Raw genomic sequence first — 144179 nt, 5'->3', positions numbered from 1 at the left:
CTAATACCATTCTGTAATAGAAAGAAGCAGAAATCCATGGGGAGATGGCTTATGCTATGACTAGAGCAGGGAACAGACAAGACAGCCTACAACATCTTGTAGTGGCCGAAAGTGAAGCGGTGCTAAAAAAATACAATACTGGAAGTAGGTCAAGGGGACATAAGAACCAATGGAAAGAACTTCAAATGGCCAAAAAAGAAGAAAGTTGAACACAAAAATAAAGTAGTATTGATTGTCATACAAAGCAAAAAGCAAATATCCTACTGAGACAAAGCAGGGTTTGAGTAAGTCCATAAATGTGTAAGAGTAGAAAAATCTCCTTTGGAGTACCTGCATTCTAAACCAGTCATGTAGATACCGACTCTCCAATGAGGTGGACCATTACACCACTCTTTAGTTTTTAAATGTATTTTATTGATTTTTTACAGAGAGGAAGGGAGAGGGATAGAGAGTTAGAAACGTCAATGAGAGAGAAACATCGATCAGCTGCCTCTTGCTCACCCACTACTGGGGATGTGCCCGCAACCAAGGTACATGCCCTTGACTGGAATTGAACCTGGGATCCTTGAGTCCACAGGCTGACACTCTATCCACTGAGCCAAACCGGTTAGGGCATAACCCCACTCTTTAAGGGTCTCTTGTGTCTAGTGACTTCCTTCTAAATGGGAGGAACAATAGTAACTTTATAGAGGAGATACCTGATGAAAACTATCTCAAGTTGGGCAAATCACAGACCGGGAGAAAATATTTTAAGTCCCATATCTCCTGAGGGACTCATGGCACAAATACATAATTTTAACTACCTGATGGAAATAAACAAACCAGTACAAATACATAACTGAGTTAAGGACACTTCACCAAACAGGATATATACCAGAGATCACACACTAAAGAAAATTAAAGGCACACATAAGCATGCTCAGCATCGTTTCTCATGAAGAAAATGCAAATGGAAACTACAGAAAATATTCAACTGCAAAGCTGTCAGAATGGCTAGAATCCCCAAACCTGAAAGTGCCAAACTTGGGAGAGGATGAGGAATTCTCCTTCATTGTTAATAGGGAAGAAAACGTTACAGCCACTTTAGAAGAAAGTTTGGCATATTCTTATAAAGTCAAACATGAACTTGCCATTCGATTCAGAAACCCTAGTCGTCAGCTTTATCAAGTGAATTTGGGGTCCATAGAAAACACCAAAACGATGCATGATTAGAGCAGTTTGATTCATAATTCCCAACCAAGTCTTCCTTCAAGAGGTGAATTCATGAATAAACTTTGATAAAGCCACAAACTGAAACTTGGATTCAAAGCTGAGGCCACCCTCAAATGTTCCAGAAAAAAGAAAGGTTCAAAGGGAAGTCCTATCAAATGGTCAGGGAGAACTCATCAGACTCTCATGCTGACTTTTCCAAAGCATACAAAAAGATGGGCAATTGTACAACTCGTCCTCCCAGACTACCTTTCTTTTATTCAAAATCCTGAGAAATTCCCACAAACGGAGCTTTTGGAACAAGTTCACTCACATAGCATAAAATAGCCTGTACATTCTAATGGCATATTCAACTCAACAGTGCATTATGTGAACAAGCAGCCTATCAGCCTATATCCAATAAATAAAATGAGGATTTAATGTTATAAACAATTCTATTGCAAGTCTATGCACACAAAATACAGTAGAATAATAATTTTCCATGCCAATGGCTACAGAGAGAGATCCTTGCAACACACACACACACACACACACACACACACACACACACACACACACAAAGCACACCAAAAAAATCCGACAAAAAAAACCAGACAAACAAACAAAAAACTTTAATATGAGTTCAGGGAAATAACTTTGAACAAACTCAGCCAAAAGGGAATTTCCATTTCCTAAAATTGAGAGCAACCTGCTTAAGTGTGAAACATTGAAAGCATTTCCATTAAAGCCAGGGACAAGTCAGAGATGCAGGCTGTGGGAATAAAAGTAAATATGAGGTATGAATATGGAAGAGACACGAACAGTATCTGTTGATAATATGATCATCTAGCTAGAAAATTCAAAAATGGAGACGTGGATTACTCAAATGCATAATAAACTGTATGGAAGATCACCATAGCAATAACAAAACCTTCCCACACAAAGCAATAACTAATTAGAACATGGAATACAAAAATCTCGTTGACCACAGTTATCAAAGCCAAAACTTAACCAAGAAGTATCCTAATTTAAAAAGAGTCAACTAAAAATAATACTGAGGGATTCAGGTTAAAAAAAAAAAAAAGCACTAAACTAATGGACCAGTTTCCATATTCATTCATGGGAAACACAATATTGCAAATATGTTGATTCTGCTTAAAATTTTACAAGTTTAGTGCTATACAGGTGTTGCCCAAATAACAATTAAGCTTGGACTGATGACATCTGCTCCCTAAATAAACGGAGGGAAAATATCTAAGGAAGAGATTGGAGGGCAAGGGCTGGGGGAGTATTTAACAATAAAATCTAAACAACTTGATATGAGCAAGCCCCACGGGGAGACAAAACTGGTGAGCTGGCATTTGTGGGTGAGGTGGTTGTGTGGGGGAGCTGGGAAATGGTTGAGGATTGGCCTTTCAAAAAGTATTGTTTCAATAGATTATAAAGAATAGAGAAGGAGTAGAAAAGCAAGTATCAGAGTAAATCATGCATAGTAAGACTAGGGAAGCTTTCATAAAGTAACTTGTCTATTATATGGAAATACATAGGACGTAGACATCCATGCATATATATGAATATAAATATAAATATAAATATAAATATAATTATATATGTATATATAGTATGAGTACCTATAGATATATAAACACGCCTGATCAACATTTAGACTATATGTGTACACATACACTATATATCTAGATTTATACATGCATATACATATATGCAAAGATGTATGCATAAATGAAAGGTATACAAACTAGGTAGAGGTGCAAAATATAATAATTACTATGAATGAAGATCAAAAAGGAAAAAAGCCTGCAATGACAAGCAAAGGTAGACAGATAACCCTGAAACCATAGGCCCGCTCCAAATCCCTGCTGTAGCTCAGCGACTATAATGAAAGGAAACATGTAGAACACAATGTTTCCATAGTGCCAGGCGGTCTGGTGGGGCCCACCCCAGGACCCAGGCTGGTGCTGCTGTCAGATCCGGGTACCTCAGGCAGGGCTGTCTGGCTGTGCACTCCCGCCCAAATCCTGGACTCTAGGACCCAGAGGCGCCTGGGGTGGCTGACACTTGGCCTGAGGGGCACAGACCCAGGTCAGCACAGGGTGGGGGCCCAGGCCATCCAGCCCAGGTAGGGACCAGAAGGGGGGGCTGGGAACAAAAGAGCAGAACTCCGCCCCGGGCAGCGGGCCTGGGTGACCTCACTATTTGTTTCCAGAAGTGATGTCACCTACTCACTGACTTCCGCCTGAGAAGCCTGAGGGAGCTGAGCGCCATCTTTGGGAGGCCTGCTTCGGGTCCATAGATAGGACAGGCGCCTAGGGGAGCCTCCTCAGGTCGGCACCGCTGGGCCCAGGCTCTGCCTGGAATCAGGGTGAGGACTAGACAGAGGTCCCCGGGGAGCTAGTTCAGCCCCTGTCGGGAGCCCTGGGGAGTGAGGCCCACAGGCCTCCCCTGGGGTCTGGGCATGAGGTCCTCCAAATGGGGGTCCGGCCTCCCGGTTCCCAGAGGGAGGGTCCCAGGCCCTGCAGGCCTCATGGTGAGGCCTTGGGGGGGACAAGGTGACTCTGGGCCCAGAGCAGTCAGTCCCGGGGTACCCAAGGCGCGGGGGACCACAAGCGGCGAGGCCTGACTTCCGGGTCCTCCAGTTCTGAGACCCTCGGGCGGCTCCGTGTCATGGCAGCGTCTCAGGTCAGCAGAGGGGGTCCGGGAACTGCCCGGAGTCAGTGTGGGGACCCTGAGGGAGATTGTGGGGCGTAGACCCCAGAACAGTGTCCATCGGGCAGGCCTCCTGGGGTGGGGGAGGGGTGAGCTCACGCATTGTGCTTTGTGATTTGTATATTGGGTCTGAGAGACACTGGGGCTTTGGTAGAAGCAGCAGGGCTTCAGGCAGCACAGGGGTAACCCCAGGTCCTGCTGCTGTCAAGTTGAGGACCCTGAGGGAGATTGCGGACCCTGAACCCCAGAATCCTCAGTCCTTGGGGGACCAGTGGGCAGGGTTCTACAGGGCGGGGTGGGGTGACTTCTACATCAGGTGTGAGAGACTCGGGTTTGGTGTAAGGAGAGGAGCCACAGGTGCAGAAGTCCCCTGACCCTTTTCTGAGATAAAGGGAAGGAAAGGCAGGGTCCCTCCTAGAGGGACCTGGGGAGGCTGACAGTTGGCCTGCGGGGCACAGACCCAGGTCAGCACAGGGTGGGGGCCCAGGCCATCCAGCCCAGGTAGGGACCAGAAGGGGGGTTGGGCACAAAGGAGTGGAACTCTGCCCCAGTCAGCAGGCCTGGGTGACCCCACAATTGGTTTCCAGAAGTGATGTCACTGACTCACTGACTTCCTCCTGAGAAACCTGAGGGAGCTGAGCGCCATCTTTGGGAGGCCGTCTTCGGGTCCGTAGGGGGCAGGAGCCCAGTGCTACAGAGTCCAGGTATGACCCTGACAGACGACGGAGGCCCCAGGACCAGGGAGGCCGTCCTGTCAGCACTGAGGGTCCTCAGTGGGGCGTTTTAATGGGAACTACTTCCTGCCCCCCTTGCCTACCTCCTCAGAGAATGTGGGGTGGGGCGGTAGGACAGGCGCTGAGGGGAGCACCTCAGGTGAGCATCGCCGGGGCCCAGGCACTGCCTGGAATCAGGGTGAGGACCAGACGGAGGTCCCCGGGGAGCTAGTTCATACCCTGCTGAGAGCCCTGGCGAGTGAGGCCCACAAGCCTCCCCTGGGGTCTCGGGGTAAGGGCCTCCGCGTGGGGGTCCAGCCTCCCGGTTCACAGAGGGAGGGTCCCATGACCTGCAGGCCTCATGGTGAGGCCGTGGGGGGGACAAGGTGACTCTAGACCCAGAGCAGTCAGTCCCGGGAGCCCCAAGGCACAGGGTGACCACGAGCAGCGAGGCCTGACTTCTGGGTCCTCCAGTTCAGAGACCCTCGGGCGGCTACGTGTCATGGCAGCGTCTCAGGTCGGCAGAGGGTGTCCGGGAACTGCCCGGCGTCAGTGTGGGGACCCTGAGGGAGACTGGGGGGCTGGACCCGGAAACAGTGTCCACCCGGCAGGCCTCCTGGGGGTGGGGGAGGGGTGAGCTCAAGCATTGCGCTTTGTGACTTCTGTATTGGGTCTGTGAGACACGGAGGGTTTGGTAGAAGCAGCAGGGCTTCAGGCAGCACAAGGGGGACCCCAGATCCTGCTGCTGTCAAGTTGAGGACCCTGAGGGAGATTGGGGGCCCTGGACCCCATAACTGTGTCCATTGGGCAGGCCTCCTGGGGGTGGGGGAGGGGTGATCTCACGCATTGCAGTTGCTGTAAGGAGCAGAGCCACAGGTCCGCTGAGAGAGAACAGACGGGACCCAGGACCCCACAATATAGGGGATCCCATAAAAGGGCCTCCCCTGCTATGAGCCATGGGAGACCCCATGTTAGATGACCCTGTGAGGTGTGTCCTGACTTTGGCATGCAGGTCTGAGATACGCTGGGGCTCACTGTAAGGAACACAGCCACAGGAGGATGGAGGGCACCCTGAATCCCACAACCAGGGGACCCCATAAACCCTACCCTGCTATCAGCCTTGGGATGTTCCCTGGTAAAAGACCAAGTGCCGAGTTTCCTGACCTCTGTATCCAGGACTGAGTGAGACTCCGGACTTGGTGAAAAGTGTAGGGAATCACACTTCTAGGAATATTTCCCTAAGAAACCGGAAATACCAATGAGAAAGAATGTATGCACAGCAGCCCAATTTACAATAGCTAAGATGTGGAAACAGCCAGGTGCCCATCAATGACCTGATGAAAAAGCCATGGTACATGTATGCCATGGAATACTATGCAGCTGTATAAAGGGAAGGGTCTCTTACCCTTTGAGACAGCATGGAGGGACCTGGAGAGTATCGTGCTAAGTGAAATAAGCCAGTCAGAGGAAGATAAATATCACATGATCACACTCATATGTGGAGTTGAATATACAAATTTAACTCATGAACCACATAGATACAGACACATGCAAGCATGGGACAGATTAGGGAATCTCAGAGGGAAGGTGGGAAGGGTGGGAAGTAATCAACCAAGAACCTTGTGTGCATATATGCATGGCCCATGGACACAGACATTTGGGTGGTGAGGGCGGGGCAAGAGGACAGGAGTCGGGGGGAGGGAGTCATTTGTAATCTATAATAATGAAAGCATTATATGCTAATTAGACGGGACACCCTTCTGGACGTGCTTCCTCAGGAAGCCAGGGCCAGAAACCAGGGCTGTGAAGGAAGCCCAGTTCTCAGGTGCCAGAGGGAAGCTGGTGCCGACATCCAGGGCAAGGAAGGCCTACTCTTGCATAAATTTCGTGCATCAAGCCTCTAGTTCTTTCAATAATAAAGAATTACGAAAAAATTAAAATAAAAAATGCCAGATAGGGAATCAGGTTCACAGAGAAGAGGGCAGTAGTACTACCCAGACTCAAGTGGCATGTAATGCCTTCAAATCAGGCTCTGTGACAGTGTGGGGTTTCGTACACAAACCAACCCCAGGGAGGCTGAGGAAGGACCCAGGACCTGCCAGTGTAACTGTGTGGACCCTGTGTCAGGACAGAGGGGACCCAGGACTCGCAATGTAGAGGCTGCACAAAACCCTACCTTGCTCTCGGCCTTGGAAGGCCACAGGGCTGGTGACCCCATGGGGTGTCTCCTGATTACAGCATTCAGGTCTGAGGAAGACTGGAAACTTGATAAAACCTATAGGGCCTCCCTCAGGTCCACAGAAGGGATGCAGAAGCACTGCCCAGAGTCAAGGTGCTTTTCTTGACTTTTGCATCCGGGTCTGACAAGCTCTGGGGTTCGGTGTAAGGAGCAGGACCTCAGGTGGGCAGAGGGAAGAGTCAAGGTGAGGACCCCCAGGGAGGACTGAGGGAATCCAGGAACCCTAACCGGAGGGGAGTCCACAGAAGTCTGCCCTGCTCAAAGTGTTGGGAGGCCCTATGGTGGATGACCATGCAGAGAGGAAGCGCAGAAGCCCAGGCCTGATGTCAGCCCTTGGGATTCAGGGAAATGACATATGTGGCAGAGGGGAGGACCCGGGTCTTGCCCCAAGTCCAGGTGAACATGCAAAGGGAAGACTGAGGGACCCAGGACCCCACAACAGAGTTGCCCCACATTACCCCTACTGTGAACCCTGGGAGGCCCCCGGTCCATGTCCACATGCTCTCTTCCTGACTTGGGCATCTCATGTGGACAGAGAGGAGGTTCCAGCTCCAGCCAGGAGTCACGGTGAGGATCCTGCAGGAAGACAAGCGGACTCCACCCCCTGAGGGCTGAGGGGTCAGGCTCCAGGTAGGCAAAGAAGGGCTGCAGGGCTCTGCCAGGATACCAGGTGAGGACCCGAGTTAGGACTCAGGAAGCCCCCTAGCACACCTTGAAATATGTATGCCTGAGGCTTGGCCAGGGCCATAAGTGTCCGCAGTGTGCCTGTTCCTGCCAGCAGCACCTGCAAGCCTCATGGTAGGCCTGTGGATTTGGGTTGCTTCCAGACTTCTACCTTGGGAGTGGCAAAGGGAGGGGAGGGCATTTTCCTGAAGGGGTTGGATTCAGGGCAACATGGGAGGTGTGCCAGGCAATGCTGGAAATTAAAGTGTGGGTCTTGAGGCAGGATGATGGTACCTCCCACCCCAGTAAAAACAGGGACCAGCTGGCTTAGGCTCTGCTGGCACAACTTGGTCACTCGGCACGATAGTTAATGTGGTGTATCTTGAAGTCCACCTTGGAGGTCACAGAGAGATGGTGGACATGGCCTGCAGTATTCATTCTCAGTTCAGCAGAAGGGAAAGTTCCCAGGCACTCTCTGAGTAAACCTGGGTAGCTCGGGGAGGAAGGAGGATACCACACTCCAGACAATGGGTGCCCTGAACCCAGCCTGTGCTGCTGTCAGCCCTGGGAAAGGCCTGGCATGGGTCTGCAGAGCTGGTTCCTTCACAGGTTTGTCTGAGGGCACTCGGGAAGGATAGGGCCTTGGTCAGAGGGAATGGCTTCAGTTCATGCAAAGAGGAGCTGAGGTTGTGGAAGGGTCATAAAGGTGTGAATGCTTTCTTGTGGGAAACTGCAGCTATGTGCTCCCCGAGAAAAGAAGAGAGCCCTCAGCATCAGGGAGTGTCCTGTGTTCAGCATCCAGATTCCCCAGGCAGGGGTACCTGGGTGTGACATGCTCTCCCTTTCCACATGCCTGCTCCTCCTCAGCTTTGCTCACTGAGGACAGTTATTCAGGGTGAAATCGGGTCAGCTAGATTCAGACCCAGGCCAGGCCAGGAAGAAAGGCAAGTATCCTTAGGCCAGACTAAGGGAACTCTGTACCCAGAACGGATGGACCCAGGCCCTGGTGTCAGTTGTGTGGGAACCTGGGCACGGGTGCGGGCAGATGGAGCTTCTGTTCACTATTATCTCAGAGCTTTCAGGAAGGTGAGGAACTTGGTGTGAGGCCACACGTTGTATCATCCCCAGGATCCACATTTTGTCAGCAGAGAGAAGAGTCCCAGATCCTGCAAGGAATCAAGGTGAGCACTGAAGGGGACCAGAGCACAGGGGAAGCCAGACCTACCCTGCCTCCTCTGAAAGCAATGGGGAAACTCGGAATAGTGCCTGGATTACCTCAGTTCACTTCCTACTCCTGTACCTCAGGGAGGTGAGGCCTAAGTCTAAGTAGATTGCGCTCAGTCAGCAGAGAGAGTGGTCTGAAACCCTGCAGTGCGTCATGGTGAGAAATGATCAGAGCCTTAACCTAGGCTAGATGGACCCAAATCTTCAGTCACCCCTTCTTGATCCTCTGGGAGAGGGACCACATGAGGAGCCAGCTCAGTTTCTTCACTGAAGTGTCAGGTGTGTGTGGCCTTGTTCTGAGCATTTGACCTTAGGCCAACAGAAGGCAGTGACGGGCCGGGCCCTGGCAGGGGAAAGGTGGGTATCCTACGTGTACACAGAGGAACCTCCCACCCACAACAGAGGGGACCTCACAGAGTCCTGCCGCCCCTCCTGTCAGCTTTGGGGTCCCAGGAATGTGCTTTCCATGTGCATGCTGAGGTGCCCCTTTGTTCCCTCCAGAAGAGGCCCCGGATTGGAGGAGGTGAAGGCCTTGGTCTACTCTACATATTCTCAGGTCACAGAACAGCAGGTGGCCAGAAAGTGCTAGGAATTAAGGTGAGGTGGCTACCATGAATATGTCCCCTTGGGCTCCCCACCCATGTCAGAGGGTCCTCACATTGCCTGACACCTCCACACCCCACCGTCAGCTACAGAACCCTGTGCTGTGCCTGCTATACCCTGAACAGTCATGTCACTTCCTACTTCAGGTTCTTAGTGGGCAGGCTGATCAGGAGTGAGCCCTGTGAGTCCCATGTAAACCCCTAAAGGGGAGACCTGGAAGTCACCTTTGTCAGAGCCGCCTAGGATGTGTTTCTCAGCTCATGCCTCTCACTCTCCCACTCTTCCCCAGGCCCGTGGTTCCTCATCGCCCATCTTCTGCTCACACTCAGTCACTGTTCGAGCACGAGTCATCATGCCTGGCCATCATATGAGTGAGCCGTTGAAGCCTGAGTAAGACTTTCCGTACCCAACTGAGATCCCCGACTTGGTGGCGGGGGAGCTGTTCTTGGCTATGCAGGAGGAGGAGGTGGAGGAGGAGGAAGATGCCCTGTCTCTCTCCTCCTCCCCCTCAGTCCTGTTTATAGACAACCTAGAGGAGGTGTCTGCTGCTGAGACACCAAGTCTTCCCGAGAGTCCTCAGCGTGCCTGCCCCTCCCCCCATGCCAAGGAAGCCTTTCCATGCAGGCAATCTGAAGATGAGAGCGCCAACATCCAAAATGAAGAGGGTCCAAACACTGAGGGAGGCCCTGAAGTCGATGCCGATTTATTGCTCCCCACATCACTGCTTGCGAAGATGATGGAAATGGTGAAGTTCCTGCTCCTGAAGTATCGTACAAAGGAGTCAACCACAAAGGCAGAAATACTGAGTAGTGTCTTCGAAGAGCACCAGGACCACTTTCCTGTGCTCTTCAGTGCGGCCGTTGAGTGCATTGAGTTGGTATTTGGTGTTGTTGTGAGGGAAGTAGACCCCAGTACCCACACCTATGTCCTGGTCACTGCCTTGGGGCTAACCTATGATGGGATGGTGAGCGATGAGCACATATTTCCCAACACAAGCCTCCTGGTCACACTTCTGTGTGTGATCGCCTCAGAGGGTGATTGTGCCACTGAGGAGAAAATCTGGGCTGTACTGAATGATTTAGGGGTGCATGATGGGGAGGTACATTGGCTCTATGGGGAGCCCAGGGAGCTCATCACCAAAGTTTGGGTGCAGGAACAGTACCTGGTGTACCGCCAGGTGCCCAATAGTGATCCTGCACGCTATGAGTTCCTGTGGGGCCCCAGGGCCCACGCTGAGACCACCACAGAGAAAGCCCTCACGTTTATGCACACGGTTAATAGGGATTTCCGTCTCCTCCCATCCCTGCCTGAAGAGCCTGAGTGCAATGAGAAACACTATGCCTGAGCCAGAGTTGCATCCAGGCACTTTTCAGGTCCATGTGCATTAACTTCTTTTGCTGGGCATAAAGTGCGTCCAATTTTCAACTCTGTTTCAGAACAAACCAGTAGTGAGGCCCAGGGAAAGGTTTAGGCTCCTTTTGTGATTGAGAAATTTATGATTTATTATTTTGTGAATTTTTAAGGAAATTTTCTAATGTTCCTTTACGTAGAAGTTTTCATAAACTTTTCGCATGTAAGTTTGTGAATGACATTGATCACATATATATTTCTACATGTCCAGCTCAAGAGTAAGAGATTTGCTACTGTGTAATGAAAATTGGGACCCTTCCCATCCTAGTTTGTGATCCCAATCTAGATAACATGACATTATAATAGAATTTCCTTGGAAATGTGTAAGAACTCAGCAGTAAAATCCATGGAGTTAAGAAATAGAAAAATAAAAGCAAAAGGTTGTTAATTTTTGCTTCTTATATCTTCTCATCTGTCTTTCCATGAAACAGCTTCTCCAAGGATCCTTGGTTCTGGCAAGAAAGTGGGGGGATTTCATCTGAATAAAGACGACCCCTGCTCAGTGGTTCATTTAATCCCCAGACATTCACTGATCCTATGTCCTCTGGAAGGCCCTGTGTTAGTAGTGGGCACACTAACATAAGCAGGGCAAGTCCACCCACAGGATGATAGTGTAGGAGCTGAAGTCATATAAGGAAGGGGTTAGGTGTCTCCTTAATCCTACAAACAAGTCACAGAAGAGGTGAGGCGGTGGGCCTCCAGCGACCAGCACTCACTAGTGAGTGGACTTCATTTTTACCGCAGCGTGCTTGCAACAGCATGAATGGAATTGGAGAGAGCATTATACTAAGCGAAATAACCTAGTCAGAGGATGGTAAATATCACATGGTTTCACTCATATATGGAATATAATGACCGACATAAATGGATGAACAAAAACATATCCAAATACAGAGAAGCATCGATCAGACCATCAAACCTCAGAGGGAAGGTAGGGCAGAGTGGAGGTAAGGGTGGGAGATCAACCAAAGGACTTGTATGCAAGCATATCGGCCTAACCAATGGACACAGAGGCCAGGGGGTGAGGGCATGAGTGGGTGGTGGAGGAGGGCAATGTGGGGATAGGGACACATATGTAATACCTTAGTTAAAAAATGATGTGCATGGCCTGAGCCAGCGTACTTGGGAAACTGCGATTCCCTCTGCTGGGGTAGATTATAAAGAAGCTGGGGGTGGCAGCTTTTTCTAATTTCATGCCACTGTTATCGGAGAAGATGCTTGTTATGATTTTAATCTTCTTGAACTTGTAGAGACTTGTTTTGTGTTTTAACATGTGATCTATCTTTGAGAATAACACATGTGAACATCAGAAGAACATATATTCTGCAGCTTTGGGATGAAATATTCTGTAAGTGTCATTTAAATTCACCTGAACCTGTCTGCCATTTAGAGTCACTGTTTTCTTGGTAATTTTTTGTCTGGAACATCTATCCAGTGAAGCCTGTGCGCTATTAAAGTCCCCTACTATTACTTTATTGCTGTTGACCTTTCCCTTAAAGCCCTCTATAAGTTTTTTAAATTTTCTTTATTTAGGTGCTCCTAAATAAATGGCATGAAATTAGAAATCAGTTACAGTAAAAACGCTCAAAAATATTCAAACACATGGAGGCTAAATAGCATGTTACTAAACAATGAGTGACTTACTAATAAGATCAAAAAAGAAATAAAAAACGTCCTGGAAACAAAAGAAAAGTAACACACGACAAATCAAAATCTATGGGACACAGCAAAGTAGTCCTGAGAGGGAAGTTCATAGCACTTACAAACCTACATCAAAAAACAAGAAAATATTTTAATAAAATATTTAACCATACAACTTAAAAATTAGAAAGAAAACAACAAGAAAAGCTCTGAGCAAGTAGGAGGAAGTAAATACATAAAAGTCAGAGCAGAAATTAATGACATACAGATGAAAAATATAATATAAACGATCAATGAAACCAAGAGTTAATTCTTTGAAAATATAAACAAGACTGAGGAACCTTTAACCACATTCAAGAAACAGAGAGAAGACCCAAATAAGTAAAATCAGAAACAAAAGAAGTGAGGTAACAATTGACTCCACAGAAATACAAAGGATTGTAAGAAAATACTATGAAAATCTTTATGCCAATAAGCTGAACAATGTGGATTAAGTGGACAAATTCACAGAAATATACAATCTGCCAAAACTGAATCAGTGAGAATCCATCTTTCAATCTGGGGCTGCTGGCTCTTAACCACTCACCTACCCTCTGCCTGCCTGGTTGCACCTAACTGCTCACATGATGGCCTGATCTCCCCTAACCACTCGCCTGCCTGCCTAATTGCACCAACCATCTCTGCCTACCTGCCTCATGACCCTTACCACTTGCCTGCCTACCTGATCGCCCCTAGTGACTCTGCCTGCCTGCCTCATTGCCCATAACTGCTCGCCTACCAGCCTGATCACCTGTAACTGCCTCTGCCCCAGCCCCCGCCACAGTGGCTTCCTCCAGAAGGACGCAGGGAATGAAGTACAGAAGTTCATTCAGGGGTCTGGCCTAATTAGCATATTACACTTTTATTATTATAAATAGTACTGGAAGTCTCAGCCGCAGCAGTCAGACAAGAGGAAGAAACAAAAGGCATCCAAATGGGAAAGGAGGAAGTAAAATTGTCATTATTCGCAGATGACATGATATTCTACATAGAAAACCCTAGGACTCCACCAACCAACTACTGGGCTTAATAAATGACTTTAGCAATGTTGCAGGATACAAAATTAATACCCTGACCTAGAGGGCAGCTTTACACACCAACAATGAACTCTCAGAAAGAGAAACTAAACTAAAAAAAAAAAAAAAAATCCCACTTACCATTGAAACAAAAAAAATAAGTTACTGAGGAATAAAGTTAACCGAGGAGATAAAAGAATTGTACTCAGAAAACTACAGGACATTGAAAAAAGAGATAGGGGGTGATATACAGAAGTGGAAGAATATACCGTGTTCATGGATTGCTAGAATTAATATCATTGAAATGTCCATACCACCCAAAGCAATCTATAGATTAGATGCAAACCCTATTAAAATACCAATGGCATATTTACAGATCTAGAACAAATACACTAAAAGTTTACATGGAAGCAAAAAAGACCCTGAATAGCCAGAGCCATCTTGAGAAAGAAGAACAAAGTTGGAGTGATCACACTGTCAGATATCAAGTTATACTGCAAAACCGCTGTAATCAAAACAGCTTGGTACTGGCAGAAGAACAGGCATATAGATCAATGCAACAAAACAGAGATGCCAAAAATCAACCCAAGACATTACATTCAATTAATATCTGACAAAGGATACAAGAGGATACAATGGAATCAAGACATGCTCTTCAACAAACACTGTTGGGAAAGTTGGACAGGCACTTGCGAAACAATGAAACTCGACCACCAATTTGCATCATACACAAGAATAAACTCAAAATGGATTAAAGGCTTAAGCATCAGTTGTGAAACCATAAAAATCCTAGAAGAAACCAAAGGCAGCAAAATCTCAGACTTCTCTCTTAGCAATATGTTCGCCAATGCATCGCCTAAGACCTAGGATAAGGGAAACAAAAGAGAAAATAAACAAATGGGACTATATCAAAATACAAAGCTTGTGCACAGCAAAAGACAACATCAACAAAATGAAAAGGGAGCTCATGTATGGAAGAGCATATTTGCCAATATGTTCATCAGGTAAAGGGTTAATAACGAAAAATATATGAGGAACTCATGCAACTTCACAAAAGGAAGACAATCCAATTTTAAAATGGGCAGAGGACTAAATAGACACTTCTCCAAAGTGGACATACAGATGGCTAAAAGACACATGATCAAATACTCAAAGTCCCTGATCACCGGAGAGGTGCAGATTAAAATGACAATGAGGTATCACCTCACACCTGTTAGGATAGCTGCCATCAACCAATCAACAAATGACAAGTGCTGGCAAGGATGTGGAAAAACGGGAGCCGTAGTCCACTGCTGGTAGGAATGCAGACTTGCGCAGCCACTGTGGAAAACAGTATGGAGTTTCCTCAAAAAATTAAAAATAGAACTCCCATTTGGCCCAGTAATCCCACTTCTGGAAATATATCCCAAGGAACCCGAAACACCAATCCGGAAGAATATACGCACCGCTATAGTCGTAGCAGCACAATTTACAATAGCTAAGATCTGGAAACAGCCTAAGTGCCCATCAGCAGATGAGTGGGTAAAAAAGCTGTGGTACATCTATACCATGGAACACTATACAGCAGTCAAAAAGAAGGCTCTGTTGCCCTTTGAGACATCATGGAGGGACCCAGGGGCTATTATGCTAAGCAAAATAAGCCAGAAAGGCAAGTGTCACAGGATCTCACTCATATGTGGGGTCCAAAGAGCAAATTAACTGATGAAGAAAATAGATCCTGAGACATAGAAAGAACTTGGGTGCATAACCTATGGACACAGGCAATAGTGTAGTGAAGGCCTGGGGCAGGGGCTGGTTCCGGCTGGAAGGGGTCCATGAGGAATAGGGGACCTCTGTAACACGGTTGGCAATGAAGACAACAACAAGAAAGGCGGGCTTAGGTAGGAGGAGGACAGTGGTCTTTGGGACAGGAGTCCACCATTGGCCCAGGTCAGGTGACTCGGGAATCAATCCTTTCCTTTCTCGGCAGCACCCGCCCCCTGCTTTTGGCTGTCGTTGAGGCAGGCAGCAGAACCTCCGATTCTGTTCGGGTCCACCTGCCTTCCAGGACGGGCGTCAGGTGGGGACACCCATCAAGAGCAGGGCTTCTGGTTAGCAGAGGGGGGCAGAAGCTGCGTAGAGTCAGGGTGAGCAGCGGGGGAGGAAGAGACCCTGCCCCCACCACAGGCTCAACATGGAAGGGCTTCTGGGAGGGGGACCACACACGCCTCATCCGGGTCTCAGAGACGCTGCCCCAGCACGTGCCTCACTTCCGCATCCGGGTCTCTGAGACCCTGGGGATGCCCAGGAGATCCTAAGCGCGCTCACATCCCGAGGGCGGCCCGGGACCCGCCCGAGTCCAGGTGAGGGTGCCCCGGAGGGCGAGGGACCCCGGGCCCTGGGACAACGTTTTCAGTCCTGGGAGCCCGTGGGGGTGGCCAAACGCGGCCGGTTGTGGTTGGCGCAGCCAGGTCAGGGGACTCGGGGGTGAGGGGCGAGGCGCGTCCCTCCACAGGGCCCAGGCGGGCCCAGGGCCTCCAGGGTCCACGTGGTGGGCGGCTGCGTGGGAGGAGGCCCGAGGCCACCCGGGTCCCGCAGACTGGGCTGGCCCCAGGGCCCCTGTCGTCAGGAGCAGAACCAGCCCCGGGCCCGCAGCGGGTGAAGCCCACAGCGGTAGGCCGCGCCCTGCGGGAGTCCCGGTGAGCACCCGGGTCCCACCGCACCGCAGCGGGAAGCCGCACAGGTGCCCCTGCTGTCCTCTGCGAGGGGCCCCGTGGCGGGTGGCCATGCGGGGGGCCCCGACTGCACAGCTGGGGCTGGGAAGGGGCGGTGGTAAGGAGCTGGGCCTCTCCTCCGCATGGAGGCCAAAGCAGCTTCCCAGAGTCCCGGTCAGCTCGCAGTAGGGGATGGGAGGTCCCCAGACCCCCACAGAGCCAACCCGCAGGACTCGGGAGGGGGGCACACGGGACATGACGTGACCTCCGCAGGCGGGTCTGAGAGTCTGTGGGGGTGGCTGTGAGGATGAGGACCCCTGTCAGCACAGGGCGGGGGCCATGTGGGAGGATGACCACACCCCCTTCCTCCCTTCCGATTCCAGTCCCGGTCTCAGAGACTCTGGGGGTTCAGTACAGGGAGGTGGACACCATCTAGGCAGATGGTGGGCCAGGGACCCTGGAACCTAGACCAGAGTCAGTCCTGGCCTCAGAGACTCTGGGGGTTCCGTACAGGGAGGAGGACCCCATCTCGGCAGATGGTGGGCCAGGGACCCTGGAACCTAGACCAGAGTCAGTCCCGGTCCTAGAGACTCTGGGGGTTCAGTACAGGGAGGAGGACCCCATCTCGCAGATGGTGGGCCAGGGACCCTGGAACCTAGACCAGAGTCAGTCCTGGTCTCAGAGACTCTGGGGGTTCCGTACAGGGAGGAGGACCCCATCTCGGCAGATGGTGGGCCAGGGACCCTGGAACCTAGACCAGAGTCAGTCCCGGTCTCAGAGACTCTGGGGGTTCTGTACGGGGAGGAGGACCCCATCTCGCAGATGGTGGGCCAGGGACCTGCCAGAGTTGAGGTGAGGACCCTGAGGCAGGACGCAGGGACCCTGGAAACCAAACCAGAGTCAGTGCTGGGATCCCGCTGGAGGATGACCACACACAGCTTGTGCTGACTTGCACCCCCGGGTCGGTACCGGGAACAATACTTGAGAACGGCAGAGGGTGGGCCCAGGGCCCTCCACGGTCCATCGGCCAGGCCTCGTGGAGGATGATCCTAGGGGGCATTTCCTCATTGGGGCATCTGGGTCTGACAGTCTGGGGCTTGGGTATAAAGAGCAGGACCTCACATCAGCAGAGGGTGGGGACAGCACCTGCCAGAGTCAAGGGAGGATCTTAAGGGAGAACTGAGGGAACCTTGGATCCCACCACAGTGGGAACCCCAAAGACGCCCGCACTTGCTCTGAGCCCTGGGATTTCTGGCATCGCTTTCCCATGGCTTCTCCCGCTCCCTTTGCTCTCAGGAAGATGAAAGAGGTGGGGCCTTACACAAAGGGTGAGGCCTATGGACAGCAGAGCCAGGACACTCGGGCACTGCAGGTGGCCAAGCTATTGGCCATGCGGGAGGAAGGATGGGGAATTGTCCTCCAGAACAAATGTGGGCAACACGGACATGCACCCCACTTCCACTTTCAGCTCTGACACACCAGGCAGGGCTGTCCAACTGAGAGCACTCTGATGTGGCGGTGGGGAGGGGGGGGAGGGGGCTCAGGTAGGTGAGAGACCTGGACTGAGGGGAGCACATGCAGGTCAGCAAAGGAGGGACGGGAGGTGGCCCGGGCCCTGACCTCTTTGCAGGTGTGCAATCTGAGGAAAGACAGAAGGAACCCTAATGCTCCTCCCCTGCTCCCGAGTCTTGCTGTCTCCTTTCAAGGTTCAGCTGAGGACTGAGGGAACCCCTCACATCACAACAAGGGGAGTCCCAGCCTTACTTTGCCACTTCGGTCAGCCACGAGAGAAAGTGGAACATGGTGGCTAGCCGTGCTGTCCCTCACGTCCTCCACCTGATGCAGCAGTCACCCCACCCCACCCTGTAGTTCCCCGCACACTGGTCCTCCCAGGACTGAGGATTCTGGGGTCCAGGGCCCCCAATCTCCCTCAGAGCCCTCAACTTGACAGCAGCAGGACCTGGGGTCCCCCCTGTGCTGCCTGTAGCCCTGCTGCTTCTACCAAACCCCCATGTCTCACAGACCCAATGCAGAAATCACAAAGCACAATGCCTGAGCTCGCCCCTCCCCCAGCCTGCCAGGGGGACACTGTTCCGGGTTCCAGGCCCCGCAATCTCCCTCAGGGTCCCCACACTGAGTCTGGGCAGGTCCCAGACCCGCTCTACGGACCTGAGACGCTGCCATGACACAGAGCAGCCCAAAGGTCTCAGAACTGGAGGACCTGAAAGTCAGGCCTCGCCGCTTGTGGTCCCCCGCGCCTTGGGTCCCCCGGGACTGACTTCTCTGTGCCCAGAGTCACCTTGTTCCCCCCACGGCCTCACCACAAGGCTTGCAGGTCCTGGGACCCTCCCTCTGTGAACCGGGAGGCTGGACCCCCATGCGGAGGCCCTCACCCCGATACCCCAGGGGAGGCCTGTGGGCCTCACTCGCCAGGGCTCCCAGCAGGGGCTGAACTAGCTGCCGGGGCCCTCCTTCTGGTCCTCACCCTGATTCCAGGCAGAGCCTGGGCCCTGCCAACCTGAGACTGCACCTCCTCAGAGCCTGTCCTGCCACCCCTCCCCCGTTCTCTGAGGAGGTGGGGGAGGGGGGCAGGAAGTAGTTCTCAGTAAGACGCAGCACGGAGGACCCTCAGGGCTGACAGGATGGCCACCCTGGGTCCCTAGAGCTGACAGGAGCACCAGGAGATGGATGCTGTAGTGCCCTCTGTTCTGAAGCCAGTGGACCCCAAAGTCCTCACCCACGAGAGCCTCACACCCCTTGCAGAGATTGCTGCAGTACCAGGACCGATGATGGAGTGGTGCTGTTGTTCCCAGGACATGGAGGGGAGTAGAGAAGCCCCCCTTACTATGGGGTGTCTTCACCAGCTCAGATGATCCTGTGGAAACTGTGGGTTCTAAAAGTTAGCTACTACTAAAGATGCTGAGCAGCAGCAGGGATTTGGGGAGGTGTGGAATTGTGGTTGTCTGTCTACAGTTCCCTTGTCCACTGCAGGTGTTTACACTTTCATTCCTCATTCTCAGTAATACATTCTACATCGCTATCTAGCTTGTGTGCATTACTTCAATACATGTAACATAAATATAGGTTACATGTGCTTATATACCCACAGATGTATGTGAGATATATATATTTATTCGAGGCCCGGTGCACAAAAATTTGTGCAATCTGGGGGTCCCTCAGCCTGGCTCAGGCCCTCTTGCAGTGTGGGACCCCTCGGAGTATGTCCACCCCAGTGGGGACCCTCAACCCCATGGATGTTTTGCCAGCCTGGGTAAGGGCCTGATGGCTGTTTTCAGGCTGGCCACACCCCCTTTAGGGTGGGGGGTTCCCACTGGGGTGCCTGGCCAGTCTGGGTGAGGGGCTAAGGGCCATTTTCAGGCTGGCCAAGCACCATGGCGACGTAAGTTCCAGCCTCTCCTTTTTTCTTTCTTTTTTTTTATTCTGGGATTTATTTCCTTGTATAATTGAAACTTTGTTGCCTTTAGCAGAGGCCTGCGGAAAGCTGGGATTCCTCCATCAGGAGGGCCAAGTCACTCCTGCTTGCTCCAGCTCCGTTGCCATGACTGGCTAAAAGCAGGTATCTAGGGTTTGTTTACCTTCTGTAATTGAAACTTTGTTGCTTTCAGTGGAGCTCAGAGCCGGGCTATGGCAGGCGGGGAATCTTGGCTTCCTCCATCACTGGAGCAAGCAAGCCTCCTGCTGGCTCCAGCTCCTTGGCTGCTGGCGGCCATCTTCGTTGGGTTAATTTGCATGTAGTCGCTATGCTTGGCTGGTGGGCGTGGCTTAACGTGTACGGAAAGCATGGTCAATGTGCAAGTTTGCCTTTCATTAGTATAGGATGGAACATAAGCATTTATATGTTTATTTCTGTATGATATACTATCCCAGGTATTTTATAAGAGAATACTTACTCTAAACATACATGATTTATTCTGCTACTCACTATTCTAATTAGTCTGTTCTTTACATACTATTCAGATAATAATTTTTGAAAAGCCAGCACTAACCCACCAAGATGGTTGTCAGGTGGTTATTAGCATAGACTCTGAATAACATGCCTCAACTGTCCCAGCTTTCCCAAGGCAGTGGTATTCCCCTAAGGTTACTGGCATTTGTGGTCTGAATGCCCCACATTTGTGCCACGATATAGAGCATAAGTTTAAAATACTTCTTCCTATTTTCCTTGTCATCTGTGTCATACAGCCTATAGCCCCTCCCAACTTCCCCACTCCCCCTACACCCACCCCAGACTCAAGTGCCAGCTCATCACAATTTTCAGTCTCCCTTAGGGCCTGCTCAAATTTTGTTGTTCGGATACTATGGTTCATACTGTGTTTGTTTTAGGACTTAATTTTTTTACAACACTTTTAGATGGCAGAGAAAAATGAATATGATGGTATACAGATATCCTAGTAAGTCCTTACTCCCTCACATGGATAATGCCCCTCTGCCATTATCAATGTCCCCAACCAGAGTGGTACATTTTTAACAATAGATGTGCCTACACAGATACAGAATCATCAACTTGGGGTAATATTTATGGAGTTGCTGAGTCATATGTTAAAATTATGCTTACTATTCTAAGAAACTGCCCAAACAGCTTCCAATGCGGCTGTACTATTTCACGTTCCCACAGGTAATGAATGCAAGTTCCCGCCATTCCATATCCTTGACAGCATTTGGTGTTGTCACTGTACCAGATATTGGCCATTGTCATAAGTGTTTATTTATTGGGTGTGTGTGACATTATTAAGAGACACCTCAAAGCTTCAGATGGCTGTTGTCAACCGCGGAAAAAGCACAAGTAAGCCTTTTGAGAGTTTTACCCAAAGCATCTTGAGCCTCCATAACCACGTGAGACAATTCCTTATTAGAACTCTATGTTTACATGGTTGGGTTCAGTTTCTCAAAGAAGCGAGACTCATCCACCCTCCCTGACACTCTTGTCCTCCTGATCAGGATTTGCCTTTTGTGTAAGGGAAGGGGAAGGTATCGCTGGATTCCAGGAGGCCCAGGCAGGTGGAGAAAATGGGGGGAAAACGCAAGCACTCCCATCTTCACTCTATTACCCTGCACTCAGGGACCTTCATCACTTGACAGCTCCACATGAATTGCTCCCAAGTCCTAGTTGCCCCCCTCCCCTCCTGCCCACCCATGGCAGTATATTCATTGCAAGTGCCCATGATCCAAACAAGCTCCCCACTTCCACTTTCTGCATCAAAAATATGCCTGAAGGATTCTATGAGAAAAGTAGCCAAGGCAGCACATTCATCTTGCATGTTTAAAAGATTTATCTGACTAGTGGGTGCAAAAGAGAGTGGGAAACCCATAGGAGGGACCAAGAGACCATAGGGAATCTGCTGTCATCATCCAGAGGGATGGTAGTTTTATCGGGCTATTGGGACACTCTGGACTTGGACTGGAAATGGAGGTAGACTGGAAGAACTGGAACCTGTGGAGGGAAAGACAACAGGAAGAGAAGCCCCACCACCAGGTTTCTGACTTGACTTGGCAGGGTTGGGCCGGAGTGCAGGTGCAGAAGCCCAGTGACCCGTTTCTGAGATGAAGGGAAGGTAAGGCAAGGTTGTCCTGGAATGGGCAAGGCTCTTGGTGTACAGTATAGCAACACTGCAGAGGGCAGGAGGAAGGTTCCTGCCTCACTGAATGGATCCAGAACACAACAGAGGCCTGTCTGATGACATCTGGTGGTTCTATGACAGGGCTGATCACAAGTCTTTGCTGAGCAGCAAGGTCATTTCAAACAAGTGCTCCCACATGTATCATAGGCTGTGTATGCAGGGTGCCAAAGTCTCACAATGGGCGCAGGAGAGGGATAGCAGAGCTTGGACAAGGCAGTGTCTACTCCAAAGGGGTTTGTGTCCTGGATGTCAATGGGAGAACATTCCAGAAATCTGGTATCTAGTTGTGATGACCCTCTGGTTGCTGAATCTGTGGCCTGGGACTCCAAACACCTGCAGATCCTGGCTGTGGAGCTTGAAATTAATGGTTTATGGAAGGAGGTGAGGACATTCCCCTAAGGGGGCCAAGATGCTTTTAAGTTGCGATAGTCTCTGGAGTAAAGAATCGCAACACAGCGTCTTTGAAATCCAAATTAATGTCAGTTGACAGCTCACCATAGACCATGTACTATGCCCAGCAAGACACAGGGATCATCTCCTCAAAGCCTCCCTGTGCCCTCTTGAGCTGCCATGTGTCCCTACCCCTTAATCAAAGTCAGTGTTTTCTTTGGGTGGTGCAGAGGTTAGAATCAGCATATGAAAGATGTGAGTTATTCATGGCAGCTCAGAGTGCATCCTCACCTGCTTTGCATCTTGGCTGTGGCCCACACTGTGTTCCTGTCCCAGGCTTCCCCTTTCAGTATTGACACGATTTTCTGGGCAGCTTTTGAACCTATGCCTCTGAACAGCACTGTCCACGTCGTGGAGGCAGAGCCTTTCTGTGTCCATCAATGGCTCAAGGCCATGGTGAGGTCCCTGGAGGCCTTGCTCAGGACCACACCCTCAACTCCTACAGGCTTGTTTGCACTTCCCCCACAGGTAGGCTGCACATCACATATGCTTGTCCACAAGACTCCCTCTGACTTGGCCCCTTGTGCTCTCACCATGAAAGCCGGTTCCTTTTTGGTGCAAATACAATTCAGCCCGCATGCATTTGATGCCTTCTAGATGAAAAGCATTTCCATGTATTTCTCTGATAAGGTTTTAAAAGGGTTTTCCTTATTGAAAATAAGCCAGGCCACAGGGACAAACCATATTGGAACAGACAGAAGGAGCCACCAGAATGTCCCTAAACTCTGATGATTGGCTCCATCTGAGGACCTAAATAACCTCCTTATCATTGCCCATTATATGTGTAATTATCTACGCTATTTCCTGATATGGTGCTAAGTCTCCACGTTTAACTGCTCCATAAAACTGTCAAACATACTCAACACTAGAGAAAACAATAAAAACTCCAGTTTTCCTATCACCCAGGAGCATTGATGTGGTGCCTTATGTGCTTCACTCATTTCTTCTTGTTTTGCTTCCTCCTTTTCTTTTTCCTCTTCCTTGCTTACCCACTCCATTCCTTCCTTTCTCCCTTTGTTCCTTTCTCCTTTACTTCCTTCCTTCCTTCATTTTTAATTTTCTTGCTGAAGCTCTTTGAACCAAATCTCAGATACCAAGTCAGCTCACTCCTTTATACCTGAGGGTGAAAACTCTGAAAACATAAGGACTTTAAAACATAATTTTTTATCATCCAGACAAACCAACAATCCAGTGTATCTTGTAGTATTCCTTTCACAGTCAGATGGCTGCAATTCTCTCACATATTTCTATGTTCGTAATGAAACCAAATTAGGTTATACATTGCATTTTTCATGTCCCTTAATTCTGTCTGTCACTCCTTAATGAGTAGAAGCATATATGAATCATAAATGTAGATGTATTTCCCACAGGGGTATTAGTTTTCAATCTGAAACCACTATACATATATCCTGGAGGAGGCCAAGGAATTATAAGGATTGTGGATGTTGGGAGCCAGAATTCTCACTGATAGAGTAAAAGGTTAGAAATAATCCTAGGGAGCAGACCAGAGGTCCCTTGCGGTAATAATGGGTTAGAGCTGGAGACATCAGTATGAATTTGTGTTAAGCTTAACACAGATACCTATAGTGACATATATATTTATAGATATATGTATATACATAGGCTAATAAACACACTTATGTTTACTTTCACTCTCAGCTGAGACAGCTAGAACAAAAACGCTCCAGGAATCATGAGCCCACCAAGTGCCCACATCTAGGTTTCTAATACCATTCTGTAATAGAAAGAAGCAGAAATCCATGGGGAGATGGCTTATGCTATGACTAGAGCAGGGAACAGACAAGACAGCCTACAACATCTTGTAGTGGCCGAAAGTGAAGCGGTGCTAAAAAATACAATACTGGAAGTAGGTCAAGGGGACATAAGAACCAATGGAAAGAACTTCAAATGGCCAAAAAAGAAGAAAGTTGAACACAAAAATAAAGTAGTATTGATTGTCATACAAAGCAAAAAGCAAATATCCTACTGAGACAAAGCAGGGTTTGAGTAAGTCCATAAATGTGTAAGAGTAGAAAAATCTCCTTTGGAGTACCTGCATTCTAAACCAGTCATGTAGATACCGACTCTCCAATGAGGTGGACCATTACACCACTCTTTAGTTTTTAAATGTATTTTATTGATTTTTTACAGAGAGGAAGGGAGAGGGATAGAGAGTTAGAAACGTCAATGAGAGAGAAACATCGATCAGCTGCCTCTTGCTCACCCACTACTGGGGATGTGCCTGCAACCAAGGTACATGCCCTTGACTGGAATTGAACCTGGGATCCTTGAGTCCACAGGCTGACACTCTATCCACTGAGCCAAACCGGTTAGGGCATAACCCCACTCTTTAAGGGTCTCTTGTGTCTAGTGACTTCCTTCTAAATGGGAGGAACAATAGTAACTTTATAGAGGAGATACCTGATGAAAACTATCTCAAGTTGGGCAAATCACAGACCGGGAGAAAATATTTTAAGTCCCATATCTCCTGAGGGACTCATGGCACAAATACATAATTTTAACTACCTGATGGAAATAAACAAACCAGTACAAATACATAACTGAGTTAAGGACACTTCACCAAACAGGATATATACCAGAGATCACACACTAAAGAAAATTAAAGGCACACATAAGCATGCTCAGCATCGTTTCTCATGAAGAAAATGCAAATGGAAACTACAGAAAATATTCAACTGCAAAGCTGTCAGAATGGCTAGAATCCCCAAACCTGAAAGTGCCAAACTTGGGAGAGGATGAGGAATTCTCCTTCATTGTTAATAGGGAAGAAAACGTTACAGCCACTTTAGAAGAAAGTTTGGCATATTCTTATAAAGTCAAACATGAACTTGCCATTCGATTCAGAAACCCTAGTCGTCAGCTTTATCAAGTGAATTTGGGGTCCATAGAAAACACCAAAACGATGCATGATTAGAGCAGTTTGATTCATAATTCCCAACCAAGTCTTCCTTCAAGAGGTGAATTCATGAATAAACTTTGATAAAGCCACAAACTGAAACTTGGATTCAAAGCTGAGGCCACCCTCAAATGTTCCAGAAAAAAGAAAGGTTCAAAGGGAAGTCCTATCAAATGGTCAGGGAGAACTCATCAGACTCTCATGCTGACTTTTCCAAAGCATACAAAAAGATGGGCAATTGTACAACTCGTCCTCCCAGACTACCTTTCTTTTATTCAAAATCCTGAGAAATTCCCACAAACGGAGCTTTTGGAACAAGTTCACTCACATAGCATAAAATAGCCTGTACATTCTAATGGCATATTCAACTCAACAGTGCATTATGTGAACAAGCAGCCTATCAGCCTATATCCAATAAATAAAATGAGGATTTAATGTTATAAACAATTCTATTGCAAGTCTATGCACACAAAATACAGTAGAATAATAATTTTCCATGCCAATGGCTACAGAGAGAGATCCTTGCAACACACACACACACACACACACACACACACACACACACACACACACAAAGCACACCAAAAAAATCCGACAAAAAAAACCAGACAAACAAACAAAAAACTTTAATATGAGTTCAGGGAAATAACTTTGAACAAACTCAGCCAAAAGGGAATTTCCATTTCCTAAAATTGAGAGCAACCTGCTTAAGTGTGAAACATTGAAAGCATTTCCATTAAAGCCAGGGACAAGTCAGAGATGCAGGCTGTGGGAATAAAAGTAAATATGAGGTATGAATATGGAAGAGACACGAACAGTATCTGTTGATAATATGATCATCTAGCTAGAAAATTCAAAAATGGAGACGTGGATTACTCAAATGCATAATAAACTGTATGGAAGATCACCATAGCAATAACAAAACCTTCCCACACAAAGCAATAACTAATTAGAACATGGAATACAAAAATCTCGTTGACCACAGTTATCAAAGCCAAAACTTAACCAAGAAGTATCCTAATTTAAAAAGAGTCAACTAAAAATAATACTGAGGGATTCAGGTTAAAAAAAAAAAAAGCGCTAAACTAATGGACCAGTTTCCATATTCATTCATGGGAAACACAATATTGCAAATATGTTGATTCTGCTTAAAATTTTACAAGTTTAGTGCTATACAGGTGTTGCCCAAATAACAATTAAGCTTGGACTGATGACATCTGCTCCCTAAATAAACGGAGGGAAAATATCTAAGGAAGAGATTGGAGGGCAAGGGCTGGGGGAGTATTTAACAATAAAATCTAAACAACTTAATATGAGCAAGCCCCACGGGGAGACAAAACTGGTGAGCTGGCATTTATGGGTGAGGTGGTTGTGTGGGGGAGCTGGGAAATGGTTGAGGATTGGCCTTTCAAAAAGTATTGTTTCAATAGATTATAAAGAATAGAGAAGGAGTAGAAAAGCAAGTATCAGAGTAAATCATGCATAGTAAGACTAGGGAAGCTTTCATAAAGTAACTTGTCTATTATATGGAAATACATAGGACGTAGACATCCATGCATATATATGAATATAAATATAAATATAAATATAAATATAAATATATATATGTATATATAGTATGAGTACCTATAGATATATAAACACCCCTGATCAACATTTAGACTATATGTGTACACATACACTATATATCTAGATTTATACATGCATATACATATATGCAAAGATGTATGCATAAATGAAAGGTATACAAACTAGGTAGAGGTGCAAAATATAATAATTACTATGAATGAAGATCAAAAAGGAAAAAAGCCTGCAATGACAAGCAAAGGTAGACAGATAACCCTGAAACCATAGGCCCGCTCCAAATCCCTGCTGTAGCTCAGCGACTATAATGAAAGGAAACATGTAGAACACAATGTTTCCATAGTGCCAGGCGGTCTGGTGGGGCCCACCCCAGGACCCAGGCTGGTGCTGCTGTCAGATCCGGGTACCTCAGGCAGGGCTGTCTGGCTGTGCACTCCCGCCCAAATCCTGGACTCTAGGACCCAGAGGCGCCTGGGGAGGCTGACACTTGGCCTGAGGGGCACAGACCCAGGTCAGCACAGGGTGGGGGCCCAGGCCATCCAGCCCAGGTAGGGACCAGAAGGGGGGGCTGGGAACAAAAGAGCAGAACTCCGCCCCAGTCAGTGGGCCTGGGTGACCGCACTATTTGTTTCCAGAAGTGATGTCACCTACTCACTGACTTCCACCTGAGAAGCCTGAGGGAGCTGAGTGCCATCTTTGGGAGGCCTGCTTCGGGTCCATAGACAGGACAGGCGCTGAGGGGAGCCTCCTCAGGTCGGCACCGCCGGGCCCAGGCTCTGCCTGGAATCAGGGTGAGGACTAGACAGAGGTCCCCGGGGAGCTAGTTCAGCCCCTGTCGGGAGCCCTGGGGAGTGAGGCCCACAGGCCTCCCCTGGGGTCTGGGTGTGAGGTCCTCCAAATGGGGGTCCGCCCTCCCGGTTCCCAGAGGGAGGGTCCCAGGCCCTGCAGGCCTCATGGTAAGGCCGTGGGGGGGACAAGGTGACTCTGGGCCCAGAGCAGTCAGTCCTGGGGTACCCAAGGCGCGGGGGACCACAAGCGGCGAGGCCTGACTTCCGGGTCCTCCAGTTCTGAGACCCTCGGGCGGCTCCCTGTCATGGCAGCGTCTCAGGTCAGCAGAGGGGGTCCGGGAACTGCCCGGAGTCAGTGTGGGGACCCTGAGGGAGATTGTGGGGGTGGACCCCAGAACAGTGTCCATCGGGCAGGCCTCCTGGGGTGGGGGAGGGGTGAGCTCACGCATTGTGCTTTGTGATTTGTATATTGGGTCTGAGAGACACTGGGGCTTTGGTAGAAGGAGCAGGGCTTCAGGCAGCACAGGGGTAACCCCAGGTCCTGCTGCTGTCAAGTTGAGGACCCTGAGGGAGATTGCGGACCCTGAACCCCAGAATCCTCAGTCCTTGGGGGACCAGTGGGCAGGGTTCTACAGGGCGGGGTGGGGTGACTTCTACATCAGGTGTGAGAGACTGGGGTTTGGTGTAAGGAGCGGAGCCACAGGTGCAGAAGTCCCCTGACCCTTTTCTGAGATAAAGGGAAGGAAAGGCAGGGTCCCTCCTAGAGGGACCTGGGAAGGCTGACACTTGGCCTGCGGGGCACAGACCCAGGTCAGCACAGGGTGGGGGCCCAGGCCATCCAGCCCAGGTAGGGACCAGAAGGGGGGCTGGGCGCAAAGGAGCAGAACTCTGCCCCAGTCAGCAGGCCTGGGTGACCCCACAATTGGTTTCCAGAAGTGATGTCACTGACTCACTGACTTCCTCCTGAGAAACCTGAGGGAGCTGAGCGCCATCTTTGGGAGGCCGTCTTCGGGTCCGTAGGGGGCAGGAGCCCAGTGCTACAGAGTCCAGGTATGACCCTGACAGACGACGGAGGCCCCAGGACCAGGGAGGCCGTCCTGTCGGCACTGAGGGTCCTCAGTGGGGCGTTTTAATGGGAACTACTTCCTGCCCCCCTTGCCTACCTCCTCAGAGAACGGGGGGAGGGGCGGCAGGACAGGCGCTGAGGGGAGCACCTCAGGTGAGCATCGCCGGGGCCCAGGCACTGCCTGGAATCAGGGTGAGGACCAGATGGAGGTCCCCGGGAGCTAGTTCAGACCCTGCTGAGAGTCCTGGCGAGTGAGGCCCACACGCCTCGCCTGGCCTCTCGGGGTAAGGGCCTCCGCATGGGGGTCCAGCATCCCGGTTCACAGAGGGAGGGTCCCAGGCCCTGCAGGCCTCATGGTGAGGCCATGGGAGGCACAAGGTGACTCTAGACCCAGAGCAGTCAGTCCCGGGAGCCCCAAGGCACAGGGTGACCACGAGAGGCGAGGCCTGACTTCCAGGTCCTCCAGTTCTGAGACCCTCAGGCGGCTCCGTGTCATGGCAGCGTCTCAGGTCGGCAGAGGGGGTCCGGGAACTGCCCGGCGTCAGTGTGGGGACCCTGAGGGAGACTGGGGGGCTGGACCCGGAAACAGTGTCCACCCGGCAGGTCTCCTGGGGGTGGGGGAGGGGTGAGCCAAGCATTGCGCTTTGTGACTTCTGTATTGGGTCTGTGAGACACGGAGGGTTTGGTAGAAGCAGCAGGGCTTCAGGCAGCACAAGGGGGACCCCAGATCCTGCTGCTGTCAAGTTGAGGACCCTGAGGGAGATTGGGGGCCCTGGACCCCATAACTGTGTCCATTGGGCAGGCCTCCTGGGGGTGGGGGAGGGGTGATCTCACGCATTGCATTTGGTGTAAGGAGCAGAGCCACAGGTCCGCTGAGAGAGAACAGACGGGACCCAGGACCCCACAATATAGGGGATCCCATAAAACGGCCTCCCCTGCTATGAGCCATGGGAGACCCCATGTTAGATGGCCCTGTGAGGTGTGTCCTGACTTTGGCATGCAGGTCTGAGATACGCTGGGGCTCACTGTAAGGAACACAGCCACAGGAGGATGGAGGGCACCCTGAATCCCACAACCAGGGGACCCCATAAACCCTACCCTGCTATCAGCCTTGGGATGTTCCCTGGTAAAAGACCAAGTGCCGAGTTTCCTGACCTCTGTATCCAGGACTGAGTGAGACTCCGGACTTGGTGAAAAGTGTAGGGAATCACACTTCTAGGAATATTTCCCTAAGAAACCGGAAATACCAATGAGAAAGAATGTAGGCACCCCTATGTTCACAGCAGCCCAATTTACAATAGCTAAGATGTGGAAACAGCCAGGTGCCCATCAATGACCTGATGAAAAAGCCATGGTACATGTATGCCATGGAATACTATGCAGCTGTATAAAGGGAAGGGTCTCTTACCCTTTGAGACAGCATGGAGGGACCTGGAGAGTATCGTGCTAAGTGAAATAAGCCAGTCAGAGGAAGATAAATATCACATGATCACACTCATATGTGGAGTTGAATATACAAATTTAACTCATGAACCACATAGATACAGACACATGCAAGCATGGGACAGATTAGGGAATCTCAGAGGGAAGGTGGGAAGGGTGGGAAGTAATCAACCAAGAACCTTGTGTGCATATATGCATGGCCCATGGACACAGACATTTGGGTGGTGAGGGCGGGGCAAGAGGACAGGAGTCGGGGGGAGGGAGTCATTTGTAATCTATAATAATGAAAGCATTATATGCTAATTAGACGGGACACCCTTCTGGACGTGCTTCCTCAGGAAGCCAGGGCCAGAAACCAGGGCTGTGAAGGAAGCCCAGTTCTCAGGTGCCAGAGGGAAGCTGGTGCCGACATCCAGGGCAAGGAAGGCCTACTCTTGCATAAATTTCGTGCATCAAGCCTCTAGTTCTTTCAATAATAAAGAATTACGAAAAAATTAAAATAAAAAATGCCAGATAGGGAATCAGGTTCACAGAGAAGAGGGCAGTAGTACTACCCAGACTCAAGTGGCATGTAATGCCTTCAAATCAGGCTCTGTGACAGTGTGGGGTTTCGTACACAAACCAACCCCAGGGAGGCTGAGGAAGGACCCAGGACCTGCCAGTGTAACTGTGTGGACCCTGTGTCAGGACAGAGGGGACCCAGGACTCGCAATGTAGAGGCTGCACAAAACCCTACCTTGCTCTCGGCCTTGGAAGGCCACAGGGCTGGTGACCCCATGGGGTGTCTCCTGATTACAGCATTCAGGTCTGAGGAAGACTGGAAACTTGATAAAACCTATAGGGCCTCCCTCAGGTCCACAGAAGGGATGCAGAAGCACTGCCCAGAGTCAAGGTGCTTTTCTTGACTTTTGCATCCGGGTCTGACAAGCTCTGGGGTTCGGTGTAAGGAGCAGGACCTCAGGTGGGCAGAGGGAAGAGTCAAGGTGAGGACCCCCAGGGAGGACTGAGGGAATCCAGGAACCCTAACCGGAGGGGAGTCCACAGAAGTCTGCCCTGCTCAAAGTGTTGGGAGGCCCTATGGTGGATGACCATGCAGAGAGGAAGCGCAGAAGCCCAGGCCTGATGTCAGCCCTTGGGATTCAGGGAAATGACATATGTGGCAGAGGGGAGGACCCGGGTCTTGCCCCAAGTCCAGGTGAACATGCAAAGGGAAGACTGAGGGACCCGGGACCCCACAACAGAGTTGCCCCACATTACCCCTACTGTGAACCCTGGGAGGCCCCCGGTCCATGTCCACATGCTCTCTTCCTGACTTGGGCATCTCATGTGGACAGAGAGGAAGTTCCAGCTCCAGCCAGGAGTCACGGTGAGGATCCTGCAGGAAGACAAGCGGACTCCACCCCCTGAGGGCTGAGGGGTCAGGCTCCAGGTAGGCAAAGAAGGGCTCCAGGGCTCTGCCAGGATACCAGGTAAGGACCCGAGTTAGGACTCAGGAAGCCCCTAGCACACCTTGAAATATGTATGCCTGAGGCTTGGCCAGGGCCATAAGTGTCCGCAGTGTGCCTGTTCCTGCCAGCAGCACCTGCAAGCCTCATGGTAGGCCTGTGGATTTGGGTTGCTTCCAGACTTCTACCTTGGGAGTGGCAAAGGGAGGGGAGGGCATTTTCCTGAAGGGGTTGGATTCAGGGCAACATGGGAGGTGTGCCAGGCAATGCTGGAAATTAAAGTGTGGGTCTTGAGGCAGGATGGTGGTACCTCCCACCCCAGTAAAAACAGGGACCAGCTGGCTTAGGCTCTGCTGGCACAACTTGGTCACTCGGCACGATAGTTAATGTGGTGTATCTTGAAGTCCACCTTGGAGGTCACAGAGAGATGGTGGACATGGCCTGCAGTATTCATTCTCAGTTCAGCAGAAGGGAAAGTTCCCAGGCACTCTCTGAGTAAACCTGGGTAGCCCGGGGAGGAAGGAGGATACCACACTCCAGACAATGGGTGCCCTGAACCCAGCCTGTGCTGCTGTCAGCCCTGGGAAAGGCCTGGCATGGGTCTGCAGAGCTGGTTCCTTCACAGGTTTGTCTGAGGGCACTCGGGAAGGATAGGGCCTTGGTCAGAGGGAATGGCTTCAGTTCATGCAAAGAGGAGCTGAGGTTGTGGAAGGGTCATAAAGGTGTGAATGCTTTCTTGTGGGAAACTGCAGCTATGTGCTCCCCGAGAAAAGAAGAGAGCCCTCAGCATCAGGGAGTGTCCTGTGTTCAGCATCCAGATTCCCCAGGCAGGGGTACCTGGGTGTGACATGCTCTCCCTTTCCACATGCCTGCTCCTCCTCAGCTTTGCTCACTGAGGACAGTTATTCAGGGTGAAATCGGGTCAGCTAGATTCAGACCCAGGCCAGGCCAGGAAGAAAGGCAAGTATCCTTAGGCCAGACTAAGGCAACTCTGTACCCAGAACGGATGGACCCAGGCCCTGGTGTCAGTTGTGTGGGAACCTGGGCACGGGTGCGGGCAGATGGAGCTCCTGTTCACTATTGTCTCAGAGCTTTCAGGAAGGTGAGGACCTTGGTGTGAGGCCACACGTTGTATCATCCCCAGGATCCACATTTTGTCAGCAGAGAGAAGAGTCCCAGATCCTGCAAGGAATCAAGGTGAGCACTGAAGGGGACCAGAGCACAGGGGAAGCCAGACCTACCCTGCCTCCTCTGAAAGCAATGGGGAAACTCGGAATAGTGCCTGGATTACCTCAGTTCACTTCCTACTCCTGTACCTCAGGGAGGTGAGGCCTAAGTCTAAGTAGATTGCGCTCAGTCAGCAGAGAGAGTGGTCTGAAACCCTGCAGTGCGTCATGGTGAGAAATGATCAGAGCCTTAACCTAGGATAGATGGACCCAAATCTTCAGTCACCCCTTCTTGATCCTCTGGGAGAGGGACCACATGAGGAGCCAGCTCAGTTTCTTCACTGAAGTGTCAGGTGTGTGTGGCCTTGTTCTGAGCATTTGACCTTAGGCCAACAGAAGGCAGTGACGGGCCAGGCCCTGGCAGGGGAAAGGCGGGTATCCTACGTGTGCACAGAGGAACCTCCCACCCACAACAGAGGGGACCTCACAGAGTCCTGCCGCCCCTCCTGTCAGCTTTGGGGTCCCAGGAATGTGCTTTCCATGTGCATGCTGAGGTGCCCCTTTGTTCCCTCCAGAAGAGGCCCCAGATTGGAGGAGGGGAAGGCCTTGGTCTACTCTACATATTCTCAGGTCACAGAACTGCAGGTGGCCAGGAAGTGCTAGGAATTAAGGTGAGGTGGCTACCATGAATATGTCCCCTTGGGCTCCCCACCCATGTCAGAGGGTCCTCACATTGCCTGACACCTCCACACCCCACCGTCAGCTACAGAACCCTGTGCTGTGCCTGCTATACCCTGAACAGTCATGTCACTTCCTACTTCAGGTTCTTAGTGGGCAGGCTGATCAGGAGTGAGCCCTGTGAGTCCCATGTAAACCCCTAAAGGGGAGCCCTGGAAGTCACCTTTGTCAGAGCCGCCTAGGATGTGTTTCTCAGCTCATGCCTCTCACTCTCCCACTCTTCCCCAGGCCCGTGGTTCCTCATCGCCCATCTTCTGCTCACACTCAGTCACTGTTCGAGCACGAGTCATCATGCCTGGTCATCATATGAGTGAGCCGTTGAAGCCTGAGTAAGACTTTCCGTACCCAACTGAGATCCCCGACTTGGTGGCGGGGGAGCTGTTCTTGGCTATGCAGGAGGAGGAGGTGGAGGAGGAGGAAGATGCCCTGTCTCTCTCCTCTTCCCCCTCAGTCCTGTTTATAGACAACCTAGAGGAGGTGTCTGCTGCTGAGACACCAAGTCCTCTGGAGAGTCCTCAGCGTGCCTGCCCCTCCCCCCATGCTAAGGAAGCCTTTCCATGCAGGCAATCTGAAGATGAGAGCGCCAGCATCCAAAATGAAGAGGGTCCAAACACTGAGGGAGGCCCTGAAGTCGATGCCGATTTATTGCTCCCCACATCACTGCTTGCGAAGATGATGGAAATGGTGAAGTTCCTGCTCCTGAAGTATCGTACAAAGGAGTCAACCACAAAGGCAGAAATACTGAGTAGTGTCTTCGAAGAGCACCAGGACCACTTTCCTGTGCTCTTCAGTGCGGCCGTTGAGTGCATTGAGTTGGTATTTGGTGTTGTTGTGAGGGAAGTAGACCCCAGTACCCACACCTATGTCCTGGTCACTGCCTTGGGGCTAACCTATGATGGGATGGTGAGCGATGAGCACATATTTCCCAACACAAGCCTCCTGGTCACACTTCTGTGTGTGATCGCCTCAGAGGGTGATTGTGCCACTGAGGAGAAAATCTGGGCTGTACTGAATGATTTAGGGGTGCATGATGGGGAGGTACATTGGCTCTATGGGGAGCCCAGGGAGCTCATCACCAAAGTTTGGGTGCAGGAACAGTACCTGGTGTACCGCCAGGTGCCCAATAGTGATCCTGCACGCTATGAGTTCCTGTGGGGCCCCAGGGCCCACGCTGAGACCACCACGGAGAAAGCCCTCACGTTTATGCACACGGTTAATAGGGATTTCCATCTCCTCCCATCCCTGCCTGAAGAGCCTGAGTGCAATGAGAAACACTATGCCTGAGCCAGAGTTGCATCCAGGCACTTTTCAGGTCCATGTGCATTAACTTCTTTTGCTGGGCATAAAGTGCGTCCAATTTTCAACTCTGTTTCAGAACAAACCAGTAGTGAGGCCCAGGGAAAGGTTTAGGCTCCTTTTGTGATTGAGAAATTTATGATTTATTATTTTGTGAATTTTTAAGGAAATTTTCTAATGTTCCTTTACGTAGAAGTTTTCATAAACTTTTCGCATGTAAGTTTGTGAATGACATTGATCACATATATATTTCTACATGTCCAGCTCAAGAGTAAGAGATTTGCTACTGTGTAATGAAAATTGGGACCCTTCCCATCCTAGTTTGTGATCCCAATCTAGATAACATGACATTATAATAGAATTTCCTTGGAAATGTGTAAGAACTCAGCAGTAAAATCCATGGAGTTAAGAAATAGAAAAATAAAAGCAAAAGGTTGTTAATTTTTGCTTCTTATATCTTCTCATCTGTCTTTCCATGAAACAGCTTCTCCAAGGATCCTTGGTTCTGGCAAGAAAGTGGGGGGGATTTCATCTGAATAAAGACGACCCCTGCTCAGTGGTTCATTTAATCCCCAGACATTCACTGATCCTATGTCCTCTGGAAGGCCCTGTGTTAGTAGTGGGCACACTAACAGAAGCAGGGCATATCCACCCACAGGATGATAGTGTAGGAGCTGAAGTCATATAAGGAAGGGGTTAGGTGTCTCCTTAATCCTACAAACAAGTCACAGAAGAGGTGAGGCGGTGGGCCTCCAGCGACCAGCACTCACTAGTGAGTGGACTTCATTTTTACCGCAGCGTGCTTGCAACAGCATGAATGGAATTGGAGAGAGCATTATACTAAGCGAAATAACCTAGTCAGAGGACGGTAAATATCACATGGTTTCACTCATATATGGAATATAATGACCGACATAAATGGATGAACAAAAACATATCCAAATACAGAGAAGCATCGATCAGACCATCAAACCTCAGAGGGAAGGTAGGGCAGAGTGGAGGTAAGGGTGGGAGATCAACCAAAGGACTTGTATGCAAGCACATAGGCCTAACCAATGGACACAGAGGCCAGGGGGTGAGGGCATGAGTGGGTGGTGGAGGAGGGCAATGTGGGGATAGGGACACATATGTAATACCTTAGTTAAAAAATGATGTGCATGGCCTGAGCCAGCGAACTTGGGAAACTGCGATTCCCTCTGCTGGGGTAGATTATAAAGAAGCTGGGGGTGGCAGCTTTTTCTAATTTCATGCCACTGTTATCGGAGAAGATGCTTGTTATGATTTTAATCTTCTTGAACTTGTAGAGACTTGTTTTGTGTTTTAACATGTGATCTATCTTTGAGAATAACACATGTGAACATCAGAAGAACATATATTCTGCAGCTTTGGGATGAAATATTCTGTAAGTGTCATTTAAATTCACCTGAACCTGTCTGCCATTTAGAGTCACTGTTTTCTTGGTAATTTTTTGTCTGGAACATCTATCCAGTGAAGCCTGTGCGCTATTAAAGTCCCCTACTATTACTTTATTGCTGTTGACCTTTCCCTTAAAGCCCTCTATAAGTTTTTTAAATTTTCTTTATTTAGGTGCTCCTAAATAAATGGCATGAAATTAGAAATCAGTTACAGTAAAAACGCTCAAAAATATTCAAACACATGGAGGCTAAATAGCATGTTACTAAACAATGAGTGACTTACTAATAAGATCAACAAAGAAATAAAAAACGTCCTGGAAACAAAAGAAAAGTAACACACGACAAATCAAAATCTATGGGACACAGCAAAGTAGTCCTGAGAGGGAAGTTCATAGCACTTACAAACCTACATCAAAAAACAAGAAAATATTTTAATAAAATATTTAACCGTACAACTTAAAAATTAGAAAGAAAACAACAAGAAAAGCTCTGAGCAAGTAGGAGGAAGTAAATACATAAAAGTCAGAGCAGAAATTAATGACATACAGATGAAAAATATAATATAAACGATCAATGAAACCAAGAGTTAATTCTTTGAAAATATAAACAAGACTGAGGAACCTTTAACCACATTCAAGAAACAGAGAGAAGACCCAAATAAGTAAAATCAGAAACAAAAGAAGTGAGGTAACAATTGACTCCACAGAAATACAAAGGATTGTAAGAAAATACTATGAAAATCTTTATGCCAATAAGCTGAACAATGTGGATTAAGTGGACAAATTCACAGAAATATACAATCTTCCAAAACTGAATCAGTGAGAATCCATCTTTCAATCTGGGGCTGCTGGCTCTTAACCACTCACCTACCCTCTGCCTGCCTGGTTGCACCTAACTGCTCACATGATGGCCTGATCTCCCCTAACCACTCGCCTGCCTGCCTAATTACACCAACCATCTCTGCCTACCTGCCTCATGACCCTTACCACTTGCCTGCCTACCTGATCGCCCCTAGTGACTCTGCCTGCCTGCCTCATTGCCCATAACTGCTCGCCTACCAGCCTGATCACCTGTAACTGCCTCTGCCCCAGCCCCCGCCACAGTGGCTTCCTCCAGAAGGACGCAGGGAATGAAGTACAGAAGTTCATTCAGGGGTCTGGCCTAATTAGCATATTACACTTTTATTATTATAAATAGTACTGGAAGTCTCAGCCGCAGCAGTCAGACAAGAGGAAGAAACAAAAGGCATCCAAATGGGAAAGGAGGAAGTAAAATTGTCATTATTCGCAGATGACATGATATTCTACATAGAAAACCCTAGGACTCCACCAACCAACTACTGGGCTTAATAAATGACTTTAGCAATGTTGCAGGATACAAAATTAATACCCTGACCTAGATGGCAGCTTTACACACCAACAATGAACTCTCAGAAAGAGAAACTAAACTAAAAAAAAAAAAAAATCCCACTTACCATTGAAACAAAAAAAATAAGTTACTGAGGAATAAAGTTAACCGAGGAGATAAAAGAATTGTACTCAGAAAACTACAGGACATTGAAAAAAGAGATAGGGGGTGATATACAGAAGTGGAAGAATATACCGTGTTCATGGATTGCTAGAATTAATATCATTGAAATGTCCATACCACCCAAAGCAATCTATAGATTAGATGCAAACCCTATTAAAATACCAATGGCATATTTACAGATCTAGAACAAATACTCTAAAAGTTTACATGGAAGCAAAAAAGACCCTGAATAGCCAGAGCCATCTTGAGAAAGAAGAACAAAGTTGGAGTGATCACACTGTCAGATATCAAGTTATACTGCAAAACCGCTGTAATCAAAACAGCTTGGTACTGGCAGAAGAACAGGCATATAGATCAATGCAACAAAACAGAGATGCCAAAAATCAACCCAAGACATTACATTCAATTAATATCTGACAAAGGATACAAGAGGATACAATGGAATCAAGACATGCTCTTCAACAAACACTGTTGGGAAAGTTGGACAGGCACTTGCGAAACAATGAAACTCGACCACCAATTTGCATCATACACAAGAATAAACTCAAAATGGATTAAAGGCTTAAGCATCAGTTGTGAAACCATAAAAATCCTAGAAGAAACCAAAGGCAGCAAAATCTCAGACTTGTCTCTTAGCAATATGTTCGCCAATGCATCGCCTAAGACCTAGGATAAGGGAAACAAAAGAGAAAATAAACAAATGGGACTATATCAAAATACAAAGCTTGTGCACAGCAAAAGACAACATCAACAAAATGAAAAGGGAGCTCATGTATGGAAGAGCATATTTGCCAATATGTTCATCAGGTAAAGGGTTAATAACGAAAAATATATGAGGAACTCATGCAACTTAACAAAAGGAAGACAATCCAATTTTAAAATGGGCAGAGGACTAAATAGACACTTCTCCAAAGTGGACATACAGATGGCTAAAAGACACATGATCAAATACTCAAAGTCCCTGATCACCGGAGAGGTGCAGATTAAAATGACAATGAGGTATCACCTCACACCTGTTAGGATAGCTGCCATCAACCAATCAACAAATGACAAGTGCTGGCAAGGATGTGGAAAAACGGGAGCCGTAGTCCACTGCTGGTAGGAATGCAGACTTGCGCAGCCACTGTGGAAAACAGTATGGAGTTTCCTCAAAAAATTAAAAATAGAACTCCCATTTGGCCCAGTAATCCCACTTCTGGAAATATATCCCAAGGAACCCGAAACACCAATCCGGAAGAATATACGCACCGCTATAGTCGTAGCAGCACAATTTACAATAGCTAAGATCTGGAAACAGCCTAAGTGCCCATCAGCAGATGAGTGGGTAAAAAAGCTGTGGTACATCTATACCATGGAACACTATACAGCAGTCAAAAAGAAGGCTCTGTTGCCCTTTGAGACATCATGGAGGGACCCAGGGGCTATTATGCTAAGCAAAATAAGCCAGAAAGGCAAGTGTCACAGGATCTCACTCATATGTGGGGTCCAAAGAGCAAATTAACTGATGAAGAAAATAGATCCTGAGACATAGAAAGAACTTGGGTGCATAACCTATGGACACAGGCAATAGTGTAGTGAAGGCCTGGGGCAGGGGCTGGTTCCGGCTGGAAGGGGTCCATGAGGAATAGGGGACCTCTGTAACACGGTTGGCAATGAAGACAACAACAAGAAAGGCGGGCTTAGGTAGGAGGAGGACAGTGGTCTTTGGGACAGGAGTCCACCATTGGCCCAGGTCAGGTGACTCGGGAATCAATCCTTTCCTTTCTCGGCAGCACCCGCCCCCTGCTTTTGGCTGTCGTTGAGGCAGGCAGCAGAACCTCCGATTCTGTTCGGGTCCACCTGCCTTCCAGGACGGGCGTCAGGTGGGGACACCCATCAAGAGCAGGGCTTCTGGTTAGCAGAGGGGGGCAGAAGCTGCGTAGAGTCAGGGTGAGCAGCGGGGGAGGAAGAGACCCTGCCCCCACCACAGGCTCAACATGGAAGGGCTTCTGGGAGGGGGACCACACACGCCTCATCCGGGTCTCAGAGACGCTGCCCGAGCACGTGCCTCACTTCCGCATCCGGGTCTCTGAGACCCTGGGGATGCCCAGGAGATCCTGAGCGCGCTCACATCCCGAAGGGCGGCCCGGGACCCGCCCGAGTCCAGGTGAGGGTGCCCCGGAGGGCGAGGGACCCCGGGCCCTGGGACAACGGTTTCCGTCCTGGGAGCCCGTGGGGGTGGCCACACGCGGCCGGTTGTGGTTGGCGCAGCCAGGTCAGGGGACTCGGGGGTGAGGGGCGAGGCGCGTCCCTCCACAGGGCCCAGGCGGGCCCAGGGCCTCCAGGGTCCACGTGGTGGGCGGCTGCGTGGGAGGAGGCCCGAGGCCACCCGGGTCCCGCAGACTGGGCTGGCCCCAGGGCCCCTGTCGTCAGGAGCAGAGCCAGCCCCGGGCCCGCAGGGGGTGAAGCCCACAGCGGTAGGCCGCGCCCTGCGGGAGTCCCGGTGAGCACCCGGGTCCCACCGCACCGCAGCGGGAAGCCGCACAGGTGCCCCTGCTGTCCTCTGCGAGGGGCCCCGTGGCGGGTGGCCATGCGGGGGGCCCCGACTGCACAGCTGGGGCTGGGAAGGGGCGGAGGTAAGGAGCTGGGCCTCTCCTCCGCATGGAGGCCAAAGCAGCTTCCCAGAGTCCCGGTCAGCTCGCAGTAGGGGATGGGAGGTCCCCAGACCCCCACAGAGCCAACCCGCAGGACTCGGGAGGGGGGCACACGGGACATGACGTGACCTCCGCAGGCGGGTCTGAGAGTCTGTGGGGGTGGCTGTGAGGATGAGGACCCCCGTCAGCACAGGGCGGGGGCCATGTGGGAGGATGACCACACCCCCTTCCTCCCTTCCGCTTCCAGTCCCGGTCTCAGAGACTCTGGGGGTTCAGTACAGGGAGGAGGACCCCATCTCGGCAGATGGTGGGCCAGGGACCCTGGAACCTAGACCAGAGTCAGTCCTGGCCTCAGAGACTCTGGGGGTTCCGTACAGAAAGGAGGACCCCATCTCGGCAGATGGTGGGCCAGGGACCCTGGAACCTAGACCAGAGTCAGTCCCGGTCCTAGAGACTCTGGGGGTTCAGTACAGGGAGGAGGACCCCATCTCGCAGATGGTAGGCCAGGGACCCTGGAACCTAGACCAGAGTCAGTCCCGGTCTCAGAGACTCTGGGGGTTCCGTACAGAGAGGAGGACCCCATCTCGGCAGATGGTGGGCCAGGGACCCTGGAACCTAGACCAGAGTCAGTCCCGGTCTCAGAGACTCTGGGGGTTCTGTACGGGGAGGAGGACCCCATCTCGCAGATGGTGGGCCAGGGACCTGCCAGAGTTGAGGTGAGGACCCTGAGGCAGGACGCAGGGACCCTGGAAACCAAACCAGAGTCAGTGCTGGGATCCCGCTGGAGGATGACCACACACAGCTTGTGCTGACTTGCACCCCCGGGTCGGTACCGGGAACAATACTTGAGAACGGCAGAGGGTGGGCCCAGGGCCCTCCACGGTCCATCCGCCAGGCCTCGTGGAGGATGATCCTAGGGGGCATTTCCTCATTGGGGCATCTGGGTCTGACAGTCTGGGGCTTGGGTATAAAGAGCAGGACCTCACATCAGCAGAGGGTGGGGACAGCACCTGCCAGAGTCAAGGGAGGATCTTAAGGGAGAACTGAGGGAACCTTGGATCCCACCACAGTGGGAACCCCACAGACGCCCGCACTTGCTCTCAGCCCTGGGATTTCTGGCATCGCTTTCCCATGGCTTCTCCCGCTCCCTTTGCTCTCAGGAAGATGAAAGAGGTGGGGCCTTACACAAAGGGTGAGGCCTATGGACAGCAGAGCCAGGACACTCGGGCACTGCAGGTGGCCAAGCTATTGGCCATGCGGGAGGAAGGATGGGGAATTGTCCTCCAGAACAAGTGTGGGCAACACGGACATGCACCCCACTTCCACTTTCAGCTCTGACACACCAGGCAGGGCTGTCCAACTGAGAGCACTCTGATGTGGCGGTGGGGAGGGGGGGGAGGGGGCTCAGGTAGGTGAGAGACCTGGACTGAGGGGAGCACATGCAGGTCAGCAAAGGAGGGACGGGAGGTGGCCCAGGCCCTGACCTCTTTGCAGGTGTGCAATCTGAGGAAAGACAGAAGGAACCCTAATGCTCCTCCCCTGCTCCCGAGTCTTGCTGTCTCCTTTCAAGGTTCAGCTGAGGACTGAGGGAACCCCTCACATCACAACAGGGGGAGTCCCAGCCTTACTTTGCCACTTCGGTCAGCCACGAGAGAAAGTGGAACATGGTGGCTAGCCGTGCTGTCCCTCACGTCCTCCACCTGATGCAGCAGTCACCCCACCCCACCCTGTAGTTCCCCGCACACTGGTCCTCCCAGGACTGAGGATTCTGGGGTCCAGGGTCCCCAATCTCCCTCAGAGCCCTCAACTTGACAGCAGCAGGACCTGGGGTCCCCCCTGTGCTGCCTGTAGCCCTGCTGCTTCTACCAAACCCCCATGTCTCACAGACCCAATGCAGAAATCACAAAGCACAATGCCTGAGCTCGCCCCTCCCCCAGCCTGCCAGGGGGACACTGTTCCGTGTTCCAGGCCCCGCAATCTCCCTCAGGGTCCCCACACTGAGTCTGGGCAGGTCCGAGACCCGCTCTACGGACCTGAGACGCTGCCATGACACAGAGCAGCCCGAAGGTCTCAGAACTGGAGGACCTGAAAGTCAGGCCTCGCCGCTTGTGGTCCCCCGCACCTTGGGTCCCCCGGGACTGACTTCTCTGTGCCCAGAGTCACCTTGTTCCCCCCACGGCCTCACCACAAGGCTTGCAGGTCCTGGGACCCTCCCTCTGTGAACCGGGAGGCTGGACCCCCATGCGGAGGCCCTCACCCCGATACCCCAGGGGAGGCCTGTGGGCCTCACTCGCCAGGGCTCCCAGCAGGGGCTGAACTAGCTGCCGGGGCCCTCCTTCTGGTCCTCACCCTGATTCCAGGCAGAGCCTGGGCCCTGCCAACCTGAGACTGCACCTCCTCAGAGCCTGTCCTGCCACCCCTCCCCCGTTCTCTGAGGAGGTGGGGGAGGGGGGCAGGAAGTAGTTCTCAGTAAGACGCAGCACGGAGGACCCTCAGGGCTGACAGGATGGCCACCCTGGGTCCCTAGAGCTGACAGGAGCACCAGGAGATGGATGCTGTAGTGCCCTCTGTTCTGAAGCCAGTGGACCCCAAAGTCCTCACCCACGAGAGCCTCACACCCCTTGCAGAGATTGCTGCAGTACCAGGACCGATGCTGGAGTGGTGCTGTTGTTCCCAGGACATGGAGGGGAGTAGAGAAGCCCCCCTTACTATGGGGTGTCTTCACCAGCTCAGATGATCCTGTGGAAACTGTGGGTTCTAAAAGTTAGCTACTACTAAAGATGCTGAGCAGCAGCAGGGATTTGGGGAGGTGTGGAATTGTGGTTGTCTGTCTACAGTTCCCTTGTCCACTGCAGGTGTTTACACTTTCATTCCTCATTCTCAGTAATACATTCTACATCGCTATCTAGCTTGTGTGCATTACTTCAATACATGTAACATAAATATAGGTTACATGTGCTTATATACCCACAGATGTATGTGAGATATATATATTTATTCGAGGCCCGGTGCACAAAAATTTGTGCAATCTGGGGGTCCCTCAGCCTGGCTCAGGCCCTCTTGCAGTGTGGGACCCCTCGGAGTATGTCCACCCCAGTGGGGACCCTCAACCCCATGGATGTTTTGCCAGCCTGGGTAAGGGCCTGATGGCTGTTTTCAGGCTGGCCACACCCCCTTTAGGGTGGGGGGTTCCCACTGGGGTGCCTGGCCAGTCTGGGTGAGGGGCTAAGGGCCATTTTCAGGCTGGCCAAGCACCATGGCGACGTAAGTTCCAGCCTCTCCTTTTTTCTTTCTTTTTTTTTATTCTGGGATTTATTTCCTTGTATAATTGAAACTTTGTTGCCTTTAGCAGAGGCCTGCGGAAAGCTGGGATTCCTCCATCAGGAGGGCCAAGTCACTCCTGCTTGCTCCAGCTCCGTTGCCATGACTGGCTAAAAGCAGGTATCTAGGGTTTGTTTACCTTCTGTAATTGAAACTTTGTTGCTTTCAGTGGAGCTCAGAGCCGGGCTATGGCAGGCGGGGAATCTTGGCTTCCTCCATCACTGGAGCAAGCAAGCCTCCTGCTGGCTCCAGCTCCTTGGCTGCTGGCGGCCATCTTCGTTGGGTTAATTTGCATGTAGTCGCTATGCTTGGCTGGTGGGCGTGGCTTAACGTGTACGGAAAGCATGGTCAATGTGCAAGTTTGCCTTTCATTAGTATAGGATGGAACATAAGCATTTATATGTTTATTTCTGTATGATATACTATCCCAGGTATTTTATAAGAGAATACTTACTCTAAACATACATGATTTATTCTGCTACTCACTATTCTAATTAGTCTGTTCTTTACATACTATTCAGATAATAATTTTTGAAAAGCCAGCACTAACCCACCAAGATGGTTGTCAGGTGGTTATTAGCATAGACTCTGAATAACATGCCTCAACTGTCCCAGCTTTCCCAAGGCAGTGGTATTCCCCTAAGGTTACTGGCATTTGTGGTCTGAATGCCCCACATTTGTGCCACGATATAGAGCATAAGTTTAAAATACTTCTTCCTATTTTCCTTGTCATCTGTGTCATACAGCCTATAGCCCCTCCCAACTTCCCCACTCCCCCTACACCCACCCCAGACTCAAGTGCCAGCTCATCACAGTTTTCAGTCTCCCTTAGGGCCTGCTCAAATTTTGTTGTTCGGATACTATGGTTCATACTGTGTTTGTTTTAGAACTTAATTTTTTTACAACACTTTTAGATGGCAGAGAAAAATGAATATGATGGTATACAGATATCCTAGTAAGTCCTTACTCCCTCACATGGATAATGCCCCTCTGCCATTATCAATGTCCCCAACCAGAGTGGTACATTTTTAACAATAGATGTGCCTACACAGATACAGCATCATCAACTTGGGGTAATATTTATGGAGTTGCTGAGTCATATGTTAAAATTATGCTTACTATTCTAAGAAACTGCCCAAACAGCTTCCAATGCGGCTGTACTATTTCACGTTCCCACAGGTAATGAATGCAAGTTCCCGCCATTCCATATCCTTGACAGCATTTGGTGTTGTCACTGTACCAGATATTGGCCATTGTCATAAGTGTTTATTTATTGGGTGTGTGTGACATTATTAAGAGACACCTCAAAGCTTCAGATGGCTGTTGTCAACCGCGGAAAAAGCACAAGTAAGCCTTTTGAGAGTTTTACCCAAAGCATCTTGAGCCTCCATAACCACGTGAGACAATTCCTTATTAGAACTCTATGTTTACATGGTTGGGTTCAGTTTCTCAAAGAAGCGAGACTCATCCACCCTCCCTGACACTCTTGTCCTCCTGATCAGGATTTGCCTTTTGTGTAAGGGAAGGGGAAGGTATCGCTGGATTCCAGGAGGCCCAGGCAGGTGGAGAAAATGGGGGGAAAACGCAAGCACTCCCATCTTCACTCTATTACCCTGCACTCAGGGACCTTCATCACTTGACAGCTCCACATGAATTGCTCCCAAGTCCTAGTTGCCCCCCTCCCCTCCTGCCCACCCATGGCAGTATATTCATTGCAAGTGCCCATGATCCAAACAAGCTCCCCACTTCCACTTTCTGCATCAAAAATATGCCTGAAGGATTCTATGAGAAAAGTAGCCAAGGCAGCACATTCATCTTGCATGTTTAAAAGATTTATCTGACTAGTGGGTGCAAAAGAGAGTGGGAAACCCATAGGAGGGACCAAGAGACCATAGGGAATCTGCTGTCATCATCCAGAGGGATGGTAGTTTTATCGGGCTATTGGGACACTCTGGACTTGGACTGGAAATGGAGGTAGACTGGAAGAACTGGAACCTGTGGAGGGAAAGACAACAGGAAGAGAAGCCCCACCACCAGGTTTCTGACTTGACTTGGCAGGGTTGGGCCGGAGTGCAGGTGCAGAAGCCCAGTGACCCGTTTCTGAGATGAAGGGAAGGTAAGGCAAGGTTGTCCTGGAATGGGCAAGGCTCTTGGTGTACAGTATAGCAGCACTGCAGAGGGCAGGAGGAAGGTTCCTGCCTCACTGAATGGATCCAGAACACAACAGAGGCCTGTCTGATGACATCTGGTGGTTCTATGACAGGGCTGATCACAAGTCTTTGCTGAGCAGCAAGGTCATTTCAAACAAGTGCTCCCACATGTATCATAGGCTGTGTATGCAGGGTGCCAAAGTCTCACAATGGGCGCAGGAGAGGGATAGCAGAGCTTGGACAAGGCAGTGTCTACTCCAAAGGGGTTTGTGTCCTGGATGTCAATGGGAGAACATTCCAGAAATCTGGTATCTAGTTGTGATGACCCTCTGGTTGCTGAATCTGTGGCCTGGGACTCCAAACACCTGCAGATCCTGGCTGTGGAGCTTGAAATTAATGGTTTCTGGAAGGAGGTGAGGACATTCCCCTAAGGGGGCCAAGATGCTTTTAAGTTGCGATAGTCTCTGGAGTAAAGAATCGCAACACAGCGTCTTTGAAATCCAAATTAATGTCAGTTGACAGCTCACCATAGACCATGTACTATGCCCAGCAAGACACAGGGATCATCTCCTCAAAGCCTCCCTGTGCCCTCTTGAGCTGCCATGTGTCCCTACCCCTTAATCAAAGTCAGTGTTTTCTTTGGGTGGTGCAGAGGTTAGAATCAGCATATGAAAGATGTGAGTTATTCATGGCAGCTCAGAGTGCATCCTCACCTGCTTTGCATCTTGGCTGTGGCCCACACTGTGTTCCTGTCCCAGGCTTCCCCTTTCAGTATTGACATGATTTTCTGGGCAGCTTTTGAACCTGTGCCTCTGAACAGCTCTGTCCATGTCGTGGAGGCAGAGCCTTTCTGTGTCCATCAATGGCTCAAGGCCATGGTGAGGTCCCTGGAGGCCTTGCTCAGGACCACACCCTCAACTCCTACAGGCTTGTTTGCACTTCCCCCACAGGTAGGCTGCACATCACATATGCCTGTCCACAAGACTCCCTCTGACTTGGCCCCTTGTGCTCTCACCATGAAAGCCGGTTCCTTTTTGGTGCAAATACAATTCAGCCCGCATGCATTTGATGCCTTCTAGATGAAAAGCATTTCCATGCATTTCTCTGATAAGGTTTTAAAAGGGTTTTCCTTATTGAAAATAAGCCAGGCCACAGGGACAAACCATATTGGAACAGACAGAAGGAGCCACCAGAATGTCCCTAAACTCTGATGATTGGCTCCATCTGAGGACCTAAATAACCTCCTTATCATTGCCCATTATATGTGTAATTATCTACGCTATTTCCTGATATGGTGCTAAGTCTCCACGTTTAACTGCTCCATAAAACTGTCAAACATACTCAACACTAGAGAAAACAATAAAAACTCCAGTTTTCCTATCACCCAGGAGCATTGATGTGGTGCCTTATGTGCTTCACTCATTTCTTCTTGTTTTGCTTCCTCCTTTTCTTTTTCCTCTTCCTTGCTTACCCACTCCATTCCTTCCTTTCTCCCTTTGTTCCTTTCTCCTTTACTTCCTTCCTTCCTTCATTTTTAATTTTCTTGCTGAAGCTCTTTGAACCAAATCTCAGATACCAAGTCAGCTCACTCCTTTATACCTGAGGGTGAAAACTCTGAAAACATAAGGACTTTAAAACATAATTTTTTATCATCCAGACAACCCAACAATCCAGTGTATCTTGTAGTATTCCTTTCACAGTCAGATGGCTGCAATTCTCTCACATATTTCTATGTTCGTAATGAAACCAAATTAGGTTATACATTGCATTTTTCATGTCCCTTAATTCTGTCTGTCACTCCTTAATGAGTAGAAGCATATATGAATCATAAATGTAGATGTATTTCCCACAGGGGTATTAGTTTTCAATCTGAAACCACTATACATATATCCTGGAGGTGGCCAAGGAATTATAAGGATTGTGGATGTTGGGAGCCAGAATTCTCACTGATAGAGTAAAAGGTTAGAAATAATCCTAGGGAGCAGACCAGAGGTCCCTTGCGGTAATAATGGGTTAGAGCTGGAGACATCAGTATGAATTTGTGTTAAGCTTAACACAGATACCTATAGTGACATATATATTTATAGATATATGTATATACATAGGCTAATAAACACACTTATGTTTACTTTCACTCTCAGCTGAGACAGCTAGAACAAAAACGCTCCAGGAATCATGAGCCCACCAAGTGCCCACATCTAGGTTTCTAATACCATTCTGTAATAGAAAGAAGCAGAAATCCATGGGGAGATGGCTTATGCTATGACTAGAGCAGGGAACAGACAAGACAGCCTACAACATCTTGTAGTGGCCGAAAGTGAAGCGGTGCTAAAAAATACAATACTGGAAGTAGGTCAAGGGGACATAAGAACCAATGGAAAGAACTTCAAATGGCCAAAAAAGAAGAAAGTTGAACACAAAAATAAAGTAGTATTGATTGTCATACAAAGCAAAAAGCAAATATCCTACTGAGATAAAGCAGGGTTTGAGTAAGTCCATAAATGTGTAAGAGTAGAAAAATCTCCTTTGGAGTACCTGCATTCTAAACCAGTCATGTAGATACCGACTCTCCAATGAGGTGGACCATTACACCACTCTTTAGTTTTTAAATGTATTTTATTGATTTTTTACAGAGAGGAAGGGAGAGGGATAGAGACTTAGAAACGTCAATGAGAGAGAAACATCGATCAGCTGCCTCTTGCTCACCCACTACTGGGGATGTGCCCGCAACCAAGGTACATGCCCTTGACTGGAATTGAACCTGGGATCCTTGAGTCCACAGGCTGACACTCTATCCACTGAGCCAAACCGGTTAGGGCATAACCCCACTCTTTAAGGGTCTCTTGTGTCTAGTGACTTCCTTCTAAATGGGAGGAACAATAGTAACTTTATAGAGGAGATACCTGATGAAAACTATCTCAAGTTGGGCAAATCACAGACCGGGAGAAAATATTTTAAGTCCCATATCTCCTGAGGGACTCATGGCACAAATACATAATTTTAACCACCTGATGGAAATAAACAAACCAGTACAAATACATAACTGAGTTAAGGACACTTCACCAAACAGGATATATACCAGAGATCACACACTAAAGAAAATTAAAGGCACACATAAGCATGCTCAGCATCGTTTCTCATGAAGAAAATGCAAATGGAAACTACAGAAAATATTCAACTGCAAAGCTGTCAGAATGGCTAGAATCCCCAAACCTGAAAGTGCCAAACTTGGGAGAGGATGAGGAATTCTCCTTCATTGTTAATAGGGAAGAAAACGTTACAGCCACTTTAGAAGAAAGTTTGGCATATTCTTATAAAGTCAAACATGAACTTGCCATTCGATTCAGAAACCCTAGTCGTCAGCTTTATCAAGTGAATTTGGGGTCCATAGAAAACACCAAAACGATGCATGATTAGAGCAGTTTGATTCATAATTCCCAACCAAGTCTTCCTTCAAGAGGTGAATTCATGAATAAACTTTGATAAAGCCACAAACTGAAACTTGGATTCAAAGCTGAGGCCACCCTCAAATGTTCCAGAAAAAAGAAAGGTTCAAAGGGAAGTCCTATCAAATGGTCAGGGAGAACTCATCAGACTCTCATGCTGACTTTTCCAAAGCATACAAAAAGATGGGCAATTGTACAACTCGTCCTCCCAGACTACCTTTCTTTTATTCAAAATCCTGAGAAATTCCCACAAACGGAGCTTTTGGAACAAGTTCACTCACATAGCATAAAATAGCCTGTACATTCTAATGGCATATTCAACTCAACAGTGCATTATGTGAACAAGCAGCCTATCAGCCTATATCCAATAAATAAAATGAGGATTTAATGTTATAAACAATTCTATTGCAAGTCTATGCACACAAAATACAGTAGAATAATAATTTTTCATGCCAATGGCTACAGAGAGAGATCCTTGCAACACACACACACACACACACACACACACACACACACACACACAAAGCACACCAAAAAAATCCGACAAAAAAAACCAGACAAACAAACAAAAAACTTTAATATGAGTTCAGGGAAATAACTTTGAACAAACTCAGCCAAAAGGGAATTTCCATTTCCTAAAATTGAGAGCAACCTGCTTAAGTGTGAAACATTGAAAGCATTTCCATTAAAGCCAGGGACAAGTCAGAGATGCAGGCTGTGGGAATAAAAGTAAATATGAGGTATGAATATGGAAGAGACACGAACAGTATCTGTTGATAATATGATCATCTAGCTAGAAAATTCAAAAATGGAGACGTGGATTACTCAAATGCATAATAAACTGTATGGAAGATCACCATAGCAATAACAAAACTTTCCCACACAAAGCAATAACTAATTAGAACATGGAATACAAAAATCTCGTTGACCACAGTTATAAAAGCCAAAACTTAACCAAGAAGTATCCTAATTTAAAAAGAGTCAACTAAAAATAATACTGAGGGATTCAGGTTAAAAAAAAAAAAAGCGCTAAACTAATGGACCAGTTTCCATATTCATTCATGGGAAACACAATATTGCAAATATGTTGATTCTGCTTAAAATTTTACAAGTTTAGTGCTATACAGGTGTTGCCCAAATAACAATTAAGCTTGGACTGATGACATCTGCTCCCTAAATAAACGGAGGGAAAATATCTAAGGAAGAGATTGGAGGGCAAGAGCTGGGGGAGTATTTAACAATAAAATCTAAACAACTTAATATGAGCAAGCCCCACGGGGAGACAAAACTGGTGAGCTGGCATTTGTGGGTGAGGTGGTTGTGTGGGGGAGCTGGGAAATGGTTGAGGATTGGCCTTTCAAAAAGTATTGTTTCAATAGATTATAAAGAATAGAGAAGGAGTAGAAAAGCAAGTATCAGAGTAAATCATGCATAGTAAGACTAGGTAAGCTTTCATAAAGTAACTTGTCTATTATATGGAAATACATAGGACGTAGACATCCATGCATATATATGAATATAAATATAAATATAAATATAAATATAAATATATATATGTATATATAGTATGAGTACCTATAGATATATAAACACGCCTGATCAACATTTAGACTATATGTGAACACATACACTATATATCTAGATTTATACATGCATATACATATATGCAAAGATGTATGCATAAATGAAAGGTATACAAACTAGGTAGAGGTGCAAAATATAATAATTACTATGAATGAAGATCAAAAAGGAAAAAAGCCTGCAATGACAAGCAAACGTAGACAGATAACCCTGAAACCATAGGCCCACTCCAAATCCCTGCTGTAGCTCAGCGACTATAATGAAAGGAAACATGTAGAACACAATGTTTCCATAGTGCCAGGCGGTCTGGTGGGGCCCACCCCAGGACCCAGGCTGGTGCTGCTGTCAGATCCGGGTACCTCAGGCAGGGCTGTCTGGCTGTGCACTCCTGCCCAAATCCTGGACTCTAGGACCCAGAGGCGCCTGGGTTGGCTGACACTTGGCCTGAGGGGCACAGACCCAGGTCAGCACAGGGTGGGGGCCCAGGCCATCCAGCCCAGGTAGGGACCAGAAGGGGGGGCTGGGAACAAAAGAGCAGAACTCCGCCCCGGTCAGCGGGCCTTGGTGACCACACTATTTGTTTCCAGAAGTGATGTCACCTACTCACTGACTTCCGCCTGAGAAGCCTGAGGGAGCCGAGCGCCATCTTTGGGAGGCCTGCTTCGGGTCCATAGACAGGACAGGCGCTGAGGGGAGCCTCCTCAGGTCGGCACCGCTGGGCCCAGGCTCTGCCTGGAATCAGGGTGAGGACTAGACAGAGGTCCCCGGGGAGCTAGTTCAGCCCCTGTCGGGAGCCCTGGGGAGTGAGGCCCACAGGACTCCCCTGGGGTCTCGGGGTAAGGGCCTCCGCGTGGGGGTCCAGCCTCCCGGTTCCCAGAGGGAGGGTCCCATGACCTGCAGGCCTCATGGTGAGGCCGTGGGGGGGACAAGGTGACTCTAGACCCAGAGCAGTCAGTTCCGGGAGCCCCAAGGCACAGGGTGACCACGAGCGGCGAGGCCTGACTTCTGGGTCCTCCAGTTCTGAGACCCTCGGGCGGCTACTTGTCATGGCAGCGTCTCAGGTCGGCAGAGGGGGTCCGGGAACTGCCCGGCGTCAGTGTGGGGACCCTGAGGGAGACTGGGGGGCTGGACCCGGAAACAGTGTCCACCCGGCAGGCCTCCTGGGGGTGGGGGAGGGGTGAGCCAAGCATTGCGCTTTGTGACTTCTGTATTGGGTCTGTGAGACACGGAGGGTTTGGTAGAAGCAGCAGGGCTTCAGGCAGCACAGGGGGGACCCCAGATCCTGCTGCTGTCAAGTTGAGGACCCTGAGGGAGATTGGGGGCCCTGGACCCCATAACTGTGTCCATTGGGCAGGCCTCCTGGGGGTGGGGGAGGGGTGATCTCACGCATTGCATTTGGTGTAAGGAGCAGAGCCACAGGTCCGCTGAGAGAGAACAGACGGGACCCAGGACCCCACAATATAGGGGATCCCATAAAACGGCCTCCCCTGCTATGAGCCATGGGAGACCCCATGTTAGATGACCCTGTGAGGTGTGTCCTGACTTTGGCATGCAGGTCTGAGATACGCTGGGGCTCACTGTAAGGAACACAGCCACAGGAGGATGGAGGGCACCCTGAATCCCACAACCAGGGGACCCCATAAACCCTACCCTGCTATCAGCCTTGGGATGTTCCCTGGTAAAAGACCAAGTGCCGAGTTTCCTGACCTCTGTATCCAGGACTGAGTGAGACTCAGGACTTGGTGAAAAGTGTAGGGAATCACACTTCTAGGAATATTTCCCTAAGAAACCGGAAATACCAATTAGAAAGAATGTAGGCACCCCTATGTTCACAGCAGCCCAATTTACAATAGCTAAGATGTGGAAACAGCCAGGTGCCCATCAATGACCTGATGAAAAAGCCGTGGTACATGTATGCCATGGAATACTATGCAGCTGTATAAAGGGAAGGGTCTCTTACCCTTTGAGACTTCATGGAGGGACCTGGAGAGTATCGTGCTAAGTGAAATAAGCCAGTCAGAGGAAGATAAATATCACATGATCACACTCATATGTGGAGTTGAATATACAAAGTTAACTCATGAACCACATAGATACAGACACATGCAAGCATGGGACAGATTAGGGAATCTCAGAGGGAAGGTGGGAAGGGTGGGAAGTAATCAACCAAGAACCTTGTGTGCATATATGCATGGCCCATGGACACAGACATTTGGGTGGTGAGGGCGGGGCAAGAGGACAGGAGTCGGGTGGAGGGAGTCATTTGTAATCTATAAAAATGAAAGCATTATATGCTAATTAGACGGGACACCCTTCTGGACGTGCTTCCTCAGGAAGCCAGGGCCAGAAACCAGGGCTGTGAAGGAAGCCCAGTTCTCAGGTGCCAGAGGGAAGCTGGTGCCGACATCCAGGGCAAGGAAGGCCTACTCTTGCATAAATTTCGTGCATCAAGCCTCTAGTTCTTTCAATAATAAAGAATTACGAAAAAATTAAAATAAAAAAAGCCAGATAGGGAATCAGGTTCACAGAGAAGAGGGCAGTAGTACTACCCAGACTCAAGTGGCATGTAATGCCTTCAAATCAGGCTCTGTGACACTGTGGGGTTTCGTACACAAACCAACCCCAGGGAGGCTGAGGAAGGACCCAGGACCTGCCAGTGTAACTGTGTGGACCCTGTGTCAGGACAGAGGGGACCCAGGACTAGCAATGTAGAGGCTGCACAAAACCCTACCTTGCTCTCGGCCTTGGAAGGCCACAGGGCTGGTGACCCCATGGGGTGTCTCCTGATTACAGCATTCAGGTCTGAGGAAGACTGGAAACTTGATAAAACCTATAGGGCCTCCCTCAGGTCCACAGAAGGGATGCAGAAGCACTGCCCAGAGTCAAGGTGCTTTTCTTGACTTTTGCATCCGGGTCTGACAAGCTCTGGGGTTCGGTGTAAGGAGCAGGACCTCAGGTGGGCAGAGGGAAGAGTCAAGGTGAGGACCCCCAGGGAGGACTGAGGGAATCCAGGAACCCTAACCGGAGGGGAGTCCACAGAAGTCTGCCCTGCTCAAAGTGTTGGGAGGCCCTATGGTGGATGACCATGCAGAGAGGAAGCGCAGAAGCCCAGGCCTGATGTCAGCCCTTGGGATTCAGGGAAATGACATATGTGGCAGAGGGGAGGACCCGGGTCTTGCCCCAAGTCCAGGTGAACATGCAAAGGGAAGACTGAGGGACCCAGGACCCCACAACAGAGTTGCCCCACATTACCCCTACTGTGAACCCTGGGAGGTCCCCGGTCCATGACCACATGCTCTCTTCCTGACTGGGCATCTCATGTGGACAGAGAGGAGGTTCCAGCTCCAGCCAGGAGTCACGGTGAGGATCCTGCAGGAAGACAAGCGGACTCCACCCCCTGAGGGCTGAGGGGTCAGGCTCCAGGTAGGCAAAGAAGGGCTGCAGGGCTCTGCCAGGATACCAGGTAAGGACCCGAGTTAGGACTCAGGAAGCCCCTAGCACACCTTGAAGTATGTATGCCTGAGGCTTGGCCAGGGCCATAAGTGTCCGCAGTGTGCCTGTTCCTGCCAGCAGCACCTGCAAGCCTCATGGTAGGCCTGTGGATTTGGGTTGCTTCCAGACTTCTACCTTGGGAGTGGCAAAGGGAGGGGAGGGCATTTTCCTGAAGGGGCTGGATTCAGGGCAACGTGGGAGGAGTGCCAGGCAATGCTGGAAATTAAAGTGTGGGTCTTGAGGCAGGATGGTGGTACCTCCCACCCCAGTAAAAACAGGGACCAGCTGGCTTAGGCTCTGCTGGCACAACTTGGTCACTCGGCACGATAGTTAATGTGGTGTGTCTTAAAGTCCACCTTGGAGGTCACAGAGAGATGGTGGACATGGCCTGCAGTATTCATTCTCAGTTCAGCAGAAGGGAAAGTTCCCAGGCACTCTCTGAGTAAACCTAGGTAGCTCGGGGAGGAAGGAGGATACCACACTCCAGACAATGGGTGCCCGGAACCCAGCCTGTGCTGCTGTCAGCTCTGGGAAAGGCCTGGCATGGGTCTGCAGAGCTGGTTCCTTCACAGGTTTGTCTGAGGGCACTCGGGAAGGATAGGGCCTTGGTCAGAGGGAATGGCTTCAGTTCATGCAAAGAGGAGCTGAGGTTGTGGAAGGGTCATAAAGGTGTGAATGCTTTCTTGTGGGAAACTGCAGCTATGTGCTCCCCGAGAAAAGAAGAGAGCCCTCAGCATCAGGGAGTGTCCTGTGTTCAGCATCCAGATTCCCCAGGCAGGGGTACCTGGGTGTGACATGCTCTCCCTTTCCACATGCCTGCTCCTCCTCAGCTTTGCTCACTGAGGACAGTTATTCAGGGTGAAATCGGGTCAGATAGATTCAGACCCAGGCCAGGCCAGGAAGAAAGGCAAGTATCCTTAGGCCAGACTAAGGCAACTCTGTACCCAGAACGGATGGACCCAGGCCCTGGTGTCAGTTGTGTGGGAACCTGGGCACGGGTGCGGGCAGATGGAGCTCCTGTTCACTATTGTCTCAGAGCTTTCAGGAAGGTGAGGACCTTGGTGTGAGGCCACACGTTGTATCATCCCCAGGATCCACATTTTGTCAGCAGAGAGAAGAGTCCCAGATCCTGCAAGGAATCAAGGTGAGCACTGAAGGGGACCAGAGCACAGGGGAAGCCAGACCTACCCTGCCTCCTCTGAAAGCAATGGGGAAACTCGGAATAGTGCCTGGATTACCTCAGTTCACTTCCTACTCCTGTACCTCAGGGAGGTGAGGCCTAAGTCTAAGTAGATTGCGCTCAGTCAGCAGAGAGAGTGGTCTGAAACCCTGCAGTGCGTCATGGTGAGAAATGATCAGAGCCTTAACCTAGGATAGATGGACCCAAATCTTCAGTCACCCCTTCTTGATCCTCTGGGAGAGGGACCACATGAGGAGCCAGCTCAGTTTCTTCACTGAAGTGTCAGGTGTGTGTGGCCTTGTTCTGAGCATTTGACCTTAGGCCAACAGAAGGCAGTGACGGGCCAGGCCCTGGCAGGGGAAAGGCGGGTATCCTACGTGTGCACAGAGGAACCTCCCACCCACAACAGAGGGGACCTCACAGAGTCCTGCCGCCCCTCCTGTCAGCTTTGGGGTCCCAGGAATGTGCTTTCCATGTGCATGCTGAGGTGCCCCTTTGTTCCCTCCAGAAGAGGCCCCGGATTGGAGGAGGTGAAGGCCTTGGTCTACTCTACATATTCTCAGGTCACAGAACTGCAGGTGGCCAGGAAGTGCTAGGAATTAAGGTGAGGTGGCTACCATGAATATGTCCCCTTGGGCTCCCCACCCATGTCAGAGGGTCCTCACATTGCCTGACACCTCCACACCCCACCGTCAGCTACAGAACCCTGTGCTGTGCCTGCTATACCCTGAACAGTCATGTCACTTCCTACTTCAGGTTCTTAGTGGGCAGGCTGATCAGGAGTGAGCCCTGTGAGTCCCATGTAAACCCCTAAAGGGGAGACCTGGAAGTCACCTTTGTCAGAGCCGCCTAGGATGTGTTTCTCAGCTCATGCCTCTCACTCTCCCACTCTTCCCCAGGCCCGTGGTTCCTCATCGCCCATCTTCTGCTCACACTCAGTCACTGTTCGAGCACGAGTCATCATGCCTGGTCATCATATGAGTGAGCCGTTGAAGCCTGAGTAAGACTTTCCGTACCCAACTGAGATCCCCGACTTGGTGGCGGGGGAGCTGTTCTTGGCTATGCAGGAGGAGGAGGTGGAGGAGGAGGAAGATGCCCTGTCTCTCTCCTCCTCCCCCTCAGTCCTGTTTATAGACAACCTAGAGGAGGTGTCTGCTGCTGAGACACCAAGTCCTCCCGAGAGTCCTCAGCGTGCCTGCCCCTCCCCCCATGCCAAGGAAGCCTTTCCATGCAGGCAATCTGAAGATGAGAGCGCCAGCATCCAAAATGAAGAGGGTCCAAACACTGAGGGAGGCCCTGAAGTCGATGCCGATTTATTGCTCCCCACATCACTGCTTGCGAAGATGATGGAAATGGTGAAGTTCCTGCTCCTGAAGTATCGTACAAAGGAGTCAACCACAAAGGCAGAAATACTGAGTAGTGTCTTCGAAGAGCACCAGGACCACTTTCCTGTGCTCTTCAGTGCGGCCGTTGAGTGCATTGAGTTGGTATTTGGTGTTGTTGTGAGGGAAGTAGACCCCAGTACCCACACCTATGTCCTGGTCACTGCCTTGGGGCTAACCTATGATGGGATGGTGAGCGATGAGCACATATTTCCCAACACAAGCCTCCTGGTCACACTTCTGTGTGTGATCGCCTCAGAGGGTGATTGTGCCACTGAGGAGAAAATCTGGGCTGTACTGAATGATTTAGGGGTGCATGATGGGGAGGTACATTGGCTCTATGGGGAGCCCAGGGAGCTCATCACCAAAGTTTGGGTGCAGGAACAGTACCTGGTGTACCGCCAGGTGCCCAATAGTGATCCTGCACGCTATGAGTTCCTGTGGGGCCCCAGGGCCCACGCTGAGACCACCACAGAGAAAGCCCTCACGTTTATGCACACGGTTAATAGGGATTTCCGTCTCCTCCCATCCCTGCCTGAAGAGCCTGAGTGCAATGAGAAACACTATGCCTGAGCCAGAGTTGCATCCAGGCACTTTTCAGGTCCATGTGCATTAACTTCTTTTGCTGGGCATAAAGTGCGTCCAATTTTCAACTCTGTTTCAGAACAAACCAGTAGTGAGGCCCAGGGAAAGGTTTAGGCTCCTTTTGTGATTGAGAAATTTATGATTTATTATTTTGTGAATTTTTAAGGAAATTTTCTAATGTTCCTTTACGTAGAAGTTTTCATAAACTTTTCGCATGTAAGTTTGTGAATGACATTGATCACATATATATTTCTACATGTCCAGCTCAAGAGTAAGAGATTTGCTACTGTGTAATGAAAATTGGGACCCTTCCCATCCTAGTTTGTGATCCCAATCTAGATAACATGACATTATAATAGAATTTCCTTGGAAATGTGTAAGAACTCAGCAGTAAAATCCATGGAGTTAAGAAATAGAAAAATAAAAGCAAAAGGTTGTTAATTTTTGCTTCTTATATCTTCTCATCTGTCTTTCCATGAAACAGCTTCTCCAAGGATCCTTGGTTCTGGCAAGAAAGTGGGGGGGATTTCATCTGAATAAAGACGACCCCTGCTCAGTGGTTCATTTAATCCCCAGACATTCACTGATCCTATGTCCTCTGGAAGGCCCTGTGTTAGTAGTGGGCACACTAACATAAGCAGGGCATATCCACCCACAGGATGATAGTGTAGGAGCTGAAGTCATATAAGGAAGGGGTTAGGTGTCTCCTTAATCCTACAAACAAGTCACAGAAGAGGTGAGGCGGTGGGCCTCCAGCGACCAGCACTCACTAGTGAGTGGACTTCATTTTTACCGCAGCGTGCTTGCAACAGCATGAATGGAATTGGAGAGAGCATTATACTAAGCGAAATAACCTAGTCAGAGGACGGTAAATATCACATGATTTCACTCATATATGGAATATAATGACCGACATAAATGGATGAACAAAAACATATCCAAATACAGAGAAGCATCGATCAGACCATCAAACCTCAGAGGGAAGGTAGGGCAGAGTGGAGGTAAGGGTGGGAGATCAACCAAAGGACTTGTATGCAAGCATATCGGCCTAACCAATGGACACAGAGGCCAGGGGGTGAGGGCATGAGTGGGGGGTGGAGGAGGGCAATGTGGGGATAGGGACACATATGTAATACCTTAGTTAAAAAATGATGTGCATGGCCTGAGCCAGGGTACTTGGGAAAATGTGATTCCCTCTGCAGGGGTTGATTGTAAAGAAGCTGGGGGTGGCAGCTTTTTCTAATTTCATGCCACTGTTATCGGAGAAGATGCTTCTTATGATTTTAATCTTCTTGAACTTGTAGAGACTTGTTTTGTGTTTTAACATGTGATCTATCTTTGAGAATAACACATGTGAACATCAGAAGAACATATATTCTGCAGCTTTGGGATGAAATATTCTGTAAGTGTCATTTAAATTCACCTGAACCTGTCTGCCATTTAGAGTCACTGTTTTCTTGGTAATTTTTTGTCTGGAACATCTATCCAGTGAAGCCTGTGCACTATTAAAGTCCCCTACTATTACTTTATTGCTGTTGATCTTTCCCTTAAAGTCCTCTATAAGTTTTTTAAATTTTCTTTATTTAGGTGCTCCTAAATAAATGGCATGAAATTAGAAATCAGTTAAAGTAAAAACGCTCAAAAATATTCAAACACATGGAGGCTAAATAGCATGTTACTAAACAATGAGTGACTTACTAATAAGATCAACAAAGAAATAAAAAACGTCCTGGAAACAAAAGAAAAGTAACACACGACAAATAAAAATCTATGGGACACAGCAAAGTAGTCCTGAGAGGGAAGTTCATAGCACTTACAAACCTACATCAAAAAACAAGAAAATATTTTAATAAAATATTTAACCATACAACTTAAAAATTAGAAAGAAAACAACAAGAAAAGCTCTGAGCAAGTAGGAGGAAGTAAATACATAAAAGTCAGAGCAGAAATTAATGACATACAGATGAAAAATATAATATAAACGATCAATGAAACCAAGAGTTAATTCTTTGAAAATATAAACAAGACTGAGGAACCTTTAACCACATTCAAGAAACAGAGAGAAGACCCAAATAAGTAAAATCAGAAACAAAAGAAGTGAGGTAACAATTGACCCCACAGAAATACAAAGGATTGTAAGAAAATACTATGAAAATCTTTATGCCAATAAGCAGAACAATGTGGATTAAGTGGACAAATTCACAGAAATATACAATCTTCCAAAACTGAATCAGTGAGAATCCATCTTTCAATCTGGGGCTGCTGGCTCTTAACCACTCACCTACCCTCTGCCTGCCTGGTTGCACCTAACTGCTCACATGATGGCCTGATCTCCCCTAACCACTCGCCTGCCTGCCTAATTGCACCAACCATCTCTGCCTACCTGCCTCATGACCCTTACCACTTGCCTGCCTACCTGATCGCCCCTAGTGACTCTGCCTGCCTGCCTCATTGCCCATAACTGCTCGCCTACCAGCCTGATCACCTGTAACTGCCTCTGCCCCAGCCCCCGCCACAGTGGCTTCCTCCAGAAGGACGCAGGGAATGAAGTACAGAAGTTCATTCAGGGGTCTGGCCTAATTAGCATATTACACTTTTATTATTATAAATAGTACTGGAAGTCTCAGCCGCAGCAGTCAGACAAGAGGAAGAAACAAAAGGCATCCAAATGGGAAAGGAGGAAGTAAAATTGTCATTATTCGCAGATGACATGATATTCTACATAGAAAACCCTAGGACTCCACCAACCAACTACTGGGCTTAATAAATGACTTTAGCAATGTTGCAGGATACAAAATTAATACCCTGACCTAGATGGCAGCTTTACACACCAACAATGAACTCTCAGAAAGAGAAACTAAACTAAAAAAAAAAAAAAAATCCCACTTACCATTGAAACAAAAAAAATAAGTTACTGAGGAATAAAGTTAACCGAGGAGATAAAAGAATTGTACTCAGAAAACTACAGGACATTGAAAAAAGAGATAGGGGGTGATATACAGAAGTGGAAGAATATACCGTGTTCATGGATTGCTAGAATTAATATCATTGAAATGTCCATACCACCCAAAGCAATCTATAGATTAGATGCAAACCCTATTAAAATACCAATGGCATATTTACAGATCTAGAACAAATACTCTAAAAGTTTACATGGAAGCAAAAAAGACCCTGAATAGCCAGAGCCATCTTGAGAAAGAAGAACAAAGTTGGAGTGATCACACTGTCAGATATCAAGTTATACTGCAAAACCGCTGTAATCAAAACAGCTTGGTACTGGCAGAAGAACAGGCATATAGATCAATGCAACAAAACAGAGATGCCAAAAATCAACCCAAGACATTACATTCAATTAATATCTGACAAAGGATACAAGAGGATACAATGGAATCAAGACATGCTCTTCAACAAACACTGTTGGGAAAGTTGGACAGGCACTTGCGAAACAATGAAACTCGACCACCAATTTGCATCATACACAAGAATAAACTCAAAATGGATTAAAGGCTTAAGCATCAGTTGTGAAACCATAAAAATCCTAGAAGAAACCAAAGGCAGCAAAATCTCAGACTTCTCTCTTAGCAATATGTTCGCCAATGCATCGCCTAAGACCTAGGATAAGGGAAACAAAAGAGAAAATAAACAAATGGGACTATATCAAAATACAAAGCTTGTGCACAGCAAAAGACAACATCAACAAAATGAAAAGGGAGCTCATGTATGGAAGAGCATATTTGCCAATATGTTCATCAGGTAAAGGGTTAATAACGAAAAATATATGAGGAACTCATGCAACTTAACAAAAGGAAGACAATCCAATTTTAAAATGGGCAGAGGACTAAATAGACACTTCTCCAAAGTGGACATACAGATGGCTAAAAGACACATGATCAAATACTCAAAGTCCCTGATCACCGGAGAGGTGCAGATTAAAATGACAATGAGGTATCACCTCACACCTGTTAGGATAGCTGCCATCAACCAATCAACAAATGACAAGTGCTGGCAAGGATGTGGAAAAACGGGAGCCGTAGTCCACTGCTGGTAGGAATGCAGACTTGCGCAGCCACTGTGGAAAACAGTATGGAGTTTCCTCAAAAAATTAAAAATAGAACTCCCATTTGGCCCAGTAATCCCACTTCTGGAAATATATCCCAAGGAACCCGAAACACCAATCCGGAAGAATATACGCACCGCTATAGTCGTAGCAGCACAATTTACAATAGCTAAGATCTGGAAACAGCCTAAGTGCCCATCAGCAGATGAGTGGGTAAAAAAGCTGTGGTACATCTATACCATGGAACACTATACAGCAGTCAAAAAGAAGGCTCTGTTGCCCTTTGAGACATCATGGAGGGACCCAGGGGCTATTATGCTAAGCAAAATAAGCCAGAAAGGCAAGTGTCACAGGATCTCACTCATATGTGGGGTCCAAAGAGCAAATTAACTGATGAAGAAAATAGATCCTGAGACATAGAAAGAACTTGGGTGCATAACCTATGGACACAGGCAATAGTGTAGTGAAGGCCTGGGGCAGGGGCTGGTTCCGGCTGGAAGGGGTCCATGAGGAATAGGGGACCTCTGTAACACGGTTGGCAATGAAGACAACAACAAGAAAGGCGGGCTTAGGTAGGAGGAGGACAGTGGTCTTTGGGACAGGAGTCCACCATTGGCCCAGGTCAGGTGACTCGGGAATCAATCCTTTCCTTTCTCGGCAGCACCCGCCCCCTGCTTTTGGCTGTCGTTGAGGCAGGCAGCAGAACCTCCGATTCTGTTCGGGTCCACCTGCCTTCCAGGACCGGCGTCAGGTGGGGACACCCATCAAGAGCAGGGCTTCTGGTTAGCAGAGGGGGGCAGAAGCTGCGTAGAGTCAGGGTGAGCAGCGGGGGAGGAAGAGACCCTGCCCCCACCACAGGCTCAACATGGAAGGGCTTCTGGGAGGGGGACCACACACGCCTCATCCGGGTCTCAGAGACGCTGCCCGAGCACGTTCCTCACTTCCGCATCCGGGTCTCTGAGACCCTGGGGATGCCCAGGAGATCCTGAGCGCGCTCACATCCCGAGGGCGGCCCGGGACCCGCCCGAGTCCAGGTGAGGGTGCCCCGGAGGGCAAGGGACCCCGGGCCCTGGGACAACGGTTTCCGTCCTGGGAGCCCGTGGGGGTGGCCACACGCGGCCGGTTGTGGTTGGCGAAGCCAGGTCAGGGGACTCGGGGGTGAGGGGCGAGGCGCGTCCCTCCACAGGGCCCAGGCGGGCCCAGGGCCTCCAGGGTCCACGTGGTGGGCGGCTGCGTGGGAGGAGGCCCGAGGCCACCCGGGTCCCGCAGACTGGGCTGGCACCAGGGCCCCTGTCTTCAGGAGCAGAGCCAGCCCCGGGCCCGCAGGGGGTGAAGCCCACAGCGGTAGGCCGCGCCCTGCAGGAGTCCCGGTGAGCACCCGGGTCCCACCGCACCGCAGCGGGAAGCCGCACAGGTGCCCCTGCTGTCCTCTGCGAGGGGCCCCGTGGCGGGTGGCCATGCGGGGGGCCCCGAATGCACAGCTGGGGCTGGGAAGGGGCGGTGGTAAGGAGCTGGGCCTCTCCTCCGCATGGAGGCCAAAGCAGCTTCCCAGAGTCCCGGTCAGCTCGCAGTAGGGGATGGGAGGTCCCCAGACCCCCACAGAGCCAACCCGCAGGACTCGGGAGGGGGGCACACGGGACATGACGTGACCTCCGCAGGCGGGTCTGAGAGTCTGTGGGGGTGGCTGTGAGGATGAGGACCCCCGTCAGCACAGGGCGGGGGCCATGTGGGAGGATGACCACACCCCCTTCCTCCCTTCCGCTTCCAGTCCGGGTCTCAGAGACTCTGGGGGTTCAGTACAGGGAGGAGGACCCCATCTAGGCAGATGGTGGGTCAGGGACCCTGGAACCTAGACCAGAGTCAGTCCCGGTCTCAGAGACTCTGGGGGTTCCGTACAGGGAAGAGGACCCCATCTCGGCAGATGGTGGGCCAGGGACCCTGGAACCTAGACCAGAGTCAGTCCCGGTCCTAGAGACTCTGGGGGTTCAGTACAGGGAGGAGGACCCCATCTCGCAGATGGTGGGCCAGGGACCCTGGAACCTAGACCAGAGTCAGTCCCGGTCTCAGAGACTCTGGGGGTTCCGTACAGGGAGGAGGACCCCATCTCGCAGATGGTGGGGCAGGGACCCTGGAATCTAGACCAGAGTCAGTCCCGGTCCTAGAGACTCTGGGGGTTCCGTACAGGGAGGAGGACCCCATCTCGCAGATGGTGGGCCAAGGACCCTGGAACCTAGACCAGAGTCAGTCCCGGTCTCAGAGACTCTGGGGGTTCTGTACGGGGAGGAGGACCCCATCTCGCAGATGGTGGGCCAGGGACCTGCCAGAGTTGAGGTGAGGACCCTGAGGCAGGACGCAGGGACCCTGGAAACCAAACCAGAGTCAGTGCTGGGATCCCGCTGGAGGATGACCACACACAGCTTGTGCTGACTTGCACCCCCGGGTCGGTACCGGGAACAATACTTGAGAACGGCAGAAGGTGGGCCCAGGGCCCTCCACGGTTCATCGGCCAGGCCTCGTGGAGGATGATTCTAGGGGGCATTTCCTCATTGGGGCATCTGGGTCTGACAGTCTGGGGCTTGGGTATAAAGAGCAGGACCTCACATCAGCAGAGGGTGGGGACAGCACCTGCCAGAGTCAAGGGAGGATCTTAAGGGAGAACTGAGGGAACCTTGGATCCCACCACAGTGGGAACCCCACAGACGCCCGCACTTGCTCTCAGCCCTGGGATTTCTGGCATCGCTTTCCCATGGCTTCTCCCGCTCCCTTTGCTCTCAGGAAGATGAAAGAGGTGGGGCCTTACACAAAGGGTGAGGCCTATGGACAGCAGAGCCAGGACACTCGGGCACTGCAGGTGGCCAAGCTATTGGCCATGCGGGAGGAAGGATGGGGAATTGTCCTCCAGAACAAATGTGGGCAACACGGACATGCACCCCACTTCCACTTTCAGCTCTGACACACCAGGCAGGGCTGTCCAACTGAGAGCACTCTGATGTGGCGGTGGGGAGGGGGGGGAGGGGGCTCAGGTAGGTGAGAGACCTGGACTGAGGGGAGCACATGCAGGTCAGCAAAGGAGGGACGGGAGGTGGCCCGGGCCCTGACCTCTTTGCAGGTGTGCAATCTGAGGAAAGACAGAAGGAACCCTAATGCTCCTCCCCTGCTCCCGAGTCTTGCTGTCTCCTTTCAAGGTTCAGCTGAGGACTGAGGGAACCCCTCACATCACAACAGGGGGAGTCCCAGCCTTACTTTGCCACTTCGGTCAGCCACGAGAGAAAGTGGAACATGGTGGCTAGCCGTGCTGTCCCTCACGTCCTCCACCTGATGCAGCAGTCACCCCACCCCACCCTGTAGTTCCCCGCACACTGGTCCTCCCAGGACTGAGGATTCTGGGGTCCAGGGTCCCCAATCTCCCTCAGAGCCCTCAACTTGACAGCAGCAGGACCTGGGGTCCCCCCTGTGCTGCCTGTAGCCCTGCTGCTTCTACCAAACCCCCATGTCTCACAGACCCAATGCAGAAATCACAAAGCACAATGCCTGAGCTCGCCCCTCCCCCAGCCTGCCAGGGGGACACTGTTCCGTGTTCCAGGCCCCGCAATCTCCCTCAGGGTCCCCACACTGAGTCTGGGCAGGTCCCAGACCCGCTCTACGGACCTGAGACGCTGCCATGACACAGAGCAGCCCGAAGGTCTCAGAACTGGAGGACCTGAAAGTCAGGCCTCGCCGCTTGTGGTCCCCCGCGCCTTGGGTCCCCCGGGACTGACTTCTCTGTGCCCAGAGTCACCTTGTTCCCCCCACGGCCTCACCACAAGGCTTGCAGGTCCTGGGACCCTCCCTCTGTGAACCGGGAGGCTGGACCCCCATGCGGAGGCCCTCACCCCGATACCCCAGGGGAGGCCTGTGGGCCTCACTCGCCAGGGCTCCCAGCAGGGGCTGAACTAGCTGCCGGGGCCCTCCTTCTGGTCCTCACCCTGATTCCAGGCAGAGCCTGGGCCCTGCCAACCTGAGACTGCACCTCCTCAGAGCCTGTCCTGCCACCCCTCCCCCGTTCTCTGAGGAGGTGGGGGAGGGGGGCAGGAAGTAGTTCTCAGTAAGACGCAGCACGGAGGACCCTCAGGGCTGACAGGATGGCCACCCTGGGTCCCTAGAGCTGACAGGAGCACCAGGAGATGGATGCTGTAGTGCCCTCTGTTCTGAAGCCAGTGGACCCCAAAGTCCTCACTCACGAGAGCCTCACACCCCTTGCAGAGATTGCTGCAGTACCAGGACCGATGCTGGAGTGGTGCTGTTGTTCCCAGGACATGGAGGGGAGTAGAGAAGCCCCCCTTACTATGGGGTGTCTTCACCAGCTCAGATGATCCTGTGGAAACTGTGGGTTCTAAAAGTTAGCTACTACTAAAGATGCTGAGCAGCAGCAGGGATTTGGGGAGGTGTGGAATTGTGGTTGTCTGTCTACAGTTCCCTTGTCCACTGCAGGTGTTTACACTTTCATTCCTCATTCTCAGTAATACATTCTACATCGCTATCTAGCTTGTGTGCATTACTTCAATACATGTAACATAAATATAGGTTACATGTGCTTATATACCCACAGATGTATGTGAGATATATATATTTATTTGAGGCCCGGTGCACAAAAATTTGTGCAATCTGGGGGTCCCTCAGCCTGGCTCAGGCCCTCTTGCAGTGTGGGACCCCTCGGAGTATGTCCACCCCAGTGGGGACCCTCAACCCCATGGATGTTTTGCCAGCCTGGGTAAGGGCCTGATGGCTGTTTTCAGGCTGGCCACACCCCCTTTAGGGTGGGGGGTTCCCACTGGGGTGCCTGGTCAGTCTGGGTGAGGGGCTAAGGGCCATTTTCAGGCTGGCCAAGCACCATGGCGACGTAAGTTCCAGCCTCTCCTTTTTTCTTTCTTTTTTTTTTATTCTGGGATTTATTTCCTTGTATAATTGAAACTTTGTTGCCTTTAGCAGAGGCCTGCGGAAAGCTGGGATTCCTCCATCAGGAGAGCCAAGTCACTCCTGCTTGCTCCAGCTCCGTTGCCATGACTGGCTAAAAGCAGGTATCTAGGGTTTGTTTACCTTCTGTAATTGAAACTTTGTTGCTTTCAGTGGAGCTCAGAGCCGGGCTATGGCAGGCGGGGAATCTTGGCTTCCTCCATCACTGGAGCAAGCAAGCCTCCTGCTGGCTCCAGCTCCTTGGCTGCTGGCGGCCATCTTCGTTGGGTTAATTTGCATGTAGTCGCTATGCTTGGCTGGTGGGCGTGGCTTAACGTGTACGGAAAGCATGGTCAATGTGCAAGTTTGCCTTTCATTAGTATAGGATGGAACATAAGCATTTATATGTTTATTTCTGTATGATATACTATCCCAGGTATTTTATAAGAGAATACTTACTCTAAACATACATGATTTATTCTGCTACTCACTATTCTTATTAGTCTGTTCTTTACATACTATTCAGATAATAATTTTTGAAAAGCCAGCACTAACCCACCAAGATGGTTGTCAGGTGGTTATTAGCATAGACTCTGAATAACATACCTCAACTGTCCCAGCTTTCCCAAGGCAGTGGTATTCCCCTAAGGTTACTGGCATTTGTGGTCTGAATGCCCCACATTTGTGCCACGATATAGAGCATAAGTTTAAAATACTTCTTCCTATTTTCCTTGTCATCTGTGTCATACAGCCTATAGCCCCTCCCAACTTCCCCACTCCCCCTACACCCACCCCAGACTCAAGTGCCAGCTCATCACAGTTTTCAGTCTCCCTTAGGGCCTGCTCAAATTTTGTTGTTCGGATACTATGGTTCATACTGTGTTTGTTTTAGAACTTAATTTTTTTACAACACTTTTAGATGGCAGAGAAAAATGAATATGATGGTATACAGATATCCTAGTAAGTCCTTACTCCCTCACATGGATAATGCCCCTCTGCCATTATCAATGTCCCCAACCAGAGTGGTACATTTTTTTTTAAATATATTTTATTGATTTTTTTTTTTACAGAGAGGAAGGGAGAGGGATAGAGAGTTAGAAACATCGATGAGAGAGAAACATCGATCAGCTGCCTCCTGCACATCTCCTACTGGGGATGTGCCCGCAACCCAGGTACATGCCCTTGACCGGAATCGAACCTGGGACCTTTCAGTCCGCAAGCCGACGCTCTATCCACTGAGCCAAACCGGTTTCGGCAACATTTTTAACAATAGATGTGCCTACAAAGATACAGCATCATCAACTTGGGGTAATATTTATGGAGTTGCTGAGTCATATGTTAAAATTATGCTTACTATTCTAAGAAACTGCCCAAACAGCTTCCAATGCGGCTGTACTATTTCACGTTCCCACAGGTAATGAATGCAAGTTCCCGCCATTCCATATCCTTGACAGCATTTGGTGTTGTCACTGTACCAGATATTGGCCATTGTCATAAGTGTTTATTTATTGGGTGTGTGTGACATTATTAAGAGACACCTCAAAGCTTCAGATGGCTGTTGTCAACCGCAGAAAAAGCACAAGTAAGCCTTTTGAGAGTTTTACCCAAAGCATCTTGAGCCTCCATAACCACGTGAGACAATTCCTTATTAGAACTCTATGTTTACATGGTTGGGTTCAGTTTCTCAAAGAAGCGAGACTCATCCACCCTCCCTGACACTCTTGTCCTCCTGATCAGGATTTGCCTTTTGTGTAAGGGAAGGGGAAGGTATCGCTGGATTCCAGGAGGCCCAGGCAGGTGGAGAAAATGGGGGGAAAACGCAAGCACTCCCATCTTCACTCTATTACCCTGCACTCAGGGACCTTCATCACTTGACAGCTCCACATGAATTGCTCCCAAGTCCTAGTTGCCCCCCTCCCCTCCTGCCCACCCATGGCAGTATATTCATTGCAAGTGCCCATGATCCAAACAAGCTCCCCACTTCCACTTTCTGCATCAAAAATATGCCTGAAGGATTCTATGAGAAAAGTAGCCAAGGCAGCACATTCATCTTGCATGTTTAAAAGATTTATCTGACTAGTGGGTGCAAAAGAGAGTGGGAAACCCATAGGAGGGACCAAGAGACCATAGGGAATCTGCTGTCATCATCCAGAGGGATGGTAGTTTTATCGGGCTATTGGGACACTCTGGACTTGGACTGGAAATGGAGGTAGACTGGAAGAACTGGAACCTGTGGAGGGAAAGACAACAGGAAGAGAAGCCCCACCACCAGGTTTCTGACTTGACTTGGCAGGGTTGGGCCGGAGTGCAGGTGCAGAAGCCCAGTGACCCGTTTCTGAGATGAAGGGAAGGTAAGGCAAGGTTGTCCTGGAATGGGCAAGGCTCTTGGTGTACAGTATAGCAACACTGCAGAGGGCAGGAGGAAGGTTCCTGCCTCACTGAATGGATCCAGAACACAACAGAGGCCTGTCTGATGACATCTGGTGGTTCTATGACAGGGCTGATCACAAGTCTTTGCTGAGCAGCAAGGTCATTTCAAACAAGTGCTCCCACGTGTATCATAGGCTGTGTATGCAGGGTGCCAAAGTCTCACAATGGGCGCAGGAGAGGGATAGCAGAGCTTGGACAAGGCAGTGTCTACTCCAAAGGGGTTTGTGTCCTGGATGTCAATGGGAAAACATTCCAGAAATCTGGTATCTAGTTGTGATGACCCTCTGGTTGCTGAATCTGTGGCCTGGGACTCCAAACACCTGCAGATCCTGGCTGTGGAGCTTGAAATTAATGGTTTCTGGAAGGAGGTGAGGACATTCCCCTAAGGGGGCCAAGATGCTTTTAAGTTGTGATAGTCTCTGGAGTAAAGAATCGCAACACAGCGTCTTTGAAATCCAAATTAATGTCAGTTGACAGCTCACCATAGACCATGTACTATGCCCAGCAAGACACAGGGATCATCTCCTCAAAGCCTCCCTGTGCCCTCTTGAGCTGCCATGTGTCCCTACCCCTTAATCAAAGTCAGTGTTTTCTTTGGGTGGTGCAGAGGTTAGAATCAGCATATGAAAGATGTGAGTTATTCATGGCAGCTCAGAGTGCATCCTCACCTGCTTTGCATCTTGGCTGTGGCCCACACTGTGTTCCTGTCCCAGGCTTCCCCTTTCAGTATTGACATGATTTTCTGGGCAGCTTTTGAACCTGTGCCTCTGAACAGCACTGTCCATGTCGTGGAGGCAGAGCCTTTCTGTGTCCATCAATGGCTCAAGGCCATGGTGAGGTCCCTGGAGGCCTTGCTCAGGACCACACCCTCAACTCCTACAGGCTTGTTTGCACTTCCCCCACAGGTAGGCTGCACATCACATATGCTTGTCCACAAGACTCCCTCTGACTTGGCCCCTTGTGCTCTCACCATGAAAGCCGGTTCCTTTTTGGTGCAAATACAATTCAGCCCGCATGCATTTGATGCCTTCTAGATGAAAAGCATTTCCATGCATTTCTCTGATAAGGTTTTAAAAGGGTTTTCCTTATTGAAAATAAGCCAGGCCACAGGGACAAACCATATTGGAACAGACAGAAGGAGCCACCAGAATGTCCCTAAACTCTGATGATTGGCTCCATCTGAGGACCTAAATAACCTCCTTATCATTGCCCATTATATGTGTAATTATCTACGCTATTTCCTGATATGGTGCTAAGTCTCCACGTTTAACTGCTCCATAAAACTGTCAAACATACTCAACACTAGAGAAAACAATAAAAACTCCAGTTTTCCTATCACCCAGGAGCATTGATGTGGTGCCTTATGTGCTTCACTCATTTTTTCTTGTTTTGCTTCCTCCTTTTCTTTTTCCTCTTCCTTGCTTACCCACTCCATTCCTTCCTTTCTCCCTTTGTTCCTTTCTCCTTTACTTCCTTCCTTCCTTCATTTTTAATTTTCTTGCTGAAGCTCTTTGAACCAAATCTCAGATACCAAGTCAGCTCACTCCTTTATACCTGAGGGTGAAAACTCTGAAAACATAAGGACTTTAAAACATAATTTTTTATCATCCAGACAACCCAACAATCCAGTGTATCTTGTAGTATTCCTTTCACAGTCAGATGGCTGCAATTCTCTCACATATTTCTATGTTCGTAATGAAACCAAATTAGGTTATACATTGCATTTTTCATGTCCCTTAATTCTGTCTGTCACTCCTTAATGAGTAGAAGCATATATGGATCATAAATGTAGATGTATTTCCCACAGGGGTATTAGTTTTCAATCTGAAACCACTATACATATATCCTGGAGGTGGCCAAGGAATGATAAGGATTGTGGATGTTGGGAGCCAGAATTCTCACTGATAGAGTAAAAGGTTAGAAATAATCCTAGGGAGCAGACCAGAGGTCCCTTGCGGTAATAATGGGTTAGAGCTGGAGACATCAGTATGAATTTGTGTTAAGCTTAACACAGATACCTATAGTGACATATATATTTATAGATATATGTATATACATAGGCTAATAAACACACTTATGTTTACTTTCACTCTCAGCTGAGACAGCTAGAACAAAAACGCTCCAGGAATCATGAGCCCACCAAGTGCCCACATCTAGGTTTCTAATACCATTCTGTAATAGAAAGAAGCAGAAATCCATGGGGAGATGGCTTATGCTATGACTAGAGCAGGGAACAGACAAGACAGCCTACAACATCTTGTGGTGGCCGAAAGTGAAGCGGTGCTAAAAAATACAATACTGGAAGTAGGTCAAGGGGACATAAGAACCAATGGAAAGAACTTCAAATGGCCAAAAAAGAAGAAAGTTGAACACAAAAATAAAGTAGTATTGATTGTCATACAAAGCAAAAAGCAAATATCCTACTGAGACAAAGCAGGGTTTGAGTAAGTCCATAAATGTGTAAGAGTAGAAAAATCTCCTTTGGAGTACCTGCATTCTAAACCAGTCATGTAGATACCGACTCTCCAATGAGGTGGACCATTACACCACTCTTTAGTTTTTAAATGTATTTTATTGATTTTTTACAGAGAGGAAGGGAGAGGGATAGAGAGTTAGAAACGTCAATGAGAGAGAAACATCGATCAGCTGCCTCTTGCTCACCCACTACTGGGGATGTGCCCGCAACCAAGGTACATGCCCTTGACTGGAATTGAACCTGGGATCCTTGAGTCCACAGGCTGACACTCTATCCACTGAGCCAAACCGGTTAGGGCATAACCCCACTCTTTAAGGGTCTCTTGTGTCTAGTGACTTCCTTCTAAATGGGAGGAACAATAGTAACTTTATAGAGGAGATACCTGATGAAAACTATCTCAAGTTGGGCAAATCACAGACCGGGAGAAAATATTTTAAGTCCCATATCTCCTGAGGGACTCATGGCACAAATACATAATTTTAACTACCTGATGGAAATAAACAAACCAGTACAAATACATAACTGAGTTAAGGACACTTCACCAAACAGGATATATACCAGAGATCACACACTAAAGAAAATTAAAGGCACACATAAGCATGCTCAGCATCGTTTCTCATGAAGAAAATGCAAATGGAAACTACAGAAAATATTCAACTGCAAAGCTGTCAGAATGGCTAGAATCCCCAAACCTGAAAGTGCCAAACTTGGGAGAGGATGAGGAATTCTTCTTCATTGTTAATAGGGAAGAAAACGTTACAGCCACTTTAGAAGAAAGTTTGGCATATTCTTATAAAGTCAAACATGAACTTGCCATTCGATTCAGAAACCCTAGTCGTCAGCTTTATCAAGTGAATTTGGGGTCCATAGAAAACACCAAAACGATGCATGATTAGAGCAGTTTGATTCATAATTCCCAACCAAGTCTTCCTTCAAGAGGTGAATTCATGAATAAACTGTGATAAAGCCACAAACTGAAACTTGGATTCAAAGCTGAGGCCACACTCAAATGTTCCAGAAAAAAGAAAGGTTCAAAGGGAAGTCCTATCAAATGGTCAGGGAGAACTCATCAGACTCTCATGCTGACTTTTCCAAAGCATACAAAAAGATGGGCGATTGTACAACTAGTCCTCCCAGACTACCTTTCTTTTATTCAAAATCCTGAGAAATTCCCACAAACGGAGCTTTTGGAACAAGTTCACTCACATAGCATAAAATTGCCTGTACATTCTAATGGCATACTCAACTCAACAGTGCATTATGTGAACAAGCAGCCTATCAGCCTATATCCAATGAATAAAATGAGGATTTAATGTTATAAAAAATTCTAATGCAAGTCTATGCACACAAAATACAGTAGAAAAATAATTTTCCATGCCAATGGCTAGAGAGAGAGATCCTTGCAACACACACACACACACACACACACACACAAAGCACACCAAAAAAATCCGACAAAAAAAACCAGACAAACAAACAAAAAACTTTAATATGAGTTCAGGGGAATAACTTTGAACAAACTCAGCCAAAAGGGAATTTCCATTTCCTAAAATTGAGAGCAACCTGCTTAAGTATGAAACATTAAAAGCATTTCCATTAAAGCCAGGGACAAGTCAGAGATGCAGGCTGTAGGAATAAAAGTAAATATGAGGTATAAATATGGAAGAGAAACGAACAGTATCTGTTGATAATATGATCATCTAGCTAGAAAATTCAAAAATGGAGACGTGGATTACTCAAATGCATAATAAACTGTATCGAAGATCACCATAGCAATAACAAAACCTTCCCACACAAAGCAATAACTAATTAGAACATGGAATACAAAAATCTCGTTGACCACAGTTATCAAAGCCAAAACTTAACCAAGAAGTATCCTAATTTAAAAAGAGTCAACTAAAAATAATACTGAGGGATTCAGGTTAAAAAAAAAAAAAGCGCCAAACTAATGGACCAGGTTCCATATTCATTCATGGGAAACACAATATTGCAAATATGTTGATTCTGCTTAAAATTTTACAAATTTAGTGCTATACAGGTGTTGCCCAAATAACAATTAAGCTTGGACTGATGACATCTGCTCCCTAAATAAACGGAGGGAAAATATCTAAGGAAGAGATTGGAGGGCAAGGGCTGGGGGAGTATTTAACAATAAAATCTAAACAACTTAATATGAGCAACCCCACGGGGAGACAAAACTGGTGAGCTGGCATTTGTGGTGGAGGTGGTTGTGTGGGGGAGCTGGGAAATGGTTGAGGATTGGCCTTTCAAAAAGTATTGTTTCAATAGATTATAAAGAATAGAGAAGGAGTAGAAAAGCAAGTATCAGAGTAAATCATGCATAGTAAGACTAGGGAAGCTTTCATAAAGTAACTTGTCTATTATATGGAAATACATAGGACGTAGACATCCATGCCTATATAAAAAGATAAATATAAATATAAATATAAATATAAATATTATTATAAATATATATACATATATGTAGTATGAGTACCTATAGATATATAAACACGCCTGATCAACATTTAGACTATATGTGTACACATACACTATATATCCAGATTTATACATGCATATACATATATGCAAAGATGTATGCATAAATAAAAGGTATACAAACTAGGTAGAGGTGCAAAATATAATAATTACTATGAATGAAGATCAAAAAGGAAAAAAGCCTGCAATGACAAGCAAAGGTAGACAGATAACCCTGCAACCATAGGCCCGATCCAAATCCCTGCTGTAGCTCAGCGACTATAATGAAAGGAAACAGGTAGAACACAATGTTTCCATAGTGCCAGGCGGTCTGGTGGGGCCCACCCCAGGACCCAGGCTGGTGCTGCTGTCAGATCCGGGTACCTCAGGCAGGGCTGTCTGGCTGTGCACTCCTGCCCAAATCCTGGACTCTAGGACCCAGAGGCCCCTGGGGAGGCTGACACTTGGCCTGAGGGGCACAGACCCAGGTCAGCACAGGGTGGGGGCCCAGGCCATCCAGCCCAGGTAGGGACCAGAAGGGGGGTTGGGCACAAAGGAGTGGAACTCTGCCCCAGTCAGCAGGCCTGGGTGACGCCACAATTGGTTTCCAGAAGTGATGTCACTGACTCACTGACTTCCTCCTGAGAAACCTGAGGGAGCTGAGCGCCATCTTTGGGAGGCCGTCTTCGGGTCCTTAGGGGGCAGGAGCCCAGTGCTACAGAGTCCAGGTATGACCCTGACAGACGACGGAGGCCCCAGGACCAGGGAGGCCGTCCTGTCGGCACTGAGGGTCCTCAGTGGGGCGTTTTAATGGGAACTACTTCCTGCCCCCCTTGCCTACCTCCTCAGAGAACGGGGGGAGGGGCGGCAGGACAGGCGCTGAGGGGAGCACCTCAGGTGAGCATCGCCGGGGCCCAGGCACTGCCTGGAATCAGGGTGAGGACCAGACGGAGGTCCCCGGGAGCTAGTTCATACCCTGCTGAGAGCCCTGGCGAGTGAGGCCCACAGGCCTCCCCTGGGGTCTCGGGGTAAGGGCCTCCGCGTGGGGGTCCAGCCTCCCGGTTCACAGAGGGAGGGTCCCATGACCTGCAGGCCTCATGGTGAGGCCGTGGGGGGGACAAGGTGACTCTAGACCCAGAGCAGTCAGTCCCGGGAGCCCCAAGGCACAGGGTGACCACGAGCGGCGAGGCCTGACTTCCGGGTCCTCCAGTTCTGAGACCCTCAGGCAGCTCCGTGTCATGGCAGCGTCTCAGGTCGGCAGAGGGGGTCGGGACCTGCCCGGCGTCAGTGTGGGGACCCTGAGGGAGACTGGGGGGCTGGACCCGGAAACAGTGTCCACCCGGCAGGCCTCCTGGGGGTGGGGGAGGGGTGAGCCAAGCATTGCGCTTTGTGACTTCTGTATTGGGTCTGTGAGACAAGGAGGGTTTGGTAGAAGCAGCAGGGCTTCAGGCAGCACAGGGGGGACCCCAGATCCTGCTGCTGTCAAGTTGAGGACCCTGAGGGAGATTGTGGGCCCTGGACCCCATAACTGTGTCCATTGGGCAGGCCTCCTGGGGGTGGGGGAGGGGTGATCTCACGCATTGCATTTGGTGTAAGGAGCAGAGCCACAGGTCCGCTGAGAGAGAACAGACGGGACCCAGGACCCCACAATATAGGGGATCACATAAAAGGGCCTCCCCTGCTATGAGCCATGGGAGACCCCATGTTAGATGACCCTGTGAGGTGTGTCCTGACTTTGGCATGCAGGTCTGAGATACGCTGGGGCTCACTGTAAGGAACACAGCCACAGGAGGATGGAGGGCACCCTGAATCCCACAACCAGGGGACCCCATAAACCCTACCCTGCTATCAGCCTTGGGGTGTTCCCTGGTAAAATACCAAGTGCCGGGTTTCCTGACCTCTGTATCCAGGACTGAGTGAGACTCAGGACTTGGTGAAAAGTGTAGGGAATCACACTTCTAGGAATATTTCCCTAAGAAACCGGAAATACCAATGAGAAAGAATGTAGGCACCCCTATGTTCACAGCAGCCCAATTTACAATAGCTAAGATGTGGAAACAGCCAGGTGCCCATCAATGACCTGATGAAAAAGCCGTGGTACATGTATGCCATAGAATACTATGCAGCTGTATAAAAGGAAGGGTCTCTTACCCTTTGAGACAGCATGGAGGGACCTGGAGAGTATCATGTTAAGTGAAATAAGCCAGTCAGAGGAAGATAAATATCACATGATCACACTCATATGTGGAGTTGAATATACAAAGTTAACTCATGAACCACATAGATACAGACACATGCAAGCATGGGACAGATTAGGGAATCTCAGAGGGAAGGTGGGAAGGGTGGGAAGTAATCAACCAAGAACCTTGTGTGCATATATGCATGGCCCATGGACACAGACATTTGGGTGGTGAGGGCGGGGCAAGAGGACAGGAGTCGGGGGGAGGGAGTCATTTGTAATCTATAATAATGAAAGCATTATATGCTAATTAGACGGGACACCCTTCTGGACGTGCTTCCTCAGGAAGCCAGGGCCAGAAACCAGGGCTGTGAAGGAAGCCCAGTTCTCAGGTGCCAGAGGGAAGCTGGTGCCGACATCCAGGGCAAGGAAGGCCTACTCTTGCATAAATTTCGTGCATCAAGCCTCTAGTTCTTTCAATAATAAAGAATTACGAAAAAATTAAAATAAAAAAAGCCAGATAGGGAATCAGGTTCACAGAGAAGAGGGCAGTAGTACTACCCAGACTCAAGTGGCATTTAATGCCTTCAAATCAGGCTCTGTGACACTGTGGGGTTTCGTACACAAACCAACCTCAGGGAGGCTGAGGAAGGACCCAGGACCTGCCAGTGTAACTGTGTGCGCCCTGTGTCAGGACAGAGGGGACCCAGGACTCGCAATGTAGAGGCTGCACAAAACCCTACCTTGCTCTCGGCCTTGGAAGGCCACAGGGCTGGTGACCCCATGGGGTGTCTCCTGATTACAGCATTCAGGTCTGAGGAAGACTGCAAACTTGATAAAACCTATAGGGCCTCCCTCAGGTCCACAGAAGGGATGCAGAAGCACTGCCCAGAGTCAAGGTGCTTTTCTTGACTTTTGCATCCGGGTCTGACAAGCTCTGGGGTTCGGTGTAAGGAGCAGGACCTCAGGTGGGCAGAGGGAAGAGTCAAGGTGAGGACCCCCAGGGAGGACTGAGGGAATCCAGGAACCCTAACCGGAGGGGAGTCCACAGAAGTCTGCCCTGCTCAAAGTGTTGGGAGGCCCTATGGTGGATGACCATGCAGAGAGGAAGCGCAGAAGCCCAGGCCTGATGTCAGCCCTTGGGATTCAGGGAAATGACATATGTGGCAGAGGGGAGGACCCGGGTCTTGCCCCAAGTCCAGGTGAACATGCAAAGGGAAGACTGAGGGACCCGGGACCCCACAACAGAGTTGCCCCACATTACCCCTACTGTGAACCCTGGGAGGCCCCCGGCCCATGACCACTTGCTCTCTTCCTGACTTGGGCATCTCATGTTGACAGAGAGAAGGTTCCAGCTCCAGCCAGGTGTCACGGTGAGGATCCTGCAGGAAGACAAGCGGACTCCACCCCCTGAGCTCTGAGGGGTCAGGCTCCAGGTAGGCAAAGAAGGGCTGCAGGGCTCTGCCAGGATACCAGGTGAGGACCCGAGTTAGGACTCAGGAAGCCCCTAGCACACCTTGAAGTATGTATGCCTGAGGCTTGGCCAGGGCCATAAGTGTCCGCAGTGTGCCTGTTCCTGCCAGCAGCACCTGCAAGCCTCATGGTAGGCCTGTGGATTTGGGTTGCTTCCAGACTTCTACCTTGGGAGTGGCAAAGGGAGGGGAGGGCATTTTCCTGAAGGGGTTGGATTCAGGGCAACATGGGAGGTGTGCCAGGCAATGCTGGAAATTAAAGTGTGGGTCTTGAGGCAGGATGGTGGTACCTCCCACCCCAGTAAAAACAGGGACCAGCTGGCTTAGGCTCTGCTGGCACAACTTGGTCACTCGGCACGATAGTTAATGTGGTGTATCTTGAAGTCCACCTTGGAGGTCACAGAGAGATGGTGGACATGGCCTGCAGTATTCATTCTCAGTTCAGCAGAAGGGAAAGTTCCCAGGCACTCTCTGAGTAAACCTGGGTAGCTCGGGGAGGAAGGAGGATACCACACTCCAGACAATGGGTGCCCTGAACCCAGCCTGTGCTGCTGTCAGCCCTGGGAAAGGCCTGGCATGGGTCTGCAGAGCTGGTTCCTTCACAGGTTTGTCTGAGGGCACTCGGGAAGGATAGGGCCTTGGTCAGAGGGAATGGCTTCAGTTCATGCAAAGAGGAGCTGAGGTTGTGGAAGGGTCATAAAGGTGTGAATGCTTTCTTGTGGGAAACTGCAGCTGTGTGCTCCCTGAGAAAAGAAGAGAGCCCTCAGCATCAGGGAGTGTCCTGTGTTCAGCATCCAGATCCCCAGGCAGGGGTACCTGGGTGTCACATGCTCTCCCTTTCCACATGCCTGCTCCTCCTCAGCTTTTCTCACTGAGCACAGTTATTCAGGGTGAAATCGGTTCAGCTGGATTCAGACCCAGGCCAGGCCAGGAAGAAAGGCAAGTATCCTTAGGCCAGACTAAGGGAACTCTGTACCCAGAACAGATGGACCCAGGCCCTGGTGTCAGTTGTGTGGGAACCTGGGCACGGGTGGGGACAAATGGAGCTCCTGTTCACTATTGTCTCAGAGCTTTCAGGAAGGTGAGGACCTTGGTGTGAGTCCACACGTTGTATCATCCCCAGGATCCACATTTTGTCAGCAGAGAGAAGAGTCCCAGATCCTGCAAGGAATCAAGGTGAGCACTGAAGGGGAGCAGAGCACAGGGGAAGCCAGACCTACCCTGCCTCCTCTGTCAGCAATGGGGAAACTCGGAATAGGGCCTGGATTACCTCAGCTCACTTCCTACTCCTGTACCTCAGGGAGGTGAGGCCTAAGTCTAAGTAGATTGCGCTCAGTCAGCAGAGAGAGTGGTCTGAAACCCTGCAGTGCGTCATGGTGAGAAATGATCAGAGCCTTAACCTAGGATAGATGGACCCAAATCTTCAGTCACCCCTTCTTGATCCTCTGGGAGAGGGACCACATGAGGAGCCAGCTCAGTTTCTTCACTGAAGTGTCAGGTGTGTGTGGCCTTGTTCTGAGCATTTGACCTTAGGCCAACAGAAGGCAGTGACGGGCCAGGCCCTGGCAGGGGAAAGGCGGGTATCGTACGTGTGCACAAGGGAACCTCCCACCCACAACAGAGGGGACCTCACAGAGTCCTGCCGCCCCTCCTGTCAGCTTTGGGCCCCAGGAATGTGCTTTCCATGTGCATGCTGAGGTGCCCCTTTGTTCCCTCCAGAAGAGGCCCCGGATTGGAGGAGGGGAAGGCCTTGGTCTACTCTACATATTCTCAGGTCACAGAACAGCAGGTGGCCAGGAAGTGCTAGGAATTAAGGTGAGGTGGCTACCATGAATATGTCCCCTTGGGCTCCCCACCCATGTCAGAGGGTCCTCACATTGCCTGACACCTCCACACCCCACCGTCAGCTACAGAACCCTGTGCTGTGCCTGCTATACCCTGAACAGTCATGTCACTTCCTACTTCAGGTTCTTAGTGGGCAGGCTGATCAGGAGTGAGCCCTGTGAGTCCCATGTAAACCCCTAAAGGGGAGACCTGGAAGTCACCTTTGTCAGAGCCGCCTAGGATGTGTTTCTCAGCTCATGCCTCTCACTCTCCCACTCTTCCCTAGGCCCGTGGTTCCTCATCGCCCATCTTCTGCTCACACTCAGTCACTGTTCGAGCACGAGTCATCATGCCTGGTCATCATATGAGTGAGCCGTTGAAGCCTGAGTAAGACTTTCCGTACCCAACTGAGATCCCCGACTTGGTGGCGGGGGAGCTGTTCTTGGCTATGCAGGAGGAGGAGGTGGAGGAGGAGGAAGATGCCCTGTCTCTCTCCTCCTCCCCCTCAGTCCTGTTTATAGACAACCTAGAGGAGGTGTCTGCTGCTGAGACACCAAGTCCTCTGGAGAGTCCTCAGCGTGCCTGCCCCTCCCCCCATGCCAAGGAAGCCTTTCCATGCAGGCAATCTGAAGATGAGAGCGCCAACATCCAAAATGAAGAGGGTCCAAACACTGAGGGAGGCCCTGAAGACGATGCCGATTTATTGCTCCCCACATCACTGCGTGCGAAGATGATGGAAATGGTGAAGTTCCTGCTCCTGAAGTATCGTACAAAGGAGTCAACCACAAAGGCAGAAATACTGAGTAGTGTCTTCGAAGAGCACCAGGACCACTTTCCTGTGCTCTTCCGTGCAGCCGTTGAGTGCATTGAGTTGGTATTTGGTGTTGTTGTGAGGGAAGTAGACCCCAGTACCCACACCTATGTCCTGGTCACTGCCTTGGGGCTAACCTATGATGGGATGGTGAGCGATGAGCACATATTTCCCAACACAAGCCTCCTGGTCACACTTCTGTGTGTGATCGCCTCAGGGGGTGATTGTGCCACTGAGGAGAAAATCTGGGCTGTACTGAATGATTTAGGGGTGCATGATGGGGAGGTACATTGGCTCTATGGGGAGCCCAGGGAGCTCATCACCAAAGTTTGGGTGCAGGAACAGTACCTGGTGTACCGCCAGGTGCCCAATAGTGATCCTGCACGCTATGAGTTCCTGTGGGGCCCCAGGGCCCACGCTGAGACCACCACAGAGAAAGCCCTCACGTTTATGCACACGGTTAATAGGGATTTCCATCTTCTCCCATCCCTGCCTGAAGATCCTGAGTGCAATGAGAAACATTATGCCTGAGCCAGAGTTGCATCCAGGCACTTTTCAGGTCCATGTGCATTAACTTCTTTTGCTGGGCATAAAGTGCGTCCAATTTTCAACTCTGTTTCAGAACAAACCAGTAGTGAGGCCCAGGGAAAGGTTTAGGCTCCTTTTGTGATTGAGAAATTTATGATTTATTATTTTGTGAATTTTTAAGGAAATTTTCTAATGTTCCTTTACGTAGAAGTTTTCATAAACTTTTCGCATGTAAGTTTGTAAATGACATTGATCACATATATATTTCTACATGTCCAGCTCAAGAGTAAGAGATTTGCTACTGTGTAATGAAAATTGGGACCCTTCCCATCCTAGTTTGTGATCCCAATCTAGATAACATGACATTATAATAGAATTTCCTTGGAAATGTGTAAGAACTCAGCAGTAAAATCCATGGAGTTAAGAAATAGAAAAATAAAAGCAAAAGGTTGTTAATTTTTGCTTCTTATATCTTCTCATCTGTCTTTCCGTGAAACAGCTTATCCAAGGATCCTTGGTTCTGGCAAGAAAGTGCGGGGATTTCATCTGAATAAAGACAACCCCTGCTCAGTGGTTCATTTAATCCCCAGACATTCACTGATCCTATGTCCTCTGGAAGGCCCTGTGTTAGTAGTGGGCACACTAACATAAGCAGGGCATATCCACCCACAGGATGATAGTGTAGGAGCTGAAGTCATATAAGGAAGGGGTTAGGTGTCTCCTTAATCCTACAAACAAGTAACAGAAGAGGTGAGGCGGTGGGCCTCCAGCGACCAGCACTCACTTGTGAGTGGACATCATTTTTACCGCAGCGTACTTGCAACAGCATGGATGGAATTGGAGAGAGCATTATACTAAGCGAAATAACCTAGTCAGAGGACGGTAAATATCACATGATTTCACTCATATATGGAATATAATGACCGACATAAATGGATGAACAAAAACATATCCAAATACAGAGAAGCATCGAACAGACCATCAAACCTCAGAGGGAAGGTAGGGCAGAGTGGAGGTAAGGGTGGGAGATCAACCGAAGGACTTGTATGCAAGCATATAGGCCTAACCAATGGACACAGAGGCCAGGGGGTGAGGGCATGAGTGGGGGGTGGAGGAGGGCAATGGGGGGATAAGGGCACACATGTAATACCTTAATTAATAGAGAAAAAAATAAAAAAATGATGTGCATGGCCTGAGCCAGTGTATTTGGGAAACTGATTCCCTCTGCTGGGGTTGATTGTAAAGAAGCTGGGGGTGGCAGCGGCACATTGTGTTTCTTGGGTGTGAGATGGAAGTGTGAAGTGGAAAATTGTCCTGCCAAGTTCCTTTGGGATCATGGATAAACCAGAGGGAAATCTCCACCTGGTTAGGAAGGGTGGTTTCCTGCACGCAGACACAGTGCCATTGGACAGTATGAGCACTAGGCGTGTTATACCCATCGTCTGCACAGATTTCTACAGAAATACAGTTACTGAACCATGAGAAACATGATGGCCTGGGAGCGCCATAGCCCACAGCCTAATTGGGATTGAATGTTAATGATCTTGAGTGTGATCTGGCCAATCATTATCAATATGTAGATTTTGGGTGGGGGTGAAATGAATGAAAGCATTTATTTGTATGAAAGAGCAGCTTGGACAGAGGGAAAGAGTTGTTTCTAGATTCTCTTTCTAGCATCTTGTGTGTGTCCAGCTGGGAATGGTCCCCACACCTGAATGTCAGCATACATCCATGAATTGGGTTCATCCTGTTTGGCCAATTGGGTGTTCTGTGCCCTTCTGAACTGCACATTCTCTAATATGACCCTGATGACAAACAAATAATCACAGTGCCAGAGGCGAGAGTGGGAGTATTTGGGATAAAAATGATATTAGAAATAACTGCCATTCATCACAGTTTCAATCTCCACCAGGCAATGTGCATGGTGGTTTACAAACACTCCACACATCCCTGCAGTCCTATAAGACAGGGCTTATCAGACCCACTTACTTCACAGAGGAAGAACCTGATGCCCATTGGGCCAGCTAATTTTCCCAGGACCACATGGCTAGTAAGTGGAATCGTGGAGTCTTGACCCCTTGCCTGAATTCATCAGGAGTCCATGATATTCCCTGCCTTTCTAGCCCATGTCCCACCTTCTGCCTCACAATTAATCTGTGCTCTCGTTATGAATGAACTTTTTCAGAGGACAATTAGTAGACCCCAGGGGCCCAGGCAAGAGCAGGCCTAAGGAAGGAAGGTGACAGTGAGAAAAAAAAGCATAATTTGGGGATTGTCTTATGTTTATTGATATGTGAGTCTTCCCAGTGCCAGGATTTCTTCCTCGTCCCAGCATTTTCCCTCAAAACAACAGCCTTCCCCTGGTCTTTTTTTGGGTGCCCTCCTGTCCATCCCTGGATCATGGTCTGCTGACTTGCTCATCAGTGCAGCCTCCTTTTAAGGCCAGTTTCATAATGGATTTCTTCAACTGCACTGAAGTAAGCAGTGTGAATATTTCATCTTCAAAGGAAAAGATGAGCCTGATGTTGTAGAATCTTCACGACAGTGGAAATTCGATTGCTCTTGCTTCAAAGAACGTTAGCTAATGGTCCTACAGAAGCCTTGGGATGCAAGGGTGCCTTAATCAGAACAAATAAACACCCTCCCTCCACCAAACGCCAGACTGTGGTTTCCAAATCCCTCTCTCCATTTGCCCTCCCATAAAATGGGCAACTCCCTTCAAGTAAGTAATTGGCAGACACGTGAGCTAGCAAAGTGCACAAGGAAAGATTTTCAGCCTTTAAATAACAAATTTAAGCAACAATTGTTTGGTAGGCAACTGAAGGCAGCTAGCTGTTTATACAGAGACACTAGGAACTCCCCACCCCCACCCCAAACCCACCAACACTTATTCTCTAGGGCATATCCTCCAAGAATATACTGACTTTGTGAATAAATGCTTTGTAATCCTGTTTAGAGGCACAAAGACCATAGACTGAGCCTGAGTCTAGACCCAGGGGCTCCATTATGGATACAGTCCATAGGCTGAGGGGCACCTTGGGGGATTCTGTTCCCAAATGCCTTAGCACTCCACTTTTAGAAACAAAGGATTGACCCTCAGAGACCACAAATTACACCATCTAGTGCAAGACATGGGACAAGGACTCATGGGCCAAGGACACAGACTCACTACCAAGGAAAATTACAACTTGTTCAGTTAGCCATGACTGATGGAAGCAGATATGAAAATAATCATAACTACGTCCTTGAACATAGATGAGATTCTGGGTGTGGGATGGGACAAAAGTCAGATTCAAGTCATCTTCACCAAAGAGGAGAGGATACTACAATGATTTTGTGATCCATGTTCTCTAGCTGTTGTGGTTAATTTTGGTCTTAATACTCTGAAAAGGGAGATAGAAGGGTACCATGGGAAGGTACCACTGCTTGTGCCCCCACCTATACAGGAGCACAACCCTACTCTAGGGACAACTTGACTTAGGGGTAGTAAAGCAGGACTCTTAGTTTGGGCTCATCTGAGCAGGACCCAGCAACCAGCAAGAGCAGCTGCAAGAGACCACAGCAGCATGCTTGTTGCTGCTGGACAGGGTGGCTACTGAGGGGGGCTACCTGCTGAGATGTGCCCAACCACCATTTTCTGGGAGGTACAGTTCCCCAGGGGCCCATCTGACCCAGGCATTCTTGGTGGTCTTGAAGGTAGGACTAACCAGGGCCTTGACCTTGAACTATCAAAGAAGCCATCAACAGTCCTCCTCCCTCTCTAGGGATGAAAGTAGAGATAGGATCATGACCTCTCAACACATCCAGTGAACTATCAACAAGAAACAATCTCTTTGGCAACAGATGAGAGTTCTTTCTGGTAACCTGAACCCAATTTTTGTGTGCTTTTTAGAAAGAGAGAACAAGGGGGTGTTACGCATGTCCACTCCCCCACACTTGTCCGGGCCCACACTCCAGAGGAGCTGTGAGCCACCTTTTTGAAATCTCATGACTTAAGCAGCTGGGTGCCCCATGGCTGAGACACTAGAATTTGGAGGGCATTATATATTGGGCATCCCTTCTATGACCCCCCTGCTCAGTGATAGGATTATAGTAGGCAATGTTTTTTAATGTAGAGTACCTCCATGCCTAGTCCGAGTACCTATTAGATGCAAGGAGCCAAGCTTGTTCTATCACAGGTATTGGAGAGACACGGGTACCAAGCAGGGAGCTGAGACACCCCAGAACCAGAGGCCCCAAGCCAAGGTGCTGCCAAAGTGGAAGGAAACAATGATGTTCTGGGACTTTTCTTCCCAAGAAAGCTTTGGGGGATAGTGGTGGATGACCCCTTAACGTCTGTGTACTGAAATGGTGCTGGAGACACCGGGATCATTAAGAAAGATCTTGAAGATGGCTGCCAAGGGGAAGGCACACTGCAAGATAGTGTGTGAGTGAGAGGATGAAAGGAGAGTGTGTGGACATACGGGGAGTGTGTATTTGTGGGTGAGGGACAGCTATACTCCAAGGGACTACTGGGGACTGCCGGACCGGGTTCCCCAGACCGGCAGCCTCCACTGCTGCTGAAATCTCCCCTAGAGCAACTGGCTCTGCCACAGAGACCGCACCATCTTCGAAGGGAGACTGGCAGTGATATGAAGCCTATACATCCTCAGACTCTACAACCACAATACCCAGGGACAAGCTGCGAAACCAGGAACACAGGATCTCAAGCAAGGTGAATATATGACTCTGATGAGCTCTGCACCTTCTCACGGAAAGATAAGATTTCAGGGGAAGTCTGCGCCCCACAAAATCCGTGGCTGTTGGGGCTACCATGATTGGCGGGTGTGGAAGGGGATCCACAGGGCTGCTGCCAGAAGGGACCTCTAAAAATCTACCCATATCTCGACTGGGCACAACAAGGCAGCCTGAAATTTTAACAGTGTGCTGGCTGCTTAGTGCCAGGGGAAAAAACACATGCACAGAGAAGTTCACAGAGTTGCGAGCAGTGCTGGAGCGTAAAAATCACGAGTTCACGCACTTATTCTGGCTCTGTTTTGCTCTTTAAATCCTTGCTTTTGATTACTAAGCCCAGTACATAAGATCACCCAATTGGGGACACTCTCAGTGACTCGGGGGAAAGTTGTTTTTATGGAACTTGGGGATCAGAGTGGGGAGAAATGATCAGAAAATCAGTTCTGGGGCAGTCCATTCTCCCAAACCAGTATAAGTGCAACAGAGAAAACCAAATCTAAATACTGGCTAGAGAAGACTTATAGCCCCGGAGGTCAATACAGAAACACTGTCACCCAGGGGTTGAATCACAAATTGACTCTTGTGTAAACACAAATGAGTCTAAGAAACAGAGAAATACGGCCTGCTTGAAAATCAGGATGGTGGCTTACAACACAGAGGAGCAGTGGAAAGCAGGGAACTCCAGTACTGTCCTGACTACCTGACATGAAACTGGCATGCCAAACAGAACAGTAGAGGAAGTGAATTACCATCACTACTGCACATTTTTATTTTTTCATCTTTTACTTAAACTAATTTTTTTCTTCTTTCTTCACTTGATTTTACCTTTTCAGTTATTATATTTTTATTTTTAATCAGTATTGTTATTACTACTACTACTATTTTTCCTTTTTTCTTACATGTCATTTTATTTTCTCTTTATTTTATTTTATTTTATTTTATTTTGGGATTAGTGTTCTACATTCTATTTTTATTTTTCCTTTAGCATCATTTTACTCTATCTCAACTTTACCTTTATGCAAACGCTCTCTTCCTCACTTTTCCCCTTTTGTTGTCCTGTTTATCTTACACTATTCCTGCTTTAGATTTTTCCTAATCATTCCTTTTACCCTCTGTTAAAAATTCATTCTACTTATATATCTAATTTCTGATCCCCTGCTCCAAGTCCATACACAGCTCTCTCTTCTCTTTCTTCACTATCCAAATTTTTCCCCCTCTCTCCCCCTTTTTGTTTGTTTGTTTGTTGTTCTTGTTATGATTTCTTTGTTTTGTTTTGTTCTATGGGTTTTTTTTATTTGCCTTGCTTTCTCTCTATCCTATTGTTTTTGTTTGCTTGATTATTGATTAGGTTTTTTGTGGGGGGTGGTGGGTTGGCTTGTTTGTGAGACTGTATCTCTTTTTGTTTGTTTGTTTTATTTTTGCTTCTGTTTTTCCTCTCCGCACTTGTTGTCAGTTGTTGTTTGTAGTTTGCATTCATCTCTGGGTGTTTGTTGTTTGCATTTTTTGGGATCAGTTGTTGTTCTATTGGCATTTTCTCCCCATAGAAATAGTTCCGCCCCTCTCTTTTTTATTCTCTTTCTTTTCTCTCTTACTTTTTTTTTTTTTACCTTTCTCAATATAATTTTTGCATTTTTTTTCCTTTTCTTATCCACTAATTCTCTTTTCTGTGATGGTCATCTTTATTTGGAGTTACGAGTATCATGAATACATTTGTGTTCAGTGCCTTGTGCATTGGGCCTTGTTGTGTTGTATTTTGTGCCTTTAAATCAACACAGGAGAGAGAGCACTACATAAGCAGATACATGGAGAAGAGAGATCATGGGGAGAAAAAGCAGCAGCCTGCATATAAAAGAAAAGGAGGCATCACTAGAAAAGGAAGTAAATAATGTCAGAGCAATATGTCAGAGAAAGAATTTAGACAAATGGTCATAAGGTTACTGAAAAGAATGGAGGACAAGTTCAACAATATGTGTAAGAACCAAGATGAAATGAAGAAGAACCAAGAAGAAATGAAGAAAGACATCGCTGCTATCAAGAACTCAAAAGAAAGCATCAACAGTAGACTAGAAGAAGCAGAGGACCTCATCATTGATCTAGAAGACAAGGTAGGAAAAAAATACACAAGCAGAGCAGCATCTGGAAAAAAATTTAAAAAACAGGAGGAGAGCCCTAACCATTTTTGCTCAGTGGATAGAGCATCAGCCTGCGAACTCAAGGGTCACAGGTTCGATTCTGGTCAAGAGTATGTACCTTGGTTGATGGCATATCCCCAGGAGGGGATGTGCAAGAGGCAGCTAATCTATGTTTCTCTCTCATCCATGTTTCTGACTCTCTATCCCTCTCCCTCCTCTCTGTAAAATATCAATAAAATATATTAAAAAAAAAAAAAAAACAGGAGGAGACCCTGAGGGAACTTTGGAACAACATGAAACAAAACAATATCTGCATAATAGGGGTCCCAGAAGCAGGGGAAACTAAGCAAGGAATAGAAAAGCTGTTTGAAGAAATAATGACAGAAAACTTTCGTGATATAGGGAAGCAAAAACTCACACAAATCCAAGAAGCTCAGAGAGTCCCAAACAAAATGAACCCCAAAAGACCGATGCCAAGGCACATTACAATTAAATTGTCAAACATCAACAAAGTAAGAATCTTAAAAGCGGCCAGAGTGACAGAAAGTTACCTACAAAGGATCGTCCATCAGATTAGCAACTGATTTCTCAACAGAAACACATCAGGCCAAACAAAAGGGAATGGAACGAAATATACAAAATCATGCCAAGGAAGGGTCTGAATCCATGAATACTGTACCCAACAAGGCTATCCATCATAATTGAGGGTGAAATCAGGAACTTCACAGACAAAAAAGTGACTAGAGGAGTGTATTACAACCAAACCAGCAATGCAAGAAATGCTAAAGGGTCTGCTGCAAAAAGAAGAAATAGGAAGTGAAGAAGAAACACAGGCATAAACAATAACAATGGTGACAAACAAGTACCTATCAATAAAATTTTTAAATGTAAATGGATTAAATGTCCCAATCAAAAGACATAGGGTAGTTGATTGCATAAGGGAACATGACCCTTATGTCTGTTGTCTACAGGAAACCCACCTCTGAAAAAAGGACTCACACAGCCTGATGGTGAAGGGATGAAAAAAAGGTTGTTCAGGTGAATGTAAATTAAAAAAAAATCTGGGGTGACAATACTTATATCTGACAAATTAGATCTCAAAGTGAAGGACATAACAAGAGATAGGAAGGCACTTCATAATACTAAAGGGAGCAATCCAACAGGAAGAAATAACTCTGGTAAACATATATGCACCCAATACAGGAGCACCCAAGTACATAAAAAAAAAAAAAAAACTTCTGGAGGATGTTAAGGGAGAGATTGACAGCAATACAGACATAGTAGGGGACTTTAATACCCTCTATCAACATTTCACAAATCCTCTAAACAAAAAATCAGCAAAGAAACGTCAATCCTAAATGACTCACTAGATCAGATGGAACTCATTGACATCTTCAGAACATTTCACCCCAAAGCCACAGCATATACATTTTTCTCAAGTGCACATGGGTCATTTTCAAAAATATACCATATATTGGGTCACAGGCAAAGTATCTTCAAATTCAAGAAGATAGAAATCATATCAAGCATCTTCTCAGACCACAATGGCATAAAACTAGGAATCAACTACAATAAAAACAATCACAAAAATCAAACACCTGGAGGCTAAATAGCATGCTATTAAACAATGACTGGGTTACCAGAGAGATCAAAGAAGAAATAAAAAGCATCATGGCAACAAACGACAATGAAAACAAAACAATCCAAAATCTATGGGACACAGTGAAAGCAGTCTTGAGAGGGAAGTTCAGAGCTCTACAAGTCTACCTCAAAAAAACAAGAAACAGTGGTAATAAATTATATAACCCTACAATTCAAAAAGTTAGAAAGAGAGCAAAAAGAGAAGCCCAGTGTAAGCAGAAAGAAGGAAATAATAAAGATCAGGGTGGAGATAAATGACATAGAGACAAAACAAACAAACAAACAAACAAACAAACAAAAAAACACAATACAAAAGATAACAAAACCAAGAGCTGATTCTTTGAAAGGATAAACAAGATTGATGCACCTCTAGCCAGGCTCACGAAGAAGCAAAGAAAGAGGACCCTACTAAACAAAATAAAAAATGAAAGAGGTGAAATAACAACTGATCCCACTGAAATACAAATGATTATGAAAAAATTCTATGGACAACTCTATTGCAACAAAATGACAACCTAGATGAAATGGACATATTTCTAGAAAAATACAAGCCCCCAAAACTCAACCAAGAAGAGTGAAAGAAAAAAAAACCTGCCTAGTCAGACAATCTAGTAAGTGGGTGGATCTGGGGATCAAATTCAAGTGTGTTGATTCCTAGTCTAGAAACACAACTATTGGAGCTCTGTAAGGTTCTTCCATCTCTCTTCTCACTGAGAAGGTCTAGCTTTCATGTCTGTCCCCTTTTTTTTTGTTTTGTTAATCCTCATTTGCTAAAGGTGGAATCCATCGCATTTTAATATTCTACCCAGAATGTAAATGCTTGAAACAGAATTTTTTCATGTTCCTCTAACCAGTCATTACTCCCCATTTAACTAATTTTTTGCCCTCCTTCCAAATAGTCCAAATCCTTTATAACCCTTTCTCACAAGAACAATCACCCAATAATGTTGATTGAAATTCTAGCTTGAAAATCCAGCATAATTTCAGCCAATACAACAAACACAAACTAGTTGGCTTATGAGGTGATGTGTAGCCCCTAATGTTTCTTCTCTGAGGACTCAGAATTGCTTGAGGTAGAAACCAATGCAAAAAATAATAATAATAATGCCTCTAAGGAAAGGAGATCCTTGACTTTATTGACCATATGCCATATTAAGTAAAACTCCAACTTTACTGATAACAACTGCTAATCATATCGTTTCTTTCAGTAATTTAAATGCATCTAATTCTTCAACTTCAATTTTGCTATTGTGTGATTTTCCAGGTTCCATATTCCATGTTTGACTTAAGATGAACTATTTGCTATATGCAAATAGGAAAAGGGATAAATTATTATTTCAAGGCTTTTTGATATGCCTTTAAAGTTTAGAAATATGGTGATTAACAAAAAAGACAATTATCCTAGTAGTTGCAGAAATTATCAGGTATATGGAAATGTATCTCCTAACCCTACCAAGAACAAGAGCCAGTAAAACTTCAAGATTTCCCTTGGTTGATCATTCAGAAATATGGTAACATGGGAATGAGCAAATGACAAGGAGGCTGAAAGGGGAATTCTTTCCCAGTCTCCACTAAGACAGAAAGTTGACTTCTTAAAAATGTGCTTATGTTAAATTAAATGTTTATAATACATCTGAATCATTGGCCCCTCCTCCTCCTCTTTGGTATTCATACAAAACAACTCAATAAATGACAGCACAGAGAAATGAAATGTAAATATATGCATAGCTTTATCAGATCTTCTGGGAAAAGTAAGAAAAAGAATAAAAAAGAAAATAAGTGTGAATGGTATCTTGTGGTGAAAGCTACAAAACTATGAAAAACACTAAATGTTTCCTTGTGTTCAAGGTGAAAGTTCTGGCTTCTGTCTCCACAGTGAGTCAATTAGGTTTTACTCACCTCCTGGGCTTCTAACTGTGCTTCTAACCCCAGGGGACCTTCTTGCAAAGGTGTGCCTGTGACAAAAGAGGCTGAGTAATACTGTAAAAGGAACATTCACAATGAGAAAAGCAACCAGAAACACAATTTACCAACCATTTAACCACATTATAATGATGGAGCAGAGCCTACAGACAATTGGTAGACACAAGTGATATTGTAGTATGTCTTAGAAATAAGTTGGAGGGGATAACATAAAATTTGAAACAATAAGAGTAGAACTCAAAAAGACTCTTGTTACAAGTGGATTTCAGAGAAGAAAAAGATCAGGACATACCAGCCCTGACAAGAAAGACCACATGGGGAACAAGGATACTGAGTTGCATTTAACTGGGGAAAGAATAACAGTACCCATAGCTTGAGCACTTATTCTGTCAGACACTGGGTTAGGTACATTATATACTTAATCTCACTGACTTCTTACATAGGTAAGGTTCTATCACCCCCATGTCACAAATCAGAAAACAGAGGCTCAGGAAGATTAAGTTATTTTCCGAAGATTAGACAGCTTAGAACAGTCTTCAGGAGAATGTCATATTAAGGAATTACAAGGTTTTGCATAACTGGTGCCTACTTGCCTCTGCAGCCTCATTTCACACCACTCACCTGCTCATTCAACACATTCAACCATAAATGAACCAATCTCTTTAATTGCAGGGTGTTTATATTTTGTGTCTCCGCTGCTTACATAAATCTGCCTCCTTTGCCTGCAAAACTTCTATGCATCTTGCAGGTTTTTTAAAAAGTGACTTCTTTGCCTACTGATCTAAATCAGGTTCCTGATTAGACTGACTTACATATTATTCATAGCATTTACCATTATTTATATTTAAATAATTACACACATGTTGTATTAGTCAGAGTTCCCCAGTCAAGCAGCCTGAAAATTCAGGTAAGAGTTCATATTGTAACCTGGCCGGCATGGCTCAGTGGTTGAGTGTCGACCTATAACCCAGGAGGTCACGGTTTGATTCGCAATCAGGGCACATGCCCGGGTTGCAGGCTCCATCCCCACTGTGGGACAGGCAGGAGTCAGCTGATCAATGATTCTCTCTCATCACTAATGTCTTTATCTCTCCCCCTCCCTTCCTCTCTGAAATCAATAAAAACATATTTATTAAAGTATAGTTGACATACAATTTTATATTAGTTTCAGCTGTGCAACATAGTGACTTAACATTTATATACCTTACAATGTGATCACCACAATAAGTCTAATAACCATCTATGACCATATAAAATTGTTATGATTTTTTCAACTTCTGATGCCATCTTTGTATTCTAATTTTGTATGATTCCTATTATATTTATTTTTGGTATCTCCTGTATACCTGGAGTAGTTTTGTTACAATTCTTGTAATAAAACACAATATTATTTTATTATTTTATTTTTCAGTTACAGTTTACATACAATGTTATCTTGTAATAGTTTCAGGTGTACAGCATAGTGGATACACAATCATATACTTTACAAATGTTCCCCCTGATATTCCCAGTACCCACCTGGTACCATACATAGGTATTAGAATATTATTGACTATATTCACCATGCTGTACATTACATCCCTGTGACTATTTTATAACTACCCATTTGTACTCCCTTTACCTTTCTCACCCTGTCCCCCTGTTATAGAAAAACCAGAGAAGAACCAAGAAACAGAGAGCTGGAGTTACATTTATTATTATTACGTGCAGGCCCAGAGGAAAATGTCTCTCAAATTCTGAGACGAAATCACACAGGAAGTTTCCCGTATTTATACCATTCCACCTTCTTTGTCTCCCGAATATGGGGTTTTCCTGGTTCCCTTTGCAAGTTCTTAAAGGACCCTATGTGCTGGGGCTTTGAGACCTCAACCAAAGGCTTGGCCTGACGCCAGCACTGATAACTTCGTCTGGAGAAGGTTTAATGGCCTCTCTGAAATGGGAGTAGTCTTATTTTCCTTATTATTTAAGCCAGCAGCATTTACAGAAGCCAGAAATAGCAGGGTTAACATTTCAAACAGCAGTTTTTATATAAGATGGATGCTTCACCCCAACCCCCGCCCCTATGGCAACTGTGAATCTCTTTCTGTTCTGTTTATTCATTTATATTGTTCTTTACATTCCACATAAAAGTGAAATCATAGGGTATTTGTCTTTCTCTGATTGATTTATGTCACTTAACATAATACCTTCTAGGTCCATCCATGCTATTGCAAATGGCAAGATTTCATTCTTTTTTATGGCTGAGTACCATTCAATTTTCTACATGTACCACTGCTTTTTAATCTACTTATCTATTGATGGGCACTTCTGTTGCTTCCATATATAGGCTATTGTAAATAATGCTACAATGGACATAGGGGTGCATATATTCTTTCAGATTAATAAAACACCATTTTCATAAACATGCATAAACATATCCCACCAAAGAATAAAATGTCTCTCTTGTTTCCCAAGTGTTGTAGGAAAATTTCATCTTATTTTTATAGATTCCATAACTGTATCCTTTCAAATTAAGAAATAATATTAACTTTGGATTGCTGGATGAAGTGCTTCAAACATCCAAGATCAGGAAGTCTACAGTGTAGCCTTACTTTTCATGAGGAGACTCCAAATTAGGTGGAAATAATTAAATATCATTAAGCCCAATGAGAAGATGAGGAATGAAGCAAAAAGAGCAGTACAGCCAACATGTGGCCTTCCTGATTCACATTTGCTATGAATATCACCAGAATGTCATCACCAGTTTTACTCCTCAACTTATTATATTCTAGCAAGATCATTATTAGTTGCCCATTAATATATGACTCCCATTATATAGTGAGTTTGGAGAAGAAGCCAGTCTTGTCCATATATAACTGAGCTGAAATATAAGCTCCAAGAAGCTTATTCACAGACTAACTGCTTCAAGAAGTCCAAAGTCACACAGCAAGTCCATTATACTGACAATCAAGGTGACATCCTAATGAACAATTTGGGCATTCCAAATAGTTAACATAATCTTCCAACCAAAGAAAAGACATATTGCATTCAATATTAGAGCAAGTAAAATTAAAAGTAGCTTAAACACTGAGAGTGGTATAAAATTCAGGATAGTAGTTACTTTTGGTAGGAATGTATGTAGTGACAAGGAAGGACCATGAACAGGGTCTGGAGGGTGGTTAATATAAATGATGCATAAATAGATGTATTTACATTTATAAAAAACTATTGAATTACATGCCTATGATTTGAGCACCTTTATTTTTATTCATACCTATTTCAATAAGAAGTGCACTTAAGTAAATGTTGTAGTGGAGAAATAGAGCTGTCAAGATAAAAGGAGTTATCACTATCAGCAAATGGTTGTCCAGGAGCCAGGAGAATCAGATGCAATCCTGCCCTTAGGAAACCGGGCAGAGTTAAATGAAAGTATCTCTATCACAGCCCAAAAAAGAAGTCCTTCTTAGTACTAGAGAAGGAATGTGAGGCTAAGAGTAGGATGGCAAGACAAGTAGATAGGAGAATAATGTGGGTAGTCGGCACCATAGAAAATAAAGTAGGAATCTTCCCACTATAGAGTGGTATGACAGCTGTCATCCACCCATGAAGTGGTGGAGGGTAAGAAGCAACTTCCTTGTAATCCCATAGCAACACTTAATGTGTCTTTGCAATATACTTATGAATCACCATTGATAACTCTACCTGAGCAGGTTCTGGATCTATTTCTGAAAGAATGGAGTCAGTGCCTGTAGGTAGAATATTTACCTGATATCTCTTCGACTTATGGTGGATCAAAAGTTCTCAGTAGAAAACACATTCAAAGTGGTCAGTAGTTACAGAGTATGCAGAGTTTAGTGGCACTAAATTAGACACCGCCATTTCAAAATACTCATGAGCACAAAGGAAATCTGTTCCACTTGCTCTGAATACAACATGATAAGATGCAGAACTGCCTACTTACCTGCAAGACTTTCAAAACTCTCCAAAACCCCTAACTCCTTGCCATTCATACACACAACCACCAAATAATTGAAATAATTATGGTATTTGGGTCTATAACTTAAACACATTGCCCACCTGCCCATTAGAGCTTATATTGACTGGTTTTATAATGTTTCACATCACTCTTTACCTCACTCATCTAGACTTTCCTCCCTATACTGATCTCTATATTACTTAATTTGACTGAATTCCCTACCCACCAGTATCCCTTTTAAACTGTTGTGGACTTGTCTCCCATTCAATCTATTCTCCTATATCTTCAACCTCTTCCCAGAACCACTTTCCACCTTCTCAGCTTAACTGAGACCTGCCAGTCACATGAGGACATGCAACTGTCAAAGGTGGATATTTTTATCTCACAATCTTGATTCCCAGAGCTAGGGACAGCCTTATTCCTCATTGCTACTTCAAAATCACCTATTCTTTTCTTCAAAATCTGAAGCTCCTTTAAAGCTCATGGCATCAATCAAAGTCACATGCTACCCCTCCTAGTTGCTGCCAAATACTGACCTACAGTGGCTCTTTTTCATCCATTAAAGGCCTTGGCTATGGTTCCCTAACATCACTTCCATTTCTGTTTCAGTCATAATGTTTAGTGATGTCAATAACTACATACATACTTCTTCCTCCATACTCAAATTTAGCATTACCAACAATGGCACCACTTCTGAAATCTTGATTTCAACCTATAATCCTTCCTTCTGGACCCCCACTCCAACAATTTTTCAATCAACTTGTAATCTCCAATCTATTGACTCCACCACATTACCAAGTCCTATCACTGTTTTCATGCCCTCATTTATTTACTCCTATTAGGAGGTGGGGCCTTTGGGAGGTGATTAGGTAATGAGAACAAAGCCCTCATGAATGACATTAATGCCCTTATAGATAAGACCCAAAAGAGCTCTCTTGCCCCTTTTAGCCACATGAGGATATGAAAAGTCTGTGACTCAGGAGAGGGCCTTCACCCAACCAGGCTGGTACCAACCCCAGCCTCCAGAACTCTGAGAAATAAATTTCTGTTGTTTATAAGTCATCCAGTCTATGGTATTTTGTTCTAGCAATCTAGGTGGACTAAGACAGAAAAGTGGTACTGTAAATGAGGTTGCCGCTATAACAAATACCGAAAAGAATGAGGAATTGACTTTGGAACTGGGTAATAAGCAAATGCTGAAAAAGTTTGGAGGTGCATGCTAGAGAAAGTCTACATTACCATGGTTAGATTGTTAAGGGGGATTTTCATGAGGTCCCAGGAGAATAAGAGAACTGTAGAGAAAGCCTCCATCTTATCTTGTGTCTCTCTCCTCCTATTCTCTACCCACACTGACTTTCTTCTTGCTTTTCAAAAACAGTATTTTATACCTCCTTCCCCTTATGTATCTTATGCATCCCATCAGAGAAAACTGCATGTTATATTTCCTAAGTATATTATTTTACTCCAGACCTATTTGCCTTTTACAAATTTATTATTCTTTGTCTCTTCCATGGCCAACTTATAACCATTTATCATGATTTTGCAACAACATCATTTCTTCTATGACTCAGTCCTCCAAGCATCATCTCTTCTGTGTTAACATAACACTTTACATTTTTGTCAGTTTGTAACAACTCTCTTGGTGTATTATAAGAATCCTATCTATAATAATAATAAAAGTATAGTATGCTAATTAGACCCGACAGCCGAACGACCTTCCAGACGTCCTTCTGGATGACCTTCCGGCCACAGCCGGGGCTGCGAGGGTCAAGCCCCTTGCACAAATTTCGTGCATCGGGCCTCTAGTATAATAATAGAGGAATATGCAAATTATCCGGAATGCCCTCACAGATAACAACTGGCAGGAATGGGTGGGCGTGGCTGCATGCCACATGAGGCTGGGGGACCTGAGGCTGTGTCAAATAAAATAAAATGCATTCACGTGCCCTAAAGCACAAGCATCCCAGCAGATAACACAATGCAGGTTATTGTGTAATCACAATGATTACACAATATTGATTACACAATAAACTTATTTTCACCAAAAAAAATAAAATAAAAATAACATCTTCATTTAAAGATGCCCCAGTAAGGCTGCTGAAGCGTTCATCTGTCCCTCTCTACACTGAAGATGATAGGGTTCAAGGAGGAAGGGCTCCAGTTTTGTTTTCTCAGTACCCAGCTAGGAGACCTCGCTGGGGCAGCTCTCCCCTCCAAGCCCTGCACAGGATGGACACTCTGCTCTGCCCTGGGAGCCCTGAAGGGAGGTAGAGCGAAATGCTTTCCCTGCGGGACCCCACTCTCCCTGGGAGTCCAGCAGGGAGGGCGCTCTCCCTGGGAACCCGGAAATCCACCTCCTGGGGTGATTGTGCAGCAGCCAGGCCTGGCGAGCTGCAGATGTGTATGCTGGCAGAGACCACACAGCTGCCATAGTTGAAGTTGTCCTCAATGGAGGACTGGAGGTAGCGGGGATCAGAGTCAGCCATGTCGGCAATGGAACCCCAGCTCCCCACCGAATGACTAGAGCACACGGACCAAAATGGTCCTCGGGTCCTCGGTCACTTCCTGAGTAGCAGTCAGCCCGGATTTGGGATCAAACCCAAAACCTAAGTAGGTGCCCTGACAGAATGGAACCCAAACCTTTGCTGTGGCAGAGGAGCTCTGACCCACAGCAGGGGCCAGGGCAGCCAGAGGGGTTTTGTTGAGGGGCCCTGACAGGCAGCGTGCAGCAGAGTGGGTTAGAACCTCCTCCTGATACAGTAAGGTTGCGGGTTGGATCCCTGGTCAGGGCACAGACAAGAAGCAACCAAAGAGAGCATAATAAGTGGAACAACACCCTGGTGTTTCTCTCGCTCCCTTCCTCTCTCTAAAATAATCAATCAATAAAAATTAAAATAAAAAATAAACCTTCTGACTTGCAGAGTTGCTAAAACAGAAACTGAAGCCCAGTCCCTTCCCATTCATTCAATAAATACTTCATATGCTCCTTCAATAATCACACTGGGAATGGGTGCTTGTTTGTTTGTTTGTTGGTTTTGGTTAATCCTCACTGAGGACATTTTTGAAATGATTTCTTTTTACAGAGTGGAAGGGAGGGAGATATACAGAAACTAATGTGAGAGACATCAATTGGTTGCCTCTTGCTGAATCCCTGAGGAGGGCCCCGGATTGAGCCTGCAACCCAGGTACATGCCCTTGATTGGAATCCAACCTGGTACCCTTCAGTCCACCTGCAGAAGCACTAGCCACTGAACCAAACCAGCATTTTTTTATTTTTAAGTCCTCCTCTAAGGATATGTCTTTTTTCATTGATTCTAGAAAGAGAGGAAGGGAGAGGGAAAGAGAAAGAGAAAGATCGATCAGTTACCCAAGCAATCTGACAGGGATGGAACCCACAACCTGTGTATGTGCCCTCACCTGGAATCAAACCCATGACCCTTTGGTGCATGGGAGGACACTCTAACTACTGATCCACATCGACCAGGGCCTGGAGGTACATTTAAAAAATTTTTTTCAGATCTGCCCTGGCCAGGTGGCTCAATTGGTTGGAGTCTCAACCTGTACACCAAAGGATTTCCTACTAGATTCTAGGTTAGGGCACATACTGAGGTTTAGGTTAGATCCTGGTGGGTCAGCAGGTGCAGAGGCAGCCTACTAGTATTTCTCTGTCACATGGATGTTTCTAAAAATGTTTCTAAAATCAATTTTAAAAACATCCTCAGGTGAGAATTAAAATATATTTATAAATTTTCAGATCTAAAATTTTATTTGGTTCTTTTATAAATTTTATTTTTCATTTACAGTTCACATTCAATATCCTATCCTATATAATAAAAACCTAATATGCAAATTGACCAAATGGTAGAATGACTGGTCGCTATGAACTGACCATTTGGGGGCTGACGCTCAATGTAGGAGCAGTCCCCTGGTGGTCAGTGTGCTCCCACAGGGGGAGCGCCACTCAGCCAGAAGCCAGGCTCACAGCTGGCAAGTGCAGTGGCAGCGGTGGGAGCCTTCACAGCAGCACTAAGGAGCAGCAAGCAGGCGGGCAATAAGGAGCAATGTGTCCCGAACTGCAAGAGGGCACAGGCCGGGCTGAAGGTCCCCCCCCGCCTCACACACACACCCCTAGTGCATGAATTTCATGCACAGGGCCTCTAGTTAATTTATATATCTGTCTCTTCTATTATACTGTGATTCTTTTAATGCTATGAGTTGTGACTTTATATATTTAGTGCCCACCATGGCACTTACTTCATGGTAGGTAAATGTTGGAGCAAGATTAAATATTCCTTAATGTAATTTAATGTAAATCTACTCTAAAGCATTCTTTATTTTTTATGCCTAGGCTATCCTTAAAGGGGAAATGATTTGCAATTTAGACAGACACTTGCCTGAATTTCAAGTTTGATGATGATGATGATGATGATGATGATGATGATCTACAAATAGGAGGAGAGGATCCTTAAGTGTCATCCCAGGATTTTCATATTCCCTACCAAGTGATGGTCATGTTCAAAAATTGAATATGTAATAAAAACAAATGTGTTCTCAGATCGGAAGATGAGAATCCTGACTTTGGACTCTTTTTCCACAAGAGGTGAAAGAAAAATCATGATTGTTTACAAATAGCAATATTGAAATATTTCCTCTAATTAATCCACTTTACTTTACTTTACTTTAGTATAAATTGCTTTATTTTTGGTGCTCATTAGCATTACCACAGGCAGGTTCACACATGTAAAAATGAGGGGTTTAAACCACCCGCTTCCTTATTTGGGCATATTTATAGAGTATTGGCTTTCAGTTTCTCTTGCTGTTTTGAATGCCTCAGTCACTTACAAAATGTCTGAACATTTATACACTAGTGGCCCGGTGCACGAAATTCATGCATGGGGGGGGGATGTCCCTCAGCCCGGCTACCTTCTCCAATCGGGGACCCACAGTCAGACATCCCTCTCACAATCCGGGACTGCTGGCTCGTAACTGCTCACCTGCCTGCCTGCTTTATCGCCCCTAGCCACTCTGCCTGCCGGCCTGCTTGCCCCCAACTGCCCCCCCACTGGCCTTCTCGCCCCCACTGCTCCCCCTTGCTAGCCTGCTTGCCCCCAACTACGCCCCCCCCGTCGCTGGCCTGATCGCCCCCAACTGCCCCCCCAAGCCTAATTTAGCATATTACCCTTTTAATAGTATAGACAGGATTGACATACTGCCATAACTGTAACATATCTACCAGTATTACTCTATGAGAATACATGGTTCATGCAATAGGAAGGCATCTAATACATTACATTGTATATGTTGTAAGTGGTAGGAAATATTGTATTCGTAGCAATAGTATACACCCTGTAACTTCCCTTCCTGATTCAGGAATGGTTCCCCAGTTCTTTGAATCTTTCCTGGCCCCTGATGTATTTGGAAAGAAAATAGCTCAGAGTTTGGAGAAATTAAATAACAATCAACTGCCTCCTGTACTTCCAGCCAGATAACAGGAAAAACATCCCAGGCCGGCACCTCCTATGGCTGAGTTCTGGAGTGAGGGCCTGTGGCCCAGCGCTGGGCAGGTGACACCGAGCACCTCGGGTCCATCCTGCTGCCAGCCCAGCGACCGGGGCCCTCCGCTCCTAGCCCCTCCTGAGCCCCAGTGCCTCCTAACAGGGTTCCAAGGCTGCACCCCAGATCCCACTGCCCTCTCCTTGTCGGGGACCGGGGCACAGCAGCACGGGTGCAGGTGTCTCATTTTCACTAAAATGTTCAACCTGCGCCTGCTCCACCAGTGTCTGCAGGTGGCCCAGGGGCAGACAGTGATTCCAGGGGCAGACAGTGATCCCGGAGGTGCTCGCCATCCCCGCCAGAGCTCAACCACAATGGTCCGGGATGAGACAGCCCTGCCAGGCCCCTTGGCTGCGACTTGGACCCGATTCCTTAACCAGGGACCTGGCGCTGGGCAGGCAGCAGTGGCGCTTCCTCCCCAGCCCATGCTGGAGCGGGTCCCTGCAGTTTCAGAACCGAACTCTGAGGGCCTCCCCGGGTGGCAGCAGCCCTGATCCCACCAGCTCTCCCTCTATCCCACCAAGTCTTGCTTCTCACACTTGCTGAAAACCTTCTCGGTCCACTTGCAATAGTAATCTCTGGCGGGGCTGAGGGGATTGGGCGCTGCCATCTTGTGGCTATGGGTGCTGCCATCTTTGTGGTGATGAGACAGTCAATTTGCATATTCCATCTTTATTAGATAGGATAGTAAGTTACATATGAGGGGAGACTGGCTGCTGGAAATCCAAGAAGATTTTTTTCAAACATAGCATCATGTTGTGAAATATTTATAGCTTCACTGTAGCCCTGAACTGATTTTTGTTTTCTCCAGGAGATTTCTGAATTTTTTGCCATAGTCATAAATTACCTCCAAACAACTACCTTATTAGTCCTCCAAAAAGATCTACTTACTCAAATATCATTCTATAGATCAGTGGTTCTCAACCTTCCTAATGCCGCAACCCTTTAATACAGTTCCTCATGTTGTGGTGACCCCCAATTTCATTGTTACAAATTGAACATAATTAAATAATAGTGATTAATCACAAAAACAATATGTAATTATATATGTGTTTTCCGATGGTCTTAGGCAACCCGTGTGAAAGGGTTGTTTGACCCCCAAAGGGGTCGCGACCCACAGGTTCAGAATAGCTGCTATAGATGAATGGATAAACTATGATGCATCCAAACAATGGAATAATATTCAGTAATAAAAAGGAATGAATTACTGATACACACAACTTGAATGGCTCTCAAAGGCATTTTGCAGAGTAGAAAAGCTAGTCTCAACAAGTTACATACTTTATCATGCCACTGTTTTAGAGAATATGAATCCATATATTAGCTAATAAAGTGGGAATATGCAAATTGACCATAACACCATCACAAAGATGGTGGTGTCCACAGCAGAGGCAGGGTATCTGTAACACAAGATGGCTGTGCCCACAGCAGAGGTGGGGTTTCCATAACACAAGATGGCTGCATCCACAGCGGAGGCTGAGTTCCCATAACGAGCCTTAACAAGCAATCAAAAGGGACCTGAGGGTGCGTCCCCCACCTGGTGGGGCTTGACAGGGAACCTCAGGCCACACCCTCCACCCTGGCACCAGGCCAGGAGACCTCAGGACAGGAAACTGAGGATGCACCTCCCACCTGGTGGGGCTTAATGGGGAACCTGAGGCTGCTCCTCCTACACAGCACTGGGCCAGGGGACCTGAGGCTGCACCCCCCGCCTGGCGGGGCTTGACAAGGGTGGGGCCAGCTGGGTCTGGATCTCAACAATGGGGTTGGGGCCGGCTGGGTCTCGGTCTTGCACAATTTTGAGGTGCCATGGGTGGTGGGGACTTGACTCTGGGTCCCGCGGTGCGCCCCAGACTCTGGCAGGAGGAAGATTTTCATATACATTTTACTAATTTTCTTTCATCTCTGACACTTCTATTATAGAGAAAGGGCAATAGCAATATTGAAATATTTCCTCTAATTAATCCCCTTTTAATGTGCATGAAATTCGTGCACTAGGCCAGTAGTATTAAAAATATAAAAATAAAATTATTACAAGATAATCTCATTGAAAAGAAATAAATAATATCTATATATTTTACAATTGAATACATAAACACGTTTGAATCAAAATAATTTGGTAAAACTCAGGAATTGATGAGCTTCATGAAGAATGCCATAGGCCAAAATGTAAAGAAAGAGAAATGTTCACAAGAGGAAAGAGGATATATGGTTCTTTTAAAATGAAAACGAAAAAAATAAACAGCAAATAACACAGTGGTGAAAACATTTCTGAGGCACAAACATAATATATTAATGTGCGAGAAAGCATCAATAACTTTGTTAGGACAATGTGTGAATGAAATTGTAAAAATGAAGAATAATAAATGCAGAAAATAAGCATATGAAATATAGCTAACAATCAAGCAAATAACTTCCACTGTAGAGAAATGTTAACAAAATGATGAATCACAGGAAAGTAATCATGTGTTAACTTAAGTAACTATGTGCTGAGTAGTACTCTATGAAGGAAAATGGTGATTGTTCTTTTGTAAATCTTATGAAAATCAAGGAGTGTTTAAATAAAAATACATTCTCAGGCACAACTTGTATTAATAGCAATTATGACTAAAGAATGTATATTTTAAATAGCATTATTTGTTTCTTATAAGCACTGACAGAATACATACAAATAATACTCAATAATTACATGATTATTATAATCCTACAAATGTTGTGATAAAATTTAATCTGAACATGTCATGGAGAATATGGTTTACATATAAACAAATTTTGCTTTATAAAATATAAGTTAATACCTTTTCTGGAGATAAGGCTTATAAAACAGGATAGACGGTAACCTGTGTATCATTGTACTTGGAAGTGTGAGGGAATTTGGATGACAACACATCACCCACAAATTGGATTTCAAATTTTTTTATAGTTACACAAGAGGTAAGTATGCCAGAGGTTGGAGAATCCAGCAAGAGAATGATCAATTTTGAAAAAATCTGTGTAAAGACTGTGTGGAGAGAACCAAGATGGCGGCATAGGCAAATGCCTGTACTCACTGCCTCTCACTACCACATCAAAATTACAACTAAAATACAAAACAACCATCATCCAGAATGGCTGGAAAGCTGGCTGAATGAAAGTCCTACAACTAGAGAAGTAATGAAGAAAGCACACTGAGACTGGTAAGAGGTGCGGAGGCATGGAGCAGGCTGGTCCAGCACCCACATGTGTCATATTTTAATCACGAGAGAGGTTGCCTATGCAGAGGCCACCTGGAGGAGCAAGGGGTCCCAGCCCCACACCAGATACCCAGCCCAGGGTCCCAGGGCTGGGAAAAGAAGTCCCTATGGGCAGTAAGAACCACCTACTAAAGGGATCGATATAAGAGGATATAACCCTGATAAACATATATGCACCCAATGCAGGAGCACTCAAATACATTTAAAAAAAAAAACTCCTGGAAGATATCAAGGGAGAGATCGATAACAATACAATCATAGTAGGGGATTTTAATACCCCATTGACATCACTGAATAAATCCCCTAGACAAAAAATCAGCTAATAAACAGCAATACTAAATGACTCATTAGATCAGATGGACTTAATTGATATATTCAGAACATTTCACCTCAAAGCCATGGAATATATGTTCTTCTCAAGTGCACATGGGACATTTTCAAAAATAGACCACATATTGGGACACAAGCAAAGTCTCCCTGAATTCAAGAAGATTGAAATCATATCAAGTATCTTTTCAGACCAAATGGCATAATATTAGAAATAAACTATAATAAAAGCAATCCAAAAAAATCCAAAAAAATTCAAACACTTGGAAGCTCAATAGCATGCTATTAAACAATTATTGGGTTACCAAAAACATCAAAGAAGACATTAAACACATCCTGGAAACTAATGGCAATAAAAACACAACAATCCAAAATTTATCGGACACTATGAAAGCACTCCTGAGAGGGAAGTTCATAGCTCTACAGGCCTACCTCAGAAAAACAGAAAAAAAATGGTAGTAAATCATCTAACTCTACAACTCAAAGAATTAGAAAGAGGGCAACAAGAAAAGCCCAGAGTGAGCAGAAGGAAGGAGATAATAAAGATCAGAGCAGAAATAAATGACATAGAGACCAAAAAAACAATACAAAAGATCAATGAAACCAAGAGCTGGTTCTTTGAAAGGATAAACAAGATTGATGAACCTCTAGCCAGGCTCAGTAAGAAGCATACAGAGAGGACCCAAATAAACAAAATCAGAAATGAAAGAGATGAAATAACAACAGACCCCACAGAAATACAAAGGATTGTTAAAAAATACTATGAACAACTCTATTCCAACAAACTAGACGACCTGGAGGAAATGGACATATTCCTAGAAAAATACAACCTTCCAAAACTCAACTAGAAAGATTCTAAAAATCTCAATAGTCCAGTAACTATGGAAGAAATTGAAGCAGTCATCAAGAAGCTTCCAACAAACAAAAGCCCGGGGCTAGACGTCTTCACAGGGGAGTTTTACCAAACATTCAAGGAAGAACTAAAACCCATCCTCTTCAGGCTATTCCAAAAAATTCAAGAGGAAGGAACACTTCCAAGCTCATTCTATGAAGCCAGCATCATCCTAATACCAAAACCAGATAAAGACACACAATGAAAGAGAATCACAGGCCAATATCCCTCTGAACATAGATGCCAAAATCCTCAACAAAAATTGTAGCAAATTGGATCCAGCAGTATATCAGAAAGATCATACACCATGACCAAGTAGGATTTATCCCGGGGATGCAAAGATGGTACAACATCTGCAAATCAATAAATGTGATACATCACATAAACAAATTGAGATAAAAATCACATGTCATATCATTTGATGCAGAAAAAGCATTTGACAAAATCCAACAACCTTTCTTGATAAAAACTCTCAATAACGTGGAAATTGAAGAATCATACCTCAACATAATAAAAGCCATACATGACAAACCCACAGCCAACATCATACTCAATGGGCAAAAACTAAAACCATTTCCCCTAAGAACAGGAACAAAACAGGGGTGGCCATTCTCACCACTCCTGTTCGAAATAGTACTAGAAGTATTAGCCATTGCTATCAGACAAGAAGAAGAAATAAAAGGTATCCAACTTGTAAAAGAAGTAAAACTGTCCTTATCTGCAGATGACATGATAGTATACATAGAAAATCCTAAAGATCCATCAAAAAATTGTTAGATTTAATAAATGAATTCAGCAATGTAGCAGGATACAAAATTAATGCCAAGAAATCTATGGCATTTCTATACACCAATAGTGAACTTACAGAAAGAGAGACTTAAAAAGCAATCCCGCCAGAACCGGTTTGGCTCAGTGGATAGAGCGTCAGCCTGCAGACTCAAGGGTCCCGGGTTCGATTCCGGTCAAGGGCATGTTCCTTAGTTGCGGGCAAATCCCCAGTCGGGAGCGTGCAGGAGGCAGCTGATCAATGTTTCTCTCTCATTGATGTTTCTGGCTCTCTATCTCTCTCCCTTCCTCTCTGTAAAAAATCAATAAAATATATTTTTTTAAAAAAAGCAATCCCATTTACAATCACATCAAAAAAAATTAAGATACCTAGGAATAAACTTAACTAAGGAGGTAAAAGACCTATATGTGGAAAACTACAGGACACTGAAAAAAGAGATAGAGGAAGACATAAACAGATTGAAGAACATACAGTGCTCATGGACTGGTAGAATCAACATCACCAAAATGTCCATACTACCCAAAGCAATCTATAGATTCAATGTACTCCTCATCAAAATAACAATGGCATATTTCACAGACCTAGAATGAACACTCCAAAAATTCATCTGGAATAAAAAAAGACCCTGAATAGCTGCAGCAATCCTGAGAAAGAAGAAGAAAGTAAATTGAATAAAGTAAGTGGGATCTCAATACCAGATATCAAGCTGTATTACAAAGCCGCTGATCTCAAAACAGCCTACTACTGGCACAAGAACAGACATATAGGTCAATGGAATAGAATAGAGAACCCAGAAATTGACCCAAACCACTATGCTCAGTTAATATTCGACAAAGGAGGCATGAACATACAATGGAGTCAAGAAAGCCTCTTCAATAAATGGTGTTGGGAAAATTGGACTGACACATGCAAAAAACGAAACTACTAGACCAACAACTTACACCATACACAAAAATAAACTCAAAATGGATAAAGGACTGAAACATAAGGCGGGAAACCATAAAAATACTAGAGGAATCCACAGGCAGCAAAATCTCAGACATATGCCAAAGCAATTTCTTCACTGATACCACTCCTAGGCCAATGGAAACTAAAGAGAAAATAAACAAATGGGACGACATCAAAATAAACAGCTTTTGCACAGCAAAAGGAGCCATCAACAAAACAACAAGAAAGCCCACTGCATGGGAGGACATATTTGCCAATGTTATCATCAATAACCGTTTAATCTCCAAGATTTACAACTTAACAAAAGGAAGATAAACAACCCAATCAAAAAATGGGCAACAGACATAAATAGATACTTTTCGAAAGAAGATAGAAGAATGGCCAAGAGACATATGAAAACATGCCCAAAGTCACTTATTATCCGAGAGAAGCAAATCAAAATGACAATGCAGTACCATCTCACACCTGTCAGAATGGCTATAATCAACAAACAACAAGTGCTGGCAAGGATGCGGAGAAAAAGGAACCCTCATGCACTGCTGGTGGGAATGCAGCCACTGGTGCAGCCACTATGGAGAACAGTATGGAGTCTCCTCAAAAACTAAAAATGGAACTCCCATTTGACCCAGTGATCCCACTTCTAGGAATATACCCCAAGAATCTAGAAACACCAGTCAGGAAGGATAGATGCATCCCTATGTTCATAGCAGCACAATTCAGCATAGCTAAGATTTGGAAACAGCCTAAGTGCCCATAAGCAGATGAGTGGATTAAAAACTTTGGTACATCTACACAATGGAATACTATTCTGTGTTTTAAAAAAAGGGGCAGGAATTTTTACCATTTGCAACAGCATGGATGGAACTGGAGAGCATTATGCTAAGTGAAATAAGCCAGTCAGAGAAAGATAAATATCACATGAATTCATTAATTTGTGGAATACAATGAACAACATAAACTGTAGAACAAAAATAGATCCAGAGACAGAGAAGCATCGATCAGACCGTTTAACCTAAGAGGGAAGGTAGGGGAGGGTGGGGTAACGGGGAGAGATCAACCAAAGAACTTGAATGCATGCATATAAGTAACCAGTGGACACAGACAACAGGGGGTGAGTGCATGAGTTTGGGAGTTGGGGGGGGGGGTAATAGGGGGATAAGGACACAAACATAATACCTTAATCAATAAATAAATTTTTTTAAAAAAGAATAATATACAGGGATTCAATAGTAGATTAGAGGATCCTGAGAATGAAATCAATGATTTGAAATATGAGGAAACAAAAACACCCAATTAGAAGAGTAAAAAGAAAAGAGAATTCAAAAATATGAAGATAGTGTAAGGAGCCTCTGGGACAACTTCAAACGTACCAACATTTGCATTATGGGGGTGCCAGAACAAGAGAGAGAGCAAGATATTGAAAACCTATTTGAAGAAGTAATGACAGAAAACTTCCCCTACCTGGTGAAAGAAATAAACTTGTAAGTCCATGAAGCACAGAGAACCCCCAAAAAGAGGAAGGCAAAGAGGACCACACCAAGACACATCATAATTAAAATACCATGGACAAAAGACAAAGTGGCAACAAATATATATATATATATATATATATATATATATATATATATATATATATTCAACAATTGAATCTAAAAATCAAACAAATAAAAAATATGATGAACAGAATAAACTGGTGAATGGAATAGAATCAGTGGCATGGAAATGGAACAGACTGATGATTCTCAGAGGGAAGGGAGGTGTGAGGGCAGTAAGAGATTAGACAAAATCTTATATGCATGTATGCATCACCTATAGACACATACAATAAAGTGGCGGGGCTTGGGGCAGGGTGGGAACTGAGTGGAGGGGAGCTATTGGAGGGGGGGAAATAGGGACATCTGTAATAATCTCAACAATAAAGATAAAAAAGAGCCGAAACCGGTTTGGTTCAGTGGATAGAGCGTCGGCTTGCGGACTGAAAGGTCCCAGGTTCGATTCCGGTCAAGGGCATGTACCTAGGTTGCGGGCACATCCCCAGTAGGAGATGCGTAGGAGGCAGCTGATCGATGTTTCTCTCTCATCGATGTTTCTGACTCTATATCCCTCTCCCTTCCTCTCTGTAAAAATATCAATAAAATATATTTTAAAAAAAGATAAAAAAGAATGTGTGCTTATTTTTGATAGTCTAAATCACATTTTAAAATATTTATATTTCATAATCATGTAGATAATTTTATGTGTTCATAAGTGTTGAAAATATTGTAACCATCTACACTAATAAAAGAGAAAAATGGTAATTGGTGTACAGCGCTACCCTTTTCATTGGCTAATCAGGGCTATATGCAAATTAACTGCCAACTAAGATTGCCAGTTAACTGCCAACAAGATGGCGGTTAATTGGCATATGTAGGCACAATGCAGGGAGGCGAAAGGGAAAGCAGGAAGAAGCCCCCTGCCACTGACAGTGATCAGAAACCCAGGGGGGAGCTAAGAGCTAGGGGGCAGGGCAAAGGCGGCCCTGGGGCCGCCTTTGCCCTGCCCACCAGCTATGATTGGAGAATCAGGCACCTTTGCAGCCCTGGCCAGTGATAGCAGGAAGTAGGGGTGGAACCAGCGATGGGAGCTGGGCACGGTAGAAGCTGGCAGTCCTGGGAGCTAGGGGTCCCTTGCCTGGGCCTAAAGCGAAGCCCACGATCGCGGGGCCGCTGCAGCTGCGGGTCCCCGCTGCCCGGGCCGGACTGCAGGGGCAGGGGCAGAGCCCGCGTTGTGCCCCCCATTGCCACTGCAGGTCCCCGGTGCCCGGGCCGGACGCCTAGGCCAGAGGTGTTAGGCCTGGGCAGGGGCGGAGCCTGCAACCGCGGGGAGCTGGGGGTCCCCTGCCCAGGCCTGACACCTCTGCCGGAGGCTTCAGGCCTGATCAAGGGGCCGATCCGGTGATTGGTGATCGGAGGGTGATGAGGGTCAACTCCTCTGGCCAAGGCATCAGGCCTGGGTGGGCGGCGGAGCCAGGGATTGGAGGGATATGATGGTCCCCTTGCCCAGGTCTGAAGCCTGGGTCAGAGGCATCAGGCTTGGGCGGGGGGTGGAGCAAGCGATCAGAAGGAGATGGGGGTCCCCTGCCCAGGCATGATTCCTGGGCCAGAGGCCTCAGGCCTGGGCGGGGGCCAGAGCCAGTGATCGGGGGGAGATGGGGGTCCCTTGTCCAAGCCTGACACCTCTGGTGGAGGCGTCAGGCCTGGGCAAGGGGCCGATCAGGCGATCGGAGGGTGATGGGGGTCTACGCCTCTGGCCAAGTCATCAGGCCTGGGCAAGGGGCCGATCCTGCGATTGGAGGGTGATGGGGGTCAACGCCTGAGGGCTCCCAGTATGTGAGAGGGGGCAGGCTGGGCTGAGGGACACTCCCCCACCCCCACACCCAGTGCACGAATTTCGTGCACCGGGCCCCTAGTCCTATATAATAAAAGCCTAATATACTAAGTGTTCGGTCGTCTGGTCGTTCCTTCAACCAATCAAAGCATAATATGCTAATGATATGCTAAGGCCGCTCAACCGCTCGCTATGAGGTGCACTGACCACCAGGGGGCAGACAGTCAACTGGTTGACCTGTCGCTATGACGTGCACTGACTACTCTGACCAGTAGGTTAGCTTACTGATGGTGTCCAGCCAATCGGGACTGAGCGAGATGGGCCAGACATGCCCTGGAGCCCTCCCATGGTCCCTCCCTAGCTGGCTAAACTCCTGCGTCCCTCCCTGGCCCCTTTCGTGCACTGGTGGGGTCCCTGGCCTTGCCTGCACCCTCTTGCAATCCGAGACCCCTCAGGGGATGTTGGAGAGCCGGTTTTGGCCCAATCCTGCAGGCCAGGATGAGGGACCCCACTGGTGTACAAATTCATGCACCAGGCCTCGAGTAGATAAGAAAATAAAGATACCACTTATAAATCCATTAGCAGAAGGCAAATATGCTTGTTATTTGTTGTACATTCCCCCATTGTTTGTAAGTATTGTCTGTCTATAGGGACATATGTATGTGTCAGACAGTCTTTCAATATTGGTTTTACTTTGAATAAGTCTGAATTGTCAGGATAAGTATCATATAAGATATTATAGATATTAAATTTATATTATACCACTTATGTCCCTACCCAAGATGGAATAACAGGGACCAAATTTTACTCTTATCTGGAATAGCAATAAATAACAAAATAGATGAAACAATGATTTTCAATTTATTGGATATTGGGCAACGAAAGAGAATGATTTCAGAGTTGTAAATAAATGAGTCTGACAACTGCTGCAACTGAATGACTGGAGAGAGATTGTAGGACATAGTGCACAGAGGGGGTGCCTGGTAGTCATAAGATAGAGCAGGGAGCTCATGGAGGCCAGAATTTGTAGGACAGAATATCAGAATATAAAGAGTGGTACAGAGAGAAAACCAGAGCTCACACAGGGCTAGAAATAGTTCCTGTTCCCATCAGATTGGAAAAATAACAATTCATTAAGTATTGATTAGAATACTCAAAGGGTTTTGCCTCAGGTATGAGGAAACATTACCCAAAGAATAAACATCGCTATGACCTTTTCTAACAAAGATTAAAAACAAGACCTGTGTTGAAGGTTGAATGTGTCCACCAAAAGGATATTCTATATAATAAAAGCCTAATATGCTAAGTGTCCAGTTGTCCAGTCGTCCGTTCAACCAATTAAAGTGTAATATGGTAATGATATGGTAAGGTGCTCAACCGCTCACTATGAGGTGCACTGACCACCAGGGGGCAGATGCTCCGACTGCTAGGTTAGCTTGCTATTGGGGTCCAGCTGATCAGGACTGAGAGAGATGGGCCGGACATGCCCTGGAGCCCTCCCATGGTCCCTCCCCAGCTGGCCAACCTCCCTGGCCTCAATCGTACACCAGTGGGGTCCCTTGGCCTGGCCTGCACCCTCTCGCAATCTAGGACCCCTTGGAGGATGCTGGAGAGCCAGTTTTGACCTGATCCTGCAGGCCAGGCCAAGGGACCCCACTGGTGCATGAATTCGTGCACCGGCCTCTAGTGTTTAAATATGTGACCTTATTTGAAAATAGAGTATCTGCAGATGTAATTAATTGAGTCATGATGAGGTCATACTGACTGGTCTCCTTCCAAGAGAAGAAGACAGAGACACAAAGGGAAAACACCATGTGAAGATGGAGGCAGGAATTATAGTGATACATCTACAAGCCAAGTACCGGTCATCAGCAAAAAAGAGAGACATGGAACAGATTCACTCTCAGAGCCCTCAGAAGGAATCCATCCTGCTGACACTTTGATTTTAAACTTTTATCCTTCAGAACTGTAAGACAATACATTTCTGTTGTCTTAAGCCACCCAGTTTACAGTACTTTGTTATGGCAACCCTAAGAAACTATACAACCCAAAGGACCATGATATTTCCAAGTAACATAACTGTATCCCTGAACAAAGCTCAATAATATTTATAGAAATATAAAAATACCCATCACTCAATAAGGTAAAACTCACATTGTCTATTATCCTAATGAAATTCAGGGCATGCAAAGAAGCACAGGAGTAAGATCCATAATGAGGAGAAAAGACAGTTGATCCAAACTGGCCTAGAATTGACACAATTGATAGAGTTAGTAGGTAAAGGACATTAAAAAGTTATTACAGCTAATCCCATATTTTCAATAAATAAGAAGATAATTTAAACAAGTTAAATATAAATATGGAAGATATAAAAATATCTCAAATGAACACTGAGAGCTGAAAATTAAAATGACTGAGTTGAAAGAATACACTGGTTTGGATTAAGGTAGACATAATGATTAGTGAAATTGAATATATAGTAATAGATACTTTTTGATAATGAATACAACAGAAACAAAGAAACTAATGAATAAAGCACTATTAAGCTCTGAGGCAAGATCCCAGAAGAGAAAACTAGGGGGATAGAAAAAAAACACTTGAAGTAAATTAAAAATTATCAAATTTGATAAAATCCATAATTTCATAGATCTAAGAAGCTAAAGAAATATCCAAAACGGGAAAACTATGAGGGGGAAATCCTTTCATAATATATACATATATCAAGTCATCATGTTAAACACAATAAACATCTTACAATTTTACTTGTAAATTATAACTCAATAAAGCTGAAAAAAAGAAGAAGAAAATTATGCCATGGTACATTATAATCAAATTGCTTAAAACTAGTGCTAAAGAAAAATTCATAAAAATAGACAGAGTAGAAAAGGTAAATACTTTTTAACTACAAAGATAAGGATAATAGTTTTTTTGTGAAAATAAAGATAATCCAAACACAAAATATCAAATATTATACGATTCCATTTATATGAAGTATGCAGAATAAGAAAATCCATGAAGACAGAAAGCATATTAGTGGTTGTCATGAGCTGGGGGAAAGACAGAATGGAAAGTGATTGCTAAATGGCTTTGGGGTTTCTGTTTGGAATCATAAAGAAGTTGTGAAACTAGATACTGGTGATGATTTCACATTAAAGGCCACTGCATTGCAAACTTTGAAATTGTTAAAATGGTCAATTTTGTGTTTTGTGGATTTTACAAGAACAACAACAACAACAACAAAAAGCCAGAACAAGTGAAACAACATATTTAAAGCACTAAAAAATAAATAAATAAATAACTGTGTACCTAGATTTCTATACCTAGTTAGAATATATTTCAAAAACAAAGGTAAACTAAAGACATTTTTAGAATTAGAAAACCTGAAATAATTCATCACTAACAGATATGCACTATGACTAATGTTAAAGGAAGTCCTCCAAGCAGAAAAAAAAAATGGTACCAGATAGAAATGTGGATCTACAAAAGGAAAAAAGGGCATCTATATAGAAATTGCAACTACATGATATAATACAATTGCAATTACCTGAGTAAATATACAATATGTTTCCCTATTGTATAAATGTACTTAACAGATAATTGAGAGTTTAAAGGAAAATGAATAACAATGTATAGAGTGGTTTGTCACATATGTAAAACTAAAATGTCTAACAACTACAGAATAAAGGCTAAAACAAGAAAATTAGATGTCAAATAGTCAGACATTCAAAAACTAAAAGTATAAAGTTTGGCTCCTGCTTCCTGAGGCTGCACCTCAGACCACAGGTGCTACCAGCCATGGAGTAATGTCAGGACAATATGAAAGATGAAGTTGAAGTAGTATGTCTTTGGTCTGTTAATAATCACCTGACCACACAAGTTGATAAGAACTAATCTGTAAAAGCCATATGATATTAACAGAAAAAAATAGATTAAAATTTGAATAGTAATTATCACAATGAATTACCCACACTAACTAAAGGTAGTCTTTCATTAATTAGATAAGAAGATGATAGATAGATAAATAGATAGATAGATAGATAGATAGATAGATAGATAGAAAATAGACATGTATATGATAATATATGCACATACATTTTCCATATGTACTCGGTAGATATGTACAACATAATTTTCACTATGAATGGGGCATCTAAAAAAGAAAATCACTGCATTGTATAACACAATATTAGATTACATCAAAAGAGGTAGGATGTCCCAAAATCAAACAGTTTAGTCACATCTGCATAGAAAGCAATTTTTTTTTACACTGAAACATTGCCAATGCCTAAGTCTGGCTGAGGAAGAGACCCTATAGGAAGTTGGAATTCTTCTCTGTCATGGGTGCTAGGACTCCCCACCTACCCAGAATCTAACCTGGGGTGCAAAACCATTCTCTGTAAGAGTTACAGGTGAGCAAAGCGGCAGACCTGCAGTGAAGATTGATTTCCCATGTAGTATTTAATTTAGAAGCCAGGATACAAGACGAGGAGACACAAAAGGAACACTAAAGGATCCACTCATCCCAGAAGAAAGTACCACACAGAATCCTGCATAATTTCTGATGTCAGTCCTAGCAAACTTCTGGAAGGAGTCTCAGGTTTAGCACTGCCCCTTGTGTCCCATTTCAGAGTTGCAGGAAGGTGGAGGACTTCATAGTAGAGTATCATACATAGTTTAGCAGAGTAAGGAGTTTACACAAGCCATGTAAAGGTGAGGAACTGAAGAGAATTTGAGAACATGAAGAAATAGGCCTCAGTCCTGCCTTTATCAAATTAAGTCACATTCCAAGTGGCAGGGGTTAAGAATTTCAACATAAATGTTGAGGTACATAATTCAGCCCAAAAGAGGAATAAACATTAGATTAACTGAAAGGGAACAAATAAAAAAACAGTAGAAATAAAAGCAATACAAATTCATGGGGTACAATGTAGAAAACTAATAAGATTAGAAGGGAAATTCCATTACTTAAATCTATAGCAAATAAAAATTTCCATGAAAGTCAGGGGAAAGACACATAGGACCATCTCTATTCTTCAAAACTACAATGACACACAAAGCCAGAGCTGTGGATATCAAAAATAAATAAGAGGTATGAATATTGAAAAGAAAATGATACTAAATGGTGATAATATGATCAGCTATGTAGAAAATACTAAGGAATAAACAAGTGGAGTATTCAAATGAATAAAACACCTAAGAAAGATAGTGTAAGTTCACTGTAGCAAAAACAACAGCCTTGAAACCAAAAAAAGCAATAACTAATTAGTATATGTATTTTAAAATATCCCATTCACAACAACAAAATCCAAAAATTTTCTTAAAAGAATCATCACATAAATGTATGAGATCATTAAAGAGGCAACATTTACTGATAGATACAGGCAAAATAAGTCCCAAATGACCAGGTATTTCATATTTATTGATGGAATCCACATCATCTGTAAGATGTCAATTCTGATTTACCCACTCAGTGTCTTACCTGTAGCTTCCAAGATGAGAATTGGGCTTGGGCTGCTATCTTCTGCTCCCAAGACCAAGCCTGGGAAACCACAGAAGAAAGAATGAGAAACAATAATAAAATCAAAACAAAGCATGATAAACACTGGGGGAGACTGAGGAATGTGTTCAACTGGTACTTGCCTGTGGAGTGAGGGCGCTCTGGACCTACGAGAAGTTGGGCAGAGTTTGTAACTTTAATGGAAGGCAGAGGACAGTATAGGGAGGGGCAAAGATTTTAAACTTGTGCTTCTGCATCCCTGCAGAAATCCAAAGCTTCACCTAAGACCACAAAAGCCAGCAGCCCTGGGTAAAGTCAGGACAGTGGGAAAGATGGGGCTGATTGTGGCAATATGACTCAGCGCTGCTAATATTCACCTAAAACCACTCTAACGAGAATGGGTTGTTTTTCTTCAAAAATACTTTATTGTAGCAAAATTAAGGAATGGCCTAAATTTGAATAGTATCACCTGTAGGGAGAGTAGGCTTTTTTCACGCACACACAGACACACACACATATATTTTACATGTACACTTGGTAGAAGCGTAAAGTGTACAAAATATTTCCAACTACAAATGAGGGCTATACCAAAGAAAATCACTGTACTGGACAATGGAATGTCAGATTAGCTGAAAGGAGGCAGGACATCCCCAAATCAAGCTGTTCAGCCTTTTCCATGTACAAAATAACTTTTTTAGAATAAAATGTTTCCAAAGTCTGAGTCTGGCTGGTACAGAGACCCTAGGGAAGTTGGGCTTCTTCTCTGTCATGGGTGCTACTACACCCCCCCCCCCCCCCAGTATCTAGCTAGAACCCAAACCATTCTCTGTAAGAGCTGCACTTGAGCAAACAGTCAGGGCGGGTGGGGTGGCGGGATCATTTCCCACCTAGTCTTTCATTGAGAAGCCAGGATCCAAGAGGAGGAGCCTCCCAAGGAGAGGACTGAGCAGTCCACCCCTTCCAGAAGAGGGTACCCCACTGAATCCCACATCGCTGCTTACGTTACTCCTGGGAGACTGCAGGCAGGGGTCTCAGGCTGAGCAGCGCCCTGTGTTTCATATGGGGGAATCTCAGGGAGTGGAGGCCTTGGTCTGAGCCTGGCAGACAGGTCAGCAGAGGGAAGAGGCCAAACCTTGCCAGGTATCAGAGTGAGGACTTGAAGGAAAATAGGAGTTCCTGATGAAATAGGCCCCTTTCCTGCCATGTTGCTGCAATTCTCCCTGGGAAGACCCAGGCCAGGGTCGCTGGATGCGGGCAGAAGAGAGGCTCTGGTCTCTGCCAGACAGCAAGTTGCAGGCCCTGAGGGAGGACCGAATTGACCCCTACCCCACATACAGGAGGTAGCACAGAATCCAGCCCTCTGCCTACTTTAAGCCCTGGGAGGCCCCAGTGTGGGGGTGGGAGTGGCAGGCCCTGACTTCACACTAGGGAATCGGGGGGAGCTGAAGGCCTTGCTCTGAGTTGCCCCTTTCCATGTCAGGTGGGGGGATGGTGGGACTCGGGCCCTGCCAGCCCTCCAGAGGAGGATCCTGAGACAGGATTTCTGAGTCTTCTGCCCCAAGAAAGAGGGGGGCACACAGAAGGCCCTCCCCCAACACTGTCAGCATGGAAGGTGCCCAGCAGGGCACTCAGGCAGAAGTGATCTCTGCCCCATGTCTTCCCTCCAGAGGGGCAGTCTCATGGAAAGGGGGCCTTGGACTGAGGGGTGCATCACGAGGTCTGCCAAAGGGAGGACATGCAAGCCCTGACCGGAGTAAATAGAAATGCCTTGGATCTGTCTGAAAGTAAGCCTACATTCTCAGATAGTGTGGGGTAGAAGGGTGTGGGGGTGTACCTTGCCCTGCTGCTGAGGTCCACGCTGGGTAGCCCTGGCTCATAGGGACCATCTGCTGCTCCCTCACCACTTCCACCCTGATGTTTTCAGGGTGGGAAGCAGCTGGATCTGGAGCCCAGGAACGCAGGCAGAGGGAAGCTGCCCAGGCGGTGCTAGGAGTCAAGGTGAAGACTCTGAGCCAGGACTCAGTGGTGTTTCCACTCCAGACAGAGTAGAGGGGTCCTGGTCCGGCCTTGCCCCGGCAGTGGTCCTGGGAGACCCCAGGCAGTGTTTCTGGTTGACCCCAGGCAGTGTTTCTGGTTGTGGCGTTTGGGGACTGTCCTCTGGGGGGGAATCTGAGGGACTTGAGGTTTTCTGTGAAGGGTGTGGAGTTCAGTCAGAAGGGAGAAAAGCCTGGTCTCTGCCAGACTTCCGGGTGAGGACCATGAGGAAGACGGGGAAACGTCCCACCCCAGAGGGTAGGGGCCAGGTTCGGTTCTGCCGGGATTTGCCTGTGGCCTCAGCCCTAGGCAAATCCCTGCACAGGTGTTTCTGCCCTGGGGAAAGGAGGCTTCTTCTCAGCAGGTCAAACTCAGGTCAGCACCTTAAGGAGGACCCTAGGGGAGGTGTGCGGGGAGCTGCCCCCCTTGCCCTCCACATCCCCCCCCCACCCGCAGACAGAGGAGTCTCCCGCACCCCACCACCATTTCCCTTTCCTTGGGATAGCCAGGCAGGGTTCCCAGAAGTTCTCTTTTGAGAATTGCATTCCCCCGACCCATCCGAGGGGTGGGGCTTCAGACCCTCTGGTGGAGGAGTCCTGGGCCTGGGCAATGATCAGGGCGAGGATCCCTAGGAAGAAGGTTAGGTCTCCCCCCACCGCCACCGAGGGTAGGGGCCAAACTCGGTCCTGCCTGTGGCCTCAGCCCCGGGCAAATCCACGCACAGGTGTCTGGATATGGCACTTCACAGCTTGCGTTTTTTTGAGCCTGAGGGACAAGGGGCTTCTTCTGAGCGGGTCAGACTCAGGTCGGCACCTTAAGGAGGACCCTAGTGGAGGTGTGCGTGCTTGCTTGCGGGGAGCTGCCCCTCAGACAGTGGCGGGAAGCTCCCGCCTCCTCCCCCACCCCTTGCCCTTACCATGAACCCTGGGAGAGCCAGGCAGGTTCTCCGGATGTTCTGTGTCCAGCTCTCTATTGCTGGAGCTGGGGGGTGGGGCTTCAGATGCACAGATGGAGGGAGTCCTAGGACTGGCCAATCATCAGAGCGAGGTCTCTGAGGAAGCCAGGAAGGAACCGCCCACTGCAGACACAGGGCCACCAATCCTGCCCCGCCCTGCCCCTGCAGTGGTCCCTGGGTGACCCCACACAGCGTTCCCGAATTGGGCTCCTTTGGCATTTTCGCCTCAGGAGCCTGAGGGACGTGACGTTTTTCTCTGAGGCCTGCGGAGTTAGGTCCAAAGAGTGAGAAATTAATTCGAGGCTCGGCCTGGCATGAAGGTGAGCACCCTGAGCACGGGAGACCGCCCACCGCAGAGGGTGGGGGCCAAACAGGGTGCTGGGGTGCCCTCAGTCCTGGGGAGCTCCAAGCATCCGTGGTTGATGTGGCGTTTCGGTTCTGTCTCCAGAGTCTGAGCGACACGAGGTTTCGTCTGTGGGCCCCGTGTCAGCTCAGCAGAGAAAGGCGTCTGAGACACTCGCTGGTCCTGCCTAATGGAGGAAACCTCCGTTCAGTGTGTGTGTGTGGGGGGGGGGGGGGGGCGAGGGGGGCGGGGGAAGCTTTGCCATGAACTTGCCGTTGGCTTTGAGACAACACAGGCGAGGCCCTTCAATATAGTGTGTCCAGGCCCGCCCTCCAGCTCAGAGTCCCAGGGACATGAGGCTGTGGCAGCTGGGGAAGCAGGAGGTGCCCCTGCCTCTGCTGAGCACCCCTGAGAAAGTACTGAGGGAAGAACTCACCACAGAGAGGGTGCGCCAGCCGCTGCCCGCCCAGCACGCACGCGCAAACACAGGCGCTTGTGCACGCACGCGCGCCACACACACACACGCACACAGCACACGCTTGCTCGCCCGCGTGCGGCCCCCCCACAGCACACGCACGCTTGCACACTCGCGCACACACACACACACAGCACACGCTCGCTCGCACGCGCCCCCCCCACACAGCACACGCTCGCTCGCACGCGCCCCCCACACACAGCACACATGCGCTCGCTCGCACACACACACACCACACACATGCTCGCACGCGTACACACAGCACACGCGTGCTTGCTCGCGCACACACACATCACGCGCACACGCTCACGCGCTCACTCGCACTAGCGCATACACTCACACACCACACGCACGCTCGCGCGCACACGCACACAAACACACACAGCACAGCACAGACAGCACACGGCCCCAGGCTTCCCTTTGTACTTAGCTCTGGTAATCAGAGGGCATTTGGGAGTCTGGCTGAGTATGAGGCTTTTTCTGAGGGGTGTGGTGCAGACTCAGGTCAGTAGAAGGTGGAGGCCTAGGCCCTGCCAGGCTTCAAGATGAGAACCTTGAGGGAGGAGTGAGAGGACCTGGGAATCCAGATTGTGGGGGTCTCACAATAGCCTGCCTCTCACAGAAGCCTCGGACAGGGCTGTGGAGCACAGACACCTCTCTTTATCCATCACTGACTTCCTTTTCTGACAACGCAGGGACACAGTGACCCTGGGCTGAGGGAACAGGAGATGCCGGACCTGCCAGGAATACATATGAACACTTTGAGGATAGATGATGGGACAATTCACTTCAGACAGAGGGGCTCCACAGACACCCCACTCCACTCCCTGTCAACCATGGGAAGACACAGGCAGTAGCGGTCACGTGTGGTATTTCCTTACTTCTTTCAGGAACTTCTGGGGCTTGCCCCTTGGGAGTGAAGCCTTGATCTGAGGAGGCACTGAATACATTGAGGGACTGTGGGAGGACAGAAGATATTCCCCTCCCCTCACCCCCCCATCCGCCCCCCCCCACACACACACACACACATACACTGTAGGACAGATAGTGTTCAGCCCCTGTCACAGCCCTAGGACACCCAGGGCAGGAGTGGCAGGATGTGGCCTCTCTTTGCTTTTATCTGGAGGTTCTCAAGGGAGAGACAACCTAGCTCTGAAAGAGCCAGAGCAGCCTGCAGAGGGTAGAGTCTGAGGCCCAAATTGGGGTTTGCCAGTGTCAGGACTGAGAGCACTCCCTACAGCACAACAGATAGGACCCAGGCACTCTCTGCCCTTGCTGTCAAAATGGGAGGACTAGGGGCATGGTCGCTGAATGTAGCCCTCTTTCATTACCCACCTCCCCGGGGGATGGGGGTGTCTCATGAAGGTGAAGACCTTGTTCCCATGAGTGTGGCCTGAGTTCAGCAGAGGGAGGCTATCACACCCTGCAAAGTGTCAACATGAAGACTCTGGGGGAGGACCTCTCACCCCATGGAGAGGGATCTCACAGAAATGCCCCTGCAGTCAGGCCTGGCAGGCCACACAGGAGGGTTACCGAATGTATTGTTTTCTGACGTCCACTTTGGGAATCTGGGGGAGCTGAGGCTTTTTCTGAGGTTTGTGACTTCAGGATAGTTAATAGAGGATACAGCCAGATCCTGCCAGGCATCAAGCAGAGGGCTGTGAGAAGGGGGCGAGAAGGTCTCCCACCCTAGGTTGATGTGGCCTCAGCCTGCCCTGGAAACCCCCCCAATAGCTAGAGGGCCCCAGTCCCACCCTTCCCCTCCTGCCAACCCCAGGAGAGTATGGAAATGTTGGCCCTATGTGGCATTTCCTTACTTTTGTCTGGAGGAAGGTCTCAGAGAGGTGGTCTAAGGAGGCGACCGTTTTAGGGGGAGCCACAGCAGCTCAGAAGAGGGCAGAGTCTCAGGTTCTGGCTGGCATCAAGGTAAGGACCCTTAGTGAGGCCTGACGGCCCCTTTCCCCCAAAAGATGGACCCCACAGAATCTCATCCCTGGGAGGATCTGAGTTGGTATGGCCAGATGGGAAAACTCTCACATTTGCCAGGAGCTCTACCTGGAGTCAAGGTGATGGAGTACATGAGGAAGGTGAGGTCGTGGCTGGAGGAGGAGCTTCAGGTCAGAGGAGGGCAGGACAGACCTGGCTCAGAATACAGATGAATAAATACTTTGAGGGAGGACTGACCATATTCCCCATGCCAGAACAGACCCCAGGCAGGTGTGTCTAGATTTGGTGTCTTTTTCCTTTTGCCTGCAGTGTCCCAGGGAAGTGAAGGCCTTGGTCTGAGCTAGTGACATCAGCAGAGGAAAGAATCCCAGGATCTGTGAGGCGTCAAAGTAAGATAAGGACCTTGAAGGGGGACTAAGGGTACCCCCTAACTCAGACAGAAGGGCAGTTGCTCACAGAAACGCCACCCTGTTCCCAATATCCACCCTGGGAGGAACTGGACAGTAATTCCGAGATGTGGTGCTCCCTCACTTCCTGCATGGGGTGGGCGGAGATGTTTCTGGAAGGTGAGGCCTTGGTCTGAGGGGCTGATTTCAGGTCACTCGAGGAGGTGGGCCCAGGCCCTGCCAGGAGCAAGGAGGAATACTTTGAGGGATGACAGAGGGAACCCGCATCCCTGCGGTCAGTCCTGGGATACCCCGGGCAGGGATGGCTGGATGTGATGTCCCTTTACTTTTGTCTTGGCGACGGCCTCAGGGAGTGGAGTGCCTCGGTGTGCATACGAAGGCCGGTCAGCTGTGGGAGCCACATCAGGTCTGAAGAGGAAGGAGTCCCGGCTCTACCAGGAGTCCAGGAAAGGACCCTTGGTGAGGACCAAAGGTAATTCCCACCCCAGAAAGAAGAGACTGTGCAGAGCCTGGCTGTTTTCCATTCTCAGCTCTGGCAGGACCCAGGCAGGGTTGGCTGGACATAATATGCTCTGACTTTTTCCAAGGGTGCGGGAGCTGTCTCGGCAAGGTGAGGTCATTTTCTGAGGGGGTGATGTCCAGTTAGCAGGGGTTGGCCCAGGACCTATCACCCATAAAGATGAAAACCATGAAAGAGGATTGAGGATAGCCCACCATCCAACTGATGGGGCCCAGCCCTTGCCATCGGCAATGGAAGGACTAAACAGGGGTGGCACGAAGTGGAGCCTTGGCACCTTTGTCCAGGGGTTCTCAGGGAGATGAGGGCCTTGCTCTAAGGAGGCAGTGGTCTGACGGGGAGCCACAGCAGGTCAGCAGAGGGACGAGTCCCAGACTCTGCCAGGATTTAAGGTAAGGACCCTGAGTGAGCACTGAGGGCAGCACACCCTCACCGTAGGACTTAAGGCGTACCCAGCTCTACCCTCCCCCTGCTGTGAGATCTGGGAGGCCCTGAGGCACAGTGGCTGGATACAGTGCACCCTCATTTTCTTCTAGAGCAGCGGTTCTCAACCTGTGGGTCGCGACCCCTTTGGGGGTTGAATGACCCTTTCACAGGGGTCGCCTGAGACCATCGGAAAACACATCTGTAATTACATATTGTTTTTGCGATTAATCTCTATGCTTTAATTATGTTCAATTTGTAACAGTGACATTGGGGGTCACCACAACATGAGGTACTGTATTAAAGGGTCGCGGCATTAGGAAGGTAGAGAACCACTGTTCTAGATGGTCTCAGGGAGGTGAGGGCTTGTTCTGAATGGTCAGGACCCAGGACAGCAGAGGGAGGTGTCCCAGGCCCCACCAGGCATCAATGTGAGGGATGCAGGTAACCCTCAGATAGCAGTTGTGAGGAGAGGGCCTCTGTGTGAGGTACGGTCCTCAAGGCAGCAGAGCAGAGGAGGCCCAGGCAGAGCGAGAAGACAATATGAGATACATACCCTGAATGTCTATCAAAGTCTCCACACAGTCCCCAACACCACGTGCTGACAGTCAGCCCTAGAAGCCCTGGGCTGTGCTGGCTGGCTACACCCTGAGGAGCTTTCTCACATCATCTTACAGGTTCCTGGGAGACAAACCATCCAGGAAGACAGGAGCCCAGTGAGGCCCTAGAGCGCCTCCTAAACAGAAGACCTGTAAGTCAGTATTTGTCAGAGCTGCCGAGGGTGCGCATCTCTGCTGAGGTCACTGACTGTCTCCCTCTCTCCCCCAGGCTCCAGGGAACCCATCTCCCATCATCCTGCTCACACTTCCACCTGCTACCCACAACAAGAGTCATCATGTCTCACTCCTCAAAGCGCCCACGCCTCACATTTGAGCCAAACTTTCAGGCCCAAAGTGAGATAATGTTTCCCATACCTGAGGAGGAGAACTCCTCCATTTCCTCTTGCTCTTTCAGCTTCTCCTACCCCTCCACCTCCCCCTCCCCCTCCCCTCCATCCTCTCCTGTAATCCCAGGCAGCTTAGAGGAGGAAGAGGAAAAGGAGGCTGAGAAGGAGGGGGAAAACAAAGAGGAGGAGGAAGCAGAGGAGGAGGGAGCAGAGGAGGAGGGAGAGGGGAAGGAGGTGGGAAAGGTGGCAGAGGAGGAGGGGCAGGGGGAGGAGGAGGAGGAGGAGAAGGCTGAGAAGGAGTGGTGGGAGGAGGGGGACGAGGAGGAGGAGGAGGAGGAGAAGAAGAAGAAGAAGGCTGTGAAGGAGTGGCGGGAGGAGGGGGACAAGGAGAAGGAGGAGGAGAAGAAGAAGGTTGTGAAGGAGTGCTGGGAGGAGGGGGACGAGGAGAAGGAGGAGGAGAAGAAGAAGGCTGTGAAGGAGTGCTGGGAGGAGGGGGACGAGGAGAAGGAGGAGGAGAAGAAGAAGGCTGAGAAGGAGTGGTGGGAGGAGGGGGACAAGGAGAAGGAGGAGGAGAAGAAGAAGGTTGTGAAGGAGTGCTGGGAGGAGGGGGACGAGGAGAAGGAGGAGGAGAAGAAGAAGGCTGTGAAGGAGTGGTGGGAGGAGGGGGACGAGGAGAAGGAGGAGGAGGAGAAGAAGGCTGAGAAGGAGTGCTGGGAGGAGGGGGACAAGGAGAAGGAGGAGGAGGAGAAGAAGGTTGTGAAGGAGTGGTGGGAGGAGGGGGATGAGGAGGAGGAGGAGAAGAAGAAGGCTGAGAAGGAGTGGCGGGAGGAGGGGGACAAGGAGAAGGAGGAGGAGAAGAAGAAGGTTGTGAAGGAGTGGTGGGAGGAGGGGGATGAGGAGGAGGAGGAGAAGAAGAAGGCTGAGAAGGAGTGGCGGGAGGAGGGGGACAAGGAGAAGGAGGAGGAGAAGAAGAAGGCTGTGAAGGAGTGGTGGGAGGAGGGGGACAAGGAGAAGGAGGAGGAGAAGAAGAAGGCTGTGAAGGAGTGGTGGGAGGAGGGGGACGAGGAGGAGGAGGAGGAGGAGAAGAAGAAGAAGAAGGCTGTGAAGGAGTGGTGGGAGGAGGGGGACAAGGAGAAGGAGGAGGAGAAGAAGAAGGCTGTGAAGGAGTGGTGGGAGGAGGGGGACGAGGAGAAGGAGGAGGAGAAGAAGAAGGCTGTGAAGGAGTGGTGGGAGGAGGGGGATGAGGAGGAGGAGGAGGAGAAGAAGAAGAAGGCTGTGAAGGAGTGGTGGGAGGAGGGGGACGAGGAGGAGGAGGAGAAGCAGGAGAAGCAGGAGCAGCCTGCTGCTGAGACATCAAGACCTCCCCAGAGTCCTCAGAGATCCACGGCATGGAGCACATCAGTTGGAGGCTCCAGAAACCAAGACAACGAGGATGCAAGCTCTCTGCAGACCTCAGCAGACCCCGAGTCTCTGCATAGCGACCGCATAGATGAGAATGTGACCAATTTGGTGCATGCCATGATCCTCAGGTATCGTTTGAGGAAGCCTATTACAAAGGCAGAGATGCTACACGTTGTTAACAATAGGGACAAGAGTCAATTCTCTGTGATTTTTAAGAAAGCTTGTAAGTGCTTGGAGGTAATCTGTGGCATTGATGTGAAGGAAGTGGTTCCTGCCACCCACACCTATGTCCTTGTCAACTCACTGGATCTCACCTATGATGAGATGCTTAGTGACCACCAGAGCATGCCTAAAAACGGCCTCCTGATCATCATCCTGGGTATGATCTTCCTAGAGGGCAACTGTGCCCCTGAGGAAGACATTTGGGAGTTCCTGAATATGATGGGAGTTTATGCTGGGAGGGAGCACTTCATTTATGGGGAGCCTAGGAATCTCATCACCAGAACATGGGTGCAGGAGAATTACCTGGAGTACCAGCAGGTGCTTAATAGTGATCCACCACGCTACCAATTTATGTGGGGTCCAAGGGCCCATGCTGAAACCAGCAAGTTGCAAGTTCTGGAATTTTTGGCCAAGATCAAAGGGACTGACCCCATTTCCTTCTCATGCTGGTATGAGGAGGCTTTAAGAGATGAGCAAGAGAGAGCCCAGGCCAGAATTGGCCCTGTCGGTCATGCGGCTGCCATGTTCATTGGCACAGCCTCTCCTTCCCCAACGGAAGAATGAGCACGAATCTTCACTCTGTGTTTGAAAAGGGCATTCACATTTCTAAGTAGAGGAGAGTCAGAGGCTGGGTCAGGCTGGGAAGAATACAGTGTACAACAGCTTTGTGTTCTCTGTTGATGGCTTGGAGGTTTATCCTTTGTTCCCCCTCCTTTGGGTTTTTCTTAAAAAGCTGTTCCTTTCCATGGACGGTTTATTAGCTTTAGAATCTAAGTTGATGAATGAAAGTGGTCTCACATGCATTGTTGCTCTTTGGGTTTAAGAATGAGTTTTGATATTTTAAAAAATAAATTGGGGAAACTTCCTTCTTTTGTGATCTGGAAGAAAATATGATGACACTGGAATGGGAATTTCCTTGGAAATGTGAAAGAAGCCTGCAGAAATTAGAGGGCGGGGATGTAACAGGTGGTTAATTTTTGGATTCCTTAACCATTTCAGTTTATTCTGTAACATTAAAAGATATATACCTGGATTTCCTTGACTTATTCAAGAAAGTTGGTGTAATCATAGAAAATGTTAATAAAGGAATTTTACAAATGCTCACCTACTCATTTATTTGCCAGACATTAATTGTATATGTCCTCTTTGGAAAGCACTGTGTCAATAGTGGAGATACTAGGATAAGCAAGACACACCGCTACCCAAAGAATGGTAGAGGCTAGGAGCAGCACTCACATCAGGAAGATGGTGAGGTGTCCTCCAATACCTACAGAACAAGTGAAAACAAGGAGGGAGGAGGTGAGATTCCAGATGGGAGCACTCAAGTGAAAATGCCCTGAGCCAAGGCAGTCTGGGGCTAAGGGAAACTGCAATTCCTTCCGTGGGAGTTAATTTTAAATTAAGCTGTGGTTGGTGGCAGGGGCCAGGCACTCAGGGGCTGTGTTCTTGAAGTGTGAGAAAAGCCTGACATGGAAAACTGCTTAGTAGTCACTTTTGGATCCTGGATAAACCAGGGAGAAGTCTCCACTTTGGGTTGGGTATGTGCGGTGACCTGCACCTTGGAGAGGGTCCGACGGGTAGAGGCGGAGTGGGATGAAAGACCAAGAGACGGGGTTGGGAGGACTGGCACAAGGCACCAGCACCAGCACCAGCACCAGCAACTTTGTTCTTTACACACACTGCTTTATATCTAAGCTGTGGCTGGTCATGCTTCATAGATCAGTGCTAGGACTTGGCCCATTATAGGGAAGTAGCAGATTGTTACAGGCTGGGCAAGACTGGGCAAGCTTTGTCTAGATCCATCTATGTTTGACCGTTACTATGACAATCAGGTTATGTTTTAGTAACTGCACTTTTAGCCACCGAGGTCCTGCCTCAGTCAAGCCTTGTCTAGTTCCACTTTGCTGCAAACTCTAATAAGGCCTTAAACCTTTCCTGAGCTTTGACCTTAAAACCTTCCAGGATCGACATAGGGTAGAGTCCAGGGCTTTGCCATGTCCTCTGGTCAGCCCAGACTTTGCCAGCAGCATGACGGTCCCCAACAGGTATGGAAAGTGTCCTGAACTTTTTGTTCTAGTGCAGTGAACACAGTGCATGAACCAGGTGTTCTAGACATATCTGGAGTGTAATTAGGCCAACTCTAAGCAATGTCTAGATTTTGGTGGTAGTGAAATGATTGAAAATTGCATTTTGATGGATGAGTGACTGGGAGGGAAGGAAGGAGTCGTCGGTCTTTGAGTTAAATTCTGGGAACTCTGAGTTATATCAGCTGGGGAAGACTAATCTATATCCAAATTAATGTATCCTCTAAGACAGTGGTTCTCAACCTTGGCTGCACATTAGAATCACCTGGGAATCTTTTCAAAATTCTGATTTCTGGGCCTCATCCTCCGGAAATCCTGTTTCTTTGGTATGGGGTGGGTGCCACAACACTAGTAACAAAGAAACAGAATTTCTGGAGGATGAGGCCCTGAAATCAGGAGTTTAAAAAGATTCCCAGGTGATTCTAATGTGCAGCCAAGGTTGAGAATGACTGCTATAAGAGGAAACATTTAACAGATTTTCTTTGTGAAGCTGTATTTTTGCCTGATTTATATTCCATCTCCTGTTGAGCTGCATATTATGAGAATGTCCTCAATTAAAACCAGATCCCAGAGGAGATAGATGGCGGGAGGGTCTGGGGACAAAATAATATTAGAAATTACTGCCATTCATTAAAGTTTGAATCAATGTCAGGTACTGTGCCAGATGCTTTTCTTACTTTACATACATTCCAGCAGTTCTTCCTACAAGGCAGGGCTTATCAAACCCACTTAACAGGTGATGAATCTAAGGCTCATGGCGTTCAGTAATTTCCCCAAGATTTTGCTGCTACTAAGTGACAGCGCTCAGATAGGGAGGAGGGCAGGGCAGTGAGAGATCTTTGGTTCTGCTTTTATTGGGGTTGAATGTGGGTATCTATGCTGTCATGGGCTCACTCTTTATTCGGGAATTTAAAACACAACAGTAGGTATTTATAGCTCAGGGATGAGCAAAATGCCAAGTAGCACAAATGGTTAGTTATTGAAATCAAGTGAGATTTCAAATACAAAGGAGTGGGGGTTGCAGGCCTGGCTATTCATCTAGTCCTGTGCCTAGCAATGCATGATAGTATCTGGTGTAACATAGGCCAATATTCATAGCCACTGGGCACCTGTTTTGTTATTTAGGAACAGCTCAGAATTTTTTGAAGACGACCTGAGCCATGGACACCATCTGGATCTCCTTTAAGGCAGGTGCACACCCAGACCTGTATCTGGAAAGTCACTATGGTGATTAGGCCCAGATATTGGCAAGGTTATCCTGGACTACTAAATTATTCAAGAGTGTTGCTCAACCAAATGATGCAGGACAGCTGCTATGCTCTTCCTGGCACGACATATTGTTGGCCGTAAGGCAGCGGCTGTTGTCTGGCATGCTGATGGTCCACATATCCCCATTGACCCATTTATTCAGACTATACTGCCATTTCTAGCTGCTAATGAGGATTCTGATATTTCACAAGCCTATTTATATAAGTTGTCCAGTACCATTCATACAGATTTCCCACCACCTCTCCTGGACCCTTCTTCCTGCACTGAACTCTAGACTCATAGCAATGACTGCCAGCTTGTCTGGGGCTCTCTGGACTTGCTTTTGCACATGGTTTCTCTTGTGGGCTCTAATAATTGTTCTCCCCAGAATGCTCTCTGTGCCCCTCACAGACTTAGGGTGTCCTGGCCGGTCATATTCCCTGGTTCCTAGTCATTCTGACTGAATCATTGCTTCTCAAAGTAAAGGGGAAATGCCATACAGACATTTGAGGATTTTAAATCATGCCCAGTGGAATCCTTTTACTCAGGACATCACTGCATAAATCCAGCTTTATATGGATGAGGGGTTAAGTCAATTTTTTGTTTAACCTAATGAGAAAATTGGAGACATACATTAAAATAACATTGATGCACCCTAACTGGTTTGGCTCAGTGGATAGAGCGTCGGCTTGTGGAATCAAGGGCCCCAGGGTTGATTCTGGTCAAGGGCATGTACCTTGGTTGCTGGCACATCCCCAGTAGGGGGTGTGCAGGAGGCAGGTGATCGATGTTTCTCTCTCATTGATGTTTCTAACTATTCCTCTTCCTTCCTCTCTGTAAAAAATCAATAAAATATATCCTATCTAATAAAAGAGAAACATAGTAATTGGCGTATGACCGCTACCCTTCCCATTGGCTAATCAGGGCGATATGCAAATTAACTGCCAGCCAAGATGGCAGCCGGCAGCCAGGGAGCTTGAAACTAACATGAGGCTTGCTTGCTTCAGTGAAGGAGGAAACCCATGTTCCCCACCTGCCTTGCCAGCCTCTGAGCTTACAGTTTAAGAAACACTGTAACAAATATAGAAGCTAAACAAAACCCAGAAACCTGCTTTCAGTGAGCCGGGATCTCAGAGCTGGAGTTATACATTGTTTCGATTATAGAACCCAAACAAACCAGATACCTTCTTTCAGCAGCAGAGGCCTCAGAGCTGGAGCCAGAGCTAAAGTTGGCCCAGAATTAAAAAAAAAGAAAAAGAAAAAAAGGAGCAGTTGGGAGCTTCAGTCGGCCTGAAAACAGCCCTCAGCCCCTCACCCAGACTGGCCAGGCACCCCAGTGGGGACCCCCACCCTGATCCAGGACACCTTTCAGGACAAACCAGCCAGCCCCATCCATGCACCAGGCCTCTATCCTATATAGTAAAAGGGTAGTATGCCTCCCAGCACTGGGATCAGCGGAGCTGAGAGGCCTCCCGGCACCGTGATCAGGGTGACAGGGGGCAGCACCCAAAACCCCTGATCGCACTGCGGCTCTGGGTGTGACAGGAGGTGGGGCCAAAACCTCCCTATCGGCCCTGCTCTGTTCCTGACAGGGGACGGCGCCCCAACCCCCTGATCAGCCCTGCTCTGTGCCTGATAGGGGGGAGCTCCCCAACCGCCTGATCACCCTGCGGCTCTGTGTGTGACAGGGTGTGGCGCCTCAACCACCTGATCGGCCCTGCTCTGTGGTGACAGGGTGCAGCGCCCCAACCCCCCCCCCCCCGACGGGCCCTGCTGTGTGTGTGACAGGGTAGAGCCATAACCTCCCCATCGGCCCTGCCCTGAGTGTGAGAGTGGCGGCGCCCCAACCACCTGATGGGCCCTGTTCTGTGCGTGACAGGGGGTGGCGCTGCAACCTCCCCATTGACCCTGCCTTGAGTGTGACAGGGGGCGGTGCCCCAACCCCCCAATAGGCCCTACCCTGAGCATGACTGAGGGTGGTATCGCAACCTCCCAATCCACCCTGCTCTGTGCATGACAGGGGAAGGGGCCCCAACTCCCCAATTGGCCCTGCTCTGAGCCTGACCAGGGGCTGCACCTAGGGATTGGGCCTGCCCTCTGCCACCCAGGAGCAGGCCTAAGCCAGCAGGTTGTTATCTCCCGAGGGGTCCCAGACTGTGATAGGGCACAGTCCGGGCTGAGGGACGCCCCCCCCCCCCGAGTGCACAAATTTTTGTGCACCGGGCCTCTAGTTAAAAATAAAATAAAATAAAATAACATTTGTGCAACATTTTTTTACTCATAACTTTTAGCAAAAATTTAAAGATTAGTAAAATGATGTTTAAAAAAGTTTAAGATATTCACATTAATGTATGAGAAATATATTAGAATTAAATTTTGGCAATATTTATAAAAGTTTAAATATTCATACCCTTTGCACATTAACCAAACTTCTCTTTTATGTTTTTATTAGAAAACATATACATTTTCCTAAGAATTCATGTTCAAATATGTTGATTTCAGTTGTATTAATCATAGCAGGCAAAAGAAAATAACTTATATTTCCATCAGGAGAAGTATCTAATTATGACACATACATACTGTAGTATTATAGGGAGTAAGTACTATCAATTGAAAGATCTTACATTCACTTTTTAACTGGCAAGGTAAGTGAAAGTTTAATCTATATATCATCACCATGTAAGTTAAAAGAAAAACAATATATTTTAATACACATATATGAAAAATCTCAGAATAAGCTTTGAAATAATACACACCAGATTAGTAGTTGTAATTTCCTTTGAGATAGAGGTTGAATTTTGGAGGAACTTGATAAAGGGGGGCAATGTGATTGATTTGTATTTTTACAATATTTAACAAGAATATATGAACTACCACCTTTCCACCTTTATAAGTAAAATATTTAAATAAGCCCCAAATCAGAAATAGGTGTGTATTAATCAGTTAAAATAACTGTTAGCTGATGACCTGAAATATGAGTGGTTTAACACAACACATTTTTTTGTTTTTGTTGTTCATATGAATTATGGTTTTCATTGGCAGGGACGTTCTGTGGTCAGGCAACTCAGGGATCCTGGCTGCTTCTACCTTCTTGTAGCTCCATTTTCTCAGCACAGGGTCTCCATGTTTGCTGCTGAATAGTAGAGGAAGCATGAAAATGGCATACTGGCTCCAGTGAACATCCCAGGAAGGAGAGAAAAACAAGATGTGAATGAACACTTGTAGTCTCTCCCATAACTTGTCATTAGTAGGTGCTCAATAAAAAGCAACTATTATAATTTTTGTGACAATTCTCTTCATTTTTTAAAGGAGTTTCTGAGAAACCCAATTTTTCCTTGAAATTCACCAACTTTTTCAAAAGCCTATAATTTGACAGGTGCTTTCAAATATAGGATCACATCTAGTTTTCAAAGGATCCTGTAAATCTTAGCAGGAAGAAAACATACATCCTTCTTCACTCAATATCACTTTTCTGCATTGCACTTTGTAATAAACTCTATAATCTCAGCAGAATGAGAATGTTCTCTTTCCTTGTGATGATGCATGGCCAAAATATTAATTTATGATCCTCAGCTCACATGACAATATTCCTGAAGACCTTTAAAGGTACCTCTTCCTGTGGGACAGGTATACAGACAAAGGGCAATGGAAGTATGGTTGTTTTAGTCAACAAGGTTGCTGTAACAAGATATTATATATTGGGTGGTTTAAACAACTGAAATTTATTCAGTTGCAAAGTCCAAGATCACAGTGCTGGAAGATTTGGTGTATGGTGAGGCTCTTCTTCCTGGTTTGCAGATAGCCATCTTCTCATTTTATCAACATACAAAAGGCCCGGGGCACGAAATTTGTCCCCAGACCCTCTGACCATCTATCTCCTCCCTTCAGCCCAGTCTGCACTAATTTTCTTTTCCCTTCAACCCAGCCTGCACTCTCTCCAATCCGGGACCCCTCAGGGATTGGGCCTAAACCGGCAGTTGGACATCCCTCTCACAATCTGGGACTGCTGGCTTGTAACCACTCACCTGCCTGCCTGCCTGATTGCCACTAACTGCCCCCCCCCCCGCCCCGCCAGCCTAATCACCCCTAACCGCCTCTGCCTGCTGGCCTGGTTGCACCTAACTGCCCACCCTGCCATCCTGGTTGTCCCCAAATGCCCCCCCCCCCCCCGCTAGCCTGGTTGCCCAAGCAGCCTAATGTTCAGTCATTTGGTCGTCCCTCATCAACCCCCCTGCAAGCCTGGTCACCCCAGCAGCCTGCTGTTCAGTCCTTACTGTTACTGTGATGGCATCCTGGATAATTTGCATATTCCTCAATTATTAGTATAGATTTCCAAGAGCATTAATGTCATCAAGGAGACTTTACCCTCATAAGCTTATCCAAACCTAATTACTTCCTAAAGGCCCCACCTTATAATACTAACCCACTTGGGGTTAAGTAGTACTAAAAAGAGAAATGGAGTAAGAGACAGAAAACCCACCTCAGGCTAGGAGTGGAAACAATGCAGGCCCTAGATAAATTCAGACTAGGGTTCCCATCTGAGCGCTGTCACTTAGTAGCAGCAAAATCTTGGGGAAATTACTGAACGCCATGAGCCTTAGATTCATCACCTGTTAAGTGGGTTTGATAAGCCCTGCCTTGTAGGAAGAACTGCTGGAATGTATGTAAAGTAAGAAAAGCATCTGGCACAGTACCTGACATTGATTCAAACTTTAATGAATGGCAGTAATTTCTAATATTATTTTGTCCCCAGACCCTCCCGCCATCTATCTCCTCTGGGATCTGGTTTTAATTGAGGACATTCTCATAATATGCAGCTCAACAGGAGATGGAATATAAATCAGGCAAAAATACAGCTTCACAAAGAAAATCTGTTAAATGTTTCCTCTTATAGCAGTCGTTCTCAACCTTGGCTGCACATTAGAATCACCTGGGAATCTTTTTAAACTCCTGATTTCAGGGCCTCATCCTCCAGAAATTCTGTTTCTTTGTTACTAGTGTTGTGGCACCCACCCCATACCAAAGAAACAGGATTTCCGGAGGATGAGGCCCAGAAATCAGAATTTTGAAAAGATTCCCAGGTGATTCTAATGTGCAGCCAAGGTTGAGAACCACTGTCTTAGAGGATACATTAATTTGGATATAGATTAGTCTTCCCCAGCTGATATAACTCAGAGTTCCCAGAATTTAACTCAAAGACCGACGACTCCTTCCTTCCCTCCCAGTCACTCATCCATCAAAATGCAATTTTCAATCATTTCACTACCACCAAAATCTAGACATTGCTTAGAGTTGGCCTAATTACACTCCAGATATGTCTAGAACACCTGGTTCATGCACTGTGTTCACTGCACTAGAACAAAAAGTTCAGGACACTTTCCATACCTGTTGGGGACCGTCATGCTGCTGGCAAAGTCTGGGCTGACCAGAGGACATGGCAAAGCCCTGGACTCTACCCTATGTCGATCCTGGAAGGTTTTAAGGTCAAAGCTCAGGAAAGGTTTAAGGCCTTATTAGAGTTTGCAGCAAAGTGGAACTAGACAAGGCTTGACTGAGGCAGGACCTCGGTGGCTAAAAGTGCAGTTACTAAAACATAACCTGATTGTCATAGTAACGGTCAAACATAGATGGATCTAGACAAAGCTTGCCCAGTCTTGCCCAGCCTGTAACAATCTGCTACTTCCCTATAATGGGCCAAGTCCTAGCACTGATCTATGAAGCATGACCAGCCACAGCTTAGATATAAAGCAGTGTGTGTAAAGAACAAAGTTGCTGGTGCTGGTGCTGGTGCTGGTGCCTTGTGCCAGTCCTCCCAACCCCGTCTCTTGGTCTTTCATCCCACTCCGCCTCTACCCGTCGGACCCTCTCCAAGGTGCAGGTCACCGCACATACCCAACCCAAAGTGGAGACTTCTCCCTGGTTTATCCAGGATCCAAAAGTGACTACTAAGCAGTTTTCCATGTCAGGCTTTTCTCACACTTCAAGAACACAGCCCCTGAGTGCCTGGCCCCTGCCACCAACCACAGCTTAATTTAAAATTAACTCCCACGGAAGGAATTGCAGTTTCCCTTAGCCCCAGACTGCCTTGGCTCAGGGCATTTTCACTTGAGTGCTCCCATCTGGAATCTCACCTCCTCCCTCCTTGTTTTCACTTGTTCTGTAGGTATTGGAGGACACCTCACCATCTTCCTGATGTGAGTGCTGCTCCTAGCCTCTACCATTCTTTGGGTAGCGGTGTGTCTTGCTTATCCTAGTATCTCCACTATTGACACAGTGCTTTCCAAAGAGGACATATACAATTAATGTCTGGCAAATAAATGAGTAGGTGAGCATTTGTAAAATTCCTTTATTAACATTTTCTATGATTACACCAACTTTCTTGAATAAGTCAAGGAAATCCAGGTATATATCTTTTAATGTTACAGAATAAACTGAAATGGTTAAGGAATCCAAAAATTAACCACCTGTTACATCCCCGCCCTCTAATTTCTGCAGGCTTCTTTCACATTTCCAAGGAAATTCCCATTCCAGTGTCATCATATTTTCTTCCAGATCACAAAAGAAGGAAGTTTCCCCAATTTATTTTTTAAAATATCAAAACTCATTCTTAAACCCAAAGAGCAACAATGCATGTGAGACCACTTTCATTCATCAACTTAGATTCTAAAGCTAATAAACCGTCCATGGAAAGGAACAGCTTTTTAAGAAAAACCCAAAGGAGGGGGAACAAAGGATAAACCTCCAAGCCATCAACAGAGAACACAAAGCTGTTGTACACTGTATTCTTCCCAGCCTGACCCAGCCTCTGACTCTCCTCTACTTAGAAATGTGAATGCCCTTTTCAAACACAGAGTGAAGATTCGTGCTCATTCTTCCGTTGGGGAAGGAGAGGCTGTGCCAATGAACATGGCAGCCGCATGACCGACAGGGCCAATTCTGGCCTGGGCTCTCTCTTGCTCATCTCTTAAAGCCTCCTCATACCAGCATGAGAAGGAAATGGGGTCAGTCCCTTTGATCTTGGCCAAAAATTCCAGAACTTGCAACTTGCTGGTTTCAGCATGGGCCCTTGGACCCCACATAAATTGGTAGCGTGGTGGATCACTATTAAGCACCTGCTGGTACTCCAGGTAATTCTCCTGCACCCATGTTCTGGTGATGAGATTCCTAGGCTCCCCATAAATGAAGTGCTCCCTCCCAGCATAAACTCCCATCATATTCAGGAACTCCCAAATGTCTTCCTCAGGGGCACAGTTGCCCTCTAGGAAGATCATACCCAGGATGATGATCAGGAGGCCGTTTTTAGGCATGCTCTGGTGGTCACTAAGCATCTCATCATAGGTGAGATCCAGTGAGTTGACAAGGACATAGGTGTGGGTGGCAGGAACCACTTCCTTCACATCAATGCCACAGATTACCTCCAAGCACTTACAAGCTTTCTTAAAAATCACAGAGAATTGACTCTTGTCCCTATTGTTAACAACGTGTAGCATCTCTGCCTTTGTAATAGGCTTCCTCAAACGATACCTGAGGATCATGGCATGCACCAAATTGGTCACATTCTCATCTATGCGGTCGCTATGCAGAGACTCGGGGTCTGCTGAGGTCTGCAGAGAGCTTGCATCCTCGTTGTCTTGGTTTCTGGAGCCTCCAACTGATGTGCTCCATGCCGTGGATCTCTGAGGACTCTGGGGAGGTCTTGATGTCTCAGCAGCAGGCTGCTCCTGCTTCTCCTGCTTCTCCTCCTCCTCCTCGTCCCCCTCCTCCCACCACTCCTTCACAGCCTTCTTCTTCTCCTCCTCCTTCTCCTCGTCCCCCTCCTCCCACCACTCCTTCACAACCTTCTTCTTCTCCTCCTCCTTCTCCTTGTCCCCCTCCTCCCACCACTCCTTCACAGCCTTCTTCTCCTCCTCCTCCTTCTCCTCGTCCCCCTCCTCCCGCCACTCCTTCACAGCCTTCTTCTTCTCCTCCTCCTCCTCCTCGTCCCCCTCCTCCCACCACTCCTTCACAGCCTTCTTCTTCTCCTCCTCCTTCTCCTTGTCCCCCTCCTCCCACCACTCCTTCACAGCCTTCTTCTTCTCCTCCTCCTTCTCCTTGTCCCCCTCCTCCCGCCACTCCTTCTCAGCCTTCTTCTTCTCCTCCTCCTCCTTCTCCTCGTCCCCCTCCTCCCACCACTCCTTCTCAGCCTTCTTCTTCTCCTCCTCCTTCTCCTTGTCCCCCTCCTCCCAGCACTCCTTCACAACCTTCTTCTTCTCCTCCTCCTTCTCCTTGTCCCCCTCCTCCCGCCACTCCTTCTCAGCCTTCTTCTTCTCCTCCTCCTCCTCCTCATCCCCCTCCTCCCACCACTCCTTCACAACCTTCTTCTTCTCCTCCTCCTTCTCCTTGTCCCCCTCCTCCCGCCACTCCTTCTCAGCCTTCTTCTTCTCCTCCTCCTCCTCATCCCCCTCCTCCCACCACTCCTTCACAACCTTCTTCTTCTCCTCCTCCTTCTCCTTGTCCCCCTCCTCCCGCCACTCCTTCTCAGCCTTCTTCTCCTCCTCCTCCTTCTCCTCGTCCCCCTCCTCCCACCACTCCTTCACAGCCTTCTTCTTCTCCTCCTCCTTCTCCTCGTCCCCCTCCTCCCAGCACTCCTTCACAACCTTCTTCTTCTCCTCCTCCTTCTCCTTGTCCCCCTCCTCCCACCACTCCTTCTCAGCCTTCTTCTTCTCCTCCTCCTTCTCCTCGTCCCCCTCCTCCCAGCACTCCTTCACAGCCTTCTTCTTCTCCTCCTCCTTCTCCTCGTCCCCCTCCTCCCAGCACTCCTTCACAACCTTCTTCTTCTCCTCCTCCTTCTCCTTGTCCCCCTCCTCCCGCCACTCCTTCACAGCCTTCTTCTTCTTCTTCTCCTCCTCCTCCTCCTCCTCGTCCCCCTCCTCCCACCACTCCTTCTCAGCCTTCTCCTCCTCCTCCTCCTCCCCCTGCCCCTCCTCCTCTGCCACCTTTCCCACCTCCTTCCCCTCTCCCTCCTCCTCTGCTCCCTCCTCCTCTGCTTCCTCCTCCTCTTTGTTTTCCCCCTCCTTCTCAGCCTCCTTTTCCTCTTCCTCCTCTAAGCTGCCTGGGATTACAGGAGAGGATGGAGGGGAGGGGGAGGGGGAGGTGGAGGGGTAGGAGAAGCTGAAAGAGCAAGAGGAAATGGAGGAGTTCTCCTCCTCAGGTATGGGAAACATTATCTCACTTTGGGCCTGAAAGTTTGGCTCAAATGTGAGGCGTGGGCGCTTTGAGGAGTGAGACATGATGACTCTTGTTGTGGGTAGCAGGTGGAAGTGTGAGCAGGATGATGGGAGATGGGTTCCCTGGAGCCTGGGGGAGAGAGGGAGACAGTCAGTGACCTCAGCAGAGATGCGCACCCTCGGCAGCTCTGACAAATACTGACTTACAGGTCTTCTGTTTAGGAGGCGCTCTAGGGCCTCACTGGGCTCCTGTCTTCCTGGATGGTTTGTCTCCCAGGAACCTGTAAGATGATGTGAGAAAGCTCCTCAGGGTGTAGCCAGCCAGCACAGCCCAGGGCTTCTAGGGCTGACTGTCAGCACGTGGTGTTGGGGACTGTGTGGAGACTTTGATAGACATTCAGGGTATGTATCTCATATTGTCTTCTCGCTCTGCCTGGGCCTCCTCTGCTCTGCTGCCTTGAGGACCGTACCTCACACAGAGGCCCTCTCCTCACAACTGCTATCTGAGGGTTACCTGCATCCCTCACATTGATGCCTGGTGGGGCCTGGGACACCTCCCTCTGCTGTCCTGGGTCCTGACCATTCAGAACAAGCCCTCACCTCCCTGAGACCATCTAGAACAGTGGTTCTCTACCTTCCTAATGCCGCGACCCTTTAATACAGTACCTCATGTTGTGGTGACCCCCAATGTCACTGTTACAAATTGAACATAATTAAAGCATAGAGATTAATCGCAAAAACAATATGTAATTACAGATGTGTTTTCCGATGGTCTCAGGCGACCCCTGTGAAAGGGTCATTCAACCCCCAAAGGGGTCGCGACCCACAGGTTGAGAACCGCTGCTCTAGAAGAAAATGAGGGTGCACTGTATCCAGCCACTGTGCCTCAGGGCCTCCCAGATCTCACAGCAGGGGGAGGGTAGAGCTGGGTACGCCTTAAGTCCTACGGTGAGGGTGTGCTGCCCTCAGTGCTCACTCAGGGTCCTTACCTTAAATCCTGGCAGAGTCTGGGACTCGTCCCTCTGCTGACCTGCTGTGGCTCCCCGTCAGACCACTGCCTCCTTAGAGCAAGGCCCTCATCTCCCTGAGAACCCCTGGACAAAGGTGCCAAGGCTCCACTTCGTGCCACCCCTGTTTAGTCCTTCCATTGCCGATGGCAAGGGCTGGGCCCCATCAGTTGGATGGTGGGCTATCCTCAATCCTCTTTCATGGTTTTCATCTTTATGGGTGATAGGTCCTGGGCCAACCCCTGCTAACTGGACATCACCCCCTCAGAAAATGACCTCACCTTGCCGAGACAGCTCCCGCACCCTTGGAAAAAGTCAGAGCATATTATGTCCAGCCAACCCTGCCTGGGTCCTGCCAGAGCTGAGAATGGAAAACAGCCAGGCTCTGCACAGTCTCTTCTTTCTGGGGTGGGAATTACCTTTGGTCCTCACCAAGGGTCCTTTCCTGGACTCCTGGTAGAGCCGGGACTCCTTCCTCTTCAGACCTGATGTGGCTCCCACAGCTGACCGGCCTTCGTATGCACACCGAGGCACTCCACTCCCTGAGGCCGTCGCCAAGACAAAAGTAAAGGGACATCACATCCAGCCATCCCTGCCCGGGGTATCCCAGGACTGACCGCAGGGATGCGGGTTCCCTCTGTCATCCCTCAAAGTATTCCTCCTTGCTCCTGGCAGGGCCTGGGCCCACCTCCTCGAGTGACCTGAAATCAGCCCCTCAGACCAAGGCCTCACCTTCCAGAAACATCTCCGCCCACCCCATGCAGGAAGTGAGGGAGCACCACATCTCGGAATTACTGTCCAGTTCCTCCCAGGGTGGATATTGGGAACAGGGTGGCGTTTCTGTGAGCAACTGCCCTTCTGTCTGAGTTAGGGGGTACCCTTAGTCCCCCTTCAAGGTCCTTATCTTACTTTGACGCCTCACAGATCCTGGGATTCTTTCCTCTGCTGATGTCACTAGCTCAGACCAAGGCCTTCACTTCCCTGGGACACTGCAGGCAAAAGGAAAAAGACACCAAATCTAGACACACCTGCCTGGGGTCTGTTCTGGCATGGGGAATATGGTCAGTCCTCCCTCAAAGTATTTATTCATCTGTATTCTGAGCCAGGTCTGTCCTGCCCTCCTCTGACCTGAAGCTCCTCCTCCAGCCACGACCTCACCTTCCTCATGTACTCCATCACCTTGACTCCAGGTAGAGCTCCTGGCAAATGTGAGAGTTTTCCCATCTGGCCATACCAACTCAGATCCTCCCAGGGATGAGATTCTGTGGGGTCCATCTTTTGGGGGAAAGGGGCCGTCAGGCCTCACTAAGGGTCCTTACCTTGATGCCAGCCAGAACCTGAGACTCTGCCCTCTTCTGAGCTGCTGTGGCTCCCCCTAAAACGGTCGCCTCCTTAGACCACCTCTCTGAGACCTTCCTCCAGACAAAAGTAAGGAAATGCCACATAGGGCCAACATTTCCATACTCTCCTGGGGTTGGCAGGAGGGGAAGGGTGGGACTGGGGCCCTCTAGCTATTGGGGGGGTTTCCAGGGCAGGCTGAGGCCACATCAACCTAGGGTGGGAGACCTTCTCGCCCCCTTCTCACAGCCCTCTGCTTGATGCCTGGCAGGATCTGGCTGTATCCTCTATTAACTATCCTGAAGTCACAAACCTCAGAAAAAGCCTCAGCTCCCCCAGATTCCCAAAGTGGACGTCAGAAAACAATACATTCGGTAACCCTCCTGTGTGGCCTGCCAGGCCTGACTGCAGGGGCATTTCTGTGAGATCCCTCTCCATGGGGTGGGAGGTCCTCCCCCAGAGTCTTCATGTTGACACTTTGCAGGGTGTGATAGCCTCCCTCTGCTGAACTCAGGCCACACTCATGGGAACAAGGTCTTCACCTTCATGAGACACCCCCATCCCCCGGGGAGGTGGGTAATGAAAGAGGGCTACATTCAGCGACCATGCCCCTAGTCCTTCCATTTTGACAGCAAGGGCAGAGAGTGCCTGGGTCCTATCTGTTGTGCTGTAGGGAGTGCTCTCAGTCCTGACACTGGCAAACCCCAATTTGGGCCTCAGACTCTACCCTCTGCAGGCTGCTCTGGCTCTTTCAGAGCTAGGTTGTCTCTCCCTTGAGAACCTCCAGATAAAAGCAAAGAGAGGCCACATCCTGCCACTCCTGCCCTGGGTGTCCTAGGGCTGTGACAGGGGCTGAACACTATCTGTCCTACAGTGTATGTGTGTGTGTGGGGGGGGCGGATGGGGGGGTGAGGGGAGGGGAATATCTTCTGTCCTCCCACAGTCCCTCAATGTATTCAGTGCCTCCTCAGATCAAGGCTTCACTCCCAAGGGGCAAGCCCCAGAAGTTCCTGAAAGAAGTAAGGAAATACCACACGTGACCGCTACTGCCTGTGTCTTCCCATGGTTGACAGGGAGTGGAGTGGGGTGTCTGTGGAGCCCCTCTGTCTGAAGTGAATTGTCCCATCATCTATCCTCAAAGTGTTCATATGTATTCCTGGCAGGTCCGGCATCTCCTGTTCCCTCAGCCCAGGGTCACTGTGTCCCTGCGTTGTCAGAAAAGGAAGTCAGTGATGGATAAAGAGAGGTGTCTGTGCTCCACAGCCCTGTCCGAGGCTTCTGTGAGAGGCAGGCTATTGTGAGACCCCCACAATCTGGATTCCCAGGTCCTCTCACTCCTCCCTCAAGGTTCTCATCTTGAAGCCTGGCAGGGCCTAGGCCTCCACCTTCTACTGACCTGAGTCTGCACCACACCCCTCAGAAAAAGCCTCATACTCAGCCAGACTCCCAAATGCCCTCTGATTACCAGAGCTAAGTACAAAGGGAAGCCTGGGGCCGTGTGCTGTCTGTGCTGTGCTGTGTGTGTTTGTGTGCGTGTGCGCGCGAGCGTGCGTGTGGTGTGTGAGTGTATGCGCTAGTGCGAGTGAGCGCGTGAGCGTGTGCGCGTGATGTGTGTGTGCGCGAGCAAGCACGCGTGTGCTGTGTGTACGCGTGCGAGCATGTGTGTGGTGTGTGTGTGTGCGAGCGAGCGCATGTGTGCTGTGTGTGGGGGGCGCGTGCGAGCGAGCGTGTGCTGTGTGGGGGGGGCGCGTGCGAGCGAGCGTGTGCTGTGTGTGTGTGTGTGCGCGAGTGTGCAAGCGTGCGTGTGCTGTGGGGGGGCCGCACGCGGGCGAGCAAGCGTGTGCTGTGTGCGTGTGTGTGTGTGGCGCGCGTGCGTGCACAAGCGCCTGTGTTTGCGCGTGCGTGCTGGGCGGGCAGCGGCTGGCGCACCCTCTCTGTGGTGAGTTCTTCCCTCAGTACTTTCTCAGGGGTGCTCAGCAGAGGCAGGGGCACCTCCTGCTTCCCCAGCTGCCACAGCCTCATGTCCCTGGGACTCTGAGCTGGAGGGCGGGCCTGGACACACTATATTGAAGGGCCTCGCCTGTGTTGTCTCAAAGCCAACGGCAAGTTCATGGCAAAGCTTCCCCCGCCCCCCTCGCCCCCCCCCCCCCCACACACACACACTGAACGGAGGTTTCCTCCATTAGGCAGGACCAGCGAGTGTCTCAGACGCCTTTCTCTGCTGAGCTGACACGGGGCCCACAGACGAAACCTCGTGTCGCTCAGACTCTGGAGACAGAACCGAAACGCCACATCAACCACGGATGCTTGGAGCTCCCCAGGACTGAGGGCACCCCAGCACCCTGTTTGGCCCCCACCCTCTGCGGTGGGCGGTCTCCCGTGCTCAGGGTGCTCACCTTCATGCCAGGCCGAGCCTCGAATTAATTTCTCACTCTTTGGACCTAACTCCGCAGGCCTCAGAGAAAAACGTCACGTCCCTCAGGCTCCTGAGGCGAAAATGCCAAAGGAGCCCAATTCGGGAACGCTGTGTGGGGTCACCCAGGGACCACTGCAGGGGCAGGGCGGGGCAGGATTGGTGGCCCTGTGTCTGCAGTGGGCGGTTCCTTCCTGGCTTCCTCAGAGACCTCGCTCTGATGATTGGCCAGTCCTAGGACTCCCTCCATCTGTGCATCTGAAGCCCCACCCCCCAGCTCCAGCAATAGAGAGCTGGACACAGAACATCCGGAGAACCTGCCTGGCTCTCCCAGGGTTCATGGTAAGGGCAAGGGGTGGGGGAGGAGGCGGGAGCTTCCCGCCACTGTCTGAGGGGCAGCTCCCCGCAAGCAAGCACGCACACCTCCACTAGGGTCCTCCTTAAGGTGCCGACCTGAGTCTGACCCGCTCAGAAGAAGCCCCTTGTCCCTCAGGCTCAAAAAAAACGCAAGCTGTGAAGTGCCATATCCAGACACCTGTGCGTGGATTTGCCCGGGGCTGAGGCCACAGGCAGGACCGAGTTTGGCCCCTACCCTCGGTGGCGGTGGGGGGAGACCTAACCTTCTTCCTAGGGATCCTCGCCCTGATCATTGCCCAGGCCCAGGACTCCTCCACCAGAGGGTCTGAAGCCCCACCCCTCGGACGGGTCGGGGGAATGCAATTCTCAAAAGAGAACTTCTGGGAACCCTGCCTGGCTATCCCAAGGAAAGGGAAATGGTGGTGGGGTGCGGGAGACTCCTCTGTCTGCGGGTGGGGGGGGGATGTGGAGGGCAAGGGGGGCAGCTCCCCGCACACCTCCCCTAGGGTCCTCCTTAAGGTGCTGACCTGAGTTTGACCTGCTGAGAAGAAGCCTCCTTTCCCCAGGGCAGAAACACCTGTGCAGGGATTTGCCTAGGGCTGAGGCCACAGGCAAATCCCGGCAGAACCGAACCTGGCCCCTACCCTCTGGGGTGGGACGTTTCCCCGTCTTCCTCATGGTCCTCACCCGGAAGTCTGGCAGAGACCAGGCTTTTCTCCCTTCTGACTGAACTCCACACCCTTCACAGAAAACCTCAAGTCCCTCAGATTCCCCCCCAGAGGACAGTCCCCAAACGCCACAACCAGAAACACTGCCTGGGGTCAACCAGAAACACTGCCTGGGGTCTCCCAGGACCACTGCAGGGGCAAGGCCGGACCAGGACCCCTCTACTCTGTCTGGAGTGGAAACACCACTGAGTCCTGGCTCAGAGTCTTCACCTTGACTCCTAGCACCGCCTGGGCAGCTTCCCTCTGCCTGCGTTCCTGGGCTCCAGATCCAGCTGCTTCCCACCCTGAAAACATCAAGGTGGAAGTGGTGAGGGAGCAGCAGATGGTCCCTATGAGCCAGGGCTACCCAGCGTGGACCTCAGCAGCAGGGCAAGGTACACCCACACACCCTTCTACCCCACACTATCTGAGAATGTAGGCTTACTTTCAGACAGATCCAAGGCATTTCTATTTACTCCGGTCAGGGCTTGCATGTCCTCCCTTTGGCAGACCTCGTGATGCACCCCTCAGTCCAAGGCCCCCTTTCCATGAGACTGCCCCTCTGGAGGGAAGA

The 144179-nt window shown here is 48.0% G+C and overlaps 2 protein-coding genes across 2 annotated transcripts; one reads left to right on the top strand and one right to left on the bottom strand.

Moving 5' to 3' along the window:
• Positions 1-56776: 56776 nt before the first annotated feature.
• Positions 56777-125902, top strand: LOC308511834 (melanoma-associated antigen 10-like; the record flags this gene model as incomplete). The annotated part of the gene is made up of 2 exons (XM_081081686.1): positions 56777-57004; positions 125348-125902. The coding sequence occupies 2 exons, from the start codon at positions 56777-56779 to the stop codon at positions 125807-125809; spliced, it is 690 nt and encodes a 229-aa protein (XP_080937812.1). The 3' UTR covers positions 125810-125902.
• Positions 125903-135350: 9448 nt separating this feature from the next.
• Positions 135351-136112, bottom strand: LOC308511833 (melanoma-associated antigen 10-like; the record flags this gene model as incomplete). The annotated part of the gene is made up of 1 exon (XM_081081685.1): positions 135351-136112. One exon carries the CDS (start codon positions 136110-136112, stop codon positions 135444-135446), a length of 669 nt encoding a protein of 222 aa, XP_080937811.1. The 3' UTR covers positions 135351-135443.
• Positions 136113-144179: the final 8067 nt, after the last annotated feature.

The sequence above is a fragment of the Myotis nattereri genome (assembly GCF_964212035.1).
Source record: "Myotis nattereri genome assembly, chromosome: X".
NCBI lineage: Eukaryota > Metazoa > Chordata > Mammalia > Chiroptera > Vespertilionidae > Myotis > Myotis nattereri.
This window is presented reverse-complemented; position numbering and strand designations above follow the sequence as displayed.